At 42.3% G+C, this 144179-nt stretch overlaps 1 protein-coding gene across 1 annotated transcript; it reads left to right on the plus strand.

Moving 5' to 3' along the window:
* Positions 1 to 50681: 50681 nt before the first annotated feature.
* LOC125880997 (glucagon-like peptide 2 receptor) lies at positions 50682 to 114391 on the plus strand. Its single transcript, XM_049563894.1, has 13 exons — positions 50682 to 51231; positions 53247 to 53355; positions 55327 to 55431; positions 56415 to 56536; positions 56679 to 56785; positions 68665 to 68821; positions 68991 to 69150; positions 69290 to 69350; positions 81586 to 81652; positions 82399 to 82487; positions 105241 to 105379; positions 105468 to 105509; positions 106208 to 114391. The coding sequence occupies exons 1-13, from the start codon at positions 51136 to 51138 to the stop codon at positions 106574 to 106576; spliced, it is 1623 nt and encodes a 540-aa protein (XP_049419851.1). The 5' UTR covers positions 50682 to 51135; the 3' UTR covers positions 106577 to 114391.
* Positions 114392 to 144179: the final 29788 nt, after the last annotated feature.

A 144179-nucleotide genomic window follows, 5' to 3' on the forward strand; every position in this document is an offset into this window, starting at 1 on the left:
AACTAAAAACAGGACACCAGTTCCCGGGACCGGGAGCTGGGATCCAAACTACAGAAGAAATAGAAAGCCCTATGCAATACAAACCATATTATGACCAACTAACAGCATTGGTGTCAGCTTTCTCCAAACAGGTGACCACAGCTCGGGAGGGAGCAGAAGGAAAGACCCCAACATCAGAGTGGGTCCTACTCAAGGTGATCAAACGAAAGTGGTCAGAGCCTAGGTGGACTGGTCCCTACAAAGTCGTGGAACGGACGTCCCACGCCGTCAAACTACAGGGAAAAGGTGACACATGGTATCACTGGAGTCAGTGTGCAGTGGCAGAGACACCTGCCCGAACACTGGAGGACATAAGAGACACTAAAGCTTAAAAAAAAAAAAAACACACGCACAGCTTACTCACACCGACATTTATTCATTTAGCTTAGCATAAGTGCGGAAGAGATATCCTGTGATCAATGTGAAGGTTTGAAGCTCCTCTGGAGCAACACTTTGCCCAGAGTACGTTTGAGTAATATAAAGCCAGGATACAAGAAAGACTCGCTTGCAGAACATTTACACTCCATATTTACTCTTATATTTTACACGTTTATATTTACCTTTTTGCAAAAAAAAAAAAAAAAAGAAATTATTAGTAGAATTATTAGGATTAGAACCACGCCACCATAAGTGGTTTGTGTTGGGAGTTGTTGTGTTAACCTGTGTTATTGTTTTACCTCTGTTGTATTATGAGTCTTCCCTCAGAGACAAAGCCGTAGAAACCACGAAACCGAACCAGGAGAGACACCCCAGGGAGTGGAACGTCAGACTCCTGCATAGCTAAGTATGGTGGAGTAGAATTGACATACATCATAGGGCAAAGTACAGGGTTCCAGTTTGACTTGTGCTCCGTAATAAACTGTAAAGGAAAGGATCCAAATTGGAGGGGTATGACGTGTACTTATGCGGATTCTCATGGGGAGGGCCCACACACAATCCGTGGTGTGGAAGATGGAGAGATGTGATGACGTATTCTGGGCTTTGGGACCCACCACCATATAGGGTAGGAGGACAGGACATTGGGAAAAAGATAAAGATACAGAGGCAGCAGCTTCAGCCTCTTCCAGGCTCCCATAAGCAGAATCCGATATTGCTAAGTGTGTATAATCTCACAACAAACCCATGGTCAAACTCAATTAGGCACCGCACCAAATGTGGAGATCGCACCAACACCACAATGTATTTGGTGTTGGGAGTAGACCACAGTGGCACCGATACCATGGGACTAATTAAACTAACCTTATTGAATCCTCCCCCTACTAATACCACCGTATCCCCAAGTAATGGAACCAAGGCGCCTGAACCTCAACAGAACACAGGCGTGATAAACATTGACTACTCTAAATTGACCCGCAGTGACGTAGTCAGATTGGCCACAGGCTACGGAGACAAAAACCTATGGTTAGACTGGGTGACGGCGACAGCAGAATCCATGAACATGTCCAATTGTGTCGTATGTTCATCCGCCAGACCTCGCTGTTCACCACACCAGCCCCTTTGTATCCTGACACAGACCCTATTGGTTTCAACTGCATGATAAATATGACCATGTATCCTGATCCTGCTAATTGTACCACTCTGAGTTCTCTGTTTCCACACATAAAGAATCACACCATCCCACCAACGTTTAGTCCCAGAATCGCCAATTACACTTGTTTCCATAGGAACCTCTCCACCGGGTAGTAACTGATATGGGACAGATGCAAGCTGACTGGTGCCAGAGAACATTGAATGTGAGTGCGTGGCAGAACGCCAGCAGCATGGTTCAGGCTAGAGGGGACCTGTTCTGGTACTGTGGAGATAAAACCCTCCACTTGTCCCTGCCATCCTCCTGGGTTGGTACGTGTGCACTGGTCCGACTGGCTGTACCCTGATCTTGTTGGGGATGAGGGATACCCAGACCAACTCAGGTAGACAGAAAAGAAATGCATTTGATATGAGCCAGGAACAACCACGTATATGGATGCCATAGGTGTTCCTCGCGGTCCCAGACCAGTACAAATTGGCTGACCAAGTGGCTGCTGGTTTTGAAAACATACCCATATTAGCTGCACTGTTTCCCATCACCCCTAACAAAAATGTGGACAGAATTAATTATGTGCATTACAATGTTCTTAGACTGGCCAACAGCACTAGGGACGCGGTTGGAGGACTCTCTGAACAACTGGCAGCTACCTCCCTGATGACAGTACAGAACCGAATTGCGTTAGACATGCTTTTGGCGGAGAAAGGGGTGTCTGCTCTATGTTCCAGGGCCTCTGCTGCACCTTCATCCCAAACAACACAGCTCCAGACGGGTCAGTAACTAAGGCGCTAGAAGGGCTGCACGCTCTCTGAGGAAATGCATGAACACTCAGGCATTGATAAACCCCTGGGTGGTATCTTCGAGAAGTGGTTCGGTAAGTGGAAAGATTTAGTGGTATCATTCTTGTCTCTGGTGGGAATGCTCAGGTGTTAGCATTATGTGGTTGTTGTTGTATCCCATGTATCCGGTCCCTCTGTGAAAGAATCATAGTGACAGCTGTGGAGAGAAAACATCCACAGCCCCACCATATCAGATGACTCAAATGGAGACGGCCACCCTGTTAGGAGAGCCGCCTACTGATTCAGATTCGGACTCAGCCTCAGGAGAAGACAAGGTGTGGTCTCATGTGTATGAGACCAAAAGGGGGAGTTATAACTTTTTGTTTCAAAAGAAACAAAAAGTGCAGTAATCACAAGACCTAAAAAGGGGGACCTGGATACGTTGGGACTGAAAAAAAGAAAAGTGGCCTCAGTCCTATGAGGCCAAAAGGGGGACTGTTGGGAATAGAATGATTTTATGCATTTTACTATCAGTTGTGTTTCACTATATAAGTTTTAGATGTGTGAACAATGAGAATACTAAGATGATTTCAGCTGATCTGAATGTGTTTGCTTTGCAGAAGCGGAGAAGTACAGGAGAGGAAGAGACATGAAATCTGAGGAGCACATACCGCAATGCTTAGATAATTAGTTTCATATATGGTAAAAATAATAGAAAGTGATGTACAGATAGTAAGGTACAGCACGTGTAGGGAGTTGTGTTGTTCTCTTGTCTTTCAAAACAGGAACCACGCCCCCACTGTCAGCGGGAAGGAGTCAGATTAACACGAGGCAGGGGCGTGGTGTGGTGAAGGAGGAAGTGGAACTGCCAATGAGAAGAGGACAACGCCTTGCGTGCACAATGACACTCTGTTACGCTCAAATATACTGGGTCAGGGAAAGGACAGGAGGTCAGACTTCGTGAACTGACACACCTTTGTTGTTCGTCAGGGACTTGAAGTTGAGACCCAGAGCTCTGTAACTTTATTCCTTTACTGCTTAATAAACTACATTAACTGAGACCGAATATCTTCTCCTATTGCTTCATTAAAGAACATGCAGGACTGAGCTCACACATAGCACATTGGAGAGTAGGATGAGCCCCCAGTCCATCAGCAGCACCAAACAGCATGACAGATTTGTTCAAATGATTTATCAGAGCCACGGTGTGGGAGATGTAAACATTATTTGAAGGTGAGTTTTGGTTTATAAAGACTTGTAGAAGTGGGAAAGCAGATATGTCTCTGCTCACACCAGGCAGTTATGGACCCTAATCTACTAGAGCTGGAGGGAGATGGGAGATTTTATGCCAGATAAGCTCATTTGTTGTTAAACTTAATGCTGGTTTTTTGCCTTAGTTAGGTTGGCTGTATTGAGATGTTTTAATTTAGTGGTTTAATTTCACTGGCAACACTGTTGCTACCTGGCCATTCACCCTCTCAGCCAAGGGGTGATGTGTGTGTGTGTGTGTGTGTGTGTGTGTGTGTGTGTGTGCACGTGCGCGCGCATGCGTGTGTGCATGTGTGTGTGTGTGTGTGTGTGTGTGTGTGTGTGTGTGTGTGTGTGTGTGTGTGAAAGTACTGGGGCTAAGCCTCGCCCACCGCAAAACACCATACACCATAAGCAAAAATACAGTATGCAACTGTTTATTTATGTTATTAACTGAAGTTACAAGCACTTGTTTCATTTCAGCTCAGTGTTACACTCTCTTGCATTTTCTATGGCGCATGGTGTTAGACCACATTGGCAGTAAACAGACAGGCTGCAGTGTGTCACGCTCACAATGCCAGTGAAAAACCAACAAAAGCCCTGTGAGCAAACAGTCAATAAAAGTTATTTATTAATGTAGCCTAATCCATGCAAAAGATGTAAAGATGACTAAAAACTGGATGAAATACAGTTTATTGAGGTAAGCTAACTCAGTTATGGCGGCATTAAACTATCAAACACTGGAGAATAGTCTCTGAAAGGGACAGAGAAATCCCCTCCAGAGGGTTTGTTATTTTTTACTTTATTTTGTACAAAATTAAAATAAATTAAATGAAACATTAAGGAACAGTTTGGATGCAGGGAACTTTTTTTTTAATATATTGCAGAACAATTAATCTGTCAGGCATAAGCACTTTTATTTTAAGTTCCAGGGAGGAAGCTCATAGGCCAAAAATCAGGGGTTTAGCTCTGTAAGCAGATGAGTAGGTGGCACCCTGTATGGTAGCTTTGGCCAGCAGTGTGTGAATGTGTGTGTGAATGGGTGAATGTGACATGTAGTGTTTAAGCGTTTTGGTCGGAAAGACTAGAAAGGTGCCATAAAAGTGCAGGTCAAGTTACTATGTAAGCCCAGCAAAACACAGTCATACAGGGGGAAAAGAGAGGGAGACTGCACACTGGGTTTTACAGCAAAAGTATGTGGACACCTGAACACTACTCCCATATATGATTGCTGAACATCTCGTGCTAAATCTATGGGTATCAATCTTCTTCTAAGCAGCACTCTTGTGGGAAGGCCTGACAGAGCCGGGGTTGAGGTCAAAACGAGCACAGTGAATAAATGAGACTTACAAAACTGCTCTTAACAAAACACAGACACTGACACAGTAGTGATGCTGGCTGATGCAGTGCAGCACCAAGGGACTGTTTGGGAGGGTTGAATGCTAACATTTGACATTGCTTCAGGTCTGCACATCGTCTCTGTGAACACATAATTTGCCGTGGGATCTTATCTTCTTTAGGAAAAAAAAACTCCACTTATGTAATGTGAAAGGCCCGTCACTGGATCCTCAGTCTGTATCCTTCTAGGAGAAAGATGGCGTCAGCTAGAGCTTGTCCCCACCCTCCAGTCTAAATGGAGGGATTCCTGCGAGCATACACATCCTTAATCATGTCTGTACTCAGGGTCATACTCTGGGACAAACTAAGGTTAGAGAGAAAGAAAAAGAGGCAGTCTTCCTGTTTACAAATGGGAGGCACTTGTGGCCAAATCTGGTCAGGATGGGAGAAGTGACACAAACAGAGCTCAACCACAGGGTTTGGACCTCAGCCCGAAAACAGAGACAAAATTGATAGTGTTTATGCTGGGGAATTCACTGCAGGGAAATTCAGAAGGAATACAGGATGTGTGTTGATTTGCATCGACATTTTTCTTAAAGTGTTTTTTACAGGGTGTTGAATCCATCTCCCCTGACAGCATTGGAAAGCTTATCTAAGGCGAACATGTAACATCTGACACAGAGGCCAAAAGTCCACCATGATCACTACATCTAACACTGGGAGATGTGGTAGGCGAAAGAGATGAGTGGTTGCTCTGTGTATTCAAACATACATCAAAAAAGTGTGTTGGATAATTATCACCAAGGAAGGAAATGTTACATAGTCTTTAATGTTACATCTAAATCATTAAAACATGTTTCGACCACTGTAGGTCTTCTTTGGGCTTTTAAAAACAGATAACCATGGCCTCGCCTATGTAGTAGCAAAAGCCACCGGATAGGCGCTGCACCAGTAGCGACCAGCAGAAGTAGTCGTATGTTTTAATTGTTGTTTTTTTTTTGTGGTGTCGTTTTTGACTGTTGATGAATGGTGATCTCTTAATCTGACTCTCAACTGTCAACCATGGATGTGACATACTGTTTTTTGTTGCTCCATGCTGGCTCCAAGACAAAACATGTTCGTTCAAGGAAGCGGGGAAGGAGAGGAGGGGTGTGCCCAAAGATTACCGAGACAGCTTCTGTGTCGGATTCCTCTCCCCGCTGTCATACTCGCCAACGCTCGGTCCTTACAGAACAAAATTGATGAACTTTAGGTGAGTATGATGTTCCTTTCAGAGTATAGACACAGTTGCATCATTTCCCTCACGGAAACCTCGCTTAAAGACCATGATTCTGACGCTGATCTCGAAATCAATGGCTTTGGGCTCCCCTGACGTGTGGATCAAGATGCACAGGTGACAGGCAAGTCACGGGGGCAAGGGAGGGGGGCATGTGCCTGTGCGTCAACAACTGGTGGTGTAACACACTGGTTGTGAAGGAATCTGTATGTACTCCTGATATTGAACACCTGTGTCATTTTGGCTGTTTTATTTGCCACGTGAATTTCCACAGTTTTTTTTGTTACTGTTGGCGACCTTGGTCAAAACTGTGCAGCGTCTACAGTCAATTTGCCCGCGCACCCAATTTTATCATGGGGGATTTCAATTATTGTTCTCTGTCCCAAGTCTCTGATCCACTTCTCCCAGTATGTCACCTGTCCAACCAGACAAGATAGAGTGCTGGACCAGTGACATGGCTGCACTAAAGGTGCTTATAAATCCTACACTATTGCTCCTCTGGGTTTGTCAGATCACAGTGCTGTTCATTTGGTCCCCACTTATCAATCAGCTCTGAAAAGAGGAAAAGTTGAACACAGAGTTCAATCAATTCAATCAATCAATCAATTTTATTTATAAAGCACAATATCACAAATCACAATTTGCCTCAAAGGGCTTTACAGCATACAACATCCCTCTGTCCTTAGGACCCTCACAGCGGATAAGGAAAAACTCCCCAAAAAATCCTTTAATGGGAAAAAAAAAACGGTAGAACCCTCAGGACGAGCAACTGAGAAGGGATCCCTCTTCCAGGACGGACAGATGTGCAATAGATGTCGTACAGCATAATAAATTAACAGTAATCTGTATGACACAATGAGATAGAAAGAGAGACAGAGACAGACAGGACAGACAGTAATGACAGTAGCTTATAGCAACATTAATGAAAGTAATAATATTATAGTTATAGTTCTGGCTACTGTGGTACAATATGTTGAAAGTATATATTAATATCTGGCAGTATACATGTGTGACAATAATCATATGTGTATAATAACAGCAGAAGTATGACTAATGACTAATGATGGCAGCAGCAGCAGGAGGCATCTGGCAGAACCACGGCAGCAGCACAACCAGACACGTCACGCTATCCAGGCGCCGCTGCGATATGAGTTAATCTGAGAGACAGTGGAGCACACAGGCTCTGGAGAAGAAGCCGAGTTAGTGACATCCAGAATGGCCGAGTTAGCAAGATGCAGTAATAGGGTACGAGAGAGAGAAAGAGAGAGAGAGAGGAGAGAAGGTACAGGGCAAGCCTGAGCCAGCCCTAACTGTAAGCTTTATCAAAGAGGAAAGTCTTAAGTCTAGTCTTAAATGTGGAGACGGTGTCTGCCTCCCACACTGTAACAGGAAGATGATTCCATAGGAGAGGAGCCTGATAGCTGAAGGCTCTGGCTCCTGATCTACTTTTGGAGACTTTAGTGGCCACGAGTAATCCTGCGTTCTCAGAGAGCAGTGTTCTGGTGGCATAATAAGGCACTATGAGCTCTCTAAGATATGACGGAGCTTGACCATTTAGAGCTTTATAAGTTAACAGTAGGATTTTAAATTCAATTCTGGATTTTACAGAGAGCCAGTGCAGAGAAGCTAAAACAGGAGAAATATGATCCCGTTTCTTAGTTCCTGTTAGTACACGTGCTGCTGCATTCTGAATTAGCTGGAGAGTTTTTAAGGACTTACTAGAGCTACCTGATAACAGAGAGTTACAGTAATCCAGCCTAAAGGTAACAAAAGCGTGGACCAATTTTTCTGCATCTTTTCGGGTCAGGATAGGCCTAATTTTCGCAATATTACGCAGATGAAAAAATGCAGTCTGCGAGGTTTGTTTTAAATGAGAATTAAAAGACAAATCTTGATCAAATATTACTCCGAGGTTTCTTACGGTAGTGCTAGAGGCCAGAGCAATGCCATCTAGAGAAACTATGTCATCAGATAAAGAGTCTCTGAGTTGTTTGGGGCCAAGAACAATAACTCCAGTTTTGTCTGAATTTAACATCAGGAAATTGGTGCTCATCCAGGTTTTTATGTCTTTAAGGCAGTTATGGAGTTTAGTTAATTGATAACTTTCTTCTGGCTTCATCGATAAATACAACTGTGTATCATCCGCATAACAATGGAAATTTATAGAGTGATTTCTGATGATGTTACCTAAAGGAAGCATATATAGAGTAAATAGGATTGGTCCGAGCACAGAACTTTGCGGAACTCCAAAACAAACTTTAGCACGTAAGGATGATTCATTATGAACGTCAACAAACTGAAAACGATCAGATAAATAAGATTTAAACCAGCTTAGTGCAGAACCTTTTTCGCCAATTAAGTGATCCAGTCTCTGCAGTAGAATTTGATGGTCAATAGTGTCAAACACCACACTAAGATCTAATAAAACAAGTACAGAGACGAGTCCTTTGTCTGAAGCAATGAGAAGGTCATTTGTAATTTTAACTAGTGCTGTCTCAGTGCTATGATGCACTCTAAATCCTGACTGAAATTCCTCAAATAAATTATTATCATGGGCGGCACGGTGGTGTGGTGGTTAGCACTCTCGCCTCACAGCAAGAGGGTTGCCGGTTCGATCCCGGGCGTGGGAGCCCTTCTGTGTGGAGTTTGCATGTTCTCCCCATGTCAGCGTGGGTTCTCTCCGGGCACTCCGGCTTCCTCCCACAGTCCAAAGACATGCAGATTGGGGACTAGGTTAATTGGTAACTCTAAATTGTCCATAGGTGTGAGTGTGAGCGTGAATGGTTGTCTGTCTCTATGTGTCAGCCCTGCGATAGTCTGGCGACCTGTCCAGGGTGTACCCTGCCTCTCGCCCGATGTCAGCTGGGATAGGCTCCAGCCCCCCCGCGACCCTCAAGAGGATGAAGCGGTTAGAAGATGAATGAATGAATGAAATTATTATCATGGAGAAAATCACACAGCTGGTCTGCGACTACTTTCTGAAGGATCTTTGACATAAAGGGAATATTAGATATTGGTCTATAGTTGGCTAACACCTCTGGATCCAGGGTGGGCTTTTTTAGTAGAGGTTTAATTACAGCTACCTTAAAAGACTGTGGTACATGGCCTGTTAATAAGGATATATTGATCATATCTAATATATGAGTGTTAACTAAAGGTAAGACCTCCTTAAGTAGCTTAGTTGGGATGAGTTCTAAGAGACACGTTGATGATTTAGATGAAGAAATCACTGTGGTCAATTCTTGAAGAGAAATTGGGGAGAAGCAATCTAAATATATATTAGGTCTTACAGCTGTGTTTGAGGTTAGATAGGTGCTATCTGAGGACAGGAGATCATGAATTTTGCCTCTAATAGTTAGAATTTTGTCATTAAAAAGCTCATAAAATCATTACTGCTAAGGGCTAAAGGAATACAAGGCTCAATAGAGCTTTGACTCTCAGTCACCCTGGCTACAATGCTGAAAAGAAACCTGGGGTTATTCTTGTTTTCTTCTATTCCAACTGAGTAATAGTTTGCTCTGGCATTGCGGAGGCCCCTCTTAGACGTTTTGAGACTGTCTGCCCAGATTAAACGAGATTCTTCCAGTTTGGTTAATCGCCAATTCCTTTCAAATTTTCGCGATATTTATTTTAACTTACGGGTTTGACAGTTATACCAAGGAGCGAACTTTCTTTGTTTTGTTAACTTCTTTTTAAGAGGAGCTACAGAGTCGAGTGTTGTTCGCAGCGAGCCTACGGCGCTATCGACAAGATGATCAATTCGGGAGAGGTTAAAGTCGCCACGGGAAACCTCTGTTACTGAAGGACATAGTATTGAATTTAACGACGGAGTAATCATTTCCTTAAATTTTGCGACAGCACTATCTGATAAACATCTAGTATAGTAACTGTTGCTGAGTGGCGTATAATCGAGTAAAAAGAAATCAAAAGTAATCAAATAATGATCCGATAGCGAGGGATTCTGTGTAAAGACTGTTAGGTTATCAATTTCTATTCCATACGTCAGAATTAGATCGAGGGTGTGGTTAAAACAGTGAGTGGGTTCATGTACACCCTGACTGAAGCCAATGGAGTCTAATGAGATAAACGCGGTAGCCAGGGAGTCATTATCAATGTCGACATGAATGTTAAAATCACCTACAATAATAACTTTATCTGATTTAAGAACTAAACTGGATAAAAACTCTGAGAATTCAGATACAAATTCAGAATACAGGCCAGGAGCACGGTACACTATAACAAATAAAATTGGCTGTGAGGTTTTCCAGGTCGGATGTAAAAGACTAAGAATGAGGCTTTCAAATGAATTATAATCTAGTTTAGGTTTAGGGCTGATTAACAGACTAGAGTTAAAAATGGCTGCAACTCCCCCTCCTTGGCCGCTGCCTCGAGGAATGTGGGTATTATTATGACTGGTAGGAGTGGATTCATTTAGACTGACATATTCATCTTGACACAGCCAGGTTTCAGTGAGACTGAGTAAATCAATATGATTATCTGATATTAATTCGTTTACTAACACTGCTTTAGACGATAGAGACCTGATATTTAACAGTCCGCATTTAATTCTCCTGTTTTGTCTTTCTGTCACAGAAGAGGTTTTAATTTTTATGAGGTTGTTATGCACAACTCCTCTTTGTTTAATTTTGGATTTAAGTAATTTAGGTAGTCGGGGGACAGACACCGTTTGTATAAAACTATGAAAACTATGGGTGGGTAACTGAACTAGAAGCTCAGAGAAGTGTATAGGACTGCGACTCTGAGTCCTGATCTCAACTCTGGGTTGTCAGGGATTTGAATTACTAATGAAATTTGCCAGGTTCCTAGAAATGAGAGCAGCTCCATTCAAAGTAGGATGAATGCTGTCTCTCCTAATAAGACCAGGTTTTCCCCAGAAAGTTTGCCAATTATTAACAAAACCCACATTGTTTGCTGGACACCACCTGTTACTCTCACAGTAACAGTTTAATCAAGTCAATTTTATTTGCCATTGTAATCATAAGGTACAATTCAAGTGAAATATCATCTTACCAGTTTCTGTAGTTTGTACATCAAAAAGAGTCATTCCATTAGTTTTTAATGTCTCTCTTGTCATATTGAAATTTAAGGCATGCTGATGGATCCACGTCGTCAACTCATGCATTGAGTAACATTAAAAGTACCATGAAAGTTGCCAGCAGTTGGCCCAGTGAATTAAGTTCTTTTTTTTCTCAGTCTGCAGCTGCTGCTGGAGGCAGAAAAACCTTGTATGTTGCCACAGAATGAACAGCAATTACATAAGCTTCGAAACCAGCCACATCTCAGCCCTGAGCAAGACTGACTGTCCTCTGTTGACCAATAACTGGACTGCAGTGTTCACAGCTACACCTTGTGATCTGTGTGCTAGGTTCCCCAACAGAGGGGGGAGATGGAGACGGCAAGGAATGGTTACCTTAGTACCATCCACAACTTTTCACAGTGGAAACGGAAAAAATGCGTACCGAACTGAACTGAACTGAACAGGAATGCTGTGGATGGAAACAGGGCATATGGGTCTAACCTCTCATGCTAATGGACCCAAAGTCAGATTAAAGGAAAAAGCAGGCCACTGCCTTGGGGCCCCAGACCCTTTGGGGGCCTTCAGGCTCCAGGTTTACCATGTGGCACTTAGTTAGTGGTATTTGAAATACTAACTGTTGTCGTAAACCACCATGCACCACCAAAGCACACGATAACATGAAATGATAGGCAACACCTGCATTGTTACTGTCTTGTAGAAGACCTGGAAATATGCTTATTTACTCTCTTGCCAAGAGTAACCTGAGAAGAGTCTCCTCTCTTTCATTTACTCACTACTAATATCTCATTTTCTAATCTCATTTTTTAAGTGCTTTAATTGAGAATCATATGACAACTCCAAAAATCACACAGGAAGCATCAACGAGTTCTAAAATTATTATCATATTATCAATCATTATCAATCTTTATTAATCAGTAATACTTAGGCAAGTAAATGTAAAGTTTAATCAGGCAGCTGTTCTGCCTAAATCTACAACCTTGAGCTTCAACTTCCAAGTATGTAAATTCATATTAAACTAATACATTAGTCACAAAATCAACATTATATGTTTTTTAGTGTTATCCCAAATGACACAGGATTTTACTTTGCAGTGAGCAAAAAATGATAAATTAGATGCACTTTACACAGACTTATTAACATTTCACCATTGTTTGGGGGTCTTTCAGGGTTTTTCTCAGTAAAATTTAAAAACAATGTTGGTTACACAGAACAACAGATTTTAGGTTTTATTTGATTTATAAGCCTTTTCGTAGCTTTTTTTGCATTTCACCATGAGGTATGCACAGTTATCTATGATGACATTTTGTTACTGTAATGTCTAATAATTCTTAAATGGTTAATAGACTGCACTTGTATTGCTATTCTAGTCCTCCAACCAGTCAAAGTGCTTTTACACTGTGAGCCACATTCACCCATTCACACAAACATTCATATGGCCGAGGCTACCATACATGGCACCACCTGCTACTCAGTAACCATTCATACACACACTCACACATATGAGGGCTGGAGGAGCAAAAGATCGAACTTCCGATTAGTGGACAATCTTTAACCACAGCCACCCCAATCTGGAAATCCATCGGTAAAAAAAATAAAAAAAAAAATTTTCTTCCTTTTACCTCTGGAGGCACAGCCCGGAGTTTTTCAACTAACGGAAGTGCAGGAGCCTCACGCCCTTCACTTCCGGCAGTGCCCCCAGGGAATCGCCGTGTTGTTTACAAATACTTAGGGTAGAAAACCAGCAGAGTTTAGCTATATATCACATTTTTCACGTCACTATATCACTGTGTAGACTAATCTGGTACGTTTGTTAAGTCTATAAACACAATGAATGAACAAATGTTACTATTTCCGTATACACGTTTTGTAATTAACATGGTTATCGTAGATAAGCTGGGCTAACCGTTAGCTGTTAATGTTAGCCATTAGCGGTGTCTGTAATAACCATAGACTGTATAAAAATACGGTACTAACTCAATAAACGGTCCATGAATAAAATATTTTTTCCAGCGGATATCTTAGTTACAACATGATTGAGCTAGCAAAACAGTTTTGTGTTGCTATGTGTGGTATTTATTCAGTTATGAGAAATCACGATGTCTAGAAAGCATCAGTGGCAGTGATAGTTAGCAAAGCCAACATCAGGACGTCATCTGTCATCTGTTTAAAGCCTCCCGTTGTCGGATTACGACATGAAACTACTCCAGTTAGCTAAATCATGTTGTAACTCAGACATCCTCTGGAAAAAAAAAATTTTTTCCACGTTGACGAGACGGCGTTTTGGGTGGAGCAGTCGCTATGGACGCGGAGCTTGCTGTTTCTGTAGGTACACATTTCCTGGGGACACCTGCACATCTCGGCCGCGCCCCCTCCATTGTGATTGGCTAAAGCGCAGCATCGTTCATACTCAAAGCCCCGCCCTCCCCCCTCTCTAGTCGTCTTTCACACAGGGCTGCCGACAATGTAGTTTGCAGAATCTGTCTTGAGAGATTACAGCCACCCCAACCTAAACCTTGTAATATCCTCAATGAGTTTTTATATCACTTGATAAACAGATAAATGATTCAATATATGTCTTTTTTTAATAAACTCTTTCCTTATTTTTACTTCATCAAAGGGCTTTGGACATCAAAAATCGACACCTATTAAGTCTAAGTTAGCCTATCAAGATTACTAATAAGTGTAAATGAGCATCAATTAATTCATTCATTCATTACTTTTTGTCACAAGGTATAAAAGTGTTACAGTCACGGCTGGCTTTTTTTAATTATTTGGTATTTTAACTTTGCAGTGTTGGCAGTGAAAGCAAACAAATCTCTCCACACACTATATTTCGCCACTGGAGAGGGGGTTAATGAGCCTCATGTGGCTCCAGAGCCACAGATTCCCTACTCCTACTTTAAGGCCTTCATTATTTCATGTTACATATATATATATATATATATATGTGTATATATATATATATATATATATATATATATATATATATGTATATATATATATACATCACTTATGTGGTGCATTAATAAATAAGGTTTTCCATATTAAATACCCAGTGCAGGGAGTTGGAGATGTTGGGTGGTCAGTGGGAGCCAACAGTATATCTTTCCCTTTTAAATCCATCCCTGATCAAATTAATATTTTCACAGAACTTGAAATTTAAGACCTGACCATCATAGATCACATCAGACCACAGCAACCTTTCACTGGCACAATCAGTTATGACTTAATGCCTTGTTTGCTTGTTGTCTGTTTGACTCTCCCTCCGCAGCAGTGTTGTGTTGCGTCCTCATGAGCTGCTATCAGTGTTTTTATCTCTTGCTTCAGAACAAACAAAATGGAGCAACTTTCTATGATGAAACAGCGGCCGAAAAATGCCCTGTGTATACACAGCTGCCACAAGAAGCAGATAAATGTTTGAAATGTTAATTATTTGATCATGATCTGCCAGCCTGAGCCAAACAATCTCAGGCTGAAAGCAAAAAAGCACGCTAATGGAGGGAGGAAGAGACATACTCCAAGGGAAACTGAAAATACACAAAGCACCATGATAGAGAATCACAAATATTGTTTGAAAAATGTTTGTGATAAGTTGATGATTGCTTGACAGCCTTGAGGATGCTAAGTATCAAATTACTTAATATCAAAAACCTCACTGGAACGTGCCCTTTTTCCTAACCACCTCTTAGCTGCTTCAACATGTCCTAGTTATCTTTTGTCCACGTAAACATATCAGCAACTTTTCTTGACCCCTCTCCCAAATATCAACTACCCAGATGAATAAACACATTCGATTACAATGATTGTCAGTGTTAATAACCTATCACTTATGGTTTTAACCATCAAAGTCCTTTTGAACTTGTTTGTAAGAAAAGTCTCTTCTGTACATATAAATTCAGTAATGCATGACCAAACGCTGATCAAAAGTTATAGTGGAAAATTTCTGTTGTAAATGTGACCATGTGAGGTTATTTAGGAGCCTCTGCCCTGTGTTTAGACTGTGGTGCTGAGTGTGTGTTTGGGAGAATGTAAATTGATGATAAATCTTTTGGATGCTGGGCTGACAACCACCCACCACCCCCCTTCCTTTCAGTTTTTCCATATCAGAGCTAATCTCTCTCTCCATCTCCTGCAGGTCTCCTCCTCAAAACATGCATGCATACATACATAACATGCATAATATGAATCTTCATTACATATAAGTGTGATATTTAAAAGAAAATGAAAAAAGAGAGAGATGAGGCACTTTAAAAGACAGAGAGAGTGGGGGAGATGATGTTCAGGATAAGAAGCATCTCTTATTTTGCTTCATCGAAGCCTGGGGACATATAGAGCAGTTGAAAGGGAATTAGTGGGTTGAGTCCTGTGTCACAGCCCCGTTAACCTCCTTAATGTCCAATGTCATGTCCTGCTGCAGGAGCCTGGCTCACATTAAGAAAGCACCTTTAGATAGCTGGTTTAAGAAAAGCTAGCCATAAGTTATGAGGAAAAGCAGCAGTGATAGAAAAAATGTTTAGACGACCCAAACTACTAGTGAATGATACTGTAACCTTAGCAGCAGTTTGCATCAGTGGAGGGAAAGTACCAACCAGTCTGTGATGTATATTTAGATCTTGTTTGTTTCTCCTTCAGGATTCTCAGTGTGCTTTATATTCACTTACCCTGTGTCGCTGATGAGTCAGACCAGGAAATGTTGTGTCCTGACTACCCAAGTCAAGGATTTTTCTGTTTGCTTAGCCTTTCATCTCAAGGCAAGTGCAGTGCACAGTCATAAAAAGTGAGTTCTTTTCTTGCTCTGGCACCTTATGCAATAGCCATGTTGTTTCTCATGACTATGTAACTTTATAAAGAAAAACTGGAGATACAGTGAAAGTTCAGTCAGTTGCATTTTCAGGCCTGTGATTTATTTCTCATACCATCTACCATTCAACTCTTCACACACACTCACTGCATATGCATCAGTGGAGATCTAGATAGAACATGCGCTTCAACTAGTAGCAGCAAAGTCTGGTAGCTCTGCAATTTTACTTAGTTTTACTGAATTTTAATTATATTTTTCCCAACTACTAATGGATACTTCTGTGAAGACAATAGTTTATTCAAGAGCTTTTTTCGTTGAAACGGAGCAAATCTGGAGGACACCATCCTATTCCAGCCGAGATAATAAGGTGTTTTCGTGGTTGCCGTGCTGGTGCAAAGGTGAAGGCTTGGAAATGGAGATATAAGCCCTTTCTTCCATCAGTCATCATGGGAAATGTCAACTCTCTGCCCACTGCCCAGTGATGAACTGGAGATATTGGTGAAGACTCAGAAAGTATACCGTGAGTGCAGTCTCCTGTGTTTATGGAAATGTGGTTGAAGCTAGTGGCAAGAAAAAAGGTGGGGGCCTGACTTTATTTGTGAACCAGAGATGGTGCAGACTTTTGGCAGGTGGTATGAGGCCATATTATGTACCAAGAGAATTCAGTCATATCATAACAATACTTGTGTACATCCCACCCAAGGCAACTGCTGAAGTTCCATGTGACGTTCTCCATGAACTCGTTTCTAAGATACAGACTAACATCCTGAGGCACTATTGATAATATCAGGAGACTTCAACCATGTTTCCCTCTCCTCTTACCTGACTGGATTTACACAGTTTGTTAACTGTCCAACCAGAGAAAATAAAACCCTTGATCTGCTGTATGCCATTGTCAAAGAAGTTTATAGAGCCACTGCCTTGCCACCACTGGGCAGGTCAGATCACAACTTGGCTCTTCTGCAGACATGTTATAAACCCTGTGTGTGGAGGCAGCCTGCAACTAAACTCACAGTCAGGAAATGGACACCAGAGGCTACTGAGACTCTTAAAGACTGCTTTGAATGCACAGACTGGGATGTGCTGCTGGAAACAGAGGAGAATATCATGGACAGGTTGACTGTTTTACTGATTATATCAACTTCTGGAGAGACACAGTCATACCTACAAAGACTGTACACTGTTTCCACAATAACAAACCTTGGATTACTAGTGACATAAAGGCAATCCTCAATGAGAAGAAGGCAGCTTTTAGAGATGGTGACAAAGCAAATTCGCCTATTGCCATAATCCCTATTGTCATATCAGTAGGTACATTACCTATAATTGTCAGTGCCTGCTGTTCTGAGGTCGGTGGGGCAGAGCTGCCCGCTGCTCAGCGCACAAAATGGAGGTGAACGGTACGGCCGCCTCTCTCCCTCAAAACTAATCAACTACACCATCAAATGACTCCAAAACGCTCTAGTGGACAACACATGGCTTGCACATTCCCCACACTATGAAATAATAATGTAATATTACGAGACAGAGTTGTTTTGAAGCCAAATGCACAGCCGGAACTGTTTGAAATTACTCCGCCCAGCAAGTACTGTATGTCTGGAATGTAGTTCCGGCTGTGCATTTGGCTTCAAAACAACTCTGTCTCGTAATATTACCTTATTATTTCATAGCTTGGGGAATGTGTAAACTACAAGTTGTCCACAAGAGCGTTTTGGAGTCATTTGATCTGACAGATCACATCTGCCCCACCGGTATCAGAACAACAGGCATTGATAATTAAAGGTAATGTACCTACCCATATGACTATAGGGATTACAGCAATAGGCGAATTTGCCAAAATGTCAACACTACCCCTTTAAGATGGCAAAGGTGGAATACAAAAAGAAACTGGAGAGGAATCTACAACACAGCAACATCCGTGAAATGTGGAGAGGAGTCAACACCATCTTTGATTCCCAAGCACGGCACCACTGCTGCTCACCGCTCCCTCAGGGGATGGGTCAAATGCGGAGAACAAATTTCACACACTCAGGTGTGTGACAGTCAGTGGAACTTTAATCTTTAATCTTTTAATCCTGGTTACAACAACAAGAAAAGACAGCCAGTGGTGGGTGATGCAGAAAGAGCTGATGAACTCAATCAGTTCTGCAATAGATTCAATACAGCAGCCACTCCCACTTCCAATGCTGCTCCTCCTCCTCCTCCTCTTCCTCCACCTCCTCCTCCTCCATCACCTCCACCTCCACAACTTGTGTACAACTCCAATGTGGCAGCCACCCCCCCTCTTACACCTGTGCCTCCACCCTTGTCTGTCACAGAGATGGGGGGTGAGGTTGGAGCTGGGAAGACTTTCAATCAGTCAATCAATCAATTTTATTTATAAAGCCCAATATCACAAATCACAATTTGCCTCACAGGGCTTTACAGCATACAACATCCCTCTGTCCTTTGGACCCTCACAGCGGATAAGGAAAAACTCCCCAAGAAAAACCCTTTAACGGGGGAAAAAAAATGGTAGAAACCTCAGGAAGAGCAATTGAGGAGGGATCCCTCTTCCAGGACAGACAGACGTGCAATAGATGTCGTACAGAACAGATCAGCATAATAAATTAACAGTAATCCGTATGACACAATGAGACAGAAAGAGAGACAGATAGAGAGAGAGAGAGACAGAGAGACAGAGAGATGCAGGACAGACGGTAATGACAGTAGCTTACAACAACATTAATGAAAGTAATAATATTATAGTTATAGTTCTGGCTACTGTGGTACAATATGTTGAAAGTATATATTAATATCTGGGAGTATACATGTGTGACAATAATCATATGTGTATAATAACAGTAGAAGTATGACTAATGATAACAGCAGCAGCAGGAGGCATCTGGCAGGACCACAGCAGCAGCTCAACCACACACGTCACACTATCCAGGCACCATTGCAATACAAGTTAACCCGAGAGACAGTGGAGCACAAAGGCTCCGGAGAAACGAAACTCTTCTTAACTCCGCCACAAGATGGCAGTATGGCTCCATGTTAGACAGGGGGTTAACATGATGCACATGTACAAGTTAAGACATGGCAAAACGACCAACAAAGAAGAACAAAATGAATAATCTCACTCCAACATACATTTCAGTTTTATCACACAGAAACATTTGGTAAGAGAGGGGATGGTGTGCCTCCCCTGGGGTCACAGGAAGGGACAGGATGTTGTGAAGAAGGGAGGCATTGTCTTATCCTAGCAGGGCTGTTAATCAAGGCGCTGTCTCAGTGCGGAGGAGGGGACCCTTTTATAAGTCAATGACTTAAAAATAATTTGAAGCACCTCAAATGAACTCTTTATTCCCCTTTTGGTGCCAGGATGTCTGAAGGACGCATCCCTCCTGACCGGAGTAAGCTCAGGGGCAGGTTAATAAACATTTCACCCTGCTGTTGGATTTCTCATTGTCTTATTTACTGGTAGTCCAGAATCTGGAGAGTTGAGGAAGGGTATGCTCCTACATCACATATAACACATTTACTGATATTGACACATCTTAACGAATCTCACAAGTGTTCCCTTTACTATAACACCAAAAGTATTCAAATAGACCTTGTGGTTGCAGAGATATATTCATTTCATTATAGATATCCAATTTTCAAGCAGAGGCACATAAAATAGGCTTAGGGTATAAATTAAGTCAAGTGCATTACCGCTATCTAGTAAGTGAAGTCTCCAAAATAAAAAACAAAATCAAGGAGGTGATAATTGGTTAGTTTGAGGGATGCGAGTGATTATTGCCACCCAGAGGCAGGGCGGGATTCGGAGCAAATTACCACAATGTTGTCCCCCTGCAAAAAAAAGCAAGCTAAGGTTCCAGAGCAGAATGTCCATCAGTATTATTTTTGACAGCAAGAGAAATAGCAGCAAAGCGTGAGTGCGTGTGACATCGGTCATTTGCATGACTGACAGCTCTGATTATTACTGAAATTTTATTTGTAATTAGTTACACTACTCATTATTGGAAAAAGTAATACTATTACTGTAATACATTACTGGCCAATACTGTCAGCCACACACCTTTATTGTGAGCCTATCATCTTGCTGCTGTCTTTTTAAATATTTTGCTTTTTGTACGTTCATGCTGCAGTTGTGAGCAAGTTCATGCTGTCATCTGTCATTTCACTGCAACTGTCAAAAGTTCTCATAATTGTATTCCAGTTCCTCATCCCGAGGAGAAATGCATGTATCAGTATTGTGTATGTCTGTTAGAAACTCTGTCAAAATTGCTGTTTTTCTAGTTCTTAGCCATACTTCAGGCTACACTTTTAGATCCATGTTTCTGTCCCAATGGTCATCTTTCATCTGGGACAGCCCAAAATCTCACTGTATATACTGGGCTTTAGACATTCTAGTTCAGTGGCATTCATCAGTTCATCACTACAGGCCTCATGTTGCAATGTGTTCAACAGCACTTCACATTCAAGCCACTGATCACTCTCTCATCCAGAAATATATCACTTGTCTCGGGTCACAGTCTTCATACCAAAGATTTTTTTAAAAAAAGATCCTTATTACTACCCCCAGTGCAAAAAAAACCCATCAGCTGCATATTGTGCTGATCAATTTGTCTTACTTGGGTTCAGCGTATGTAGACACCTTCCTCATGCAAATCAGGTCAGGCTGCATATTTAGTATGAAGTCCAGGGGGCGTGTGTATTAAAACATTGTTTTCATTTCCGACATTGTTTTCATGCATGTGCATGCTTATTCTTCTTCTTCTTCTTTGGGCTGTTCCCTTTAGGAGTCGCCACAGCGAATCATCTGTCTCCATATAACCCTCTCCTCTGCATCTTCTTCATATCCTCTTTCACAACATCCATATATCTCCTCTTTGGTCTTCCTCTAGGCCTCTTGCCTGGCAGTTCCAACCTCAGCATCCTTTTACCAGTATATTCACTATCCCTCCTCTGAACATGTCCATACAATCTCAGTCTGGCCTCTCTGACTTTATCTCCCAAAACATCTTACATGAGCTGTCCCTCTGATGTACTCATTCCTGATCTTATCCATCCTTGTCACTCCCAAGGAGAACCTCAGCATCTTCATCTCTGCTACCTCCAGCTCTGCCCCCTGTCTTTTTCTTAGTGTCACTGTCTCTAAACCAAACAATATCGCTGGTCTCGCCACCATCTTGTACACCTTTCCTTTTAATCTTGCTGGTACTCTTCTATCACACATCACAACTGACACTTTTCTCCACCCATTCCAACCTGCTTGCACACGTTTCTTCACCTCTTTTCCACAGTGTCTGTTGCTCTGAACTGTTGACCCTAACTACTTAACATCCTCCACCTTCTTCATTTCTACTCCCTGTAACCTCACCTTTTCACTTGGGCCCTTCTCATTCACACACATGTATTCTGTCTTGCCACGACTAACCTTCATTCCTCTCATTTCCAGGGCATACCTTAACCTCTCTAGATTTTCCTCCACCTGCTCCCTGCTCTCACTACAGATCACAACATCATCTGCAAACATCATAGTCCATGGAGATTTCTGTCTAACCTCATCTGTCAACCAGTCCATCACCATAGCAAACAAGAAGGTGCTCAGAGCTGATCCTTGATGCATTCCCACTTCCACCTTAATCTCCTCTGTCACGCCTACAGCACACTTCACCACTGTCGCACAGCTCGCATACATGCCCTGCACCACTCTAACATACTTCTCTGCAACTCCAGACTTCCTTATACAATACCACATCTCCTCTCTCGACACCCTGTCATATGCTTTTCTCTAGATCTACAAACACACAATGCAGTTCCCTCTGACCTTCTCTGTACTAAGCAAATGCTGCATCTGTAGTACTTTTTCTCAGGACCAACTGCCTTTCCACTCTTCATCCTCTTCACTGCCCTCCTCACTTCATCCTTACTTATCTTTGCTTCTTCCTGCTCCACAATGGTCACCTCTTCTACTCTTTGTTCTCTCTCATTTTCCTCATTTATCAACTCTTCAAAGTACTCTTTGCATCTTCCCATCACACTTGTGGCACCTGTCAATACATTCCCATCTCTATCCTTAATCACTCTACCCTGCTACTACCCTTCCCATCTCTATCTCTCTGCCTTGTCAACCTGCATAAATCAGTCTCACCCTCCGTACTGTCCAACCTATCATACAAGTCATCATATGCCCTTTGTTTGGCCTTTGCCACCTCTACCTTCACCTTACGTTGAATCTCCCTGTACTCCTGTCTACTCTCTTCAGTCCTCTCAGTGTCCCACTTCTTCTTTGCTAACCTCTTCTTCTGTATACACTCCTGCACTTCCTCAATCCACCACCAGGTCTAATCTCCTTTCCTTCCAGATGGCCCACCAAGTACTCTCCTACCTGTCTCTCTGATAACATTAGCTGTAGTTGTCCAGTCATTTGGGAGCACCTCCTGGCCACCCAGAGCCCTTCTCAACTCTTCCCTGAAAACCACATAACCTTCTTCCTTTTTCAGTTTCGTCCTCTGCTCTGCCTTTGTCCCCTTCATCTTCCTCACCACCAGAGTCATCTTACACAACACCATCCTATGCTGTCTGGCTGCACTCTCACCTAGACTTTGCAGTCACTGATCTCCTTCAGATTACATCGTCTACACAAGATGTAGTCCACCTGTGTGCTCCTGCCTCCGCTCTTATAAGTCACCCTATGTTCCTGCCTCTTCTGGAAGAAAGTATTCACTACAGCCACTCTATCCTTTTTGCAAAGTCTACCACCATCTGTTTTTTTTGCATTCCTATCCTGGATGCCAAACCTGCCCATCACTTCCTCATCACCTCTGTTCATGTTCACTGAAGTCTTCACCAATCACCACTCTCTCACGCATATTCTGCATCACTTCGTCTAACTCACTCCAGAATTTCTCCTTCTCTTCTAATTCACATCCTACTTGTGGGGCATAACCACTAACAACATCGAACATCACACCTTCAATTTCTAACTTTAGGTCCCGTTTATATGACGATTTCAACTGAAAATGGTAAACTTTAGTTGTGTTTTGGCTGATCATTTACAGGACAGTGGCGTTTTGGGTGCTTGAAAACGCAACATTTTGAACACAGGTTCCAGAGTGCTATTTTTTGGAAATGGCATCGTCTCCATTGTCATGTAAACTTGCAATATGCAGTTCCTCTGAAAACAGAGACTTTTCGCACATGCGCATTATGGTTCCAGTCACTAGGCATGCGCAAGAAAGTCGACCATCACAACAACAATGCCGAGCTCTGTGCTGCTCACCCTGTTTGAATTTATCAACGCTTCTCCAGCAAAGTGTAGCTCTACTGTAGCAACTCCACCTCGTCATCCGTCCAGACAAAGTTATCTGTGCGTGCTTTCACCATTGTGTCTACTTTGTTTTGATTTGTAATCACCGCGTTGTAGAGGAAGACGCTTCAGCGCAGGCGTGTGGCGTCGTGCCGTGGCGTTGCTTTACAAATTTACACTGCCACCCATTGGCCTGGCGTGCATTCTACAGCATTTCCAGTAGATTTTGCGGCTCTGTGTGAATGTGGGTCGTTTCAATAACGTTATCATATAAACGCGGAAGTTTTTTAAAACGCAAAGGACAGACTTTTCTGTTTTTAGACAAACCGTTGTCGTCTAAACAGGGCCTTAGACTCATCACCCTATCTGACACTCCTACTCCATTTTCTTCCCATCCACACCATGATGAAACAGCTTGAACCCTGCTCCGAAGCTTCTAACCTTGCTACCTTTCCACCTGTGCTCCTGAACACACAGTATATCCACGTTCCTCCTCTGTATCATGCCTGCCAACTCTCTAGCTTTCCCTGTCTTAGTCTCCACATTTAAAGTACCTACTCTTAGTTCTAGACTCTTGCCTTTCCTCTTCTCTCTCTGCCTACAGACACGCCTTCCTCCTCTCCTTTTTTGACTAACAATAGTCCAATTTCCACCGGCACCCTGTAGGTCAACAGCACCAGTGTCAGTTGTTGTTAACCTGGGCCTCGACTGACCCGAAAGTCGTATTCATGATTTGCATGTTTGATTTGGCATAGGTTTTACATCAGATGCCCTTCCTGACATAGCCCTCTGTATTTATCTGGGCTTGGGACCGGCCCAATGAGAACACTGGCTTGTGCATTAGGCCTGATTACAGTGGTACATACAGTAATCCCTCTACATTTTGCATGTAAGCCTTACATGCCTGTCAATGAACTTGGTACAACTCTGTAAAATAAATGATCATCTTATTTTTCATCTGCTTACTGGGAAAATTGAATGTTATTGTATAATTAGTTGGAATTTCAAAGAAATTTCAAAGAAGTTACTTCCTGATTATACCAGGAAACGACGGAGATTGGACTAATGCGTTTGCAATCATGCATCATGCCAGTCAATTGACTGTATTTAAGAAATTACCAGCTATTTATTACAGGTTTATTGGGAAATGGTGGGATATAACTATGAAATCATGTTTCTTCATTTTTATCATTTTGGGGGTAATTGAGGTAATTAAGAGGTAATTTCAAATAAATTTTTTAAAACATGACTTGTAAATTATTACCCTATTACCATAAAATTTACAGACCTGTAAAACTAAGTGTTACCCTTGTTTTTTTTGTTTGGTTGTTGTCCCAAGTTTAATTTGTAGAAACCAGTTACAATGGTCTGTCTATCCACCAGGAGGAGCAGTGAGTGTGGAAGCTGAAGCGGATAACTGCGCCTCTTATTACTGAGAGAGCTTCCTACACAGAGCATATTTAATGATTATCAGGCTACTATATCATAGGTCATATATATATTATGCTTCAGCTTTTGTTATTCAAAAGAATTGCATGAAAATTAAAGTGATATGGCTGGGAACCGAGTGATAATACAGTAAGAACAAAACTGCATTTGAATCATTACTCTTAGCGGCTGAGTTTATCTGCAGTGGTAATGAAAATGTCATAGAGTAATAAATATAGTAATACAGTATATATATATATATATATATATATATATATATATATATATATATATATATATATATATGCCTTATCAGGGTTAATTAGTGGAATTTCTTGCTTTATCAATGGGGTTGGGACCATCAGTTGTGTTGTGCAGAAGTCAGGTTAATACACAGCCAACAGCCCTATTGGACAACTGTTAAAATTCATATTATGGCAAGAACCAATCAGCTAACTAAAGAAAAACGAGTGGCCATCATTACTTTAAGAAATGAAGGTCAGTCAGTCTAGAAAATTGCAAAAACTTTAAATGTGTCCCCAGGTGGAGTCGCAAAAACCATCAAGCGCTACAATGAAACTGGCACACATGAGGACCGACCCAGGAAAGAAAGACCAAGAGTCACCTCTGCTTCTGAGGATAAGTTCATCCGAGTCACCAGCCTCAGAAATCGCAAGTTAACAGCAGCTCAGATCAGAGACCAGATGAAAACAACAAAAATTAAAAGCATGTCTGCTTCAAGAAATGACATCTTTGCCATTTTGGGGGGGGCGGGTAAAAATGACCTGGTGGTTCTAGGGGGGTATTGGAATGTTGGCGGTTCTAGTTTTAAATGTGTTTGTAGCAAATTCTGAATTAGTTAATCAAGAATTTGTCACAGGTTAACTTAATAACTCAAAAGGAGCGCACGTGAAATAAAGCTCTTTGGAGGTGAGGTAGCCCCCACAAATCATTAACATTACCCTGAACCTTTTTGCTCTCACTGAACAGAAAGGTCTGAACAGCTTCCCAGCCCCCACACTGTCACGCACCATCACACTGAGTGAACTGTAGAACTTTTAACGCAAACACTCAACAGCACATTGTCACTGTCGATGTCTGAACTACCACATAAAAGTGACATTTTACAGTTCTTCACATTCATTCATCTTCTAACCGCTTCATCCTCTTGAGGGTCGCGGGGGGGCTGGAGCCTATCCCAGCTGACATCGGGCGAGAGGCAGGGTACACCCTGGACAGGTCGCCAGACTATCGCAGGGCTGACACATAGAGACAAACAACCATTCACGCTCACATTCACACCTATGGACAATTTAGAGTTACCAATTAACCTAGTCCCCAATCTGCATGTCTTTGGACTGTGGGAGGAAGCCGGAGTGCCCGGAGAGAACCCACGCTGACACGGGGAGAACATGCAAACTCCACACAGAAGGGCTCCCACGCCCAGGATCGAACTGGCAACCCTCTTGCTGTGAGGCGAAAGTGCTAACCACCACATCACCGTGCCGCCCATTCTTCACATTATAAACTAAAAAAAAATATATATATTTTGTCTCTTAATTTATGTTAATGTTATTTTAAAATCTAAGTCTTTTAATAAGCAGCTTTTTCAGAATGATTTAAGCAATTACTTTCAGAACGTTTCTCATTATTTTGAGAGACTAACTCAATATTTTCAGATACTGGAGACCTGGGCCAATTGTAACAAAATTGTAGGTTTTCCTTAATAGCTAATGTGTTTATAACACTGATGCTGTAGTAGATAAAGGTGGTCATTTTAATAACTTAAATACTGCTGGGTGGCCTATTGTAACCTGTAATAATATAACCTAACAACAAATTTATATTATTGTACAAAAGTACTGTAACTAATAGGCCAAACTAAATCTTTAAGATAAAAGTAGTACAATAAAAGTGTAATATTCGCATCTAAGACAGTGGAGTAGATTAATAATCTAAATCTTTGTTAGTTTTTGTGTGTCTGTGAGGGAAGCGCCATCTCGTGGTGACACCTTCTAATTGAATAAATGGGCGTGGCACGTGTGTGTGTGTGGGGGGGGTGGTATTTGGCTGGAAGTTGGCTGCACATTGGCAGGCATCCAGAAGGCTTTCAGAAAGGCCTGGGACATTTGAAGTGGCTGCATCTGTAAGTTTACTCCAGGGTGCTGGAAAGGAGGCTCTGACCGATTGTTGAACCTTGGATTCAGGAGAAGCAATGTGGATTCCATCCTGGCCTTGGAACAGTGGACCAGCTCTTCACCCTTGTGAGGTTACTGGAGGGGTCGTGGGATTTTGCCCATCCAGTCTACATGTGCTTTGTGGACATGGAGAAGGCTTAAGACTGCGTCCCTCATGTGGGGCTTGTGGGGGGTGCGGCGGGAGTACGGGGTACAGAGCTCGCTGCGTCTGCATACTTGGTGTAAAGTCAAACACATTCTCGGTGGGTGTTGACCTCCGCCAAGGTTGTCCCTTGTCACCAATCCTGTTTGTGATTTTCATGGACAGGATCTCGAGGCGCAGCTGGGGGGAGGAAGAGGTCCTGTTTGGGAACTTCAGAATTGCATCTCTGCTTTTTGTGTTTCTCTTGGCTTCATCACACCGTGACCTCCAGCATGCAGTGGGGCGGTTTCTAGTGTGAGTGTTAAACGGTTGGGATGAGAGTCAGCACCTCCAAATCTGAGGCCATGGTCCTCTACCGGAAACCGGTGGATTGCCCTCTCTGGGTTGGGGGAGAGTAACTGCCTCAAGTGAGGGAGTTGAAGTATCTTGGGGTCTTGATCACAAGTGAGGGTAGAATGGAGCATGCGATGGATCAATAGTTTGGTGCGGCTTCTGCAGTGATGGGTGCACTGCACTGGTCTGTCATGGTGAAGAGGGAGCTGAGGCGAAGCTTTTGATTTACTGGTCCATCTCTGTCCCACCCCTCATCTATGGTCATGAGCTCTGGGTCACTCAAGATTTCATACCCCTCTCAGACAATGTCACAGCCCCCATGGCAGATCAAGGCCAAAAATCTGCAACTGAAAAAATCTGATCTGAAAGTGAAAACAAGATCTCAAAGTGAAAAAAAGACAAGAATTAAAAAAAACAAAGATTTGGAACTGTAAAAAAAAAAAGGGTCTGAATCTGAAAACATAAAATCTGCAACTGAACTGAGCAAGACCTTTTACACAATCTCAAATATTATCATGAAATATTTGTGGAAAAATCTTTTTTGTGTTTCAAAAGGTGTGGCTGCATTAGACAGATACAAACAAATACAAATTATATTTTTTTGTTTATTCTTTACAAGAAAAACTAACAGAACTAAATTCTTGACAGTTTCAATATGTCAGTTCTCAACATTGTCGGTATCAAAGTCAACAAATAACAGAGAATGTGTTCAAAACTGAACAAAAAATAAATAAACCATCACATCATCAAATTAATATTTAGTAGTCCTGCCATTGGCACGTAGTAGAGCTCTAATCCTGGCTGGCATGTTCCCCACGAGCCTTTCACACTGCTGAGGGGTAACCTTGTCCCATTCTTTTTGAATTACTGCTTTTAATTCTTCTAAATTCTTTAGTTTGTGCTTTGAAACAGATAATCCACCACAGATTTTCAATGGGGCTCATGTCCGGGGATTGAGCTGGCCACTCTAAGACCTGGATACTGTGCTCCTGCAGCCAAGTTCTACTGGCCTTGGATGTGTGGCAAGGGGCATTATCTTGTTGAAACATCCAGTTTTTACCTCGACGGAACAGTGCACGCGCAGAAGGGAGTATATGGGTTTCGAGAATGGTACAATACTTGGTAGAGTTCAATGTGCCATCACAGACAGTGAGATGACCGACACAGGCAGCACTCATGCATCCACAAACCATAATACTGCCTCCATCATGCTTGACAGTAGGTACTGTACATGCTGGAGATAATGCTTTGCGTGGCCTTCTGCGTACCCTCACATTAGTAGGAGGAAGATAAAGCTGGAAACTGGACTCATCTGACCACAAAATCTTTTTCCAGTTCCTGGCTGTCCAGTTCTTGTGTGCCTGGGCCCAACGACGCCGGGCTAACCTCTGTCTCTCATTGATCAGGGGCTTCTTGATAGCCTTGTAGGACCTTAAGCCATGATCTAAAAGTCGGCCACGTACAGAACACTGGACACCAGTTTGGTTTGACCACGGCTGCTGAAGCTCCTGTGATGTCATTCAGTGGTTTTGCCTGTACATGCGGATCAGGATGCAGTCATTTCTTGCTGAAGAAACCCTTGGACGCCCAGATCTTGGTTTGTCTTCCAAGCTGTTGGTTCGTCTGTATTTCTGCAGAGTGTATCCAACTGCTGAAGGACTGCATCTGCACTTCCTGGCTATCTGGCGGCAGCTGTACCCTTCCTGGCTGAGAATCTTTATCTTCAGGTGTGTTTCCTGCGTTAGGTTCCTTGTTTTAGCCATTTTTGTGTCTGAAGAACTTTCAAATGTGCTGGCTTTCTGTAGACACGAAGCTTGGCAACAAAAATTGTGTCTTTTAATAAAAAGAACGACTGTCATCACTGGTACCAAAATGACCCAATACTCAAAATTTCTTATGTATTTTTATGGAACCAATCAATTTTAAGTTTTTAATGGCTTTTTTAGGATTTATTTAGTATTTTGGCTGTGACTGTACTAAAAGAAATTGCACTTGAAGACCTAAGAGTGATTCTTAATGCAATATTTCACAAATGCATGGGGTGTCCGAAAACTTTTTTCCACCACTGTATATATGAAAGTGGAAAATGAAAATAAATAATTAATTGAAGAATTCCAGAACTGAATCAAAAATTATATTTAACCTGAAAAAAACGTTTCTTGTACTTTATTGTCGTTTAAATAACATTGTTGTATTTTTCAAGTTCGTGATCAAAACTTTCAGTTTCAGATTTTAGTTTTTTCAATTTCAATTTCTTTATCAAACTGATCAGAACTCTTGGCCCTGATTTAGCTCCTATAAAACTAGAGTACTAAAACTCAAACTTGTGATTTCTTCAAGTATAAAGTTTCTGTTTCAGCACTGACAACACTACAGTAGCATAAAGGTTGGGTATAAAAAAGTAAAACAAACAAAAGCAGGCTCCCATTCTTTATTGAGCAACTGCAAACTTTATACTTGATAACATCACACGTTTGAGTCTTACTTCTCTGGTTCCTGGCTTTGATAGAGAGTAGCTCATGTTCACAGATACTGAAGTTTCCTCGGCCATGGAAATGACATATTGGAATTGTGAAGTAAGGTTGTGTATCTCCTTCAAAGTTTAACTCAATGCTTAATCACCGAGTGAACTGACCTACTTGATTCAGGCCATTCCACTGAATTTATTTCGACAGGGAATCTGTAGAAAACCCCATTTGTTGTATTATAGGAAAAGTAGGATCCAGTGTTTTTGGCACTTGACCCATACTAGGGACTAAAAGTCAAGATATCTTGGTTTGCTCCTTCAGTTTTGATCTTTATTTCTTTATTTTTTAATATGTCAATCACATGTTCCATCACTTTATGAATGTGCAATACTAAATTGCTGGAGTGCCCCTTTAAGAATGTAAATATCCTCACCCTGTCGTGAAATGGTTTGTCTGTTTATCCATTTTAAAACGATGTACTTTAATTGTTATTTTTTCTTTTTACCAGTTAAGCCAATTAATTATGCGAGACAACTTTGTGAAAACCTGGAAAACTGGCAAACAAGTTTTATAGGAATACATGCAGCTGCTAAGCCTTAGTAAGGCGGAAGAATGGATCATGCCCCTTTGATGCCTTTCTCCTCTATGTTTCACTTTTCTTAGAATTAGAATGACAAAAGCTATTTCCCTCTTGCACAGCCTTAGCCCATGGGGTCATTCAACACCTTGATTTGGTTCCGAAGCTGTTATTTAGCAACAGAGCGATGCAGTGCCTGGAGCTGTATGTGGTGTTGACCCTGGCAGACTGGTGGACAGGATGTTCCTGAGCATCCCTGGGCTCTGGGCTCTCTCCACGGCCCTTACCCTGTTTGTTTTTCTGCCTGAGAGCTGCCAAACCCATCTCCCTCCCCTTCCATCACTCTGCCTCAGCAAGAATGTAAACACGTGGAGGATAAATGCACATGTTCTGGATGTACTGTATATGCATCTGTACATGTACAAACACATGTACACTATACAGTATGCACAACACACCAGTGCAGATGTAAAAAAGTAAACATTTAAACAATGTTTTGTAATTTCTTGGTATCTTGCTGCACCTGAATGAAAGTTTGGTCTACTAATCCCACTATACTGCCATAGCCATAGCCAGCTAATGCCTTTACAGCTTCACACCAGATCTTAAAAAAGGTCAAAGCTTTAATTTGTGAACAGAGACCCAAACAGTTTACACACCGGCACCACAACCTGTTTAACCTTCCAAATAGCACGTGTCTGTCTGCTAAACACCCATTTGCAGAAGACTGTAAACATTTGCAGTACTGTGTTTACTTAATACATGTAATATAGATCTGATAGACCCCCCCTCAGCATTAACTGAGGATTGACCTGCACTGAGGTGCAGTGAGGAGGTATGTGCAAACATGTCAATATGGCAGACCCCTTTCAACTTTCACTTCAAATTCTCTCCTGAATTTATGGCTATTTGTGAGAGCTGAGGTAAAACTTATGTAATGCATTCACAATAGATGATTAACTTGACTGATGGAAAAAAATAAGATATTACTTACTACTTTAGGTATTGACGCTATAGACATGTCCATATCAAAGCCACGGAAACACGAATTGTCCCTACCAAAAATAATGCTGAGTGAAAACTGTAGCCTACGTCGTTATCCAATCAACAGCCTACTTTTCCTCCCTCCCTCCCTCCCTCCCTCGCTTGGCGTCAAAACTCGACCAGCATGCCTGTTAGTGTCTCGAGACGAAAGCTCCACAGCTCAGAGTCAAAGTAGGATTTTGATTAGGCAGCAAGTGTCAGATTAAAGATGGTGGCGCGCACAGTCGCAGCGGCCCAGCGCTCCTCAACTTTTGGCAGCTCTTTCCTTTTCATGCTTTCTTTGCTCTCTCTTTTTACTTCTCCGCTTGCTTCAAGTGTGCAGTATAGCAGAGCAGAACTGCTGTCCATTGCAGTAAACGACTTCTGCATACACAAGGACTTAAATCTCTGGAATACCATTCCCCCAGGGATCAGGCAATCTCTGACCGAAGCTGGCCTCACCATCCCCCCGCTGAAGTGGCGCAGGCGGTGGAAGCATAGGAAGCAAAAACGGGGCAAAAGAGGGGGGCTAGCGGCTAAACTAAAGGCTAATCCCTACAAACTGGTTATCCCCAGCCTCTTCCTTACCAATGCCCAGTTGCTAAACAACAAGATGGATGAACTACGACTGAGGATCACTTCTCACAGTCTGGAATACTGCATCCCATAGACGTTTCAAGCCCATTTTTGGGGGTGCTGAAGCACCCCTAAATTGAATCCCAGCACCCCTAAAATTTGAGAGATTTTTTTTTTTTTTTTTTTTTTTTTACTGCATGTCCCTTTTTAACACGCTAGAAAAGTGTCAAAACCATACAATACTTGTTTGCAACATAATATTTTAACAAACCCGCCTCAAAAATGGTTTGATCCACCCCATCCCTCCCACCTTTCCCGACTTAGGCTCTGAGTGCTCTATCTGCACAGAGCAATGCGCTGCCTTCCAGAGTGGGTGATATGCAGTAGTGGTGTAAGTACCTGGCTGAAACCAGGATATATAGGACATTTCTTAACTTCTACCACTCAATACCAACACATTATCATTACCAGTCCTCATTTTTGCTGCATTTAATCGTAGGTCACTGTTCATGTTGTTAGGTAGGAGTTAGCTGACGTTTTTACAGGTGGTCAGTACCACTGTCCTCTGTCTGAATTGGAATGAGACTGCCTGACTTTTCTTTTTTTGAAGTGTATTTTTATTTATGTATTTGTATTATATAATACAGACAATACATTCATCCCACTTTGGATGGAGCTGCTCTCATTTCTAGAAACCTGGCAAACTTTATTAGTAATTTAAATCCCTGACAACCCAGAGTTGAGACCAGGACTCGGAGACGCAGTCCTACACGCTTCTCTGAGCTTCTAGTTCAGTTACCCACCCATAGTTTTCATAGTTTTATACAAACGGTGTCTGTCCCCCGACCACCTAAATTATTTAAATCTAAAATTAAACAAAGAGGAGTTGTGCATAACAACCTCATAAAAATTAAAACCTCTTCTGTGACAGAAAGACAAAACAGGAGAATTAAATGCGGACTGTTAAATATCAGGTCTCTATCGTCTAAAGCAGTGTTAGTAAACGAATTAATATCAGATAATCATATTGATTTACTCAGTCTCACTGAAACCTGGCTGTGTCAAGATGAATATGTCAGTCTAAATGAATCCACTCCTCCCAGTCATAGTAATACCCACATTCCTCGAGGCAGCGGCCGAGGAGGGGGAGTTGCAGCCATTTTTAACTCTAGTCTGTTAATCAGCCCTAAACCTAAACTAGATTATAATTCATTTGAAAGCCTTGTTCTTAGTCTTTTACATCCGACCTGGAAAACCTCGCAGCCACTTTTATTTGTTATAGTGTACCTATCATGAACGTGGCTCGGAAAGGACACAAAGGCTCGATTCTTTTCCGGTTAGACAAGAACGAGGTTTATTCAAAAAAGACAGGCAGGGTTCGGTACACAGAATATCAATCAGGACTGGCAAAGGTTTCCAAATCGTGAGGCAAAGACTAGATCAAAAGACAAAACTGTTATTACCGGCAAGACGAGACAAGATAGAGTGCTGGAACGAGGACTGTGAAGTACGACGAACTGGCAACAAGACAGGGGAAGACATGAGGGTTAAATACATGAGGTAATAGGGGTGATGAGACACAGCTGGGGAGGAACAATCAGGGAGCAGGTGCGACAACGCCAGACAGGAAGTAAAACCTACGGAGACAAGGAGAGGCAGGTGAACACTTCAAAATAAAACAGGAAGTACAAGACAAGACACAAAACATGAACATAAAATGGGTAACAAACTTAACGGAAAAACAGGATCATGACAGTACCGTGCTCCTGGCCCGTATTCTGAATTTGTATCTGAATTCTCAGAGTTTTTATCCAGTTTAGTTCTTAAATCAGATAAAGTTATTATTGTAGGCGATTTTAACATTCATGTCGACGTTGATAATGACTCCCTGGCTACCGCGTTTATCTCATTATTAGACTCCATTGGCTTCAGTCAGGGTGTACATGAACCCACTCATTGTTTTAACCATACCCTCGATCTAGTTCTGACGTATGGAATTGAAATTGATAACCTAACAGTCTTTCCACAGAATCCCTCGCTATCGGATCATTATCTGATTACTTTTGATTTCTTTTTACTCGATCACACGCCACTCAGCAACAGTTACTATACTAGATGTTTATCAGATAGTGCTGTCACAAAATTTAAGGAAAAGATTACTCCGTCATTAAATTCAATACCAAGTCCCTCAGTAACAGAGGTTTCCCGTACCGACTTTGATCATTTTGTCGATAGCGCCGTAGGCTCGCTGCGAACAACACTTGACTCTGTAGCTCCTCTTAAAAAGAAGTTAAAAAAGCAAAGAAAATTCGCTCCTTGCTATAACTCTCAAACCCGTAAGTTAAAACAAATATCGCAAAAGTTTGAAAGGAATTGGCGATTAACCAAACTGGAAGAATCTCGTTTAATCTGGACAGACAGTCTCAAAACTTATAAGAGGGGCCTCCGCAATGCCAGAGCAAACTATTACTCAGCATTAATAGAAGACAATAAGAACAACCCCAGGTTTCTTTTCAGCACTGTAGCCAGGCTGACTGAGAGTCAAAGCTCTATTGAGCCTTGTATTCCTTTAGCCCTTAGCAGTAATGATTTTATGAGCTTTTTTAATGACAAAATTCTAACTATTAGAGGCAAAATTCATGACCTCCTGTCCTCAGATAGCACCTATCTAACCTCAAACACAGCTGTAAAACATAATATATATTTAGATTGCTTCTCCCCAATTTCTCTTCAAGAATTGACCACAGTGATTTCTTCATCCAAATCATCAACGTGTCTCTTAGACCCCATCCCAACTAGGCTACTTAAGGAGGTCTTTCCTTTGGTTAACACTCATATATTAGATATGATCAATATATCCTTATTAACAGGCTATGTACCACAGTCTTTTAAGGTAGCTGTAATTAAACCTCTACTAAAAAAGCCCACCCTGGATCCAGAGGTGTTAGCCAACTATAGACCAATATCTAATCTTCCCTTTATGTCAAAGATCCTTGAGAAAATAGTCGCAGACCAACTGTGTGATTTTCTCCATGATAATAATTTATTTGAGGAATTTCAGTCAGGATTTAGAGTGCATCATAACACTGAGACAGCACTAGTTAAAATTACAAATGACCTTCTGATTGCTTCGGACAAAGGACTTGTCTCTGTACTTGTTTTATTAGATCTTAGTGCGGCGTTTGACACAATTGACCATCAAATTCCACTGCAGAGACTGGATCACGTAATTGGCCTAAAAGGTTCTGCACTAAGCTGGTTTAAATCTTATTTATCTGATCGTTTTCAGTTTGTTCACGTTCATAATGAATCGTCCTTACGTACCAAAGTTTGTTTTGGAGTTCCGCGAGGTTCTGTGCTCGGACCAATCCTGTTTACTCTATATATGCTTCCTTTAGGTAACATCACTAGAAATCACTCTATAAATTTCCATTGTTATGCGGATGATACACAGTTGTATTTATCGATGAAGCCAGAGGAAAGTAATCAATTGACTAAACTCCATAATTGCCTTAAGGACATAAAAACTTGGATGAGCACCAATTTCCTGATGTTAAATTCAGACAAAACTGAAGTTATTGTTCTTGGCCCCAAACAACTCAGAGACTCTTTATCTGATGACATAGTTTCTCTTGATGGCATTGCTCTGGCCTCTAGCACTACCGTAAGAAACCTCGGAGTAATATTTGATCAAGATTTGTCTTTTAATTCTCATTTAAAACAAACCTCACGGACTGCATTTTTTCATCTGCGTAATATTGCGAAAATTAGGCCTATCCTGACCCGAAAAGATGCAGAAAAATTGGTCCACGCTTTTGTTACCTTTAGGCTGGATTACTGTAACTCTCTGTTATCAGGTAGCTCTAGTAAGTCCTTAAAAACTCTCCAGCTAATTCAGAATGCAGCAGCACGTGTACTAACAGGAACTAAGCGAGATCATATTTCTCCTGTTTTAGCTTCTCTGCACTGGCTCCCTGTAAAATCCAGAATTGAATTTAAAATCCTACTGTTAACTTATAAAGCTCTAAATGGTCAAGCTCCGTCATATCTTAGAGAGCTCATAGTGCCTTATTATCCCACCAGAACACTGCGCTCTGAGAATGCAGGGTTACTCGTGGTCCCTAAAGTCTCCAAAAGTAGATCAGGAGCCAGAGCCTTTAGCTATCAGGCTCCTCTCCTGTGGAATCATCTTCCTGTTACGGTCCGGGAGGCAGACACCATCTCCACATTTAAGACTAGACTTAAGACTTTCCTCTTTGATAAAGCTTATAGTTAGGGCTGGCTCAGGCTTGCCCTGTACCAGCCCCTAATTAGGCTGACTTAGGCCTAGTCTGCCGGAGGACCCCTCTATAATACACCGGGCACCTTCTCTTCTTCTTCTCTCTCTCTCTCTCTCTCTCTCTCTCTCTCTCTCTCTGGTATTCTATTACTGCATCTTGCTAACTCAGCCATTCTGGATGTCCCTAACTTGGCTTCTTCTCCAGAGCCTTTGTGCTCCACTGTCTCTCAGATTAACTCATATCGCAGCGGTGCCTGGACAGCGTGACGTGTGTGGTTGTGCTGCTGCCGTGGTCCTGCCAGATGCCTCCTGCTGCTGCTGCTGCCATCATTAGTCATTAGTCATACTTCTACTGTTATTATACACGACTATTGTCACACATGTATACTGCCAGATATTAATACATACTTTCAACATATTGTACCACAGTAGCCAGAACTATAACTATAATATTATTACTTTCAATAATGTTGTTGTAAGCTACTGTCATTACCTGCATCTCTCTCTCTCTCTCTCTCTCTCTCTCTGTCTCATTGTGTCATATGGATTACTGTTAATTTATTATGCTGATCTGTTCTGTACGATATCTATTGCACATCTGTCCGTCCTGGAAGAGGGATCCCTCTTCAGTTGCTCTTCCTGAGGTTTCTACCGTTTTTTTCCCCATTAAAGGGGTTTTTTTGGGGAGTTTTTCCTTATCTGCTGCGAGGGTCATAAGGACAGAGGGATGTCATATGCTGTAAAGCCCTGTGAGGCAAATTGTGATTTGTGATATTAGGCTGTATAAATAAAATTGAAAATTGAATTGAACTGAAGAAGGAAAAAGGCAAAGACAAACACTGAAAAAGTCAGGGGGCTGGTTTACTCCAGAAACATACATACTGTTTATGTGTATGTTGAGGAGCTGCTGTATCAAAATGAGTTACCCTCCCCCAGAGATAGGGTTACAGTATGTTTCTTTTATGATTCCAATCCATTCTTCTTTTGCTGTGGCTCAGCATTTAAATAATCTTTATCAGATTTGATGGTTTAATTACAGACTTTCCCAAAAGTGTTGTGTTTTTCTTTCACAAATGTGGGAATGAAATTGAGTTAAAATGTACAAAACAGTGAAATTTATCTCTCCTGGCCGGGCAGCTCTCTGGGTGCTCGGCACCCCAAAACCTCTGATACTAGAATCGCCCCTGCTGCATCCTGATTGTCACGGAGTCCTGGCTGGATCAAAACATCCCAGACGTGACGATCGAGCTAGCAGGCTGCGCTGTCCTCAGAGTCAATCGAACAACAGACTCTGGTAAGAGCAAAGGAAGGGGACTCTGTGTTTACATCGACAACAGATGGTGCACTAACATCACTGTCAAAGACACTCACTACTCTCCGGACATTGAATACATGATGTTGCAGTGCAGACCCTTCTGTGTAGAGAGTTCACATCGGTGGTGATAATTGCTGTTTATGTGTCCCCTCAAGCTAATGCTAAATTAACCATGGAAGCACTACTTCACTCCATCAACCAGCATCTAGCTGTGCAGGCAGACAGTGTAATCATAGTGGCAGGAGATTTCAATCACTCCAACCTTAAGTCTGTCCTGCCCAAATTCCACAAATATGTGAACTTTCCCACCAGCGAGAAGAACACTTTAGATCAGGTTTACTGCAACATCTCCAACGCCTATAAAGCCAGCCCTCTGCCACACCTGGGTCTCTCCGACCACCAGACCAGCTAGTGGAGGTATTTACAACCATCTTCAACTTCTCGCTTCAATAGTCTATGGGTCCCACCTGCCTCAAATCAGCCACCATCGTTCCTGTACCCAAGAAGAACACAGCCTGAACAACTACCGCCCAGTGGCTCTCACGCCCATCATTGCAAAGTGTTTTGAGAGACTCATCCTCCACTCCATCAAGTCTGCCATCCCTGTTGACCTTGACCAACATCAGTTTGCATACCAAACTAATAGGTTGACAGAGGATGCTGTCATGATGGCGCTCCACACAGCCCTCACTCACCTGGACCAGAGCAACACCTATATAAGGATGCTGTTTGTGGATTTCAGCTCCGTATTCAACACAGTCATCCCCCAGAAACTGGTCCTGAAACTGAGCAACCTGGGCTTAGGCAGTTCACTGTGCGCATGGATACTGGACTTCCTCAGGAACAGACCTCAGCACATCAGGATGGGAGACCGCACTTCCTTCACACTCATCCTGAACACCGGAACACCAAAGGGGTGTGTCCTCAGCCCCCTCCTCTTCTCCCTCTGTTCCCCCATCCACCCCACAAACACCATCGTCAGGTTCGCTGACGACACCACCATAGTAGGACTAATTAGGAACAACGATGTGTCAGCCTACAGGGAGGAGGTTGAACGCCTGACAGAGTGGTGCCTCCATAACAACCTGGACCTCAACACAGCCAAAACCAAGGAAATTATTGTGGATTTCAGAAAATCCAAAAAGACTGAGCCCCCCACCCTCTCCATCAAAGGAAAGGAAGTTGAGAGGGTGGAAAGCTTTAAATTCCTTGGTCTCCACATTTCAGCCAACCTCACCTGGTCCATCCACACCTCCTATCAGGTGAGGAAGGCCCACCAGCGACTTCACTTCCTCAGGAAGTTAAAGCAGGCCCACCTCCCCCGCCCACTGCTGGTTAACTTTTACAGGGCCTCCATCGAGTCCATCCTGACCTTCTGCTGCACAGTGTGGTTCACCAGCTGCACCGCAGAGGACAGGAAGGACCTACAACGGGTGGTGAGGACCGCAGAGAAGATCATCAGGACCACACTGCCCCCCCTCAAAGACACTTACCGACTTCTCAGGAACGCCTGAAACATCAGCACAGACCCCACTCACCCCGGACATTCCCTATTCTCCCCCCTCCCCTCTAGAAAGAGATACCGCACTCAGAACAGCCAGACTCAGTAACAGCTTCTTCCCCCACGCCGTCAAAGCCATCACCCACCCATCCCACCCAAAGACTGACACTGGAACCACAATAAAATACTGAGAGCAATGCCCCCACCCCCCCACCCCAAATTCCACAAAACCCTTTGACTTTCCACAACCTCCTGCACCTAAATAATATCTGTACATAATACTGTTTCATTATAGGTTATTTATATTGTTCATATTGTTTCTTTTGAATATATCTGTCTTATATTGTTACAATGTTATTTTATTTTCCCATACTGTTATAATGTTATTTTTATTTTTACTATTCTTTTTTTATACTACTGCCAAATAGGAGCTGCTAAACAGATTTTCACAGTGATATTGTCTGACAATGTTAACGGTGACAATAAAGTGTTCTATTATTTTTCTGTACAGAGTTATATCAATGATAATAGTTTAGTTTGTATCCTAAATGCCTATGTAAACTGTAATGTTGCTAGCCGGTGGTGCAGCTAGTTAGAGAGCTAGCACTAGCTACTGTAGCTAGCTATTAGCTAATAGGTCTCGTATCCAGTGATGGGAATAATGGCGTTATAAATAAAAGGCGTTACTAACGGCGCTACTTTTTTTAGTAACAAGTAATCAAAAAAGTTACTGTCTCCCCCGTTATAACCCGGTTCCCATGATTCACAATAAAATTAATTGGCTTTACTTGAGTTCACTGCAGCAGCTTTCACCCAAACAAGGTCCTTCTCAGCGGAGCACTAAAGTTTGTTTTCTTTGCTGAGGGCAGGTGACGGGGAAGAATAAGTGATGATGATTGGCTTAGGGAGAGTAAAATGTCATCATAAACCAATCAGAGGCAGAGTAGGGTGGGTATTCACAAGCAGGGTTGTCAGGGCTGCTTATTAGCGACAACTTTGGCCTTGTTTTATGTGAAGTCGCTTACACATATTGGTAGTAGTGGGTTGCAGTTTTTTGGTCTTGTATCTAAAGTGGAGTTGCTTATTTGGGCTTGCTCTCTAAACGTCGCCTTTCTCTCTATTTATCTGTCAAATAAATTGATAAATTTAAATTATTTAAATGCTGTTGGACTGCAAGATGTTTCCACAGCTCCGCTCCCTCTGCCCCTCTCCTTCTCCACATACACACAGTTGACAATCAGTCAATGAAACTTTTCACATTTAAATTGCACGATTAATGGAGATTCTTACACACACACACACACACACACACAACAAAGCAGTGTAGTGTAGATAAGTGCACAATATTTAAGCAATATTACACGAGAGGGAGTGATGTCATACTCATATATCGTCATGGCTGTGATTCGGTCATAGGCACGAGGCCGCAGTTCAACAGTTAAATAAGTAAGGCTGATTAAGTAATGTTGAAAAATGAGAACAAAATAGATAATTTAAGCATTTTGTTTGTCTTCCGCCAACAAAAATAGTTCCCTCAGGACTCCTCTGTCACCGTTGCTATGTAACGCAAACATGGTGCGCCAGGCACTTACTCTTTACACACATTTATCTGCACATTTCCATTAATTGTGCAGCTGGTGAAATAAGTCTCTGGTGACTGCATGGTGGACTGTCGCTTCACAGGCACAGCCGCCTTCTGATCTGACAGTATGTTGCTTTTCTCCAAGTCATTGAGCTCCGCTGATGAAACACTGACAAACCTGGATGTGTGCTCAGATGGATTCAGCTTCTTCTCTCCGTCATCTTCCTGTGATGACCATTCATAGCTCAATTCAAAACTTATTTTAGGAAATAAATCCATATTTTTGGCTGTTTGACACTGGATGAATTAATTAGCCTACAACGCAACTGCTGACCTAACTGACACTCACCATCAGTTTTGATTTGATTGGTGACTGCAATCAGCTGTGAGGCGGAGTGATACATACACAGTGAAATAACCGTGATGTTGTACTCCAATACGGTCACAGTTTTACTGTCTCTCGACCAATCAGATTGCAGGGCCGGAACTAACTGTTGTATAATTTATAATAAAGTATAAAAAGTAACGCTATAGTTACTTTTTCCAGGTAATTAATTACTTTTACAGTGCAGTAACTCAGTTACTAACTCAGTTACATTTTTCTGGATTACTTTTTAAAAGTAACGTTCCCAACACTGCTCATAATGTTTGCTGAGGCAGAAATAAGGTGCTGTCATGTTGTCATAACAGTTGCCTTTGGCTAGTAATAAATCAGTCTTGGTATGTAACGTTACAAATAATTGTTGTAAACTCCTAGGTAAGGTTTAAGCAATGACTAGGTTCACTCAGCCACTAAATTGCATCTGGTAGACGTCTGGTTTGTTTATGCAATTCAAATGATGTCTGTGACTGCGGAATAACTAGTCCAATGTAATTATGTTCATATTACATAGGCTACACAGAATCGGCTGTAGGCTACACGGAAAAGAGTGTTTCTGTCTGCAAGTAGTTTGATATTGTCAATCATTTCCCTTTTATGATAGGCGGTGAGTGGAGGGCAAAATGCCACCAAAAAAGAAAAAAAAATGGATATTCGCCACAGCAGAAAGGAAAGATCAGGAGAGGCAGGAGTCTGGAGATGCATCAGGGTTACAGCTGAGATTAGAGTCTGACTCAACAGATTTGTTTTGACAAGTTTTGTGGATAAACCTTGTCATTCGTTGTCACATTACCCAATCAGTGGCAACGTAAATTAATCTGATTTGGCCAAGTGTTTATCTCAGCACCAATCAGATTCAATCCCAACTATGTGAAACAACAACCCAGCGCGGCGCTGCAGTAACCTAGCAAGTGCTCCGCTGAAGACGTTTGAATTTGAATTTGATTGGTTTAAAGAAACGCAGCATTTTTCCATCTCTATCCACAAATGGTAATGAGGCCAGCCAGACCTATCTCCAGAGGGAGCACAGTGTACATGAAGTGTGGAGATAGATCTAGCTACGCGCGACTAGTGAGATTATAACAGGGCAAGTGTTAAATGGGAATTTCACTTTTTTTCCACATGACACCAAACTATGGGTGTGCCTTTACAATTTATTACCTTAATACAGGTGAATAAAGCAGTACAAGGTGGTGCCAGCTGCAGAGAGGCAGGAGGAAAAGAGGTAGGAGGACAGGCAAGAGGACAGGCAGGAGGAGGAGAGCCAGGAGGAGAGGCAAGAGGAGAGGCAGGAGGAGGAGAGCCAGAGGGAGGTGCCAGCGGCAGAGAGTCAGGGGATGAAGCAGGCAGTGCAGTTCAGTCTGAAGATCTGGACATTCTTGGTGATAAGCCAAACCAACCTGATGCTAAGCACATTCCAGTACAAAGGCTTGTGAATAAGGTCCTGCATTTTCAGGATAGTTGGTTCAAAGAATATCGATGGTTTCATTATAACTCTTCCTTAAAAAAGTCCTGTATTTTGAGAGTGTGGAAGCCTACTCCATCAAAAAAACAACATGTTGAGCCAGCATTTTGTTCAGTGGGCTTTAACAACTGGAAAAATGCTAGAGTTAGCTTTCACGACACAGTAACACCCATGCCCATCGTCACGCTGTGAGTGTCAATGCCCAAGAGAAAAGGCCTGTAGATGCACAGCTGTCAAGTGCCTGGGCCAAGAAACAGGAGGAGGCTAGGTACTGTCTTGAAAAGATAGTTGGTGCAATAATGTATCTTGGTAGGCAGGGTATAGCCTTTCGAGGCCATGAGATTGAAGCAGGGAATTTACCTCATGATTATGATAGTCCACAGATTCAAAATGAGATTTTGAGCTTGATAGGCAACACAACTGTAAGAGGAGTTGCTGAGGATATATGCAGTCTACCAGTTGTGCAGTTTTCCATCATTATTGATGATTCAGATTCAGTTCATTTGTTGGTCTCCTTAGAGACATTTGACTTGGAGACTTGTGTCTGGCAAGGAGCAGGAGTCCATCTGCTTCAGGTACATGGACCACGACCTAGTCCCACATGAAGAGTTTGTGAGACTATATCATGTGACTGGAACAACAGGAGCAGAGATTAACCTCCCAGTGTCTGCCTTGAGGGGTCAGACTTAGGATGGCACAGCCAATATGGCAGGGAAGTACAGTGGAGCTCAGGCTGTGCTTAAAACACAGCAGCCTCTGGTGCTTTATGTGCATTGTGGTGCACATTGCGTGAACCTCATTACTCAGTCTGCCTGTACGGCGACTCCGTTAGTATGCGACTCATTACAATGGGTCCATGAGCTCGGGACTTAATTAGTAAGCTCTCTGAACTTAGTAAGCTCTCTGAAAGAATGAATGAATGAATGAGTTAAAGAATGAATGAATGAATGAATGAATGTTTACTTCGAACAAAGATTAAAAAAAAAAATTAAAATTAAAGCTGCAAGCAGCGATGAACAGGCCCTCGCACCTTCACGAAACTCGGGGGGCTGGCAGGATGCCGGCACTAATGATATGGCTTGTTCGTATACATGTCATGTTAACCACAGCATGTGAATGTCAGGTAAATGAAAAAATATGTGTCTGAAGAGACGTACGTCCTGTCGCTGCTAGGTGGTGCTGTACTCTATACTGAATATTGACTTACAGATCTTTTCAGGGTGTGACTGTCATCAGTCCTGTGAAGTTTGGGGAAGATTGGACCATGAATGCTGGAGTCACAAACCATTTCCTGTTTTTGGCGACACATGGACATTAAACGCCTTGCCACAGTTACACGGATCGATGAAAACTTGAGAAAATTTAAGGTGGGTTTGATTAACCTGCTAGAAGAGGGACATCAAAGAATGAACAAAGTAACTTTCTGTTGCCAGTAGGTGGCGCTATGACAGTGATTCAAAATTCTTCTGTAGATGTGTTTAGGGCTGGACTGTCATCATATGTGTGAAGTTTTTGCAAGATATGCCCACGTGGACTCAAGTTACAGCAATGTTTATCATCACGGCGAAACATCAAAGTTTGCCGCCAGGCCATGGCCACGCCCTTTGACAAAAACTCACAGTTTCCACAATAAATCATCATCAATGTCTTATGGCTTTTTTGACCAGGTTTGAGGTGGATGTGGTCAATTCTGTAGGAGATATTCATCAAAGTCTAAAACATGACATTTCCTGTTGCCAGTAGGGGGCGCTATATTTATCACTAATTATTGACATGTAGATGTGTTCAGGGCAGGACTGCTATCCAGGGCCGCCCCTCCATAAATGCAGAACACGTGCTGTGTGTAGGGCCTCATTTTCCATGGGGGGGCCACATTGGATGCGCATATGCGCTACCGTGAGGTGCGCGTAGAATCAGCTAGACGAAGGAGAGAAGAGACCTGTAACCTGACCGGAGAGTGCAGAGCTGCAGCAGGTGAAGAGTTGTCGACATGTTGTCCAAAAGACATCACGAGTCAGAAGCGAGCAAGAGGAGAAAAAAAAAAGCAAAACAAGGGGAAGCTCGTGCTTCACTTGAAGGTGGGTATGTTGTTGAAATAAAACTTTGTGGCACAAACACCTAAGCTGCTACTCATTAGATAGGAATCTCTGTCTCCAATCTCTGTCTAGACTGGAGAAATTTCTTTTTTCCAGCAGCCCTGATTAACATTTATTGAATGCCTTGTTAATGCCCTATGCATTCACCTCTGATGAAAAGGAGTGGTAAAATGACCAGTTGGTGGTCGTATATATTGATAGGCTATGAAGTTTAGCCAATATATTATATATTGGCTAAAGTTTATAGCCTATCAATATATGTTGTTAATATAAGTTTTTGACTATTTTTATATAATTTTTATACTTTATACTTTGAGGAGACAGAAATACTGATTGAAATGAGTGTGTAACTGATGCATTTGTTGACAGAGGGAACTAAACTTGAATGTCAGGTTTGAAATATCAGTCTGTTTGATCCTGAATTAGTATGTTTTCTTAGGACTGTAGTCTGTACATAACAATCCAAATAAAATTTTGCTTAGGGCCCCAGTTTGGTCAGGGGCAGCCCTGCTGCTATCAATCCTGTGAAGTTTGGGCAAGATTGGACCATGTATGCTAGAGTTATCCGCTGCAAGGGTCCTAAGGACAGAGGGATGTTGTATGCTGTAAAGCCCTGTGAGGCAAATTGTGATTTGTAATATTGGACTTTATAAATAAAATTGATTGATTGATTGATTGATTGAGTTATAAACTACTTCCTGTTTAGTGGCGAGTCCCTTATAATATAAAAAAGTGATAATAATAATAATAATAATAAAATTATAATGATAATAGTAATATAGAATAGAATAGAATAGAATAGGTCTTTATTGTCATTGTCACAGGTACAATGAAATTTAAAGTGCTCTCCAGTCGAGTGCATCATTCATTATCATCAAAAAAAGATATAATTAAATTGCTAGTGTTAGAAAGAATAAATAGAAACATAAAGCAGCATTAGCAGCATACATAAACACACACACACACACACACACAGTCATACATACCCAGTCCTTGCATAAAACAGTATGAACATACATCTACAGACATGCATGCTTTCTGTCACATTCAGATTCCATATGGCACATTATTTTTTTTGCAGCATTGAGGGTGGTTATTGCAGTTGGATAAAAACTGTGTTTGAGTCTATTTAATATAATTATAATGACAGTGATAATAATAAAATGATAATAGCATGATAATGATGATGATGAATAATACAATGATAATGATAATAGCAATAACAATAATCAAATGCAATATACCCTACAAGCAGTTCTCTAAATAAACACCTGAACACACCTAAACATTTTATGGGTTCCTTTTGTTCTATTTATGTCTGTATCTGTCTGTCTGTCTGTCTGTCTGTCCTCTATGTCTGATGTTTGTAACAAACAACCCGCGTGAATATACAGTACAGGCCAAAAGTTTGGACACACCTTCTCATTCAATGCGTTTTCTTTATTTTCATGACTATTTACATTGTAGATTCTCACTGAAGGCATCAAAACTATGAATGAACACATGTGGAGTTATGTACTTAACAAAAAAAGGTGAAACAACTGAAAACATGTTTTATATTCTAGTTTCTTCAAAATGGCCACCCTTTGCTCTGATTACTGCTTTGCACACTCTTGGCATTTTTTTTGCTTTTTGTCATTACAGAAGAACCACTCTGAACATGAGCATGGCTCTGGTTCATCACAGAGAGGAGTGGTTCATCATGTGGTATGTGATCTTTCATTTAACCATGATATTTACGTAACAGTGATGGTTTGTGTGCTTTATCTAAGAAAAGGACAAGTGTTAGAAATAATATACATGTCTGTCAGGTGGATGGAGCTCCAGTGGCCTTGCAAGAGTGTTTCATTCCACTGAATGCGTGCTGCTGACCCCCCCGCGGTGGCGCAGGAGAGCGAAGGCCCGATCACAGCTGCTTGCAGCTTTAATTTATTTTGTGACTGAAACAATGTGGGCCCTATTTAGATGGTCTAAAACGCAAAGCGCCAGGCGTGCAGCGCATGGGCGTGTCCCAGTCACTTGCTAGTTAGACAGCGCGTTTTCAGACTGTGCACCATGGCTAAAAGGGTTGGACTTACTCTGTGAATTAGTCATGGGTGTGTTTTGGGTGTATCATTCAATAAGCCAATCAGAGTGTCACCTTTCATTCCCTTTAAAAGAGGCTCGATTGGAGCGCATGGTGGAGAGCTAGTTAGATGGCGGACCTACCAACTGGAAAGAGTGAGCGTTTTACAGCTGAGGAGAAGATAAATGTATCTCTATATCGACTGTCCCGTCACATCTGATGTCAGATCAAAGGGGATTGGCACCGTTTGGCACGGGTAATGGAAACCCAACCTGATTTGATTAACACAGCTGCAAAGTAATAAGTTCACATCCCTCTCAGCCAGCCACAAACAGCCACAGCATCAGATAGGGAGTATATATTCAGCATCTGTCATCTTAGAAAAGCCAAAAGAAAAGAAACAGAGTGAGACTGCGAGAGAGAAAGAGAGAGCGCGCGCGCACAAGATAACAAATTGTAAGTTATTCAATTTTATTTTAACCCAGGAGGTTAGAGAACCCAACTCCCTTTCCAGCTTTCTCCCCGCCTGAAGGTGCAGGAAGGGCTGGTCCCGTGGCTGCACCCGGGCCGTCTGGTCTGGCTGCACGTGGGCTGCGGAGCATCCCCTGGGTGCCCCCGGCTGTGCGGCGGGCTGTGCAGCCGCGGTGCATCCTCCTCCTCCTCCTCCTGACAAGATGATCTTCAGTTTTACGTTCTAATAGCTTTTTTTTAAAATATACATTTGTACTTGTAGGGCTATAAGTTTACGTTTTTAGTTCACAGAAGCTGGTTATTGTTGTGTTTATGTCAAAATAAAGTTTATCAAACGTTTTCACATCTTTGATTTTGTGATTTACTTGCCAAAATGATCACAATTCAACTGGGAAAGACAAGTTCCTTTTACAGGCTATGCATCATCAGCCCGTGGAGGTCTGCTCGCAGTTCCGTATATTCGGACACTGAGAGCTTGGACCTCCCAGATTATGATGATCATTATTACTGCAATTAGATCATTCTGATTAATGACTGACTATTAAGACGTGTTTCTGATAAATATTTTAATGTGCACAATATTAACCTTTAGCATTGTAATCAAATTTTTATTTGTTATCTTTTGCATATGTGTGGCTGCTCCGTGTGTGTCTGAGCAGAGTGCACACGCGTTGTGCACCCACCTAGAGACGCATATTACTAACTTGTTTAACAGCGAAATACTGCGCCGTTGACTTTAGACCAGGTTTTTGTTGGTCATTGGCGCATTTTCTTTTTACGTCATCTAACTAGCAACGCGCCATGACTGCGCCTGACCACTCCTCATTTTGAGACCAACACACCCAGAGAAGTGCAAGCTCATTTGCTAGTTAGATGACAGGGGCGCAAGGCGGGAAAATGACAACTGCGCTTGCATCTAAATAGCAATGACACTTGCGACATGGATTATGCGCTCTCCGCTGTCCGCTTTAGACCATCTAAATAGGGCCCTGTGTCTTTAATATGATTTTGAATGGCTTAACATAATTAGCCATTAATAAGACATAAATTTCGTTTGATAATAATGTTTGGAATCTAGAAAGTGATTTCAATCATCTTTTTCTCAATAAATGTTGATTTGCTTAACTTTGCAATGCTCTGCAGTCTACTGGATCACACAAGCACTCATATTCTAATCTACAGCGATCAAGGTGTAATTCTGCATTACATATTATTGAATGAAAATAGAAAAATAAATGCATATAGAAGTGACTTCGAATGAGACTGCTGCGTGTCTGCATCCCTGCAGCACTGGGTTATTGCTCCATACGGGGGAGCAGGTCGGCGTTCTCCTCCGGCATGGCATTATGCTCCAGCCTATGTTGCTTGGCGATGTTATGTAGCATGCAGCAGGTCACTACAATCTGGGCCACTTTTTCTGGCCTGTACAGCAGTGCTCCTCCACTGCAATCCAAACAACGGAACCTGCTCTTCAGGATTCCAAAGGTGCGCTCCACAATATTCCGTGTGCGGATATGGGCCTCATTGTACTAGGGCTGACCCAAAAAATTTGAAGCTTCGAAGTTTCGTTCGATGGCATGGGATTTGATTGTGAAAAAAACGAAGCTTCGGTGCTTTTTTTTCGTTTTTTGGGAGGAGACCTTAAACGCAACACTAACCCCCTACAGTCCGATTCTGACAACGAGTGCACTCAGAGCTGGCAGACATGTCCAAGAGGTCATCAGATGTGTGGTTGCACTTTAAAATATGCCCCAACAACCCCCAGAAAGCAGAGTGCCAGATTTGCCAAAAGCAACTGGCATATCACAACTCAACAACAAATTTGGGAAATCACTTGAAAAACGTAAATAGTAATTAAAAAAGAAAAAAATCTCTGACAAGGAAATAGAAAGCCCAACGCACAATGGAGACCTGCTATTATCCTGCTTGAACACAGACGACTAAATTCTTTCAACAATGTGACTCAAAATAATGATAAAATAGATTTTATTGATGTAAAATATGCATTTTCCAGTTCCACTGGTCCGCTCTTAGTCTGGTGTCAGAGACACTTCTGATGCTCTGAGTGGCACATCTGTTTGATTGTGCAGCAGTATGCGCCAAGGATTTTCTTTTTTTTTTTTTTTTTTCAATGAATGCGTGTATTTGCGATTTCTGTACACATGCTCAGTGTCTGCGGGGGGTACAAGCTGCACATGGGTGCAAATAATTTTGGGAAATCCTCCTTCTCGTGGCTGGCTCCAAATCTACTCTGAGTTCCTCCAACAGCTCCAAAATGGCAATGCTGGATAGGCAATATGTATTAATGAATGTTTATTAGCAAAATTGCTTTCAGGTTTGATAAATCACTTTGCGTGTGCTAAATTAATATATTTACATTTTCTCCTCCCAGCACACGCACAATTGCGGGCAAATGCCCCATATTGCATATTCATTGCAGCAAACGTACTAACTGGATGCAGACACGCTATTTTGCACCTTTGAAAGATGCAACCCTTAGTGCGCACTGTTAGTAAATCAGTTTGTACATTTTTTTGCATGTGCAATGAGTTTGCACACGTTTTTATACACACAAACCTTTAGTAGATCCGGCCCTTAAAGTACTAAAAGTACAGTAAATATTGGACTTACATTCGATGTACTCGTGCATGTTCATGTTGCTAATGTGTGCTGGACATGTTCACACGTTGCCAGCACATTAGCTATATTAACTTCTACAACCACATGGTGATCAGAAGTCAGATGCAGATTTTTTTAGCACCGCAGATGGACCAAAACATTATTCTACTTTAAAAACAAATTTAAAAAAAAGCAGCCAACTAATAGCTGTGAATATTGTCACACTACCATTCACTGTGAACAATCTGTTCAATGACATTGTCTGGCCAGAAATATATAGAGACAGGCAATATGCAGGGTGCAAGGCTTTTGCAGGCAGCTTTGGCTTCCTGCTCTCCCATTTACTTTCTTGTGTTTGGCCTCTGTGCTGATTGTTTACATTAGGTCCCCATTAGTGTCAGAAATGTTGGGTGATGCTCAGTTACTGTGTGAGATAGCTAAACAGAAGGGAGGGGTCAGTGTCTTCCATTTCTGTCTACTGTCCAGGTGGTAGTTGCTAGTTTGTGTGTGTGTGTGTGTGTGTGTGTGTGTGTGTGTGTGTGTGTGAGTGCATGTGAATGGAGCCTATGAGGCATTTTGATGTAGTATTTAAGTGTATATGATCATAATGACTATTGGTATGTTAGACATAGCCAGTGTGGCTATTTGTGTTATCAGTTTCCCGATACAACAAAGTTAGTCCAGTTATGTAGCTGGCTCTCCTCAGGCCTTATCTTGATTGGCTGGGGGAGGACAGGGTGGGAGAGGCAATCTCTCTGTGAGGATCCACAGGCGCTCTCAGTTGTGCTGTGTCCATAAGTACAGACCACTCCACCTCCTTTACAGCCTGAGAGGTCTTCATGGACAGAAAGACTGGAACTGCAGCCATCTATCAACAGGAGGTAACTGTTCGGCAAAACACAGACAGTTTATTGGAAGGACCATAAAGTAACTTGGAAAATTGTCGAAAAGATGAAGATTTTGAGGAATTAAAGGAAACTTAGGGAAATTGTGGGAAACCATCTACGGCAAGCGTCCCGGGCTGGAGAACAATTTCTCTTCTTGCAAACCATCCTCGAAATTCATCCAACAAATTCTGAATACTATGGAGCTACCTGGTGTGGCCAGGCAAGGAGAGCCATGCTGAGTGGACTTAAAAACGAGGATAAAACGAGGATGAGTGAAAGGCCTTGTGAGTGCATGGCTAAGGCATGAGGAGGCAAATCACCAAAAAAAACAGAAACCTGCTGCTTTTAATGTAAACACGCAGCACCATGCCAACCTTGCTGCCAACCTGGTACAAGAGGACCCAAACCACAGCAGGACACACACCCCTGCTCTTACTCTTCTTTGTTATCTTAAACCACCAGGTAAATTAATACTTAACATTCACATGCATGCACACACACATTAGGCCTTTCAATGAATGCTCATTCAAGTCTTATGTAGCTTGGATTTTACAGTGAGTCACAGTTAAACTTGGTGCTGTCTAATAGAGAATGCCACATGGTCTAAAGTCCCTAAATCTTAAACATTTAATTTGAATTCAGTATTTTTTCTCATCAGAACTCACCAGAGCATTCTCCATCTGACTGACTGTATGAGGTAATATAGGGCAATGTATTTCTAATGAAAGGAAGCAAAGACCCAGATGACAGATGACTATTGAGAAATAAACAAACAAATTTTTCTTTAATTAGTCTTTTTTCCATATGGAATTTGGGCTGCAAGAGGTCCCATTGCTTATAAGCATGTTCTGCAATGCCTGCTTCTTAAATCATTGCCTTAAAGAGGCAGTTCAGTGATTTGCTTGAGTGACAACTCAAAATTGTGTTTTTTTTACATGGAATAAAGGAAAGTAGCAGAGAAAGGAACACATAAAAGACAATTAAATCACAGTACTTAGAAACTGTATGCACATTCGCTTTCTCTTTATTATATACAGTGAATTATCGATTGAATTAAGAGTCTGTGGCTGGATTTGAAGCAGGTCTAGTCTCATGAGAGACAGCAGCTATTGTCTTCTTTCCGTCACTGAAAGTACCACTCTGGACATGAACAGAGCTTTAGTGACTTAAAGCATCCTCTGTCAGCCCACTCATACAAGAAATCTACGTGACGGGTGGCGGATGAGCCCCCAGGCAGCCAAACATATACACACAGAGGTTGCAGAGTTCAGCTGCTTCCTCACTGGGATGTGAACCTCAGGAGCGTTGAGCAGACAAAGGAAAGCCACTGTTTCTGGTCCTCACACTGAATTAAAAATGACAGAGATGGTAGCTGTGGTCTGAAGTTTTCTTTCTAAATAAAGAAAATGCTAACTTGTTTCAATAATGACAGCAAATTAAGGAAGACCCATTAGTCATGGCTGAGCCGTTAATAATATAAAAAGATGTTAACAACAGTAGGGACACACCCATAGGCTGACATATACAGTAGAATGAAGACAGAAGTGTGTTTGCATCGGGCAGGCATGACACTAAAAAAAAAAACAACAACAGGATGATAACTTGCTTGTAATTTCAGATTACACACAGTTGAAAATGTCCCCTTTGAGCGTGAAGGTGGTGCTTATCAAATACTCCCACCAAGGGGGTGAATACAAGTACTGCAACATCCACTGCTCACCACATCCACCCAGAGGCTGCACATACAGTGTAATGGGCTGCATCATAAAATGTTTTTTATTAATTTGAGTAAACCAGATCAAATATATCATTAAACTAATTTTATAAAGTTTAAACTGTCATCCTCATTTCATACATTATGTTATCAGAATCATTATTAAGTTATGGCCGTGGCTATAATCTCATTACTTCAAATATGAGTTGACTGATCTTAAAATTATGATTATTATTACCTGTTAGCATACTTCCCAGCATGCATTGTACTGGGGCTGAAAGTCCCCTTTCTTTCAATGAAGGCTTTTTCAGCATCTTTGTATACACAAGTCTCAAATGACTCACATATATCTGAATGAAACCAATATAAACCTGTATGAAGTATTGCACAATATTCCTTTCCAAGGAACTAAACAGGTAAAAGGAGGGTGAATATTGGACAGATATTTGTGTAGTGGTTGCTGTGCGTCTGCTGGATATGAAAATAGACTGTTTGTTAACTTGTTGATTGTAACAGCTCTGTAAGTTGAAAATATGCCGGTGTGTTTTTGATAAAAGTGTAAAAATTGTGAGCTATAATACAGCTGGTACAGCGTGGAAGGCTGTATTCCAGTAGCTACATATTCATCTTTAGGCCAGATTGGAAAATGAAATTATTAATACAATGATCGCTGTTTTGTAGGATTAATTTAATCTTTCGTGATCAATTTAATGCCAGCATTCTTTTCATGTTAATGAAATAATAACCTTTCTGTCATTTTTAGATTCACATGCAGGTAACAGGCTCAGTGCTTGAGAGTCTGATAGCTAAACGGACTGAATACTGGGAGAGCTGCAACACAACACTGGCAACGAGCACACTCTCAGAAACTGGTGAGCCTCTAGTGTTATAAAGGAACTGTAAAACTTCAATTAAAAGCCTTGTCCCAATTAAACACCCAGGGCCCTATTTGGATGGTCTAAAGCGGACGGCGGAGGGCGCATAATCTATGTCACAAGTGTCATTGCTATTTAGATGCAGGCGCAGTTGTCATTTTCACGCCCTGTGCCCTCATCGTCTAACTAGCCAATGAACTTGCGCTTCCCTGGGTGTGTTGGTCTCAAAATGAGGAGTGGTCAGGCGCAGTCATGGCGCGTTGCTAGTTAGATGGCGTAAAAAGCAAATGCGCCAGTGACCAACAAAAACCTGGTCTAAAGTCAATGGCGCAGTATTTCGCTGTTAAACAAGTTAGTAATATGCGTCTCTAGGTGGGTGCACAACGCGCGTGCACTCTGCTCAGACACACATGGAGCAGCCACGCATATGCAAAAGATAACAAATAAAAATTTGATTACAATGTGAAAGGTTATTATTGTGCACATTAAAATATTTATCAAAAACACGTCTCAATGGTAAGTCATTAATCAGAATGATCTCATTGCAGTAATAATGATCATCATAATCCGGGAGGTTCAAACTCGCAGTGTCCGAATATACGGAACTGGAGCAGACCTCCACGGGCTGATGATACATAGCCTGTAAAATGACCTTGTCTTTCCCAGTTGAATTTTGATAATTTTGGCATGTAAATCACAAAATCAAAGATGTGAAAACGTTTGATAAACTTTATTTTGACATAAGCACAGCAATAACCAGCTTCTGTGAACTAAAAACGTAAACTTATAGCCCTACAAGTACAAATGTACATGTAAAAAAAAAAGCTTTTAGAACATAAAACTGAAGATCATCTTGTCAGGAGGAGGAGGAGGAGGAGGAGGAGGAGGAGGATGACCCCAGCTCCGCAGCCAGCGCGCAGCCAGACCAGACGGGCCCGGGTGCAGCCACGGGACCAGCTGTACCTGCACCTTCAGGTGGGGGGGTTCAGGATGCTGAAGAGGGAGCTGGGCTCTCTGACCTCCCGGGTTGTTTCTCTCGTGCACGCGCGCTTTCTCTTTCTCTCTTGCAGTCTCACTGTTTCTTTTCTTTTGGCTTTTCTAAGATGACAGATGCTGAATATATACTCCCTATCTGATGCTGTGGCTATTTGTGGTTGGTTGAGAGGGATGTGAACTTTGTTAGTTTGCTGTTGTGTTAATCAAATCAGGTTGGGTTTCCATTACGCGTGCCAAACGTGCCAAACGTGCCAAATGGTGCCAATCCCCTTTGATCTGACATCAGATGTGACGGGACAGTCGATATAGAGATACATTTATCGTCTCCTCAGCTGTAAAACGCTCACTCTTTCCAGTTGGTAGGTCCGCCATCTAACTAGCTCTCCACCATGCGCTCCAATCGAGCCTCTTTTAAAGGGAATGAAAGGTGACACTCTGATTGGCTTATTGAATGATACACCCAAAACACACCCATGACTAATTCACAGAGTAAGTCCAACCCTTTTAGACTCTCCGCCATGGTGCACAGTCTGAAAACGTGCTGTCTAACTAGCAAGTGACTGGGACACGCCCATGCGCTGCACGCCTGGCGCTTTGCGTTCTAGACCATCTAAATAGGGCCCCCAGTCTCATTTACTAGCCCGGTATGGCTACACATTTTGACAAATAAAGGCCTGTCTCAATTAGAAGCCTGGTCTGGTTGCCAAGTAGTTCATTTTTATGTAAGTTTTTTGGATGTATAAATCTGGATTGTTGGCATGCTACCACCTAACATTAGTTAGGTGTTTAGATCGCACATACAAATATAAACATTAAACTTTTGTCAATATGGACATGCTACATATAATTTTCTTGGTTCAGTTCATTTTACTGAAACCATGAGTACCAGAGAAGACTGTAATTCATTTAGAATTTCCAATTTTCTTGATTATTATTACCTTTGTGAAAACTTTGATTGTTCTTGCTTTACAGGAATCTACTGTAAAGGAATGTTTGACATGTTTGTCTGTTGGCCCCATTCATCTCCCGGGAATGTGTCAGTCCCCTGTCCTTCTTACTTACCATGGATCAGCAAGGGTAATGTTATGTTTTACCACTTCACCTCAGAAACAACTAATGTATGAGGTCTCAAATTTGAAAAAAAAACAAAAACAAAAAAAAAAAAAAAAATTGAAGAAGCTTTGACTTTTTACATGAATGGCTCCTTGTAGGAGTCAATCACAAGACATACTGATGTATGAACCTGCTAAATGATCCAGTGTTTAACAGAGCTGTTTAAACATTTAATTGCACTAACATTTAATTGTTATTCTTCAAATATGAAACAGTAGTCTGCCATTTGCCATGGTAACAGCAACTATTGAGCAGAGCTGAATTCAGTCTGCGTCCTCTTACTGATTTTGAACCCTAATGGGGGGCAATGTCGGTCAGTAAGACAACCAGTAGGTTGACATTTGTTGAAAGGCACAGGCAATTATGTTCCCCAGGGTGAATTAGAATCACTGTGGTAATCATTATTTAAATCTAGTGCCATCGTCTAGTGAGGATTTTAATTTGCCTAATACCATGGTTAATGACCAAGTACCTGCAAATACATGTAACTGTAAGTAAATTGACATAATGACATTAGCATTTAGCTCAGAACAGCAGACACTCCAAATGGAACAGACTGATTACTTGAAATTCTTGAATAACTTCAGTAAATCAAAACTACCAAGAGTTAGCAGCCAATGACGGTAGAAACAATCACTAAATGAGGTTTTTCAACAATTGTGAATATTCGCAAGCACAAGAGGTCCTTGGGCATACAAACACAATTGTGCACAAAACATATGAGGCTGGTTCAGTAGTTTAGGAGGTTACCTGCATTGAATCTCCACTAAGGCCTGGCGGAGAGAATGAAGTTTTAATCACCCTACAAGAAATGGCTATACTCATCCAATTTGTGATTTAGCTGCAATATAATGTAACAAACAACAAGAATGATATCTTTCCTCTCATGTGACTGCAGTGACAGAAGAAACCATGCAAATAACAATGTGTCTTTCACTTACCTGCAGAGGTCTCCAGGAGGGCACACCGTGAATGCTTGGAAAATGGAAGGTGGCGACAGAGGGAGAATTCTACTGAGCCCTGGAGGGATGACTCAGAATGTAAAGAGGACCATTACTTCAAAGACAAGGTACGGAGAAGAGTGCAAAATACAATCTCTGCTCCCCCTAAGTGTTGGAGCTGAAAACACCTCCTTTTATTAGAAACATCTGAAGAGGTGTTGTTATTTCCTCCATCATACTTTATGTGTGTGCCTATGTATGTGTGCGCAGGAGAAGGAATTGCTTCGCCAGACAGCCCTCAGAGTCATCTCTGTCATTGGCTATTCCCTGTCCCTGTTCTCTCTCACACTGGCTACTCTTCTGATGGGCATGTTAAGGTCAGTGGAAGGTGGTGATGATTGTTATACAATCAAATAATATATTTTGTGTGGAGAAACAGCAGATAAAGGATAGTTCTGCTGTATTAAAAGTTCAATATTATTTGCAAATTTTTGGTCCTCATTTCTCTCAATTATGATAGCATTGCTCAGCAAAGTAATTACTGAGATCTGAAAAATGGTGGCAACAACATCTGACAGGTCAACAGATTAGAGCTGTTAGGTGACTGGAGGTGGCTGATGTAGTGTGAGCCTGAAGTTTTACTTCCAGTTCACACGTTATCATCATCTTGCTATCATGTTTGATTTGTATAGTAATACCACCCAAACACACCAACTAAGTCCATGGGTTCATGTTGACAATGATCCCTCACTGCATAAGAAACAGTTTGTGCGCATATACTAGGGCAAGAACATTGGGTCAAACAGGAAGTCGGTCTGTAAACTGTGGGAATAATGTTATGGTTTGTCTTAATAATCTCAATAGAGATTTATTTAAATTCTGTCTTATGTCTTATGACTGTTTCCTTACCCCTACTGGGTTTTAGTAATGTCACCATGCTCCCAGATTTTCGGAATTAAATTGATGAATAAAATGTAGCAATAAAACTTATGGTCAAAACTACTGAGACCTACGTTGTGATAACTGGAATGAGCCCTTGGGATTTGTACCTGTTTTTAAGGTGTTACATTAGATGCTTATTGACCAAATCAAATATGGTATTGGTAGCTAAAAATTGTTCAATTTGCCACAGTAATGAAAAAGAACAAAAATACTCATTTCATATTGGCAACTTAAAGGTGCCTATATGCACCTTTCTTTTAAAATAAAATTGCCAGTATTTGTAAATGTATTTAATTATTTTGAAAAATTCTGTATATAACTTCATACATGTATTATTCTTTGTTTTATTACTAATGGGTGAACAGGTTGCCAACAGACAGCAAACACCAACCACAACACAGAGTCTACATGTGCTGTGGTTACATATATGTTATAGTGGCAGGGGGTCTGCACCTGGACTGCCTTCTCCATAACCCCAAGCAAAGAGGTTATAATGCCAAGAGGCAACACTAACATTCTTTTTGCACAACAGCCACAAGAGGGTGCACTTACAGCATTGCTGCCATTTTGGATGAAATGGTGCTCCTGTTAAAGCTACTCTTACCTTTCTTGCATTTCACACAGGGGCGAAAATCCCATTTCATAGTTGGGGGGGACAATAAACAGTAAAATTTTAGAGAATAATTCCAGGGGGGGGACAAGGAAAAAAAGCTGTAGCCTGTCTTTTATACAGCAATTTGACGTTTTAATCTTCTCTCTATCTCTCCAACAGGCAGAGTGAATGTCTATACTAACTAAACTAAAACTACAACTAAACATTTCCTGCAATTAAACTGGTAAAGTGGTTTATAAACAGTGTGCTGTGAGATCTGCCGCTGCGCACCTCATAACCGTGCCTTATAGTCGCGCGTAATGACCGCTCCTCGTCTGCACATCTTTGATGTTTGTCTCACTGACAGGAGGAGAGCCTACAGACAGGTACCCATCACTAAACTCTGAGCTTAATCATTAGCTTTTAGCTTAGCAGCACTCGTAATTGAGGAGGCTATTGAACAATGCAGGAGAAATGTTGCAGACAGTTTATATTATCAGCCTGGGCCTGGGGCTTGTTGTAACAGTAAATGGGATGTGTTGTAACTTGTGTAAGTTAAACTGTGTCTGTGTGAGTGAACATCTTACCCTGCGATGCACGATGTGGACAGCGGTTCCAGCCACACACTGCTACTGCTGCCAAGCAGCCCCGCCCGTTGGAAAGAGTGTGGGGTATAACACTACTAGGAATAGGAGGGGGGGACTAAATCTTTTAAGATTTAAATAGCACCGCTTACATTGTGCTTTTAATAAATACTACTGCATTGTTCAAAAATTATTAATTGTGTCTCAAATGATTCTAGGGGGGTACAGCTTTACTGAAGGGGGAGTCATGTCGCCCCTGTCCCCCCCGGGTTTTCCGCCCCTGATTTCACACAGCACTTTGAAAAAATTATACAACTCCCACCTCCCTCCAAACTCCCATCCCCCTCCTCCTGCAACTCCACCTCCCTCCAAAGGCCTACTCCCCCCTCCTCCATTACGTCCTCATTATGTCTATGATAGATGTAGGTGTTGGCAAGGTAATGTTAGATACACGGAAGAAGAGAGTGAGGGTAAGACGCCAACAGAACAGTAGAAGAGAAGAGGAGTAAAACAAGCTGCTGATTGCTAATGTTAGCCATTAGCAACTGGATGCTGTGTTGTCATATAGCGTTATATGTTATATTAGAAGCAAACTAAACATAACGTTACCTTTCCTGGACAGTCAAACGCAACCCTGGAGTTTTGGAACTTATCCGGGATCAGTGATGACTGATGAGTTTTATGATATAACGTAAATGCTAACGTTAGATAGTGCTGGTGACTGGCAACAAACAAGAAAGATAATACAGAGGCTCAGGCTACGTTAGGCTACAGGAGACTAATCGTCAGCAACTGGATGCTGTGTTGTCATATATAACGTTATAGCCTATGTTACATTAGAGGCAAACTAAAAATACCTGTCCAGCAGAAACTCTGCGACCGTCTCGTCCCTTTTTAGCTCAGGATGAAGCTGCATCAGTCTTCGCCATTGTTTGAACGCAGAGCCAATGTTGACCAGAGTTTTGGCCCTTCCAGCATGGAGTTTTCTCTCTTAGTGTGAGCTTTTTCTGCTATATTCTTTCTTTTGCCAACTGATTTCCCTGTTGAAGTGGCAGGAGGTGGAAGCGGTGGTCTGCATTTGTCTGCCATTGTTAGGGAAGGTTTATATCCACAAGCATCCCTGTTACTAGCCTACTTGTTGTCTCACATTTGGTCCGAATGAGTTTTCTTAGAACCATATGAGAATAGTATAATTATGAGTTTTTATGTCTGGTGGAATTCACTTACATTTTAGTGTGCCATCAGCTTATTAATAGCATTTTAACCTAAACAAAGAAAAGTGTAAAATTTCCAGAAAGGTAAGTGTCGTTTTAATATCAGAGTAAAAGCATAAAGCAACAGGTATATCCGTAATGAAATAAACACAGGCGGTTTCCCTCAATTAACCACTGAAATGATCAGAGTAGGCATTCAGTGCTGGCCTTTCACTGGTTTCAATTATTAACAAAAAGATGGAATATATTTTATATATCCTTTACCAAATCCTTTAACAAACTACAGGCTTTAGCATAGACCTCAATATAGGTAAAAGTCAGACTTAGACTGCATTTGCCTCAAAGAGACCAAAGGGTCAAAAAATTGCAAGAAATATTTTTTTCAGTTCAAAATACAGCTGACAAATGTCTGTGACCCTTCCTCTCCTCCTTCAATCAATAACAGTATCAGTTTACGCTCACAGCACATTAACTGGGTGAAAGATACACAGACACATCATCATTTTGTCATAAAATAATCCTCTCCATTTCTCATCTATTCAACCCAGAAAACGAACTAAATAATAAATTAAACAGCCTGTGGAGACGAAGGCTGACTGTTGTGTCGCCTTATGTCGCTTGTGTTTCAGTTTCAAGTTGCACTTGAGCACACCACAGAGACTACAGCCAATGGCCAATGAGCACATATGCTCAGTGCCTATGTGAGAGGGAATAACTCCATAGCAGCAGACAGCGGCCGTCTAAATTTGTCATTCAGAAAGGAAAACCAGAAAACCAACAGGATGGATTCAAGATGCTAGTTAGCCAGTTAACAACACAACTGTATCTTGAAAGAACAAATGGTATTTACCGTATGCTAAAATAACACGATACCATTCTGAGAGCTCGATGGGTAAAAAATTTTAATTTTAATTTTAAGTAATATAAAATATTTTTTTTGTTCTCACACCCTATTGATATTAGCCCTACATTTACTTTCCTCACTCCTGTTTATCTTCTCGTGCACTGAGCTGACCTGCCAGTCAGAGTGATTTCATTTACCTATGTGCTCCACCACCAATTCAATATGTTGATTCAGCCAAAAAAAAAAAAAGCCAACAAGGGTCGACTAGTGCAGACAGTGCCTGAGTGGGGCGACAGACACTTAACAACAGCCCGACATTGACTATCGGCCAACTGTTGGCGTGCTGTGTCAGGGCCATAAGAAATGAGCTGTTTGTTTTGGTGTTAACTCTCACTCCTGTGTTGTTTGCTTGTTGCATTGGATCATGGTGTGAATATATATAGAAAAAATGTTATTTATGGTGGAGGAAGAGTTATACATTTTCCCCCAGTCAATCAGCAGGCTCATGAAAAAGTATTTGTAACTTCCCTGACAAATGGCTTATGAGGAATAATGCAATGCAGTGTATGTTAGATAACTAAACTTAGCACAATAACCAAACTTTCTTTGTTGTAACAATGCTTCTTGGCAATAAATCTTTAAAACAAAAAATAAATCTGTGACACAGCCTTGATCTTATAGCGCTCTTCCTCCATCCTCATCCTTTACGGTTGGCCTTAGACCAGAACCGTGGCACCTCTCCCCATCCTAGCCCTGCTCTCCCTGCCTGGACTCTGCCAACGATCTCATGGTGTTGCAGCCTACTGACAGCACGGTCGACCTCAGTTTGAGCGTTCCACCTCCGGCTGGTAAGAACCTTGGCATTTGCATTCCTCACTGACTGGTCAGTGGACTCTCTTAGCTCAAGAACCAGCCTGGTCTTCTCTTGCATGTAGCCCAACCTGATGGACTGCAGTGGCAGCTGCAGAATGTTCTTCCCGAAGAGGCCCATTTCGGAGAGACACTGTGGCAGCCCCAGCCACTTTCAGATGAATGAGTTGGCTTTTCCATCCATCTTATGGATGAGGGGATCTCACTCATTTTCAGCGGGCACATCACCCTCCTGTAGAGTGTGAACTGGTAGCACCAGACCTTGTACTTCCCAGGGAGTTGGCTTTGATCTATTCTTGCTAGGCCGTCCGAGAGCTGCTTCATGACGGTTCTCCCCATCTGTTTGTCGGACAGTTCTGCAGTATCCTGTCTCCCCAGGCTTTAAATGGGTTGCTCAGACAGGAACGGGATTTTCTCTCCCTCAACGACAAAGATAGTGTTGTCGTTTTTAACTCCTCTTCTGAGAGACAGGCTACGGGATTTAGAGGGCTTGATCTTCATTCTTGCCCACGACATCAACTCATCCATCCTTTTCAGCAGTCTTGATGTACATGCTGCTGTCTGGAGGAGGCTGGTGACATAGTCCATATAGCCCCTCAGTGGGGGTAGCCTCTGACCAGAAGGTAGTTTGATCGCTCCAACCATCTGTCTTGCTCCTATGAGGATTATCTCAAAGGCTGCCACCAATAGGACTGGGGAGATGGCACACCCCATAGCGAATCCCACTTCTAGCTGGTGAAATCCTGGAGGGCAAAGCACATCTGCAGATCACTTAAAGGAATACTCCGACGATTTGGGAGTTATGCCCTTTCCTATCATTTTCATAGTGAGACAACATGATCGATATCTTTTTTGTGTCTGTATGTCCAGTGGCTGGGTCTCAGCGGTTAGCGTTGCGGCTTAGCTTAACAAATACAATTGAAGTCTATAGGGGGTCAGTAGCCTGCTCAGTAAAAGTGAACAAATAAACATTACAGAAACCCTGAAGCTGGCATTTCTGCTCATGCATTTAAAAAACATTAATTTGAAAAACAAGAGTCCTTTTTAGTCATTTTAGAAGAAGTTTGATACACAGAACTATAGTGTGTTTACATCCTGCGCTGTGATCCGTGGAGGGATACACCGGTGAGTAGGCACAGGTACAGACGTAGACTGTAAACAAAACTCAGTTGTTTATTTAGCTTAACGATATCTCTGGACTATAGTTGCTGCAATGGACGACTTTGAGCGCAATTTTGAAGAGTTTCTTGTAGCGGACACAGATCCAAAGCCATACCTGTTTGAGCCAGAGTATACAGATGAGGAACTCCAGGTGATGGATGGTGAGCGGGTGAGAAGAGAGGCTGAATCCTCTGAAGCGACGGAACAGCAAGGGGCCGAGGGGAGATGGAGGTCAGGGGAGGATTGGTGGTGTAGCTGCGGGGCTTGCCAACCTATGCCTACGGAGGTGGAATCATTTTGCACAGAATGGGATTTGGGATTTGGGAGTGAGTAATATCACTTTATAATGCATATTTACAGTGCCTTTTCATCTAGCCTTTAGGTTTGCCTTGAATGTTTTTGCAAGGTGCAATAATACATTTTCAAGGCATGATCGTCCGTGTCGTCTCTTTGTTTGCTTTTACTGAGTGACCTAGAACCTAGGGATACACCGGTGAACAACAGTTGCAGCTGGCTCTGGGACCCAGAGCTGCAGCTGTTGCTCGGTGTATCCCTCTGCACAGGGCGTAAACCCACTCTTGTTCTGTGTATCAAACTTCTTCAAAAATGACTAAAAAGGACTCTCGTTTTTTGAATTAATGTTTAAAACATGTTTATTTTAAATGCACGTGCAGAAATGCCAGTTTCAGGGTTTCTGTAACGTTTATTTGTTCACTTTTACCGAGCAGGGTACTGACCACCTATAGACTTCAATTATATTCGCTAAGCTAAGCCGCAACGCTAACCGCTGAGACCCAGCCACTGGACGTACAGACACAAAAAAGATATCGATCATGTTGTTTCAATATGAAAATGACAGAGAAATGGCATAACTCCCAAATCATCGGAGTATTCCTTTGAGTAACCTGCTACCAGGTTCTTGATACAGAAGGGCATGTAGAAGAACTCCATGGCGTAGCTGGTGTGGGACTGCTCCATACGCGTTGGCAAGGTCGTGTCAGATGAGATGCAGGTCTTCTCCTGTCTGGCCTTCTGGATCTGGTCCCAAATCAACGTAGAGTACTCTACACACCCTGGAAAGCCTGGGACTCCCACCGTGTGGCAGTTGGTGTTGATGTAGCCATTCTCTAGCAGGTAGGTGGTTATCCTTCTGGCCAGTACTGAGAAGAAGACCTTTCCTTCTACATTCAGTAGGGCGATGTTTCTGAACTGGCCCACGTCTTTTGGAGTTTGTTTCCTTTGGGATGAAGACCGCCAGGCAGTTCTCATTAGGTACCGCAGCAGCTCTAGTACCTTGGGACAGTTCTTATAGAGCTTGTAGAGGACTCCATTGGGGCCTGGTGCTGATAAGGACCTTGCCTTCTTCACGACTTGCCTGACTTCACTGAGCTTGGGGGGCTTGATGTTGAACTCAGCTGTCGGTGGTGCAGGCTGAAGCATGTACTCCTGTTGTTCCTAAAGGGACGTTCCTTAACGGATCACTGTACTGCCTCTTGGCGTGCTGTTCCAGTTGCTCCCTGATGGTTTCGAGTTGTCTTGCGTGCTTGAATGGATCCTTGAAGAAACTGGCTTGCGCTTTTTGCTTCCTTTTGTTGTGCTTTCGGATGCGTTCAGCTCTGCAAAACCTGGATAGCCTTTGCCTGACCTCCTCCCACAGGGCTTTCAGACCCTCCTTCTCTGCCTGCGTTGCCTTCCTCCAGTTCTTTGCACTAGTTGGAGGATTTCCTTCTCCCTCCTTCCCTTCTTTCTTAGGGTGGTCCTCTGTTTGGGGGTAACTTCCCCAAACCTGTCCTTGCAGGTCTGGTATGTGATGTCTCCAATCAGGTTAAGCGATTCATGCAATGATCCCTCAAGTGTCCGTGTCAGGTCCGTATCCAATGTGCGCCATGCCTCTGCGAGGAGGATAGAGTTCGGTCCCAGACTGTGGAGATATGGGATTGCCACTGGTTGCAGAATTTCATCTCGATATCTCTCTGCATTGAGATTGCCTCCAATAATGTCAAGCCTTGTTTTTCCAGTGAGGGAGATGCCACCCCACACCATTACACTGCTTCAACCAAAAGATGTTACTCTATCGGTGCAGCAATCAGCAAAGCGTTCTCTGTATCTTCTCCACATTTTGATCCAACACCAGCCAACACCAGCGCAAACAGCCCTGACAGTCAGTACGTTTACATGGACAGTTTAATTCCACTTTTAATCGGAATGAACGGCCATTCCGATTAAAAGTGGTCATGTAAACAGTCATTCCGATTGAAAAATGGTCATTCCGATTGAAAATTAAATCCGATTAAAGGGGGTGGTTTATTCCGTTTGTCATTCCGAATGAAAGAGTTTTGTGTGCATGTATACACTCATTCCTCTTTGAGTTCATTCCAGTCTTTCTGCGCATGCTCGTTTCCTTGCCTTTCTGGTGCGATGACATATATAGCGCACATAGCAACGGGCTGCATAGCAACGGGCTGAACTAGAGCAGTTGGACTCGTTGCACTCACCGGTTTCCATTCGCCACAGCACGGTCTTCTGCCTCCCTTCTCCTGCTCAACAGATGAAGCATTAGCAGAACAAGGTTGTTGTCGTACTGCTGCTTCAAGAATATAAGCAAAACACACCCGAAAAAGGCAGTAATAACGGCGTCGTCAAGCATCTTATTATCCGGAGCGAGGACCACAGTGTTTTCTTCTGGTAAACATAAACACGTAACATCCGCCCCGCCCCCTATCCAATCAGAAACCTTCCCTGCCCCAAACCTTGCGCAGACCTGAATAAAGGCGATTGAATGGATCTCCCATGTAAACCCTCATTCGGAATTAATATTTCCCATGTAAACTACCTGGAAACACTTTAATTCCGAATGATTTCATTCAGATTCATTTCATTCCGAATGAGAAGCCATCATGTAACCGTAGCCAGTGAAGGGCAGTCATGGCAGGCCTCCTGGCAGCCCTGTGAGACCAGAGATTGCATGCAGTCTGAGCAGAGAGCCATCGGCCATATCGTCCTGTAAACCTTGACTGCAAATCTGTAGAAGACAGCCTACAGTTCCCAAGTGCTGACAGGATTAGGAAACAGCCTTCTTGGGGTGCCGTCTTTTTGGGATGCCCACTTCGCGGCCTGTCTCTGACATCCCTCGTTATATGGAACTCGGCCTTCAGTTTGCAGATGGTACTAGGGCTCACTCCAAATAATGCCGCAACTTGGTTTTGCGGAACACCAGCTTGAAGTTGCCCTATTGTACGGGCCCTATCCAGATCAGTCAAACGTGGCATGCCGATTCTTGGAGCAGACACCAACTGACCACTGTAGCAGGGCCCATGCTCACAGGTGCTGGGGGTACCAGAAACTCAAAACAAGAGTCAACAGGAACAGCAAAAAAAAAAAAAGCTATTTGGCATTGGCAGAGAAGATTTGGCAAATTTTTCATGGGTTGCAACCCACATTCTCTGCTCTGCTGCTCATCCCACAAATGCATGTTCCTTACAAATGTGGCACCAATTAAAGGGGAAATAAACAGGCTTTCCAACAGTGTAATATTTATTGCCAAGAAGCATTGTTACAACAAAAAAATAACCTACCAAACACAAATTTCCTTACTTTTTGTGCTTAGTTTATATTGCTTATCTAAATAAATTAAAATTGACTTACAAATATAGCATAGCACAAGGTTAGATGAGCCTACCCATTTACAGAATCATATTAGCATGGTGCCATCATGATATGAGCTATCAATCATAATCAAAGTACTCATATTGCACATCAAACTTAGTAATGATAATCAACAGAAATGTAAGAGTAGTATCAAAGTGGACATTTTATGTACCAAAAATGCTAGAGGGAGCTAGCCTAAGAGAAGACAAAAAACCATAAGGCTGTCCTGCTCAAAATAAACGTCCAGCCTGAGTCAAATATCTGCATACACTGATGCTGTACAAACTACTTCCAGCAGGGGGAGAAAAAAACAAACTAAAGGAAAATAAGTCCTGAGCAGGCAAAATATAGTGCACCAGGCTTTGGGGCTAACATTCATAGTGGCCAAACAGTGGAATTAAAACTTCCCGTTCACTCTTGATGCCCAAAGAAACTAGTCGAGATTGGAGTGAATCAATAAAGCAGTGAATCACACAATGTTTAATCTGTCACACAGTGTTCTTAGGGCTAATAAGGTTGGTAATAATAACGATAGAGTCAATGAATGACTTGGCTGAGGTGAGGATACATGTGAAGAAGGAAATTAGACAACTCAACAAATACCACAGGAATATTCAACATACAAACATGCAGTATACCTTCATCCTGTGATTGATTTTTGGATAGCCTGATCTTCCAGACCTTTCATAACTCCATAACAATACAGCTAGTTAAAACAATGAACATATTGCTTGACAAATAAATCAAACATAATTTACTAAAGGATAAGCCATTTTGTTTTTGAATTAAAATACACATACACAGCTTTAAAAAATGCTAATACTGGTGTAAAATGATATGATGCATACTGTCATATAATGAATAACTTGGGGGCTGTCAGAAATCACTCCAGGCTAATATGCAATTATTTAAAAGGTATTTAAAGGTAAGCTTTATGTTTATTAATGTGAGCAATGACTTGTAGCATCCCTGTACATTTTGTTCCTGGTGCTGATTTAAATGTCCACTTCCTCTTCTTTAAGTTACCCTTCAAAGATATTAGTCTAGATGATTTTAGTTCAGTGATCTCTATCTTTATATCTAAGGTTTAAAAACATTTTGGCAAATACTCACAGTGGTTCTAAGCTTATGATTAGGCTAATGTCAGATGACACGCACATCAAGATAATTCAAATCCATGTAAACAAAGATGGCACACTCCCATTTTTCACTGTGTCCAAACTGGTAAGCAATCTCCCTAAGCAGTCCTTGGGAAAGAGTTTTGAGCACACTCTCATGTCGGATCTGAGATAATCTGACAAAGTTTGGATGTTATTATTGGGGTAAGCTAACATTATGTTGCAAACTTAGAAGCTAGCTTAGCTATCTTGTTACATTGCCTGAAAATAAGGTCCTGTACTTACCTTAGCAATCAGGTGTGCGGGTTACTCAGAAATTCATGGAAAGAAACACCTTGATCACACTCCCACCATTTGCTTTATAAAATAATGGACGTGTCATGATGTCACCCACTGGTTTGTAGACTCTCATTCTGAAGTTCTGATTTTTTTTCACCATCTTGGTTTTTTGGAGTCCATAGTGTTCATATTTAGGCAAGAGGATGGAGCTGTGGAGGAGCGAGGGGTGGCTCTGACTCAGACTGTAGAAACACCTCGTTTGAAATTAGCCATAGAGACTAAAACTGTTTTTTTGTACCAGATTTTATATATATTTATCTCTGCAGTAAAGCTGGGCATGGTAACATGGGGTTCTGTGGGGACTGAATAAGTTGGAGGAAGTAAATTGGGGAAAATGCAAAGTGAAAATGATAAATACATAAATACATCTGAAAATTAATAAATATATTTAAAGAAAAGAATCAAAATGAACTAAGGTAAATAAAAAAAAAAAAAAAAAAAAAATATATATATATATATATATATATATATATATAAGAATAATAGAAATTAATAAAAAATAAATAGGAAAATCAGTACAAAGATAAATAAATAAAGACACAAATTAAAACAGAGATATTAATTAATGTCACATTTGATCAATGAAGTAATAGCCTACTTTTATTTTTTATATTATTTTTGATATGTTTCATGGCATATTAATACATTTATCAAATCATTTATTTATTTTTGATTTTGGCAGCTTCCATCCTCCACATGGGACAGATTCACTAGCTTAACCGCTACCAATGATGTGCATTGTCTCACAGTAATGTGAGATAACCCACTACAAGACTATTATAATCAGCATTACTTACAAATGCCATTATAAAAATCCAGGAAACATGTATGGACCTTAATCATTTTGCATTATATCTTATGTCATGCCATAATGACTATTTAACAGTTACAAAGGAAGTATGAATCAATGCCTTCTTCAAACTGCTCCTGTATCTGCTCACCAGGAAGCTCCACTGTACCAGGAACTACATTCACATGAATCTATTTGTGTCATTCATCCTGAGAGCCATGGCTGTCATCTCGAAGGAAATCATATTATACATCATGTACTCTAAGCTACCCAAAGATGACCCAGGATGGAACTCCTACTCAAGCTCTCCGGTACAAAAAAGTACTGTCTTAGTATTCACACATCAGCAAATCTTTGAGAATAGGGCCTTTCTGACTCTATTCTAGGTGAAACCTGGGTAGATAATAAAGTACTGCTTAACCAAAGCAGTTTATATCAGCTAAACTACTTGTAACATTAATTTAACATATCTCTCAACAGATAGCGTTGTTGTGTAAACTCTCCAAAGTGTGCATGGAATACTTTGTGGCTTGTAACTACTTCTGGCTCTTGGTGGAGGCCATTTTCCTCCACATGCTGCTCTTCACAGCTGTGCTAACCAAGAGATGTTTGCTGAAGAAATACATGCTTCTAGGATGGGGTAAACCATGAATTAATGTTCTATGTGTGTGTGTGTGTGTGTGTGTGTGTGTGTAATTATACGCAATTTATAAATTAATCATTGATTAATTTGAGTTTGATGATAAATTGTTCCATCTTATGTTCTGGTTATTTTTCAGGAACACCTATTTTGTTTGTAACACCATGGACAGTGGTCAAGATTTTATATGAAAACACAGAGTGAGTGTTTAATTGCATACCTCTGAAGGAAGGAGGATGCACAACTCCAATGTTTCCAGTCATGATGGGAGCAAGTTGCAGAGATATTCCAAAGAAACTAGTAGGCAACAGTACTCACAAAAGACTAGAGTCAAAATCTATGTTTTAATAGGGCAACACACGGCCAAACAAAATGACAGATGTGTTTCGGCCTAAGCCTTCTTCAGTGTATCAAACAGAGGCAAAGACACTGAATACTATATATACATAGGTAAAGTTCTGGCACCAATGACAGTGCAAGGTGTAATGATAGGCAATGGAAACATATGTGTAGCAGCTGCAGCCAATGACAGGCTGACACAAGACAATTGCCAAGACGGATGCACAAGAATCAATACATGCAAACAGAAATATTCAAATACATTGAAACATATAAGAACATCAAAATTATTAAGCTTCAGACTAGTTGAATGAGAAAAATGTTAGACAAGAAGAAGGGAAGAATTAAAGTAACAGAAAAGAGCCTGAAAAGAGGTTTTTAAGTCACTGAATCTAACTCTACTAGAGACTAAAAGAACCCCAGAAAAAACAGTCTGTACCTATTACAAAGAACCTACACATCAATACTAAAAATATGGAGTAAGTAATATGGAGAAAGTTTTAAAATGATTACAGGGTTCTACTAATCAATTGTATAATACTGAATAGTCTTAATAGTGGAGGGAACAGTAAACACATTAATTAAAGTGAAAAAAGTCTCTGAAAAAGAGAGACATTTACATTCAAAAGGGGAATACAGGGGCTTCAAGGATTAGTAACTGTAAAATGTATAAAGACACTGAATATAAATGTATCAAAAAAGAAGTCCTAATAAAAAGGGACAATATATCATAGAGTGTGTCCCAAGTCTCTTATTTTATACTGCTAACTCCTAACTCCTTACTTGATCCGGAAGTCGTTCAAGGTCCACCATCTTGAAGGCCGTCTCATGTCTCTTATTCCTGCCAGTAAGGAGTTAGCATTAGGCGTTAGGAGGGATCTGTTAGGTGCGATGAGTAAGGTAACACGAGAGGTTCCTAACAGGAAGTCTTTTTCAGCTTGAGGTTGAGATGGTGGAGAAACAGCGCAAGTGTACCCGTTACATGCATTCTTTGCAATGAAACGCTGTAATTCACATGCCTACGTGACTACATAGAGTAACGTTAATGATATTTCGTGCAAGACTGTCATGTTGTAATTAAGTTTATTTCATTCACAACCCATTGCGGTTTTCAGCGGACTGTCTGTGATGCGTGGTTGTTAAATGTGCAGCTGCTCGAGTGATATAACACCACGCACACACATCCTCAAACACATACACAAACACATTTGCCCATCATTAATTGTCCTGCATGTCATGTGAGTGGAATAATGTTTAATAGGCTGTAGGTAATTATTAATATTCATTCATTCATTCATTCATCTTCTAACCGCTTCATCCTCTTGAGGGTCACAGGGGGGCTGGAGCCTATCCCAGCTGACATCGGGCGAGAGGCAGGGTACACCCTGGACAGGTCGCCAGACTATCGCAGGGCTGACACATAGAGACAGACAACCATTCACGCTCACATTCACACCTATGGACAATTTAGAGTTACCAATTAACCTAGTCCCCAATCTGCATGTCTTTGGACTGTGGGAGGAAGCCGGAGTGCCCGGAGAGAACCCACGCTGACACGGGGAGAACATGCAAACTCCGCACAGAAGGGCTCCCACGCCCGGGATCGAACTAGCAACCCTCTTGCTGTGAGGCGAGAGTGCTAACCACCACACCACCGTGCCACCCAATTATTGATATTAATATTAATTATTATTATTACTTTCATCAATGTTGTTGTAAGCTACTGTCATTACCGTCTGTCCTGCGTCTCTCTCTGTCTCTCTCGCTCTGTCTGTCTCTCTGTCTCTGTCTCTGTCTCTCTTTCTGTCTCATTGTGTCATACGGATTACTGTTAATTTATTACGTTGATCTGTTCTGTACGACATCTATTGCACGTCTGTCTGTCCTGGACGAGGGATCCCTCCTCATGCTCTTCCTGAGGTTTCTACCGTTTTTTCCCCCGTTAAAGGGGGTTTTTTTTGGAGTTTTTCCTGATCAGCTGTGAGGGTCCTAAGGACAGAGGGATGTCGTATGCGGTAAAGCCCTGTGAGGCAAATTGTGATTTGTGATATAGGGCTTCATAAATAAAATTGAATTGACTGAGGTAGACTGACAGGTCTGATGTCTTATTCGCTCAACAGCTGACATGTTGAATGATGGCAAGTGGATTTAATAATAGTGAAAATAATGATGATAATAACAATGATAATGATGCTCATCACAGTGACAGTGGCAGGGCTACAGACCGTTCGTTAATTGCCACAAACTTCGGGGGGGGGGGGGGGGGGGGGTTACGGCTTTGATCAGCGAATATAATGGGACTTGGGATGTAAGCCAAATGCTGGCTCCGTTATGCAGCAGATCCAGCTGTGCCGCCGTCATCAGGACAGGACATCGCTTCACGTGATGCTTCAGAGTAAGGCCGTCTCATGTCTCTTATCAGCAATCCTCACTCCTCACTCCTAACTCCTGACTCCTTAAATGTTTTCCTAAGTGGGAGGGACTAAACAGTTAGGTTAGGTGGTTAGCAGTAATTTTAGACTTGGGACGCATCCATAAAGTAGTCTAATGGTTGAAAAAGACAACAGGAAATCTCATCCTTACGTGAAAGACAATTTTACAGGGACCAGTCAAAGGAAACAACTCAAAAGAAGTTTTTTATTTAAACCCCTAGGGCTCTGTTTATAAGATATATATCCATTTAGTTTCTCTTTGCAGTAACAGTTTGTTTCTTTTCCCACCTCTTTTAAGGGGCTGAATCATATCAGTCCCCTGAAATGTGCAGACATCATGGCCAACAGAATTAAAATGTCTGGCATCAAGAGACGGATATTCTGTGCACTATGGATATTGTCAGTCTCTACACCAATGTACCACACACTGAAGGTTTAAAAGCTCTCACTCATTTTTTGTAGTCTAGAGAGTACCAGACACCCCCAACTGATTTCTTGGTAGATCTCACAAAGCTTGTTCTTACCAAAAATTAAATTTGAGGACTCTTTCTACCTGCAGTGTCAGGGCATCAGTATGGGGAGTTTATGTTCTCCCAACTATGCCAATTTATTCATGGGCAAATTTGAGGATGACTATGTCTACAGGTGCAACCCTTATTTTTCTGCTTGTTCAGATTCATAGATGATATTTTTTGTATATTTTCAGGGACGGTGGAGGAGTTAACAGCCTTTCACACATAGCGCAATTCCTTTATGCCAACCATAAAATTCACACTTGAATATTGTCAAGATTCTGTTTCTTTTCTCTATGTTCTTGTGAAAAAAAAACCAGATCCTCTCAGCACCAGTGTTTTCAGAAAACCACCTCCTATCCTGTCCAGAGAGAAATACTCTTATTATTATTATACTAGTTATCATCCTCCAGGTTTGAAGAAAAGTCTTCCTTACAGTCAACTGCTGAGAGCAAAGAGAATCTGCAGCTCTGACAATACTTTTAATGAACAAGCGCATGAGATATGTGATCGTTTCAACAGTAGGGGTAATCACGATTCGGTGGTCCAAACCTGCTTTGATAAAGCTAAAGATGTTGATAGGAGTGGTTTATTGGCCTCTAAACCTCTCTATCTTATGATATTAAGCAGGTTGTTTTGAAACCTCTCATAGGTCATTATTTCCAAGCCCCGCCTATCTTTGCACATTAACGCGCCAAAAATATAAGTGACATTTTAGTCAAATCTGACCTCGACATTTTCTTTCTCCTTCTAACCTTCCTGGGGGTAATTTTCCTTGCTTTAATTGTGCCCAATGTAGTGCCATGATTAAAGGGGACATTGTTCAATCAGTCACTCAATCAGTCAATCAGTCAATCAATCAATCAATCAATTTTATTTATAAAGCCCAGTATCACAAATCACAATTTGCCTCACAGGGCATACGACATCCCTCTGTCCTTAGGACCCTCTCAGTGGATAAAGAAAAACTCTCCAAAAAAACCCTTTTTAAAAAAAAATGATAGAAACCTCAGAAAGAGCAACTGAGGAGAGATCCCTCTTCCAGGACGGACAGATGTGCAATAGGTGTCATACAGAACAGATCAACATGATAAATAAACAGTAATCCGTATGACAAAATGAGACAGACAGAGAGACAAAGACAGAGAGAGATGCAGGACAGATGGTAATGACAGTAGCTTATAACAACATTAATTAAAGTAATAATATTATAATTCTAATTATGGCTATTGTATTAAACAGTGTTCTGGTGGGATAATATGGCACTATGAGCTCTCTAAGATATGAAGGAGCCTGACCATTTAAAGCTTTGTACGTTAGGAGAAGGATTTTAAACTTAAATTCTGGATTTTAGAGGGAGCCAGTGCAGAGAACCTAAAACAGGAGAAATATGATCTCGTTTCTTAGTTCCTGTTAGTACACGTGCCGCTACGTTCTGAATTAGCTGGAGCGTTTTAAAGACTTATTAGAGCTACCTGATAATAGGGAGTTACAGTAATCCAGCCTAGAGGTAAGAAAAGCATGGACTATTTTTTCTGCATCTTTTTGGGTCAGGATAGGCCTATTAAGATAAGATAATATAAGATATACTTTATTGATCCCCCAGGGGGGAAATTCAAGTATCACAGCAGCACAAGACAAAATCAAAGGACATTAAATAGAATAAGATTAAAGAGAAAAAATAAAAATTAAAGATAATAATAGATAAATAAAAGATAAAATTGCTACATCAATAAAATTGCTAGATCAGATGAATAAAGTGACTAAAAAATGGCAGACAAAGTGAGAAATGAAATAAAGTGACAGGTGGCAGATAAAGTGTCATTATTGGACAAATGCAAGACAGGTCCGTTCAGAGTTAGATATAGCTTAAGCCAGACCGCTGTTGTACAGTCTGATGGCGGTGGGCACAAAGGAGCATCTGAATCGTTCAGCTCTGCACCTGGGTGGGATAATCCACTGGCTGAATAAGCTGCCCATCAGCCACAGCTTGTCGTGCAGGGGGTGAGAAGGATTGTCCAGGATTGCACAGATTTTGTCCTTCACCCGCCTCTCAGCCACTGTTTCTAGACTGTCCAGGTCCAGTCCCACAACAGAGCGGGCTTTCCTCACAAACTTGTTGAGCCTGTTGACCTCACCAGTCTTAACTCCACAGCACACTACAGCAAAGAAGAGTACACTGGCAACCATAGATTGAAGGTCTTGAGGAGCCCATTACAGATGCCAAACAATCTGAGTCTCCTCAGGAAGAACATCCTGCTCTGTCCTTTCCTATAGAGGGCATCTGTGTTATGAGTCCAGTCCAGTTTATTGTTGATGTGGACCCCAAGGTACTTGTACGAGTCCACCATCTCCACCTCCTCGCCCTGGATGGTTACTGGGGCAGGTTGCCTCCGGTTCCCACCTTTAGTCCACCACCACCTCCTTAGTCTTGCTGATGTCAAGTTGAAGGTGGTTTCGGTTGCTCCACGCGACAAAGTCCTCAATCAGTTCTCTGTACTCCTCCTCGTCATCATTGCTGATGCATCTGACTATAGAGGAGTCATCGGAAAACTTTTGGAGGTGGAAAGAACCAGAATTGAACCGGAAATCAGAGGTGTAGAGGGTGAAGAAGAATGGTGCCAGAACAGTTCCTTAGGGCACCCCGGTACTTGACACCACCTCAGATACGCAGCCATCCACCCTGACATACTGTCATGAGGTAATCCAAAATCCAGGGAGTAATGTCCAGGTGAAGTTGCATATCCAGCAGCTTGTCTCTCAGGAGGCTGGGTTGAATGCTGTTGAAGGCACTGGAAAAGTCAAAGAATATGACTCTCACAGTGCTTCCAGCACTCTCCAAGTGAGACAGAGCCTTGTGAGTGAGGAAGATGATGGCATCCTCCACACCAATGTGCTGATGGTAAGCAAACTGCAGGGGGTCTAGGAAGGCAGAGAGCAGTGCCCTCAGGTGCTGGAGAACAAGCCTCTCAAATGTCTTCATGACATGTGACATTAGCAGCACCAGCCTGTAGTCATTGAGAGTGCTGGGACATCCTTTCTTAGGTACTGGTACGATGCAAGAGGTCTTCCATAGGTCAGACACCTTCTTCAACCTCAAGAGGAGGTTAAAGAGGTGCTGAAAGATTCCAGCAAGTTGCCCAGCACACACCCTGAGGACCCTGGGGCTGATGTTGTCCGGCTCGCTGGCTTTATTCCACCTCAGGCTGGAGAACTCCCTCTGTACCTCAGATGATGAGCGCAGCATCTCTGACAATTTTCGCAATATTATGCTGATGAAAAAATGCAGTCCGTGAGATTTGTTTTAAAGGAGAATTAAAAGACAAATCTTGGTCAAATATTACCCCGACGTTTCTTACAGTAGTGCTAGAGGCCAGAGCAATGCCATCCAGAGAAACTATATCATCAGATAAAGAGTCTCTGAGTTGTTTGGGTCCAAGAGCAATAACTTCACTTTTGTCTGACTTTAACATAAGGAAATTGGTGCTCATCCAGGTTTTTGTGTCTTTAATGCATTTTTGAAGTTTAGTTAATTGATCAGTTTCTTCTGGCTTTATCGATAAATACAATTGTGTATCATCCGCATAACAATGGAAATTTATAGAATGATTTCTAATGATGTTACCTAAGGGAAGCATATATAGAGTGAATAGGATTGGGCCGATCACAGAACCTTGTGGAACTCCAAAACAAACTTTAGTACATAGAGATGATTCATCATTAACATGAATGAACTGAAAATGCGAAGATGAATAACATTTAAATCAACTTAGTGCAGAACCTTTTAGGCCAATTAAATGTTCCAGTCTTTGTAGCAGAATTTGATGGTCAGTTGTGTCAAATGCTGCACTAAGATCTAATAAAACCAGTACAGAGATTAATCCTTTGTCTGAAGCAATCAGAAGATCATTAGTAATTTTAACTAGTGCTGTCTCAGTGCTATGATGCACTCTAAATCCTGACTGAAATTCCTCAATTAAATTATTATCAAGGAGAAAATCACACATCTGGTCCGCGACTACTTTCCCAAGGATCTTTGAAAGAAAGGGAAGATTAGATATTGGTCTATAGTTGGCTAACACCTCTGGACCCAAGGTGGGCTTTTTTAGGAAAGGTTTAATTACAGCTACCTTAAAAGACTGTGGTACATAGCCTGTTAATAAAGATATATTGATCATGTCTAATAAGTGAGTGTTAACTAAAGTTAAGACTTCCCTAAATAACCTAGTTGGGATGGGGTCTAAGAGACACGTTGATGATTTAGATGAAGAAATAATTGTGGTCAATTGTTGAGGAGAAATCGGGGAGAAGCAATCTAAATATATATTAGGTCTTACAGCTGTGTTTGAGGGCAGACTGGTTCCATTTGAGGGCAGGAGGTCATGAATTTTGCCTCTAATAGTTAGAATTTTGTCATTAAAAAGCTCATAAAATCATTACTGCTAAGGGCTAAAGGAATACAAGGCTCAATAGAGCTGTGACTCTCAGTCAGCCTGGCTACAGTGCTGAAAAGAAACCTGGGGTTCTTACTTTCTTCTATTAAAGCTGAGTAATAGTTTGCTCTGGCATTGCGGAGGCCCCTCATACATTTTGAGACTTTGTTCCCAGACTTAATCGGCAATTCCTTTCAAATTTTCGCGATATTTGTTTTAATTTTCAGGTTTGAGAGTTGTACCAAGGAGCGAACTTTCTTTGCTTTGTTAACTCCTTTTTAAGAGGTGCTACAGAGTCGAGTGTTGTTTGCAGTGAGCCTACAGGGCTATCGACAAGATGGTCAATTCGGAAAAGTTTAATGTCGGTACAGGAAACCTCTGTTACAGAAGGATATGGTTTTAAATTCAATGTCGATGGAATCTTTGCCTTAAATTTTGCGACAGCACTATCTGATAAACATCTAGTATAGTAGCTGTTGCTGAGTGGCATGTAATTGAGTAGAAAGAAATCAAAAGTAATCAAATAATGATCTGATAGAGAGGGAATCTGTGGAATGACTGTTAGGTTATCAATTTCAATTCCATACGTCAGAACTAGATCGAGGGTATGGTTAAAACAATGAGTGGGTTTATGTGCACCCTGACTGAAGCCAATGGAGTCTAATAATGAGATAAACGCAGTAGCCAGGGAGTCATTATCATCATCAACATGAATGTTAAAATCACCTACAGTAATAACTTTATCTGATTTAAGAACTAAACTGGTTAAAAACTCTGAGAATTCGGATACAAATTCAGAATACGGGCCAGGAGCACAGTACACTATAACAAATAAAAGTGGCTGAGAGGTTTTCCAGGTCGGATGTAAAAGACTAAGAACAAGGCTTTCAAAGGAATTATAATCTAGTTTAGGTTAAGGGCTGATTAACAGACTAGAGTTAAAAATGGCTGCAACTCCCCCACCTCGGCCGCTGCCTTGAGGTATGTGGGTATTATTATGACTGGGAGGAGTGGATTCATTTAGACTGACATATTCATCTTGACACAGCCAGGTTTCAGTGAGGCTGAGTAAATCAATGATTATCTGATATTAATTTGTTTACTAACACTGCTTTAGATGTTAGACACCTGATATTTAACAGTCCACATTTAATCCTCCTGATTTGTCTTTCTGACACAGAAGAGGTTTTAAATTTTATTAGGCTGTTATGAACAACTCCTCTTTGTTTAATTTTAGATTTAGATAATTTAGGTTGTTGGGGGACAGACACCATTTGTATAAAACTATGGGTGAGTAACTGCACTAGAAGCTCAGAGATACCTGTAAGACTGCGACTCTGAGTCCTGGTCTCAAATCTGGGTTGTCAGGGTTTTGAATTACTAATAAACATGGCCAGGTTTCTAGATATGAGAGGAGCTCTATCCAAAGTGGGATGAATGCCGTCTCTCCTAATCAGACCAGGTTTACCCCAGAAAGTCTGCCAATGATTAACAAAACCCACATCATTTGCTGGACACCACCTGGACAGCCAGTGATTAAATGATGACATGTGGCTAAACATGTCATCAGTGGTCTGATTTGGGAGGGGTCCAGAGAAAACTACTTAGTCCGACATAGTTTTAGCATATTCACACACCGTGGCAACATTAATTTTAGTGACCTCCGATTGGCATAACCAGATGTCATTGCTGCCGACGTGAATAACAGTCTTATTAAAAATCTATTAATTAAATCTACATTTAGTCTTAGCCAGCAGTTTTAAATTTGACAGGGATACATTTGACTATGGCTGCTGGTGTTGCTAACTAAACATTTCTCAAAATAGAGCTGCCAGTGACCAGAGTTTTCTCCTCAGCGGGTGTGTCGCTGAGTGGGGAAAATGGTTGGAAACATGAACAGGCTGGTGGTTAACAGTGGGCTTCGGCTTGGTACTTTGCTTCTCCTGGACAGCTACCCAGCCTCCTGGCTGCACAGGGGTTACCAGGGGACCACTAGCAGAGGCTATGCAAAGTGGCTCTGCACTGGCTGCAGGGGGCTGGCTAACTACCGCAGCTACAAAATGATTTTCCATGGTGCGGACCCATGCTTCCAATTCACTAAGCCTCGCCTCCAATGCAGCAAACAAACTACAGTTTTTACATTTACCACAGTCGCTAAAGGAGGCAGAGGCATAACTGAACTTCTAGTACACCGAGCAAGAAAGAGCAGGAGAAGGAGAAGCCATTGCTAAGTGTTAAGCTAATGTAGCTAACAAGGCTAATAACGTGCAAACAACAGCTAAGATTAGCAAGAAAGTCGTTAAAAAGAGGAAAGCTATAAGTGCTTATACAGAACTAGTGTGGGTTAAGACGTGAAGTAGGTGTTAACAGAAAACAAGCTGGTAGGAGTTTGCTAGAGCAGCACAGAGACGCCATCACAGAAACACCGGAAATGACACAACATGCTTACCGCAGTACGCCAGCATCCTCATACGGACAAAAAGTTCCGCATAACAAACAGAATTACCTGCAAAAGCAATTATGTAGTGTATCTTCTTAAATGTCCATGTGGATTGGGTTATGTTGGTAAAACTAAGCAAGAATTGAAAACAAGGATTTCTGAGCACAAATGCAGTATCAGAAACAGAGATGAGAAATCCCCAGTGGCCAGGCATATTAATTCTGTTGGCCATGATGTCTGCACACTCAAATTTAAGAGGACTGATATGATCCAGCCCCTTAGAAGAGGTGGGAAAAGAAACAAGCTGTTACCTCAAAGAGAAGCTAAATGGATACATAACTTACAAACAGAGAGCCCTAGAGGTTTAAATGAAGAACTTCTTTTGAGTTGTTTTCTTTGACTGGTCCCTGTAAAATTGTCTTTCATACAAGGATGAGATCTCCTGTTGTCTTTTTTGACCATTAGACTACTTTATGATATATTGTCCCTTTTTATTAGGACTTCTTTTTTGATACATTTATATATCCTTGAAGCACCTGTATTCCCCTTTTGAATGTAAATGTCTCTCTTTTTCAGAGACTTTTTTTTTTCACCTCAATTAATGCATTTAGTGTCCCCGCCACTATTAAGGTTATTCAGTACTATACAATTGATTAGTAGAGCCCTGTAATCATTTTTAAACTTTTTCTCACTCTATATTTTTAGTATTGATATTGGTGTAGATTCTTTGTAATAGGTTCAGACTATTTTTCTGTGGTTCTTTTAGTCTCTAGTAGAGTTATATCCAGTGACTTAAAAGCCTCTTTTCAGTCTCTTTTCTGTCACCTTAATTCTCCCCTTCTTACTGTCTGACATTTTTCTCATCCAACTAGTTTTAAGCTTAAAGGGCCAGCGTGTAATATTTGGCATGGTTTATTGTCAATCTGAATCTGAATCTGAATATTCTACCCTTTAATATGTTTATACAAGTGTATGATCGCTATAAAATAAAATTCATTTGGTTTTCGTAGCCTTATAATTATGCTAGCAAGGGCCTTGCTTTAGAGAGGTCGCCATCTTGCGCCGCCATGTATGTACAGCAGACCGAGTGGACAATCCAGCCAGCCAGAGAACGCGTTTCGCATGTATAAATGAACTAACGAAGACAGCGGAAGGAAGGAAGAAGGAGGAGGAAACAGCAGAGAGTGTTAGTAGTTCGTCAATAGAGAGTAGTGAAAAGTTTTTTTAGTTATAAAGTTTGCGAATGGACCACACTTACCACGCAACAGGAGAGAATGAACCCGAACCGTCATCTGCGAGGAAAAGAAGACGTAACTTCACTCCTTGTGATGCACTCTCTGCGGCGCTTTTCCTCCTGATGATATATCTCCCCAACGATGGCAGCAATAGCACCGAATCCCATTCTGTGCATTCAGCCTTCTCGCCCGCTCAGAATCAAACACATGGAGTTCCTCATCTGTATGCTCCGGCTCAAACAGGCACGGCTCTGGGTCTGTGTCCGCTACAAGAAACTCTTCAAAATCGCATTCAAAGTCCATTGCAGCTACTATAGTCCGGAGATATTGCTAGGCTAAATAAACAGCTGAGCACTGTTTACAGGCTACGCTGTCAGTCATTGTGCAGGCTGGAGATTGGTGGAGCAGAGAGGGGAGGGGGGGTCCCCACTTGGTATGGTAAACGAGTATGTGTGTAAAGTTATGAAGTGTGTCTGTTACGCTAGAAGAGTCAGAGTTTGGGACGGAGTGGAGTGTTACTGGAGTTTCTGGAGTGCTCAAATAAACGGGCCTTTTTCCTGAACGCTCCTCTGGTCTCCTGCTCGTGAGGGATTCATTACAATATCATAACATGGTTTAGATTTCTAAATAAACATTCACCTCGTCGCTAGATAGACCTACTCCTGAAAAACTCATGCGCAAGGCTTTTCATCCCTACGAGGCCACCGTCATTTACCCGACGGGAGGGGTGAGCGAGTGAGCCCTGCAATCTAGAATTTGACCACTGATGTCACTGTTTTCAACCCATTTTACACACTGGTCCTTTAATAATTTTGATGTTCTTATATGTTTCAATGTATTTGAATATTTCTGTTTGCATGTATTGATTCTTGTGCATCAGTCTTGGCAATTGTCTTGTGTCAGCCTGTCATTGGCTGCAGCTGCTACACATATGGTTTCTATTGCCTCTCATTACACCTTGCACTGTAAGGTTCACAATAAGTGAAGTAAATGAATGAAAACATTCTCCACTGTCTGACTTTTTAAACCCCTTTTATTCCTTAGATGCTGGTCAATTGTGAACAGATGGTTTTGGTGGATAATAAGAGGCCCGATCACTTTTTCAGTGCTGGTAAGTGAAGTGTCTGAACTACAGTACAGATTTTTTCTACGTGATGTTCATGTTACAGATACATTATGTTGCTCCCATCAGTCTTGTTCCTCTGGTGCAGCCTTTAAGTAAAAGTCACTCTGATTTCATATTGCATTTCACGTGTCCTGTCTTGGAGGGCATGTGATATAAAACTGTTGTACAGTGTGGTAGTCACAAGAATGACTGATTACTAATTTCTTGGTGAACAAATAACAGGTCATTAGGTAGTCATGCTTCTGCTCCTCATAGTTGCTCTCATCTAATTAGTGGCACCAGCTGATTATCACACCTGGTAGAAATTTATCTGTGTGTCTATTTGTTGTTCAAAGCACTCATGTCAGAAGCACTGATGATAGTCAAGGACTGAAATGTTTGCTGCTATTTTTATCTATTTTTATTCACTCTTTTTTTTGGCACTTTGAACACCTTTTTGTGCACAGATGCAAAAGTATTTTTGCATTGATTTCAGCCAGTGGACCTTTTTGTGACTTTCTAAGTCCAGTTACATTGGTGTGTGAGTGTCTCCTCTACTGTCCTTTCTCGTTTGTCTATTGCACCGACACACCTGAGACAAACTTTTTTGTTGCCTGAAGTAGGCACAGTTCCACAGCAGCCCTAAGACTTTGTCAGTGTACAAATGCACATTGACAAGAGTGTTCCCAAATGTACATTTTCATATACATTTATTGAGTCACTAAGTCTCTAAGTCTGGATGTGTGTTGCAGGTCATTTTCTTCTTATTCGTCAAGATTCTCATGCTGCTGCTGTCAAAGCTGAAAGCAGATCAGGTGAAATTTACAGACTACAGATACAGGTATTTTCCCCTGCCTTCTATCTTTGCTCTTTCCCAAGCTCTTTCCCAAGTGGTCTCTTTAAACAGTACAGTGGGTTCTCGGTTAAACATTAAAAAGTCAGCCACTCCCGCGTACAACAGATATTCAGATGTTAAACCTTTAAGCTCTGGCCTCTTTGTTCTACCATAAATGTCACCACAGGATGGAAGCTCATGCATACATTTACATTTACTCTTTGTTCTCTATTTTGTCCTTTATTATTTTATAGTTGTTATAGTTTATTTTTTTTGCACAATTAAAACACAGAAAAGGCAATGAAAAAAGAATAATGTAATACAGTGCAGGGAGAGGCAAAAAACGCAGAGGGCTTATTTGAAGCCTCCACCTAATAAAATTTTGACAAAGTTATTAAAAACTCAAAAGTACATAAAGATAAAGAACAATACATAAAATAATACATGTGATAACAAACTACTAATAAAATATGTTAGATTACAAAAACAACACCAACACCAACAAAAAACAGCAATAATAGTAATCAATGTTTGTGTAATTAGGCGTGCATGTATGTGTGTATGCATGAGGGGGATAACAGTTTATACCGTATCATTCTTTCAACCCATTGGCCGTATTCGGCGTCTGACTTCCGGCAAACTGCGATACAGCCTCTGGGGGCAGACCCCTGATTTTTTGGCATTCCGGTTTGATTTGGGCGGAGGAAGTGAATTTTCGTTTCCGACTTCCGTTTATATAGTAAATATGCTGAACCATTCTGCCTCGTTAGTTCACCGAACGGACCGTTTAACCTGGCAACAACTGCAGCCAGCTCAAACGTGATTGGTCAATATCACGTGGACTACAAACAGCCTACAACCAGAAACCAGGGCTCTTCCGCTCTTCTTCCGGAGGCAAGATCTACGGGGTTTGCCTACAGACTCTAAATTCACTGAATGTAGAGTCTGTATATAGAGACTAATACCGTATTGACCCTTGAGCAATCATAGAAATGTATCATAGTGAATAAAACAAGCTAAAACATGAACAATAATACAAAAAGGAGGAAAACCCTTTACAAGACAGCAGTAAAATGTTTTTAAGGCATCTTTTGCAACACTTTATAGACCTACAAGTTTTTACCAGGTGGAAAAAAGGATTCCATTATTTAGTTCCCCTAAATCTTATTTAAAATTGACCTCTACAAGTCTGGAATTTAGGAGGGTGAAGTTCTGCTGGGCCCAGTATTTCAAAGTGATCTGATAGGATTATCCTGGCCGGATTGAATTAAATCCTGATCTGATCTGAAAACTGGGTATTTCAACACGGATCAAGCAGATCTGGTAATCCAGTCCTCCCTTTAATCCAGGTAAAGGCTGCATTTGGGTATTTCAAAAGTTAAGGCAGAGATCTGGATCAATTTGATATGAAATTTCAGGATTATTTGGATCCCACCTCAGAGGTGGATTTGACAAAGCCTCAGCTCACATTTCTTCTAGATATTGTTACTCAAGATGTTCATTGCACTTAATCCAAATTAGTGTTTTAGTTGTAAGTAATTTCAAGCATAGAAAAATATTGTTTGGCCACATGTCTAGTTTCACCTAACATTGTAACTTGTTTGTATCGAAACATCCATTGTTTGTGGTCAGACGAAGGCAAGGAAATGCAAAGCAAATTTATTTGTATTCAAATAAACACAAGAAGTTTGTGCTAAAAAATAAATAAATAAATAAATAAAAAGGGATCAGCACTCAGTGAATAACCTCCTAAGCCCTACGACAAGCTATTATGGCAAGGCTTAACTATACAGACCAGTGAGCAGTGATAACTAACATGTCTTTGGGGTCATCGGGTGGGAACCTCCTTTCACCGGTGTTTCGTCTAGTTGGTCCCACGACACCTCCAGGAGGCTAGACAGTGATCTCTGGCGTCCCAGAGACACTCCCCTAATGCCAGGTCTCACTGCTCCCCACACTAACCGAACAACCTCCTTTACCTTACCTATACTACCACAGAGGACGTAGACCCAGGGAAGGAAGCCTTGTTAGGCTATCACACTCCCCCGCCGGGTTAGGCTGTACAGTCTACCTCCCCAAGACGAGCCCTCACAACAATGACACCTCCAGGAGGCTAGACAGTGATCTCAGCCCAAACAGCACTGCCACCTTCAACCAAACCCAGGCTCCGTTTATGCGAGCTCCAGGCAGAAGCAATGCTGATACTACCTTTACTAGCACATTCACCATACTCTATTTCACATGCTACATAGCATAACTACAATGTAAGCTAAAGTTAAAGGAGATAAATGAACTCACAGGATCAGCAAACACACTCACTTTGCAGCATGGTCTCAAACAAAATGGATTCAGATAGGCCACTCCCACACTTAAATAACCTTCCTCTTCCTAGATTTCTCCTGACAGGAAGTGGATCTCTCCACCTGATCTCAAGGAGTTATGTGCCCTGCTTAGTAGTTCCCCCTGCTGCCCCCCCCGCTGACATTATTTCTTCTGTAATAGATAAACTGGCTGCATTTAATTGCTTCATCTGACATTTCCCTCACTGTCTTCCTCAAACTCTGTCCCCGCACTCCAAGTTCCCCCAGGAGTGAGACAGTTGTTCTTGCTATGAATCCCCTACACCCCACTTCCACTGGACAAATCATAGTCTTCCATCCTCGCTGCTCAGCTTCTGCTCCTAAGTCTGCATATCTAAGCTTTTTTCTTTCATATGCTTCTTCCACTGAGTCTTCCCAAGGAACTGTCAGCTCAATGAAATAAACTATCTGTTGACTCACTGACCACAACACTAAGTCAGGCCTCTGCCTGGTACAGACTATTTCCTGAGGAACAACAAGCTTTCCCCCTAAATCTACTTGCATTTCCCAATCACAAGCACCTTCTAGGCGGCCACACCCTTGCCTCCTCACTAACTTATCCCTTCTGTATTTCTCTCCCTCACGGACAAACTGAATTACTAAGCTCCTATCCTTAACACCTTCTGAATTCACCTGTCTTTGTTTCACTTCGATGCCTGCAGCTAAACATTTCAACACCTGATTATGTCGCCATGTATATCGGCCTTGTGACAAGCTAACTTTGCAGCCTGACAAAATATGCTTTAAAGTTGCAGTACGTGAACACAATGGGCATGCTGGGTCCTCATTTACCCACAGTTTTAGGTTCTGGGGGGTTGGTAAGACATCGTATGTAGCCCCTATCAGGAATCTAATACGATTCTCCTCCATACTCCACAGGTCCCTCCAACTAAGCTTCCTCTTCTCTACACTTTTCCAATTCAACCACTGTCCCTGTTTAGCCTGGGCCACTACCTTTGCACCCCTTACTATCTCTTCCTGTCTGCGTATATGTTCTACAACCAGCTTTCTTTTATCTTTGAGGCCTGCTGTATTCCATACCGGTTTACCTGAGCCAAGCCCCAGGCCTCCCCGGCCAAACTGAACATTACCTACAATCTCTGCATGTCTAAGAGCTGCCTCTGCCTCCTGAACTGCCGATCTTGGGTTCCACTTCCTCCCTTGGTTGGATTTGGAACCACACTCCTAACTACCACATCCTTACTCCCAGATAACAAGAGCTCTGTCCTGACCTTGGTACATTTAAATTCCTCTGTTAAACTAGATACTGGCAGCTGAAGTATCCCTTTTCCATAAAATGCAACACTACTTAGGCACCTAGGAGCGCCCAACCACTTCCTAATGTAGGAGCTAACCAACCTTTCAATTCTCTCTACAACAGATATTGGAATTTCATAAATTGACAGTGGCCACATTAACCTAGGATATAGCCCAAATTGCAAACACCACAACTTCAACTTTCCTGGAAGTTCTGATTTATCTATTCTATCCAATCCTTCAGCCACATCTTTTCTAAATTTCACCACCTGTTCCTTATCATTCAACTGTACATTGTACAACCTACCTAAGCTCTTTACTGACTTTTCCCTAATTGTTGGGATGTTCTCATCATCTATGACAAACTTCCTATCACTTAATTTCCCTCTACATATCGAGATGCTTCTAGATTTACTAGGCTTGATTTTCATGCTGGCCCACTTGAGGTTCTTATTTACCTTCTCTAGTAGCCTCTTTGTACATGGCATTGTTGTGGTCACCAGTGTCATGTCATCCATGTAAGCCCTAACTGGTGGAAGATGCAACCCATTCTGCCGTCTCTCCCCACCTACCACCCACTTAGAAGCCCTGATGATTACTTCCATTGCCATAGTGAATACTAACGGAGAAATTGTACACCCTGCCATGATGCCTATTTCTAGCCAACCTGTTGTGAAACCTGCTGTACTTAGACACAGCCTAATATCCTGAAAATATGCTTTCACTAAGTTAACAACTACCTGTGGCACTCTGAAGTAATCAAACGCACTCCAAATGAGGCTGTGCGGAACTGAACCAAACGCATTTGCAAGATCTAAAAATACTACATGTAGGTCCCTTTTGTTAATCTTCGCTGCCTGAATCTGGTTCCAGATCATGCTAATATGCTCTAAACACCCTGAAAAACCTGGTATTCCTGCCTTCTGCACCATGGTATCTATTAAGCTATTCCTTTCTAAGTAACTAGCTAGTCTCTGCGCTACTACACTAAAGAAAATCTTCTCCTCCACATTCAAGAGAGAAATCATCCGGAACTGGCTAAGGTCCACAGACTCCTTCTCCTTAGGAATGAGGACACCCCCTGCCCTACGCCATGCTCTTGGTATAATTTGTTTTTCCCAAACTATTCTTAGCTGTTTCCACAAAAATTTAAGGGTATCAGGCGCACTTTTATAAACCCGGTAGGGGACTCCATTAGGCCCTGGGGCCGAAGAAGCCTTTGCACGCCTGACCACCTCCTGAACTTCCTTCCACCTAGGTGGCCTGACATCCATCTCATGCTCTATCCCTCCTAATGGAGGGATATCAGGTGGGAAACCTACTATCCTATTCTTCTCCAAATCTGAATATGTGTTTCTCAAATATTCTTCAACCTCTAACCTTTCTGCTTTAAGCTGCCCTCCCTTTTCCTGGCTGAACAATCCTTTAACAAACTTAAAAGGGTCCCTGAAAAAACCTGTCCTAGCATATTCCTTCTTCCTCCTCTTTTTCCTGAGATGCTCTGCCCTTCTAAGAACTGCTAGCCTGCTTCTCAACTCCTCTTGCAACACCTTAATTCCCTGCCTTTCTTTTTCTGTAGCCTTTTTCCACTGCTTTCTTAACTGTCTCCTTTCCTTGACTAACTTCTCTATTTCTCTCTGCCGCCTAGACTTACCTGACTGTACCCTCTCACTCCTCTTTCTCTCATGCACCCCAAACCTCTCTACACCATATGAATACATTATATCTCCCATCTTTTCTAACCTTTCTATTGCATTTCCTCTAAGCCTACTCAAGATTACTGACAAATCTCTATTAACTATCTCCCATTCTTTACTGTCATTTGCTCTAGGCCATCTAACTCTAACCTTTTGCTCCATGGTTCTCTCTCTGGCTAGCATACTGGCCTCAGTGTCACCTGCATAGCACATTCTTTTCTTTACATAGAGTGCAAGAAACCACACAGGGATTAACATAATAAGCACATGGCAATTCAAACAAAGTATTCAAAAAGCAATTAGAAACAAAATGCAAATCAAAATAGTGTCACAGAACCTAAAGACTGCTCACAGGTCTGAGATGAGCTTCTTTTCCAGAAGTTTTATCTTCAATTCTGTCTCTCTGCTGAAGCAGCATCAGCTTGAGCTGCTCGTCAGCCAATTCAATTTGTCTCACTGCCCTCTCAGTCTCCATTCTCTGTCAGGAATCCACAATAGTCAGAAATTGTAGAAAGTACAGAAAAGCATATCACCAGCATTACTGTAGCATACCCAAACTCAATCCTCTGACACTTCTGAATGAACCGCATAATTCATACTAGTATTGTGTATTTTTCCGATACAGTCTGCTCTGCACACATGTAAAAATATATATACTATATAGATATTTTTTTTAAAGGCCTGCTGTGTTGGCAATAACATAACGTTAAACTCTAAACAGGTTGGTGTTTAAAGAGTTAATGTATGACGTACTTCAGATAAATTCCCTTTTAAACTACAAAAGCACTCAGACCTCCGCCAAGGAGGTGATTTTCCCTCCTCCTCTGCATCAGATTTTGCACCCTGCATCACAATCAGGTTATTTGCATCACTATCATTATTAGTTAGGTTATATATGCCTTCACCATGTAGACACTGTGGTGTATTTATTTTGTTTTTATTTTGTACCAACACAGGCCCAAGTAGGCCTACTCGCCACTGCCAACCAGTGGCACACGTCTGGTCATAGCCTGCAAGCTACTTAACATGCAAGTCAATGGAGCCGCGTTAGCTACCGTCAGCATGACTTCGGCTCAATTAGAGATTGGTACGCCCACGTTTTAAGTACGTGACAATTCAAATAGCTGGCTCACATAAGATGGTGGGTGGCCTTCGTATGGTCTTAAAAACGCTACACATTAGATAACGGTAAACTTACATTTTGATGTGAAAGCTGTGCTACCAGCTGCTCCTGTTGTGAAGTAGTCCGCCATGTTTCAGATCCGGGGGCGGAGTCGTGAGATGTGGAAATCCGCATCCGGTCAGATTGGGATCAAAGTGATCCACTCTGCCAATGTTTTGAAATACCCAGATAAAGTCAGCAGGATCACCTTGATCCCTGACTGAGAAAAGGAGGATTTCATTATCCAGATTATTCTGATCCAGCTTACAAGTTTTGAAATACTGGGCCCCAGGGGTGGGCTAGGGTTGAAATTCAGCCCGGGAGCTTGATTTGGAGAGGCCTTTTTTCCGACTGCACGACGGACGCAAGTAGAACCGTAATTTTAACATTAATACTTCATTTGCAGTATAAAAGTCTAATGATATTAAACAAAACGTCAGTCAGTAGAGTGTATTGAATATAATATAATTCTATGCAAAGACCTATTGCCAACCTAGTCCTGCACACTGCACCTGTACCTGGCACTGTTTTTTTTTTGGTGGTTCCTGCTCCACTTTCCTCCTTCTCCTCCTCCTCTTCCATCTCCTCCTCCTCCTTCTCCTGTCCCTCCTCATCTGTGTCTTCCTCCTCCTCACTCCTATGACTGGCATTATCCTGTCCCTCTGCATCAACTCCACGACTGACACTGGCCTTGTCAGCTAACAATAACCCTAACAGCAACAATGATAAACGTTATAGCACTTTTGCAAAGAATTCACAGTGTTAGAACAAAAATACAATATAAAAATCAACATAACAAAAGTGCCACACACACACACACACACACACTGTAAATGAATTACTCACTTTAATGTATTTTTCTTGAGCTGGTAAAAATGGCTATATATTAATGTAGAAACAGAACAGGAAAACAGGATGTATAGGCTAGCCTATATATTCCAATATTATCTTTTTAACTTTGAACACAGACTCTCTCCTGAAATAGGCTACGTTTTCTTTTGCAATAAAGAAATTTGTACGTTTTTCTGGACAGCCAGTATGGATTTTATTTTTAATTGATAAAGCAGATTAATGATTAATGCACGTATGGTGTAACATTGCTGATAGGCTACCTTTAATGTTCTGTGTGCCCTGAACACATCCAAAAACACAAACTAGAATTCTCAATGGACCTGAAAATTACAACCCAGACCCGATGCAGCCGACACACTAGCATTAGCCTAATTGTCTGCCCGAAAAAAAGGAAGCCCGAGGCCCAACCCGGCCCGAGTCATTTGCATATTTTTTCGGCCCGAACCCGACCGAACCTGCGGGTCCGGTCGCAGTGCTTGCTAACCGCTCGTATCCCCCCTTAATATGCAAAATATTAGATTGACCCAGTCTGACGTTCCACTCTGTGCCACTGCCACCTGCTGCTGCGAGGGCAGGCGTGTGGCCAGCCCGCACCTTAAACGTATTTTGTAACGTTACATAAAAACACATATTGTAAAAAATATTTATGTCATAAATAGTGAGAATCTGAAGTCTCTGAAATAAAGGTGCAGATGACATGTGTGACTCTGATCGGGTTGCGATCCTAACAAAATGTTTCTGGAGGACCAAAATTTTATGTAGAGTAGTCAGAAAAGTACTTGCCCAAACTATATTACAATATGAAAGATAGGGATAAATCAGACTATAATAAAGGGTTAGGAGACAGTTTATGGTAACAAGATGACTGACCCTCATTATTATACCAAGAGATTTATGGATTTTTTTTTTTTACTAACCCACTCAGTTTGTTCTCTCCAGTTCAAACTCATCAACAAAAATGCCCCAAAATTTTGTACTGGACACTTGAGGCATCTCAATAGACTCAATTATAATTTTAGATCATTTTTTAGAGTAAGCCTTTTTGCCACTGAAAATAATAAAGTTAGATTTTCTTATATTCAAAGAAAATTGATTTAATCTGAACCACATAGCATAGGCAGTTAAATCAGCATTCACATCTTTCACCAGTGGATCAAAATTTGAATTGGAAAGAACGAGGGTTGTGTCATCAGCAAAAATTATTGGGGAAAGGATATTTGAGACAGATATAGATGAGGAATAATACTGGTCCAAGAATGGACTCCTGTGGAACCCTACAGGGTAATCTAAACTTGTTGGAATAGCAACCCTTAACACAAACAAACTGACTTCCATATTCATACAATTTTTCTAATAAAATACAATGGCTTACTGTATCAAAAGCCTTTAAAATATTAATGAAAATACTACAAGTATAGTCATTGTTCTCACGTGCTGAATTAATTTTGTCAGTCAGGTGAAGCAGAGCCATGTAAGTGGAGTGATGTTTTCGAAAGCCATACTGGTGTTTGTAAAGAATTGAATTTGAATCTAAATGAAAAAGAATTTGTTTATATATAGCTTTTTCTAAAAAAAAAAAAAATTGAAAAACATAGCAAAATAGATATGGTTCTGCAGTTATTAAAGTGAAATGGATCATCTGCTTTAAACAGAGGTATAACTTTGGCAACTTTAAAATCCTTGAGCACAATACCTGTTTTCAAAGACAATGAAAAGATGTGAGCCAATGGCTGCAGTATGGACTGTTTTAGCTCTTTGACAAGATATACAGAAATATTGTCATGACCAGCTGATGATAATTTTAATTCATCAATTATGTCACTTATTTCCTGGATATCGGGGTTTAAAAGAAGAAATGATGGGAAAATTAATTGGCATAAATACCAGTGGATTACCATGATAAGGATGAACTTTATTTGTTAATTCATAACAAATGTTAAAAACAAAAAAATCACTCAATTTTTGAGCTATATCAAATGGATTGTTAAAGGAATACTCCGATGATTTGGGAGTTATGCCCTTCCTATCTATCTCTATCATTTTCATATTGAGACAACCTGATCGATATCTTTTTTGTGTCTGTACGTCCAGTGGCAGGGTCTCAGCGGTTAGCATTGCGGCTTAGCTTAGCGAATACAATTGAAGTCTATAGGGGGTAACTCACTCGGTAAAAGTGAACAAATAAATGTTACAGAAACCCTGAAGCTGGCAATTCTGTGCGTGCATTTGAAATAAACGTGTTTAAACATTAATTCAAAAAATGAGAGTCCTTTTTAGTCGTTTTAGAAGAAGTTTGATACATGGAAGTATAGTGTGTTTACGTCCTGCGCGATCCGGGAAGGGATACACCGGTGAGTAGGCACAGGCACAGACGTAGCCTGTAAACAAAACTCAATTGTTTATTTAGCCTAAAATAAATACATAAATAAATAAATGAGTCAATAAATAAATTCATATTCCATTCAATTGCACCAAAAATGCATAGAAAATAAATGTAGACATTAATTAACTGATAAAATGCATCTTTTCTTTGTACATTTACATTCCTTCAGACATTTAATACAATTTATACATTTACATTCCTTCCTGAATTCTTTTCACATTTACATTTCTTCATGCATGCAGAAATGCATGAAGAAATGTAAGTGCTTCCATGAAACGGAGTTGTCACTCCAACCAGTACAAGAAACCAGAGGAGAACTAATTGCATTTACTCAGGTTACTGTAATTGAGTAGTTTTTTGTGTAATTTGTCATTTTTTCAGTAGTTTTTGAAATTTGTAATTTTACTTTTACTTAAGTAAATTTTGACTGAAGTATTGTACTTTGCTACATTTGAAATCACATCCGTTACTAAGTAAAAAAAAAAAAAAAAAGTTTTCTGCTAAATAGAAACCAAGCACTCGGAAATCTTGCGTGGAATTGACCCAGAATAAGCGGCCGTTGCCAGCGAGTTACTGGAGAGAGAGATGGAGGAGGGTGGGAGTGCTTCGGCACGTGTGTGTGTGTGTGTGTGTGTGTGTACGCGCATCGGGGCCGAACTTGTGATGTGCGCGATACAGAGAGCAGAAGAGGATTGTAAAGGTGCAACCATGTAGAGACAGAAATGACATGCCATCATGTAAACAATATAACGCTCGAATTCCACTGGATGCATGTCCGTTGCAGAATGGCTGCGCTGGTTCTCCGCTGCGTGCTCCGCCGTCTGTCAACACCCATCTGCTGCATTTGCTGTGCGGAGCGGTGCAGCTCCGCAGGACAGCGGGAGTCACGAGGACCCACGAGATCCTGCAAATTCACGCATAATCGCACTATATAACAAGATATAGTTTCTATAAACAGAACCACAAAACCAGAGGAGTAGTACTAGGAAGACATCTTGGTGCACCTCCATGTTTAACGTCTCCTCGTCCATGGTGTCAATGGGGTGAAATGACGTCTGGAAACCTCTGACCTGTTGACTTAAGTGTATTTTATTTTTTAAATTAACCGGATGTTTTATTTTGTTTCTGTGCACGACTTCCTGCCCCGCATGATCTGCTCTGTGCTGAATTGCTGCATAGTGCTTCGGCGTCCGGCAAAAATAGAAGTCCTTTGTATCTGTTGCGGAGGGTTCCGGACCGGAGCGCCGCAGCTGTGACGGAGCCGGAACGCAGCACAGCCGCAGCCGATGGAAGCACACACACTGGGCTCTAGTTTCGCAGACCAGGCAAGGCAGGGGCACAGCGGACCTGCGCTTCGCCAACTGGGTGTGGCCAGGTGGATTTTGGAGTTTGGCACACCGTGCGCACTGGCACGTACTCGTCTGTCCCACCTCCCTCCCTCCTACCTGCGCAAGTCGGAAAGAGGGAGGAGAGAAGGCGTGGAGTGGGTTTTACACACATCACACCAATCAAATGAGCCCCTCGCCTCGCCCTTAAAGGGCCACTGTGTAAAATGGGTTGAAAACAGTGACATCAGCGGTCAAAGTCTAGATTGCAGGGCTCACTCGCTCACCCCTCCTGTCGGGTAAATGACAGTGGACTCGTAGGGACAAAAAGCCCTGCGCATGAGTTTTTCAGGAGTAGGTCTATCTAGTGATGAGGTGAATATTTATTTAGAAATCTAAACCATGTTACGATATTGTAATGAATCCCTCACGAGCAGGAGACCAGAGGAGCATTCGGGAAAAAGGCCAGTTTATTTGAGCACTCCAAAAACTCCAGTAACACTCCAGGGGGTAAAAGACTCCGTCCCAAACTCTGACTCTTCTAGCGTAACAGACACACTTCAGACACACATACTCGTTTACCATACCAAGTAGGGACCCCCTCCCCTCTCTGCTCCGCCAGTCTCCAGCCCGCACACTGACTGACAGCATAGCCGGTAAACAGAACTCAGCTGTTTATTCAGCCTAGCAATATCTCTGGACTATAGTAGCTGCAATGGACGACTTTGAACGTGATTTTGAAGAGTTTCTTGTAGCAGACACAGACCCAGAGCCGTGCCTGTTTGAGCCGGAGCATACAGATGAGGAACTCCATATGTTTGATTCTGAGCGGGCGAGAAGAGAGGCTGAATGCACAGAATGGGATTCGGTGCTACTGCTGCAGTCTCACTCTGTTTCTTTTCTTTTGACTTTTCTAAGATGACAGATGCTGAACATATACTCCCTATCTGATGCTGTGGCTGTTTGTGGTTGGCTGAGAGGGATGTGACCTCATTAGTTTGCAGCTCTGTTAATCAAATCAAGTTGGGTTTCCATTACGCATGCCAAATGTGCCAAACGGTGCCCATCCCCTTTGATCTGACATCAGATGTGACGAGACAGTCGATATAGAGGTACATTTATGTGCTGATTGCAGATAGTTGCATTGAATAGTGTTTTTTTGGGTATTTATTGCATTGTTAATGTGCCTGATATTCTGGAAACCTGCCTGTGAGGTTTTGGTGACATGTGCGCACTGTCCGCCGGTCAACCAAACTTCGGCTACACCGGCTGCGCTCCGCCTGCGCTGACAGTAGACCTGGTTTCAGCTGGCAAGCTTTTAGCGCACCTTCGGTGAAGACTTTTGGCACGAAACTGTCACTGTGCCAAGCCGGATCTGTCGACACCTCGCCCTGCTGCGCCACCACATCCATCTCAGCGCACCTCGGTCTGCCAAACTACCAAACTGAGCATGCCTCGGGTTGCGCTGCTCGAAACTAGCTCTGTGCGGGGTTCACCACCCTGCGCCGCGCCAGGAAACTAGAGCCCAGAGACTAGAATTGAAACGTATCGGCTCTGCTGCCATTCCAGAGCACAGACGCAACCCACACACATCTGGTGGAATTCCTTATAAGGTGAACTGTTTCACCGTATAACACGATAAATAGTATATTGATATGTTATTATATGATGCGTCCGTCGCACAAAATAATATAACTTTAGTTTATGAAGAGATAAGACAGAGCCCTCTCCTCTCATCTTATATGCTTTACACACAAGTGTGTGAATTGACCTGGATATGAAGCATCCGTAGCACCAAATAATAAAACAGTGGTTTCTAAAGAGCAAAAAAAAAAAAACTTAAAATAAATCAGCAGCAGCAGTCATATTTCAGCAGCAGAGCACCACCGCTGCTAGTTGCATATAGGGGAAACACTTGCTCAGTGGATTTGTTCTGTTTTGGAATACACAGTATTCTTCCAAACTAGTGTTACTGTATTTTAATATTCAGAATTTCGCTTCAACAGGCTCTCTCTTTTTTTGACCTTACATCTGTTTGCATCCCTGAGAATAATGCCCAACAATATTGCTCAAAAAGTTGCTCTGTGTATCATCAGTCATCAGTCTATCAACAGTTGTGTTGGTTAGTCAAAATGAATGAGGGCTGCACAATATTAGACAAAACTGACAATGCGACGATTTTGTATACTGCGATATGTATTGCAATATACAGTGTATTGCAATAACTTGAATAGCTCAAACTGTCATGGAAATTGAGAACTTCACAACCTGAAGTATTAACCAGCAAAATAAGTATGGCATATTGCCTTTTTAATTTTTTTTTTTTTTTTTTTTAAATTTTATATACTTTATTAATCCCCCTGAGGGGAAATTCAATTTTATAACACACAGGTCCAAAAGACACACACATGCACAAACAGGACCTATACATGCACAAAGTGGAGAGATGTCAGAGTGAGGGGGCTGCCTTGGTCAGGCACCCCGAGCAGTTGGGGGGTTCAGTGCCTTGTTCAAGGGCACCTCGGCAGTGCCCAGGAGATGAAATGGCACCTCTCCAGCCACCAGTCCATGCTCCATATTTGGTCCGGACGGGGACTTGAACAGGTGATCCTCCAGTTCCCAACCCAAGTCCCTATGGACTGAGCTACTGCCACCCTTGGCTAATATTATATTGATATGATAAACTTACACTGCGAGTCTCACAATATGACTATTGCACAAGAACACATTGCGATGGTGATACTCGAATGATATTGTGCAACCCTAAATTAAATTGAATTCTATGGTTCATCATAGAAAAATAACCAGTTTTCGGATTGGATTTATGACCCTTGGACCATTTTTGCACTGCATAGGAGTGACCCCCATCAAGTTGTTGGAAGTAACTTCTACTTTAAAGAAGTAACAGACAGCATTTCCTCCTAAATATATCATTATGAAAACAATGTGGGCAATGTGGGTTGCACAGGGTTGTATACACAGTAAAATCAGACTATCAGCATTTACATAGCTTACTGAATGGCTTTGCAATCTTTGTAATAAGCTTCTGCCACCGGTGCCGACATTTCGCGGAAAAAATCTGCTTTACGGCAGGAAACCCGTCATGTATTGCGAAACTGGTAGGTCAGCCAATCAGGGACAGGAGCTGGTCCTTATGCGGAACTGAACGGGGCATGAGATAGTTGAGTCAAGAGCACAATGGCAGACGGACAAAGTTTGGAGACAAGTGAAAACGGCCGAGCAAAAGAAAAGGAGCTCCTCTGTCTGAGGAGGCGAGGATGCACAAAAAGGAGAGTGATAAAACAGAAGAAAAACAAGAGTAAACCTCAGGCGTTCAAGAGATGGAGGGAGCTCCGTGACCAAAGAGGCTTCAACACCGGTGTCCAGCTAGCTTTCTTTCTAATGGATCAGTAAGTAACACAGCTAAATGTCAGCTAGACGAGAGAGGACTGTACTGTACTGGCTGCTAGTTAATTCCTAGCTGGCCAGCATCGCAAATCGCCGCAACAAGGGACCGGGTAGCAACTGTTGGTCGGCTGACATCCTCGTTGCCATTCTACGGCAGCCCTCGGACAGTTTTCAACAGTCAACGGCTCACTATACATTGTCCCTCACGTGTCTACTGTTTGTACTGATACTGTGCATATTGGTTTAATTTACTGTGAGTTGTTTGTACTGGTACTGTGCATTCTGGTATAATTTTTTGCATTACTATTTGTTGTTTTTTCTTCAGATAAATCTGATAATTGTTGCTCGGTCTCTTTACTCATTTATTTAGTAGAGTGTCCACACACCTTCTCATTCTACATATACATAGAGGTATACTGGTGGATTTACAGCCTGCATTTTATTGATTATCTCTGATTCCCACAGTCAATTTGGTCTTTGTGACAGTGCGAGCAACACTGCTGACGCTAGGTGGCGCCAAGCTAAAAAAACAACAATCTATCTGTTGCCTCTTTAAGTACATTTTAAACTAACTACTTTTTACTTTTACTTGAGTAGATTTTTAGATGGGTAGCTTTACTTGTACTTAAGTGGAATTTCATCAAAGTAAACGTACTTTTACTTAAATAGAATTTTTCAGTACTTTTTCCACCTCTGCAAGAAACCAGTGCTTGCAAAAGGTTCCTAGGTACATATTGAAAATGCACAAACTGGCATTGGGGGAATACATACGCTATCTTTGCTGCAGTCTGAATGGAAGCGATATGATGTGAATTCGCGACAATCGGCGTCATTACAAAAGTCGTAAAGAAAGCAAGGGAAGAACATTTAATAAAGCCCTGGAGGGTGGGAGTGGATGAACCCGGTTATAGAGTACCTGCCCGGATGGGACGCTCTAAAACTAAAGCGAGCACGCCCGCAAGGAGGCAGGGATCATTTCATTGGTCAACTGTAAACCTTCTATTGGTTGGGGGATTTTGACAGGGTTGGTATCTGAGTGCAAGCACACAGTTTGAGCAGAAACTTAGTAGATCTAAGCGCAAGCAGAGGCTATTTGAGTGCAAGGGCAGGGTTTTGAGGGACAATTTTACAAAATCTGAACGTGAAATCAATAAATAATGCTCTCAAACTGATATTCCACTTTCTTGAATAAAGATGGGGATAAAGCTCCAAGCTCTATACGGTCCCAGCTATCACAGTCCTCTGAGGTTTCCTCTAACCTGGCTGTGACTGTGGGAAGCAAGGCATGTATAGTCGATCCATGCACTCAGGTGTCGATCAACCAATAGGTGAAAAGTTCACCCCATGACACACTTTGGACAGCCCCCTCATTTGCCTTTACATTTCTTCATGTGGCAGGGTAAGAAAAGTAAATGAAAATGAGGTGGCTGTCCAAAGTCTGTCATCCTCATGACACACTTTGGACAGCCACCATTTGCATTTACTTTTCTTCATGCCTTTCTGCATTCTGAAGAAATGTAAATGTGAAAAGAATTCAGGAAGTAATGTAATTGTATAAATTGTATTAAATGTCTGAAGGAATGTAAATGTACAAAAATATTTGAAGGAGTGTAAACGTATGAAGAAGTGTAAATGTATAAAGAATGAGTGAAGGAATGTAAATGTTAAAATGTATATAGGAATGTAAATGTACAAAGAATGTGTGAGGGAATATAAATGTAAAAAGAAAAGGTGCATTTCATCAGTTAATCAATGCCTACATTTATTTTTTATATATTTTTGGTGCAGTTTAATGGCATATGAATTTATTTATTGACTCATTTATTTATTTATGTATTTATTTTTAATTTTGGCAGTTCCGGTCCTCCATAATTTATGAGTTTCTACGTGATTTTAATTTCCTTTGAAGACCTCTTAAATTCTTCACTGAAATATTTCTTTTTTGCAGTTCTGCCTGAATGAGTATATTTATTTCTGTAAGATTTGTAAATATGAGACATACTTTCTATAGACAGCTTAAATAAATCAACTATGAACCAAGACTTATTAAAGCCATGACTGTATTTCTTGGTAGAGCTGAGAATTGGAAAACATTCATTGAAACTAAAGCTTGTAACTTTCATAGACTTTATAATTTATAATTATAATTATAACTACAGCTATTGTGGTACAATAAGTTGAAAGTATATATTAATATCTGATAGTATACATATTTGCCAATAATCATGTAACAGTAGAAGTATGACTAATGATAACAGCAGCAGCAGGAGACATCAGGCAGGACCACAGCAGCAGCACAACCACACGTCACACTATCCAGGCATCGCTTTGATATAAGTTAACCTGCGAGACAGTGGAGCGCAAAGGCTCCGGAGAAGATGCCGAGTTAGTGACATGCATTATGGCCGAGTTAGCAAGATGCAATAACAGGACATGAGTGTTAGCAAAGGGGAGAGAGAGAGAGAGAGAGAGAGAGAGAGAGAGAGAGAGAGAGGAGAGAAGGTGCTCGGTGTATTATAGGAGGTCCCCCAGCAGACTAGGCCTAAGTCAGCCTAACTAGGGGCTGGTATAGGGCAAGCCTGAGCCGGCCCTAACTATAAGCTTTATCAAAGAGGAAAGTCTTAAGTCTAGTCTTGAATGTGGAGACGGTGTCTGCCTCCTGGACCGTAACAGAATGATGATTCCACAGGAGAGGAGCCTGATAGCTGAAGGCTCTGGCTCCTGATCTACTTTGGAGACTTTAGGGACCACGAGTAACCCTGCGTTCTCAGAGCGCAGTGTTCTGGTGGGATAATAGGGCACTATGAGCTCTCTAAGATATGACGGAGCCTGACCATTTAGAGCTTTATAAATTAACTAGGATTTTAAATTCAATTCTGGATTTTACAGGGAGCCAGTGCAGAAAACCTAAAACAGGAGAAATATGATCTTGTGTCCTAGTTCCTGTTAGTATACGTGCCGCTGCATTCTGAATTAGCCGGAGAGTTTTTAAAGACTTATTAGAGCTACCTGATAATAGAGAGTTACAGTAATCCAGCCTAGAGGTAACAAAAGTGTGGACCAATTTTTCTGCATTTTTTCGGGTCAGGATAGGCCCAATTTTCGCAATATTATGCAGATGAAAAAATGCAGTCCGTGAGATTTGCTTTAAAGGAGAACTAAAAGACAAATCTTGGTCAAATATTAGGTTTCTTACGGTAGTGTTAGAGCCCAGAGCAATGCCATCTAGAGAAACTGTGTCATCAGATAAAGAGTCTCCTAGTTGTTCGGGGCCAAAAACAATAACTTCAGTTTTGTCTGAATTTAATCAATCAATCAATCAATCAATTTTATTTATAAAGCCCAATATCACAAATCACAATTTGCCTCACAGGGCTTTACAGCATACGACATCCCTCTGTCCTTAAGACCCTCACAGCGGATAAGGAAAAACTCCCCAAAAAACCCCTTTAACGGGGGAAAAAAAACGGTAGAAACCTCAGGAAGAGCAACTGAGGAGGGATCCCTCTTCCAGGACGGACAGACGTGCAATAGATGTCGTACAGAACAGATCAATATGATAAATTAACAGTAATCCATATGACACAGGGAGAGAGAGAGAGAGAGAGAGAGAGAGAGAGAGAGAGAGAGAGAGAGAGCGAGAGAGATATGCAGGTAATGACAGTATCTTACAACAACATTAATGGAAGTAATAATATTATAGTTATAGTTCTGGTTACTGCGGTACAATATGTTGAAAGTATGTATTAATACCTGGCAGTATACATGTGTGACAATAATCATATGTGTATAATAACAGAAGAAGTATGACTAATGACTAATGATGGCAGCAGCAGCAGGAGGCATCTGGCGGGACCACGGCAGCAGCACAACCACACACGTCACACTGTCCAGGCACCGCTGTGATATGAGTTAATCTGAGAGACAGTGGAGCACAAAGGCTCCGGAGAAGAAGCCGAGTTAGTGACATCCAGAATGGCCGGGTTAGCTAGATGCAGTAATAGGATACGAGAGAGAGAGAGAGAGAAGGAGAGAAGGGGCCCGGTGTATTATAGAGGGGTCTCCGGCAGACTAGGCCTAAGTCAGCCTAACTAAGGGCTGGTACAGGACAAGCCTGAGCCAGCCCTAACTATAAGCTTTATCAAAGAGGAAAGTCTTAAGTCTAGTCTTAAATGTGGAGACGGTGTCTGCCTCCCGGACCGTAACAGGAAGATGATTCCACAGGAGAGGAGCCTGATAGCTAAAGGCTCTGGCTCCTGATCTACTTTTGGAGACTTTAGGGACCACGAGTAACCCTGCGTTCTCAGAGCGCAGTGTTCTGGTGGGATAATATGGCACTATGAGCTCTCTAAGATATGATGGAGCTTGACCATTTAGAGCTTTATAAGTTAACAGTAGGATTTTAAATTCAATTCTGGATTTTACAGGGAGCCAGTGCAGAGAAGCTAAAACAGGAGAGATATGATCGCGTTTCTTAGTTCCTGTTAGTACACGTGCTGCTGCATTCTGAATTAGCTGGAGAGTTTTTAAGGACTTACTAGAGCTACCTGATAACAGAGAGTTACAGTAATCCAGCCTTGAGGTAACAAAAGCGTGGACCAATTTTTCTGCATCTTTTCGGGTCAGGATAGGCCTAATTTTCGCAATATTACGCAGATGAAAAAATGCAGTCCGTGAGGTTTGCTTTAAATGAGAATTAAAAGACAAATCTTGATCAAATGTTACTCCGAGGTTTCTTATGGTAGTGGCAGGGGCCAGAGCAATGCCATCTAGAGAAACTATGTCATCAGATAAAGAGTCTCTGAGTTGTTTGGGGCCAAGAATAATAACTTCAGTTTTGTCTGAATTTAACATCAGGAAATTGGTGCTCATCCAAGTTTTTATGTCTTTAAGGCAATTATGGAGTTTAGTTAATTGATTGCTTTCTTCTGGCTTCATCGATAAATACAATTGTGTATCAATTAACAATGGAAATTTACAGAGTGATTTCTAATGATGTCACCTAAGGGAAGCATGTATAGAGTGAATAGGATTGGTCCGAGCACAGAACCTTGTGGAACTCCAAAACAAACTTGAGTACATAAGGATGATTCATCGTGAACATGAACAAACTGTAAATGATCAGATAAATAAGGTTTAAACCAGCTTAGTGCAGAACCTTTTAAGCCAAATAAATGTTCTAGTCTCTGTAGCAGAATTTGATGGTTACTTGTGTCAAATGCCACACTAAGATTTAATAAAACAAGTACAGAGATTAATCCTTTGTCTGAAGCAATCAGAAGGTCATTTGTAATTTTAACTAGTGCTGTCTCAGTGCTATGATGCACTCTAAATCCTTACTGAAATTCCTCAAATAAATTATTATCATGGACAAAATCACACAGCTGGTCTGCAACTACTTTCCCAAGGATCTTTGAGGATATTTGTCTGTAGTTGGCTAACACCTCTGGATCTGGGTGGGCTTTTTTTTAGAGGTTTAATTACAGCTGCCTTAAAAGACTGTGGTACATAGCCTGTTAATAAAGATATATTGATCATGTCTAATAAGTGAGTGTTAACTGAAGTTAAGACTTCCCTAAGTAGCCTAGTTGGGATGGGGTCTAAGAGACACGTTGATGATAATAGAATTAATTAATATATTAATATAATAATTAGAATTTTGCCATTAAAAAAGCTCATAAAATCATTACTGTTTAGGGCTAAAGGAATACAAGGCTCAATAGAACTGAGACTCAGTCAGCCTGGCAACAGTGCTGAAAAGAAACCTGGGTTTTTTCTTATTTTCTTCTATTAAAGCTGAGTAATAGTTTGCTCTGGCATTGCGGAGGCCCCTCTTATACATTTTGAGACTGTCTGCACAGATTCTTCCAGTTTGGTCAATCGCCAATTCCTTTCAAATTTTCGTGATATTTGTTTTAAGTTACGGGTTTGAGAGTTATACCAAGGAGCGAACTTTCTTTGCTTTGCTGACTTCTTTTTAAGAGGTGCTACAGAGTCGAGTGTTGTTTGCAGCAAGCCTACGGCGCTATCGACAAGATGATCATTACGGGAGAGTTTAAAGTCAGTACGGGAAACCTCTGTTACTGAAGGACATGGTATTAAATTTAACGACGAATGAATGATTTCCTTAAATTTTGCAACAGCACTATCTGATAAACATCTAGTATAGTAACTGTTGCTGAGTGGCATGTAATCGAGTAAAAATAAATCAAAAGTAATCAAATAATGATACGATAGCAAGGGATTCTGTGGAAAGACTGTTAGGTTATCAATTTCAATTCCATACGTCAAAACTAGATTGAGGGCATGGATAAAACAGTGAGTGGGTTTATGTACACCCTGACTGAAGCCAATGGAGTCTAATAATGAGATAAACACAGTAGCCAGGGAGTCATTATCAACATCAACATGAATGTTAAAATCACCTACAATAATAACTTTATCTGATTTAAGAACTAAACTGGATAAAAACTCTGAGAATTCAGATACAAATTCAGAATACAGGCCAGGAGCACGGTACACTACAACAAATAAAAGTGGCTGAGAGGTTTTCCAGGTCAGATGTAAAAGACTAAGAACAAGGCTTTCAAAGGAATTATAATCTAGTTTAGGTTTAGGGCTGATTAATAGACAGACCAGCGTTAAAAATGGCAGCAACCCCCCCACCTCGGCCGCTGCCTTGAGGAATGTGGGTATTATTATGACTGGGAGGAGTGGATTCATTTAGATTGACGTATTCATCTTGACACAGTTTCAGGTTTCAGTGAGGCTGAGTAAATCAATATATATATGATATTAATTTGTTCACTAACACTGCTTTAGATGTTAGAGACCTGATATTTAACAGTCCGCATTTAATTCTTCTGTTTTGTCTTTCTATCACAGAGGAGGTTTTAATTTTTATGAGGTTGTCATGCACAACTCCTCTTTGTTTAATTTTAGATTTAGATAATTTAGGTGGTCGGGGGATAGACACCGTTTGTATAAAACTATGGATGGGTAACTGCACTAGAAGCTCAGAGAAGTGTGTAAGACTTCGACTCTGAGTCCTGGTCTCAACTCTGGGTTGTCAGGGTTTTGAATTACTAATAAACTTGGCCAGGTTCCTAGAGATGAGAGCAGCTCCATCCAAAGTGGGATGAATGCCGTCTCTCCTAATCAGATCAGGTTTTCCCCAGAAAGTTTGCCAATGATTCACGAAACCCACATTGTTTGCTGGACACCACCTGGACAGCCAGTGCTTAAATGATGACATGTGGCTAAACATGTCATCAGTGGTCAGATTTGGGAGGGGTCCAAAGAAAACTACTTAGTGCGACATAGTTTTAGCGTATTCACACACTGAGGCAACATTAATTTTAGTGACCTCCAATTGGCATAACCAGATGTCATTGCTGCCGATGTGAATAACTATCTTACTAAATCTACATTTAGCCTTAGCCAGCAGTTTTAAATTTGACTCAAGCTCGCCCGCTCTGGCCCCAGGGATACATTTGACTATGGCCGCTGGTGTTGCTAACTTCATGTTTCTCAAAAAAGAACTGCCGATAACCAGAGTTTTCTCCTCAGCGAGTGTGTCGCTGAGTGGGGAAAAGCGGTTGGAAACATGAACAGGCTGGTGGTGAACCATTGGCTTCAGCTTGAACTACATTATTTATCTTTGAGTGAAGATAAATAATGAATGAATTTGTCATAGTTTCTTGACTTAGACTTCTTATACACAGATGAAATGTAGATAATGTTCGATAATAACTACAAAGGTTAGCCCCTATGAGCCCAGTCCAGCTGTATTTTCAGATGATCCAGTTGCAGTTTCTCACTGAATAGTTCTCTCACTTTTTCTTCAGATTCAGAAACCTTTTGCTGGTCAAACAATTCACGTACTTGAGCCATGGTGACATATTCCTCAGTGGTGTTGTTTGAGGCTTAGGAGGCATGGTTGGTCATCAAGGCCTCCTGGGCCCAGAGTTCAGCAGAATAGATTCAAATAGAGCCAAAAACCTCCAAAGATACCAGCAAAGTCCACAATTTTTCAGTATTGAGATTGTTTTAATCTTATTAGTTGAAACAGCAGCAGAAATTTTGAGTTTAATGCAGGATTCCTCATATTTTTTGAGATAGAAAATCAGCCACAGATTCAGAGAAAAACAGCAGCAGCCATCTTGAACACATTCCAAGTGAAGTGCATCTTGAAAAGTAGTGTATAGTGTAAAAGTAAAAAGTAGTAGTGTAGTGTATTCTTTTAATTCTGTTTCTGCCTTGTCCTAAAAGTCTCAGTTTATTCACCACATCATGTTTTTGTTAATAACCTTCAGCTTGGCCAGAGCAACACTGGTACTGATTCCTTTGCTGGGAATCCATGAAGTGGTTTTCACTGTGCTGATAGATGAATGTGTGGAGGGCAGCAGTCGCTATGCCAGGAACTTCATCAACCTCACCCTCAGCTCATTTCAGGTAACACCTGTGAAAAAGAAAAACATTGCAAGTCTTTTTTGTTACAAACCCACATTAACCATAATTTGTAATGTGTAACCTTTTTCAGGGATTCTTGGTTGCTGTGCTGTACTGTTTTGCTAATGGAGAGGTACATTTCTTTTAATTCGACTTTAAGGCTGAACCAATTGATATTCATAATATTAAAAATGGTAAATGACTGTGTAATGTGAAGCTGTCATTCATAGTGACAAATTTACAGATATTTATTATCCAACTTTGTAGATAACGGCCAAGCTTTTTTAGCCTGTTTTAGCTCATTGTTTTGTTTTGGACCACAAACTCGAACAAATGAACCTAATTTCCAGCAGTTATCTTAGGCAGAATCAGTTATATAAACCAACTGTATGATATCTGCCCAGCACCAGTTGGTAAACAGACAGAACAAGTAAATTCTTACATGTAATTAAATTACAATGAGAAAGAAAAAAATAGAAAAGAAAAATGTGATTAAATTTAGTTACTATTTAAAATATAGATTACAGAGGTGTTACATCTGAATATGTTGTTTTTTGGTAAGAAGTTAAGATGTAGAATAAAACATTCTGTTACGTTGCATTTTTTTGGCCATGCAGGAATGTCTTGTTTTGGCACAGCCTCTTTGCTAAAAGTTTTAAAGTTAAAGTGTGTGTTAGAAAAATAATTAAAAAGTAATCAAATGTAAGAAGTGATATTACTCTTAATAACGTAATTAAAATAGTTATATCACTTATTACATTTTTAAAAAGGTAACCAGTAATCTGTAACACGCTACATTTCAATGACACTTCTCTTTATACTGAAAATTAGGTCCAAGCTGAACTGAAGAAGCGCTGGCAGCTCTTCCTGTTCACCAACCACTTTCAGATCAGGAGCTGTTTTCGGAGTGTCTCCCTAAAGCACCTGTGGAAGTTCACTGGAGGGCGCCACCCACAGTGCTCCCAGCAGAGTGACTGCTACGACGAGGATGGCACCTCTGCATCACACCCGCACCTGTTTCAGGTGGCTGTACATGGAATAGATGGGGGGCTTGGAATAGGAGAGGTTAAAGGTCAGAGGATGAAGGTCTGTGGCACAACAGGGCTTGACTTTCTCACCAGGAAAAGCTTGTCCATTAGTGATGGAGAGATGACACTTGGGGAGACAATGGAAGAGATTCTGGAGGAGAGTGAGTTCTAAACAAGCTCATTAGCTTGGTCACCAGTGGGATAATGTCACATTGGCAATACTGTTACTTATTCAACCCTCCGAGACCCACCATAGAACCATTTTTAAGGGGAGAAAGCAGGTCATAGCAAGTCAAAGTTTTTCTAGTCATAAATTTGTAATAAACATTGTGTTTTGGTTAAGCATCCATTCAAACATACAAAATTTTATAGTGTAGAAGGCCTTAGAACATTATGATCAAGTATATGATGGCCGTTCTCACGTTCAATTGTGTCTTATAAATTGTTGCAGCAATTTTTGGGTTGATACCATTTGTCATACAGATATTATGCCAAATTCAGCCATAACCAAAAAGTCCCACCAAAAAACAAATGATGACACCAAGGCCTTGAACACCATGTGGGAGCAAATGCTTTGACATTTGGATATTTTGGCATTTGGATGTTGAACACCTCTGGATATTGCTAAGAAACTCTCTTATTGTCAATATACCTAGGATAGCCATACCTCTTTTGAATGTGTGTAGGTCTCTTACCTGTGACTGTAAAATTGTACAAGGCTGTGATTATCCAAGGGGTCACAATAGGTCAGTTAATACAGTAAGGTCAAGTAGGTCAAGGTCAAGCAAGTTCCAAAAAATTGTCTCACTCCAGTTAATTGCTATGTACAGATATCTGCATATATATGCAAAATCTGTCGGTGACAGGATGTGTATGATAGTTTTTAAAAGATTAGCGCAAATAAACTCCTACGCAAGAAAATTCAGTGATTACAGTAATTTAAGTAGAATATATTTATTTTGCTGTGAAAATTGAATACTGGTGTCACCAGGAGTATACTGGTTGTTCCTTTGCAAATATGGAAGTTGCCATGTGTGGACTTCTGTGTGCACTGTACTTAAAGGAATAGTTTGAATTGTTTGAAATGAGGATGCATGAGGTTCTTATCCACAGTCAATTTATTGCCTACAGTAGAAGGGCATGCCCCCAGTTTGGAAAAGCAGATAGCAAGAAGCTAACAATGTACTGCTGTGTATCGGGGACAGCAGCAAAATGTATTTTAGTCACCTAAAAAACAGTGTACCTGGGCTAAAATTGGAATATTTTCACATTTTCTGGAGCTGTTAAATCCATCTTTGCTCCCCTCAAAGCCATAAGTATGTTTTGAAGAAAACAGTTATTATATCTAAAGTCCAGTTCAGACCATTGATTTGCAATGAGACAAAACCGTTTTAGAATGTTTCACAGAAAATTTGTAGCAGTGTAAACTTTTGTGGTCTGACCTTGACTCAAGCCAGGTGATGGTGTCACCTGCAACTTAGCTGGTGAAATCACCAGTGGCTGGTTTTAGAAAGTAAAGCACATCACCTGTTTTTTTCAGCCAGTCAACTTGTAGTGAAGTCTGCTGGTTAAATCAAAATGAATGCAGAGGGCACGTTCACTTGCTGAGGCAGGTGCTCTGTCCCCTCTGAGCCCACCGTTTCTGTCCTCATGGTGTGCCGGTATGGGACAGTGGGTTGCTGCTGCTGCTCACTGTATGTGCTTATGCCCCCCCAAACACACACATTCTCACTGACTGATTAATTGGTGCTGATTATTTATATTATTGTGGCATATTTATTATAAATACAGTCCAACTGATGCTCGTTTCGTTTCTGTTTTTCCCCATTTTAACACTAAAAATACAACTGTAGCCAGTATCTCACTGTCATCATTTAGAAGCTGCAAATTATAATCAGCCACAAAATAAGCCTGAAAAGCTGGAAATCAGAATGGAAGAGAGTTGTTGCATAAAGATGATAGACCGTCCCATCTAGTTGCATTGCTGTAAACCGGCAGGTTTGAACAACATTTCAGAATGGCACATTGCAAGTAGGTGCCTGTTTCAACTAATCTTGTCGCAAATCCTTGGTCTCAACTGGGCTAAACAGCCCTCTACTGCTGCCTTGATTGAGCCAGTTGTGACTAAAGTGATGCGTGTAAGTGTGAGTGTGTGACTGGATTCAAGAGGTGTTAAACAGTCTTTTTGCCAGGGGGATGAAGGATCTCCTGAAACACTCTGTCTCTAAGCCGACTGCTGCAGCTGCTCCTCTTGCTCCAGGAGGCTGTGGAGAGGGTGTCTGCTATTGTCCATTATAGCTTTCAGTTTGTTCAATGTGCCCCTCTCCACCACAGTTCTTAGTGGGTCCAGTCTCCTGCTAAGCACTGAGCCAGCTTTTTTAACCAACTTGTCCAAACGTTTGGTGCTTTTGTCTGTCAAGCTTCTTCCCCAGTACACTGCAGCATACAAAAATGCACTGGCCACCACTGTATAATAGAACATGGTCAACATCTCCACACACACATCAAAGGACCTCAGTGTTCGCAGTAAGAACAGGTGGCTCTGCCCCCTCCTATTTGTAGGTGTGCACCACCTCAATGTCCTCCCCCTGTATGGAGACTGGTTGATGGTGTGACTTCTTTCTTCTGAAATCCACCATCCTTGTTTTGCTGTGTTCAGGTGGAGACACCACTCTTGATTGCTCTTGATACAAGCCACAATAGCTGTATCGTCAGAGTATTTTTGTATGAGGTAGGACTCTGAGTTGTACTTAAAATCCGCTGTGTAGAGTGGGAAAAGGAAGGGTGCTAAAACAGTTCCCTGTGGAGCACCAGTCCTGCTCCTGACCATACCCGCGACACAGCTTCCAAATCTGACATACTGAGGCCGCCCTGTCAGGTAGTCTGTTATCCAGGAGGTCAGGAAGCGATCTACTCCCATCCCCTCCAACCGGTCTCTCAGTATGGGGGGCTGAATAGTATTAAAAGCACTTGAAAAGTCAAGAAAAATGATCCTCACACAACATCCTGGCTCCTCCAAGTAGGTATAGGCCTGATGCAGCATGTAAAGAACCGCATCTTCCACTCCCATGTGCTCCTGACAGGCGCTTCTGGGACTTCATAATGTATGATGTTAAGGCCACCAGTCGAGAGTCATTTAACTTGGCCGGGCACTCGACTTTGGGCACCGGTACTGCACCGGGACTTTGCCTGTTTGAAGACTCCTGTTAAAGAGCCACTGAAGGGGTTCCACTAGCTGGGCTGCACAGTCTTTCAGGAGCCTTGGACACACTCCATCCAGGCCCGCAGCTTTTAACTGTACACAGTTTCCTGAGCTCCGCCCTCATCTTGTCTGCTCTAAAGGACTGTGTTAGTTGGCTGTGGGTGGTAGCTGTAGCTGCAGTAGTGGAGGAGGGGCTACTAGCAGGTGACACTGTGGAAGAGAGGATGGATGCAAGGGTAGGGTGAACACTGCCCCCTCCATCAAACCTATTAAGAAACAGGTTGAAGTTGTTGGCTTTGTCCACATCACCATCCATAACCTGGCTATTCTTCTTTGAATAGCTTGTGATGTTCCTCATTCCCTTCCACACCTCTCTGACGTTGTTCTGCTGCAGCTTACTCTCCACCTTTCTTTTGTAGTCCAGCTTTGCCTGTCTCAGTCTACCCTTCAGCTCAAGCTGAACCTCCCGGAGCCTCTCCTTGTTCCCTTTCTTGAACGCCAGATTTTTCTGGTTGAGGAGCTGCTTGCTATTATTGTAAACTGAGGGTTTATTATTGGGGAAGCAGTGTACAGTCTTTACTGGAATCACAGTGTCGCTACAGAAGTTTATATATACTGTTATATATCCACCCTCTTGTCCATGTTCATGTTGTCCTGTGGCTCCAGTAGTACAGTCCAGTCTGTACATTCAACACAGTCCCTGAGAGACTCACTGCTCTCCGGGAACCACTTCCTGACTGAGCGGGTGGTAACAGGCAACTTTAATACAAAGGGTTTTTATGTAGGCTGGAGAGAGACCAGATTATGATCTGATCTGCCAAGTGGTAGGGCAGAGGCACCGCAGGTGTCCTTGGCATTTCCATAAAACAAATCTAGTGTCTTATTCTCCCTGGTGGGCAGTCCACATACTGAACAGACCCAGTCAGATGGGAGGAGAGAGCAGTGTTGTTAAAATCCCCCATTATTGTAATGAATGCACTAGGATGCTGAGTCTGAATCCTAGCGACAGTTTCATGGATGTCGTCACACGCCACTGCTGTCACTGCCTGTGGTGGAATGTAGACAATAATGGCGACAATGTGTGAAAACTCCCGTGGTACATAAAACGGTCTAAGACCGACTTCCAACAGTTCAATATCCTGTGAGCAGATCTTGTCCTTCACCATGATATGTCCAGGATGACACCATTTATTGTTCACAAGCAGGATCATTCCCCCACCTCTTTTTTTGCCGTTCGTCTTCGCGACCCTGTCTGCTCGCACAGTAGAGAAGCCAGGTTGGTTTACACAGGAGTCAGGCACGTTGTCATTCAGCCACGTCTCCATGAAGCACATGAGACTACACTCCCTGTAGAGTCGTCGGCTCCTCACCAGTGCCAGCAGCTCTTCACATGGATAGTGAGTTTACATCCCCCATAAGGACTGATGGCGGGAAAGGCTTGTATCTCCAACTCCTAGCCTTTAGCTTAGCTCCTGCTTTGCAGCCTCTGATGGCTTCCTCAGCTCAGCCGATATCAGGTGTCTAACTCCGCAAGTGATTCCTCTCAGAGCCAGAAGGTCATCCCTCATCACATTGGAAAAATTAACAAACAAAAAAACACACTCAAACATGGCTTAAAAACAGGAGCTACTCAGACTTGCTGCCACTTTAACTGGCGTACACCATAAAAATATTATTATTATTATTATTATTCATGTGACTTTGTTGAAACGAAACTAAGCCTTTAAAACACCAGTGTCACACAATAACATATCAGTAACACACACAACTAACTGACTGAGGTAGCATTAAACGCAACCACTCCCACACTCTGCCAGGTGAAATGACTGTTTTTATTAGAGAGGTCTAGTTAGCCTGAGTGTCAGACTGAAGCTCCCAGAACCTTCAGTCTGGCATCGCCTCCATTGAAGGCGATTTACAAGGGGGAGGGAATTTGATTTTTCCCTAACCAATCAGTAGAGATCAACTACTCACCCAGAATCTGACGTCATTAGTATCCATGCCTCGGGGTTGCCGAAAACAAGCGAGCATTGCCCATTTAAAATGTCTCCATCGTTGTGCATGCCCAGCTGCATTGCCGTTAAATCCAGTTTAGCAGCTTCCTTAATTTGGTCCTCCATTAACGCGAGTAGTGGCGAAATACCTCGATAGCATCGTTAATGTGGTCTGTAGGATCTGTAGCAGTCGCCATTGTTGCTATCCTCACCAGTTACCCACCAGCGCACAGCTTGACATCAGCGTGGTGCTGATTGGCTAATCGCTAGACCCGCCCCCACCCCCGGCGTTCATTGGTCCTTCCATTGTTTGGAGGAGATAAATCGCAAATTCATTGCAGTAGGCCAGACCAGAGATGCAAGCCTACTCAGTTGAGTGGGCGGGGTCTATGGTCTGGAACCAGGCTAAGGTCTGGTGGCTTTGAAACAGAATAGATCATACCGTCAGTTCCCCTTCGGAAACAGCTATTTGATGGCAAGGTGAAACAGAGATGATATTCTGAATCTAGTGTAAACTTAAACTGATATTTTTTTAAGTGAACCATTTTTAGGTGGCTAATATGTTTTGCTGCTGCCCCTGTCCACAGCAGAACATTGCTTAGCTTCTGCAGCTGTACTCCTGCCTGCTTCCCCAAACTTGGGGCGTGTCAACCACCATCTTCTGTAGCTAATGCAATGACTATGGATAAGTGCCTCATACAACCCCACTTTGAGAAATTCATTAAAAAGAATATAAATTTAAAAAAACATCTTTTTATTATGTTTGCCAGGGGCGGCACGGTGGTGTGGTGGTTAGCACTCTCACCTCACAGCAAGAGGGTTGCCGGTTCAATCCCGGGCGTGGGAGCCCTTCTGTGCGGAGTTTGCATGTTCTCCCTGTGTCAGTGCGGGTTCTCTCCGGGCACTCCGGCTTCCTCCCACAGTCCAAAGACATGCAGACTGGGGACTAGGTTAATTGATAACTCTAAATTGTCCATAGGTGTGAATGTGAGCGTGAATGGTTGCTTTTACACAAATTAACCTCTCCTGAACCAAAATAACCAATCAGATCCACAAGGTTTCTAAAGCCCTTTTTTCCACTGCACAAAATTTCAATTCAATTTTACTTTACAGCATACGACATCCCTCTGTCCTTAGGACCCTCACAGTGGATAAGGAAAAACTCCCCCAAAAAAACCTGGGGAAAAAACGGTAGAAACCTCAGGAAGAGCAACTGAGGAGGGATCCCTCCTCCAGGACAGACAGATGTGCAATTGATGTCTTTCAAAATACAACAGCTTCTATAAGGCAATGAATATTGTGGAGGGCGTGGTCATATGCCTATAAAGTTGCGTGCTGATCTGTGAAACCCTTGAGATGTTATACACCTTTATGTGATCAGCCACACCCTCCGCAATATTCATTGCCTTATAGAAGCTCAAAGTTTTCCAACTTTTGCCAAGGGGGAACTTTAAATATTGGTCCCTAGATTATGTTCACTGAGTTTCATGCAGATTGGTCAAACTTGATGATGTAATATTCCTTCATTCGCATTCTCCCATGACCCTCTACCACTGAGCCAAATTTCACATGAATTGACCAAATCAGTCAGGAGAAAAACGTGAAACAGAGACACAGACAGACACACCCACAGAGTTTTCGTCATTATATAGTAAGATATTTACCTCTTTCAGAATATAACAACAGTTTCAGTAAAGAACTGATTTTGGGCATAAACTTAAGCTTTTAGTCACAGAGATTTATATTAAATAAAACGGGCAGAGAGTTGCAAAATGAGATTGTTGACAAGCTAGTGAATATTTTATTAATTGACACACACCAACTAGCAGCATGGGGTTGCCACTGTGAATGCACTGCTCCAAACTGGTAATGTTGAGAATTTAAATAATTCTCTGGCAAGGGAGTTTCAGGAAAATTTGGCCACTGGGTCACTCGAATTAAATTAAAACAATTATATTTTACAACTTGTAGTACATATGAATTGCATTCAACCAGTTGTATAAATCAGACTGAGTACTGAAATGAAGAATGGACCAAAATGTTTACTGTACATTGAACAATGAATGAGGCTTATAGATGTAATGTTTTTTTCATCATCGCCTTCATCATCTAAAGGCCATATTCAGATGTTATAAACACTTCTCTTTTGTTAGTGTTCTACACTTATAGCATAAACATATAATTAATTAGATACAGTTGTAGGCATTATAATGTCACTTTTCTTATTTATACCCACAGTAAACCTTACAGTGAACCTTGTACTATACAAACACAACAGCTCTGTTAAGTATTTTTTACAGATCTGTGTTTAATTAACCATGTAAAACATAACATGTTACTATGTCAGGCCACTTGGAAATATCTATATGACACAGCATCTGAACTAAAATGTGTGTATGTAAAAACCATGTATTTGTTCTCTGAATGTAGTGCAAAGACTCTTTGTGCAGCAAGCTTTACAGTTTTCTATTCATAAGAGGCTTAAAATGTATCAAATGCATTGTTGTACCGATAAAACTATCACCATTTGTACATGTAGAATCACAACAATGAATGTGCACAAATTAAACGACAGTTCACTGTTAGTACTGTCTTCGTTTTTTCATCGTATATGGACATGAGAGAATTTAATTTAACTTATTTATTTATACAGGAAAGAATTAAAAGTAACATTAGATGTGATACAGGTAAACTGGCCCGACTTAGTTAAAACTGGTTTTCAGCAGGTTCCTGTTCTGCAGCACATAAAAAACAAAATCACATTACAATACAAAACAAAAACAATCACAGAGACAACAAAACAAAAACAGCTACACAGACATTACAGAGTAGAGCACTTTTGTGGAGTGAGCAGGGTGGTGTATGACATAAAATAAGTGGCTGGAGGAGAGTCTTGTTGGGGTCTGGCTCACCAGTATTCCCCCCATCTACTGGTGAGCTCTGCCTTTTGCTCGGCGGTACAGGCAGGGCTCACCAGGCATTAGTACTCTCGCTCATGCGGAGTCAGACTGGTCTGTCCTAACTGCATTGGTTCAGGCCTCCTGGGCTGTGGCCCTGCTGCCGCAGCTAGACTGGAAGCTGCTGCTGGACCTTGAGGTTGGGGTGACAGCTGACTTCTCTGGGTCCCCTGGCATCATTCACGTTTCTGTGCCTGGATGCAGAGATCAGCTCTAAAGGCCAGCTCAACCAACCCATCCAAGGTGGATGGGGGATCATGGGACACCAGTTCATCTTTAATGTAATCTGCCAACCCATGGAGAAAGGTGTCACACAGGGCTGTAGAGGTCCACTCACTCTGGTGGGCCTGACTACGTCATTAGAGTTGTCAACCACAGTCTGATGCCCTTGGCACAGAGTCATCAGTCCTCAGCCTGCGTCTGCTCCAAAAGCCCCCATACTGAAGGCCTTGTGAAGCTCAGCAGAAAAAGGCCTGCAAAGACAAGCAGGCCAAAGTCCTCTACTCACCTTCTGCAGTTCCCCATAGGCGAGCTCTCCTCATCAGGTGGTTGATGGTGAAAGCCACCTTAGCCTCCTCAGTGGCGAAGGTGTAGGGCTGCATTGCAAACAGGACGGAGCGGTTTATCAGGAACATATTGCACCCCTCAGGCTCTCCTCACCAGGGGTTCAGGTGTGGCTCCAGGAAGTGGCACAGGTGGTGTAGGCAGGGTGGAGCAGTTGGCGGTGCCATGACTGGAGCATGGGTTAATTCCATGGCTAACTGCTGTACCTAGGTGGCTAATGCTGCTAGCATCTGCTCGTTAGCAGTCGGAGACTGGCCTCTGCTGCAGCGGTCACCATTAGAGTCTCATGGTGCTGGAGGATACTCTTAATCCTCTCAAAGTGGTTCTGCAGTGAGGAAGCATGCACTGAGTCCATTACTGGTCAGATTGTACTGGGACAAAAGCAGCACCACTGACAGAAAGGACAATTTATAATGAGCTCTGCTGCACGCCTTTGATAAAGACAAAATAAGCGGGCTGGTGAAACACCTGGGAGAGTCAATAGCTTGGCACGGAGCTGTCTGAGGAACAGATTCAGCTCTTGCCGTGACTTGCCAAAGCTAAAAGCAGGTGAGTCACTGGTGTCTGCTGGATGCACACAACGAGCAGTCAATAGTGTGCAGCGGTACCTTGAGAGAGCAGAGAGGAGGCAATGTCAGACCAGCAGAGGAATAGGAAAACATACAAAGGAAGCCAGCACACTTGTGAGGAGCTGGCTGTTGGAATGATGGCCCCGGTGAGGAATCAAATGTTGCACTCTCGTCCAAGTGTGTTGTGGGTGCACCATATAAAACAGCTGACACCTTAAATACAGTTAAAACAAATGTTTTAATGTTTATGTCTGCACACAATCTTACACACTCTTCTCTCGCTGAATACAAGTATTAACAGTCCTTATACATCTCAAACAAAATGACAATAATAATACTAACATTACTTTCACATATTACCCCGCATATGTATCTATGTATTTATCTGGTTACAGTAGCGTCAACAGGTTAGCCTGCGATGCTAATGCTAACGGCCGCATCATCTAATATACAGTTCTGTAATAAACACGCACCTGAAAGCATATCCCCAGCCCCTGCTAACACAGTAGCAAACTAATATGACCTTCAGTACTGCCAAACTCACGTTAAAGCTGCAGTAGGTAGAGAGCCTGAAAACGGTTGATTTTTGAGTCTCATTTGAGTTAGGTTTCATTCGTCTCTGCCCTGAGCCCCTCCTACCAGACGAGCACACGAGTATTTTATCCTACTTGGTTCTATTTCTCCCTCTCTGGGAGCCTCGGCTCTCCCTCACCGCGCAGCAGCCCTCCCCATCCCTCCCTCACGGCCCCGCACATACTCCTGAGCCTCGGCTCTCCCTCTCTGCGCAGCAGCCCTCCCCATCCCTCCCTCGTGGCCCTGCACATATACCCCCGAGGCTTGGCTCTCCCTCTCCACACCACAGCCCTCCCCATCCCTCCCTCGTGGCCCTGCACATATACCCCCAAGGCTCAGCTCTCCCTCTCTGCGCAGGAGCCCTCCCCATCCCTCCTTCGCGGCCCCGCACATATACCCCCAAGGCTCAGCTCTCCCTCTACGTGGAGAGCCCTCGGCTCCGCTCCCACGGCTCCGCTCCCACGGCCAACCCTCGCGCCCTCCGGCCGGGCCCAGCCCCACCTCACCCTTCCCCTCCCTCCGGGGTTCCGGGGAACCGAGTTCTGTCTTCCTTTTTTTGGGTTGTTTAGCCGTGTTGCTAAATGCTGGAATAGCTATTTTACCTGGTGCACTGTTCGCCATTGCCGCTTGCTGTCCCCTTCTGCCAGCGGCATGGGAACGCGCATATGCAGTAGAAAAAGCCAATAGGAACGCAGTGGTCTGAGCTGACCTTTGACTGGTTGATGCACATCGGCACGATACTGATTCTTTAGAGGCTAAACACAGAGCCATGGTGAGGTGCAGAAACCTATTGTTTGTCTCAGACCACTTGATTTACATTATGCTTAGAGGATATTATAAAATTTTTACTCAATTATACCAAAACAATGTTGCCTACTGGAGCTTTAAGTACAGTTAAAACAAATGTTTTAATGTTTATGTCTGCACACAATCTTACATACTCTTCTCTCGCTGAATACAAGTAATAACAATCAAGAAGAAGACGTTGACGGGCAGACAATGCTCCTGGTGAGGTGGCGACACCTACTGTCTGTTTCTAGTATTACACCCTAATTCAAGTATGAAATCATTTAACCAAGAAAAATAAATAAAAACAAGGAAAAACCAAAAACAAAATGGGTATCTGTCTGTTTTACAACTGTTTTTGAGTTTCAATTGCTATTTAACTCAGATTAACTCTTATTCAACTGTTTTTAATCTTAAATGTTAATGAACTCAGATGAACTTCTTATTTTGACTATAAATTCAGATTAGCTGTTTTTCCATATATTTCACACTCTCCCCCACTTGAAAAATGTCGTCTCGACATTTAACTACACTGGTAAATTGTTTTTACCTCTAAATCCAGAAAGACATTGCAATAAATGGGGAACATGTACTTATTAAACATAAAGGATATGACTTTTGTTTTTCTCTTTTAGCCCCATAATCACTGTGCACTGTGATTATGATTGTCTGTGACAGTGTCACTTCACATACCCATTACCCCCTTTTTCACATCACTACCAAACTATCAGTTCTTGTACTAGGTTGGGTTTCCTTCTCTAGTAGTCCTTATACCCAATACTTTATAATCCATGACACACTTCAGCCAACAGATTGTGTGTCCAGCTCTCTTCCCAAGCCAAAAACTACAGTGTATATTCTTGTAAAGGGTAAGAGTCTCTTTTCTCAGTCTTTTACTTAAACAGTCCCTGAGCTATATCAGTCTCTTACATTACCAAGGCCGCCAGTGTGTGAAGCTGGGCTGGCCAAGTGGATCATATGTGAAAGTCTGTGGTTTTCTCCTTTCTCTTTTTGGATATCCTGCTCTCTGTTCTGTTTCCTCCTGTATCTCATTGTCAGAATCCACACATTCCTCTGGATTCCCAGTGTCATCCTTGTTGTCTGCGTCCCCCAGTTCTCTCTTGTCAGCAGTCAGATTTTCATCCTGTTCCTCCTCATTTCCATGAGGCACGTGAGGCATGTCTGAAACATCAGATGTGCTCTGCGGACAGAGTTCCTGTGCTGTGGGATTCAGTGCAGATGGGTCTCGCTGTTCTGAGGATGAACAAGACAGTACTCCTGTGGGAATCTCCTCATCTGATTCCTCATCAGTGTCTGTTTGCTGGATGTGTTGTGTTGTGAGTCTCTGTTTGGTTTTACGATTGTCTCTTGTCCTTACTTGCTCTGTGCTCTGAAGTGGTTTTGTGTTTTCTGCTACAGGAAGAAAATCACATGGCAGTAACAGATTTCTGTGGAGGACTTTTGTCCTACCTTTTCCATTTTCAGGTTGGACCTCAAACACTGGGCTGTCATCTCCTTTACATCCTCTGATGATGTAGATCTCATCCTCCCAGTATGAGCGGAGTTTGCCTGACCCTCCTCTCTCCGTCAGATTCCTCACCAGGACACGGCTGCCCACATGCAACTCTGGACCAGGGCTGCCCCTGACCAAATTGGGGCCCTAAGCGAAATTTTATTTGGAGGCCCCCATCCCAAATGTATCATAGGTACAAAATGATCATACAACAACTTGCCATTTAACTTGACAACCTTTACTGGCAATAACAAATGAACTGTAGATACAGTAGTTTGGCTGTATGAGTCAAATAAAATAAAAAATTCAACCTGAAATAAATAAATAAATAAATAAATATTAAATAAAAATAACTTCAAACTGAAATGGATAAATAAATAAATCGGAGTCACAAATAGCCATCAATTACTGATCAAAAGAAAGTAACTTCCACCACCTCAATCCCCCACCCTTGATTAAACACTGAAAATAAAATAAAAGAGGGAGACAGGTTTTTCCTATTTAATCTTATTTTGTTATATTTCTCCCTCTCCCCTCTCTGGAGGCGTCCGATCTCCCTCAGCCCTCCGCCTCTCCCACCTTAATTAAACACTGAAAACAGAAATAAAATACAGAGACATTCTTTTCTATTTTCATCTTATTTAGCTATATTTCTCCCTCTCCCCTCTCTGGGAGCATCCGACCTCCCGGCCCCTCACATACCCCCGAGGCTCGGGTCTCCCCCTCCGTGGAGCCCGCCCGCCCGCCCTCCTGTCCCCGCACATACTCCTGAGGCTCTTTTGGACGACATGTCGACAACTCTTCACCTGCTGCAGCTCTGCAAGTGCCTGCCAGCGCACCCCTCTTATTGTTCAGATGTCGAGTGCTGTCAATCATTGCAGCGACGCATGGGCGGTCAGGTCTCTTCTCTCCTTCCTCGAGCTGATTCTACGCACGCCTCACGGTAGCGCATGTGCGCATCCATTGCGCATATGCGCAAATGCGTCCCCTCGCGCAAAATGTGGCCCCCCCATGGAAGATGAGGCCCTACGCACAGCGCCTGTTATGCGTTTAGGGAGGGGTGGCCCTGCTCTGGACCATAGATTTTATTGTCATATTGTCTCTTTCCCCTGTTGGCTGATTTGCCTGCATGTGTAGATGCTATCTCATAGGCTTCTGCCATCCTCTTTTTCCACTTCTCCACATAAACCTGATATGAGCCTGGTTGGTTTTCCCTCTCAATGCCAAACAGGATGTCCACGGGAAGCCGAGGTGATCTGCCAAACAACAAGAAGAATGGAGAATAGCCTGTTGCATCACTAGAGGTGCAATTGTATGCGTGGAGAACTTTGGGGAGGAAGCGTTTCCAGTCATTTTTCTGTTCTTCTGTCAGTGTTCTTAGCATGGAAAGAATTGTTTTGTTAAATCTTTCAGTCTGCCCATTCCCTTGAGGGTGATAGGGAGTGGTGTGTGATCCCTTTATACCACAGAGTTCTTTTAGACGGTGCAGCAACTGATTTTCAACTCCCTGCCCATGTCATGATGTATTTTTTTGGGAAAACCAAACCTCATAGCAAAATCATTAAATAGTTACAGCTGCTGTTTTTGCTGACTTGTTTGTGGTCGCATAAGCTTAGGCAAAGCGGGTATAATGATCAATAACCACAAGAATATATTCATAGCCCCCTTTGGACTTTTCAAGATGCCGGAAGTCCACTGAGAGTAACTCGAATGGTTGAGTGGTCTTGATACTCATCATGGGAGCTGTGGAAAAGGCTCAAGGAGTTAACCTGTTGCACCCTGCTTGCCTTTTGCACACAGTCCGCTCTCTCTTTCCTACACCCACTTACCTTTTACACACGGCCCACTCTCTCTCTCCCACACACGGCTCGGCTCTCTACACATGTAACTTGTATGGCCTTTTGTGAAGAGCAGCAGATGGACTGAAGCAGTTCCAGTCAATTGAGACAGTTTAAGTGGGTTTTTTCTTGTTGTGTGCGTCCATGACCACCAGTAAGTGTTGATTTGATTGTTATATAACATGTTACGTCGCTGTTAGCAATTTCTACAGTGTTGTTGGAACTCTAGTAGTGGTTATTTCCTACAAACTTGCATTGAGTGCATATTTTCAGTTATTTGTCCTGGTTATTTAGTCTGTTAATCTGTATTTCTGTTGTGAGACTACAGTGTAGTTCTTATTTGCACTGTTTAATTTGTGTAACTGTAGAGATAGTTTATTTGTATAATCTGATGTTGATTTCTTTGATTGTTTCTCACTTAGAACCACACACTTCCATGAGTAGCCTACAGTACCTGTGCATCTGTTCTATGCCTTGAGTTCATAATAAATCTTTAAAGGGACATTCCTGCTTTCCGTGTCCTGACTAGACACCCCATATCGTTGACTACTTTCCTGAACCACCAAAAGCTTCAATACAATTTATGGTCCTTCGAGCCGGATTTGAGTCAATGATATGGCAACCGGGAACCCTGCTTCATCATCCGTGCGGCCCAAACGCACAATGCAGCGCCCAAATTTCCTCGAAGACTATATAGTTGACTATACAGGCCGGCATAGTACAGAGCAGATGCATAGGCATGAAGAGGAAAGAGGACAGCTCAATCCAGCTAGAAGCACTTCCTCCATGCCACCTATCCAGACTGTGCACGAAGCCATTATCCACCAAGCTTTGGAGTCTGCACGACAGACAGCAGAGACAGTGTGACAACAGAGTGAAACGGCTAAGAAGCAAACAGAGCTCTTGGAGACCATTCTGCAGCAACATACCCCTCGGTCTTCAGCTCAGTCATCAAGGGGGTCATCACGGCATCAGACACCTGTCAACTCCACCCAGACAGAGTAGGTGTTTCAGTTTCCTACTGCACGTGACCTCCACCATACCCAAATTGAAGATCAGTCAAGTGTAGCTGCAGAACTAACTCACCAGCTAGGAGATTTGAAGGTCCATGAGCAACAGTGGACATTACCCCCACCTCTTAGCAGAGTCACTCACCCCCCACAGCAAGTGCTTGATCCACACCATGACCTCCAAGCTATCAAGCAGGAGAATGTACAGGATCCAGTTTTGTATCCTCAGCCCAGCCATCCCAGTGGGCCACCCCCGGGCCTCCAGAAGCTAGTACGCTTGTCAAGAACTGGATCAGCAGGCTGTTTACTGTCATCCTACCCTATCCCACATAGCCCTGACGATGCAGCTTCATTTAGCAAGTATGAACAAAGTAAGGAGTCTCAACTGAGGTACCCACCTCCATTGCAAACCGCGCCTCTGCCTTTCCTCCCACCAGTTGCTCCACCTGTGCTACAACCTGCATACCCACCACCAGACTGGGTGACACGCACACCTGCACTTCAGCCTGCACCACATCCTTCTCCTCACCATATGCCACAGCCTGTGCACCAGTCAACACATCAGCCCCCTTATTTGGCCCCCCACCTTTACCAAGGGCATCCTTTATCCTTATCTCCCTACAGCGTATCAGCATGCACCTCCTAATGTAGAAGGCCCAATATTTCCGGATTTCAACAAAGAAGACAGAGCTCAATACATAGAGCTACGACTTTCACTCAGCATCCTTCTGCATCCTTCGCAGTCTGAGCATTATAAGTATGCCATCCTGTTGAAGCATATCAAGGTGCCACACACCCATCGCCTAGTGCTAGCTCACGTAGAGTCGCGCATGCCCTACTCTTAAGCCCTAAAGGCGCTGGATGAGCGCTATGGACATCCATATCAGTGTGCACTGAAGGAGATAGAGGATATGGAACTTCTACCACCCATCAGAGATGATAAGGCTCTTGATGAGTTTGCCATCAGAGTGCAGTCGCTGGTCGGGATGCAGCAGGCTCCCCAAGCATCAGCAAGAGAGGTTTCGTCGTCAACAATACAGGAAGGATCCTGACAAGATGAAGCTGTCCCTCATTGACTTCTCTGAGTAGCTGAAGGCAGAAGTCAGATGCCTGGATATTGAGTCCTCCCTTCAAGCTCACAATGAGAAGGACAGGAAAGACTCCAAGCAGTCCAAGTCTAAGGTAAAGGTCACTACAGTAATGCATGGGACAGACAGCCCCAAAGACCCTCCTTCTGACATGCCCGTCAAAGTATCTCCTCCTGTCCCGCCCCAAGGTAAGGGTAAAATATACTGCCCCTACTGTGAGTAAGAACATTACCTCAGCCAATGTGAGCGCTTCACTAAGCTGACCAAAGGGGAGATAGTGGACTGGATCAAAGCCAAGAGAAGGTGTCGGAGATGTGGTCGTTCTCACCTAGCTTCTGCCTGCGACCTGAAGAAGCCCTGTCGACTTTTTAAGTCCAAACACCTCTCCGTCCTGCACGAGGTCAACCAGAGGAGTGAGAATGAACCAACTCTCAAATCGACAGCCGAGACTGACTACCTGGATCAGCCAAACAGATATAGCCAAGTGCTTCTTAAGATCGTTCGAGTTGACCTGCATTACCAGGATAGAGTGTTCAACACATATGCAGTGCCGGAAGATGGTTCGGAGAGAACCTCAGCAGCATGACGCCTGGGAATAAAGGGTCAAGCCGAAGACCTTGCTCTCCGTACTATCCGCCAGGATTTCAAGACACTGCCAGGCTCAAGAGTCTCCTTCACCATTTCCCCAGCATCCCAGCCACGTAAGAGGTTCCCCATACGAGGTGCCTTCACAGGTGAACACCTTGGCCTGTCTCAGTACAGCTACCCAATTTCTCAGCTCCAGAAGAAGTACCGTCACCTACAAGGCTTGGCAATCCTGCCCATAGATGGAGCTCAGCCAACCCTCCTAATTGGTTCAGACCATGCCAATCTGATCGTTCCAACCGAGCCAGTGCACCTGGGCCCCCCTGGTGGCCCGGCAGCAGTTAAGACTAACCTGGGCTGGACACTCCAAAGTCCAATGAAGTACTTGCAGCAACAGCTTCTGACCTTCTCATCGGCCGGGAACAGCGGAGGCTGGTAGCCGTTGGTGCACTGGAAGGATGAGAGGGCTGTGGCAGCCAAGGGAAGAGTATTGTGGGTGTATTCCACCCAGGTGAGGTGGTCACTCCAGGTGGCCTTGTTCTGGGAGACGAGGCATCGGAGGCAAGTCTCGAGCTCCTGGTTGAGGCGTTAAGTCTGACCATTGGACTGCGGGTGGTAGCCAGAGGACATGCTGACGGTGGCGCCGAGGAGCTGGCAAATCTCCTTCCAAAAACGCGAGACAAACTGTGGTCCTCTGTCTGAAACAATATCACTGGGGAAACCATGGATCCTGAAGACATGATTCATCATGACCTCTGCTGTCTCCTTAGCAGTGGGTAACTTGGGGAATGAAATGCACCATTTTAGAGAAGCGGTCAACCACTGTCAGGATGGTCGTGTTACCTCTTGAAAGTGGCAGTCCGGTCACAAAGTCCACGGAGATGTGGGACCATGGCCATTGAGGAACAGGCAGCGGGTGAAGCAGGCCCATTTGGGCCCGAGGCGAGGTCTTATGTTGGGCACATACTGGACAGGCCGACAAATACTCGGAGACCGCCTTCTCCATGGCCAGCCACCAGAACTGCTGCTTGATCACGTACATGGTTCGCTTGACACCTGGATGGTATGTGAGCATGGACGTGTGAGCCCAGTGGATTACCTTGGAGCGTAATGACACAGGGACAAACAAACGGTTATGTGGACACCCACTAGGTGCCGGAGTCACAAAATTTGCCTGCTTCACATCAGATTCTGTCTGCCATGAAACCGCTCCAACCACACAGTTCAGTGGAAGGATTGTTTCAGGTTCTTTGGCAATAGGTTCAGGGTCATAAATGCAGGACAGAGCATCTGGTTTAGTATTTTGTGAGCCTGGTCGAAAAGATAGTGTGAAGTTGAACCTGTTAAAGAACAGGGTCCATCTGGCCTGACGTGAATTGAGTCTCTTAGCTTTCCTGATATATTCCAGGTTCCTATGGTCTGTCCACACTAAAAAAGGTTGCTCTGCCCCCTCCAACCAGTGCCTCCACTCTTCAAGCGCTGCCTTGACAGCCAACAGTTCTTTGTTTCCCACATCATAATTTCTTTCTGCAGGAGTCAACTTACGCAACAGATAGGTGCAGGGGTGCATCCTGTTGTCCTTGGCGGACCTCTGGGACAAGACCGCCCCAATGCCCTCGTTGGACGCGTCAACCTCAACCACAAACTGCCGCTGGGGGTCAGGAACAGTGAGTACCGGTGCTGTGGTGAACCTTTCCTTGAGGCACTGGAAAGCTGTCTCGGCCTGGGGGGTCCACTGAAAAGGTGCCTTGGAAGAGGTGAGTGCATGCAGGGGTGCGGCAACAGAACTTAAGTTACGAATAAAAGTAAAAGTAAAAGTTGGCAAACCCCAGGAACTGCTGTACTTTTTCCTGCTGTCCAGAGTTGGCCAATTGGCCACAGCACTGACCTTTTTGTACCTGGTTGGCAGTGACGATGTAGCCCAGGAAAGAGACAGTAGCTGCATAAAAGTCACATTTTTCAGCTTTGACATAAAGTTGGTTCTCCAACAGCTTCAGAAGGACTGGGCGAACATGAACTGTATGAGTCTCAGTATCTGGTGAGAAAATCAGAATATCGTCGAGGTACACAAACATAAAAACATTCAAAAACTCTCTCAAAACATCATTCACAAATGTCTGAAAAACAGCTGGAGCATTGCAAAGTCCAAAAGGCATGACAAGGTACTCATAATGTCCACTGAGAGTGTTAAAACCTGTCTTCCATTCATCTCCTTCTTCCTGACGAGGTGATAAGCATTTCTCAGATCTAGCTTGGTGAAGACTGTGGCTGTTTGGAGCACTTCAAAAGCAGAGGAGATTAACGGGATTGGGTAACGGTTCTTTACCATAATGTCATTTAAGGGGCTATAGTCAATGCATGGCCTGAGAGAGCCATCCTTCTTACCCACAAAAAAGAAGCCTGCACCAGCTGGAGAGGAGGACAGACGGATTATTCCAGCCTTCAGTGATGAGGTGATGTACTCGTCCATGGCTGCTCTCTCCGGCCCAGAGATGGAGTAGAGGCACCCCTTGGGGGTGGGCGTGCCAGGTAGCAGGTCAATGGCACAGTCGAAAGGTCGATGAGGAGGGAGTGACATGGCTTTCGTCTTGTTAAAGACTTCTTTTAAGTCATGATAACATAAGGGTACATTTGATAAGTCTGGGTAGTCAAAGTCGTTGCCTGAGCTTAGTTCCGTCACTGGAGCCTCAGGGATGTCTGTCCGTGTCACATGATTAGTTTTAAATGAGTGTTCACACTCTTCTCCCCACCCCTTAATTTTGCCTTAGCGCCAATCAGTGTGAGGGTTGTGTCTTTTCAGCCATGGAAACTCCAAAATCAGCGGATGCTGCACTGAGTCAAACAAATGAAACTGCATGATCTCTGTGTGGTTGTCATTTAATGTTACCTGAATAGGTTCAGTACAGTGAGTCACTTTAAACAATAAACGACCATCCAAGGCACTCGCATTAACAGGATGGGTTAGTGGAACAGTCTTAACCTGGTTTTGTCGGGCTAGATTCCAGTCCATGAGACTTTCGTCTGCCCCAGAGTCAATTCACACCCCCTGAGTTACAGACTGGTTATTTATGGAAAGTTTTACCTGGGTCAGTGATCAAGGAGGAAAGGCCGAGGCAAACCTGCTCGCCAGCACCCTCCTCATGGCTGGTGAGCTCGATCTTTTCCCGGACAGGTGGCAAGTTGGTGGCCCAGCTGTCCGCAGTAGAAGCAGCACCCCTCCTGCAGATGACGCTGTCTCTCCTCTGGAGAGATCTTGGTCCTCCCCAGCTGCATTGGCTCCTCCGATGCACGTGGTGGTGCTGTCTTCCCGGAACCTGCCGACATGGGGAACGGAGAAGTCCTTGAAGGTTGGATCCCCGGAGTGTACCCCTGATGACTGGGAGGAGGAACTGCAGTCCAACGCCGCTCTCTCTCCCTCTCTCGGAGCCTGTTGTCCACATGAATTGACGTGGCTATGATGGCTTCTAGATCCTGGAAGAGCTTTAAGGGCACTAAATGATCTTTAATGGGTTCCAAGAGTCCATTCATAAAAATGTCTATTAAAGCTGGTGTGTTCCACCCGCTACCTGTGGCTACAGTGCAGAACTCAATGGCATAATCGACTACTTGACGTTGGCGCTGCTTGATCTGCATGAGGGCCCAAGAGGCTTCTCTGGCAGGTGAGGTGTGATCAAATATTTTGCTCATGGTATCTTGGAAAACTGTGAGTGACTGGCAGATGTTAGAGTCTCTGGACCATTCGGCAGTGGCCCAAGCGGCAGCTCTGCCAGTTAAATGGGACACAATAAAGCCTGGTCTGACACAAAAGCTGCCAGGTTGTGCCTGAAGTGCAGGTCACACTGGACTAAGAAAGTTCTACAGTCACCTGAGTCCCCCGAAAACTTTTCCGGTGAGGCCAAACACAGAGACAGCGGAGCAACATGATTCATGGTCGGTGCAGCAGCAGGAATCTCAGCAGGTGGTGTCACTGAAGGTGCAGTCCCTAGGTGAGTGAGGACTTGGTGTAGCTGCACTACCAGGTGGTTTACTTGAGAGGTGACTGAGGCTTGAAACTCCTCCTGACGCTCTGTGAGGTCCTTCACGCCACGGCTGATAGTGCTCAGCTGTGTCTCGTGCTGATGGATCTTGGAGCCCTGTGCAGAGAGGGCGGTTTGGAGTTTCTTCGGGTCGGTTGAGTCCATACTTGGCCAGTTCGTTCTGTAACGACCTTAGACACGAAACTGGGGGACTCAAATGCACGACTCGCAGTAGGTTTAACAAAAGTATTTTACTTGGTAAAATCAATTTAAACAAAAGGCGCTCTCAAGGAGGATATTCAAAGTTCAAAACAAAACACTCACAATGAGGATCAAAAAATATCACAACTTAGAATCAAACCTGATAACATGAAAACCTAGCATCACACAGACTGAACAAGACAAACTGGCAACAAGACAAAGGGAGACAAGGACTATTTATACATGAGGTAGGGGAACACAGGTGAAACCAATCAGGGGCGGGGTAGACAATCACAATGGCGGGAAAATCACACAAAGGGAGGAAGTCAGGGTCTGAAACGAGAGGGAAAAGGTGAGTACAAAATAAAACAGGAAGTGCACGACGAGACTGGCCACGAGTGACTTTAACTTAACATAAAGTGCTCATGACAACAAAGGACTAAACATGAAACTAAACTAAGGCATGACATAAAATATGAAACACTAAACATGAACATGAATAAAATTAACATACTTGTCGAGACACAACACCAGCTTGGCAGACAGAGTCTGAACAGCTATCTCCTACCTGGCCCAGCATTGGGACCTTCACTTCTTGGAGTCCTGCTACGCTTCAGAGAGTATCGAGTCGCAATAAGTGGAGACATCAAAGGGATGTTTCATCAGGTTCGCCTTTTGGACAGAGCCAAGCCCTTGCTGGGGTTCCTTTGGAGGGACCTGAAGACTGATGAACCACCATCAGTGTACCAGTGGGAGGTCCTTCTATTCGGCACAACTTGCAGCCCTTGTTGCGTGATCTTTGCTCTTCAGAAGCACGTCATCGAGTCCAGTCAACCAGGAGAAGACGTCCGCCACAGTGTAGAACAGTGTTTCTATGTGGATAACTGTTTACAGAGTCTGCCCACGTGACCAAACTGAGAGCCCTCCTAGCCACAGGCAGCTTCTAAATCCGTCAGTGGGTCAGTAAACGTCCAGAGGTGGTCAGCAACTTGCCCAAGGAGGCCAAGTCTGACAGTAGTGAAAGATGGGTCTCCCAGACCCATGGGGAAGCTCAAGAGCTGACACTTGTTCTCAGCTGGCACTTCATGGAAGACACGCTCCACTACAGGCATTGCCCGGTTGCCCCAAGCCAGACGACCATGCGAAGTATCTATAAGATACTAGCAAGCCAGTATGATCCCCTAGGTCATATCTTGCCCTTCACCACAAGGGCCAAAGTTCTGGTCCAGAGACTGTGGGCTTCTTCGCAGCTACTTCCCACTAGATGCTGATGTAAGGGACCTTACCCTTGAGCTTCACATCTTCTGTGACGCTTCGGAGTCAGCCTATGGGTCAGGTCGCTTACCTACGTGGTGAAGATCCTCAAGGTCAAGTCTATGTGGCTTTTGTGCTTGCTTGCTCTCGGGTAGCACTGAAGAAACAGCAGTCAATGCCATGCCTTGAGCTCTGTGCCGCACTGACCGGAGCTCAGCTCGCCCAGCTGATCCAGAGAGAGTTCACTCTCCAGTTGAAAGAGACCGTACCGTGGTCTGACTCCACCACGGTTCTTACCTGGGTCTAGTCTGAGTCCTGCAGATACAAGGTGTTCATCGGAACCCATGTATCTGAGATCCAGGAGCTGACAGACATCATGGAGATATGTGGACACACAGAATAACCCTGCAGACGCCATCACTAGAGGAATGATGCTGGTCGATCTAGCCCAGCCAAACTAGTTCAGTCATGGGCCTGCCTTCCACAGCAACCACATAACAGTTAGCCATCCTCACCTGCTGTTATGGAGGCTCTGGATGAGACAGAGATGAAGAAGACAGCATTCTGTGGCCTCACAGCAACCATCTCTGCTCCAGATATTCCAGCTGTTGAAAACCACTCCACCTTCGAAGATCTCCTTGAGGCCACAAGTAGGTCACTGCACGGGACGGCCTCACTGTCAAGCGTTTCCAGTGTGGATGACTATGCAGAAGCAGAACTCCGGATCCTACAGAGAGCACAACATGACAGCTCTCCAGACGAAATCCAGTGCCTCCAGTCCGAGAAAGCTTTTCCATCCACTGGTCGGCTCCTGGCACTTGCACCAGTACAGTGCTGCTAAAGGCCTCATCCGTGTAGGTGGTAGGTTGCGCCGTTCTGCCAGTCTGGAGGAAGACATTGTACACCCTATTGTGCTAGAACCCAAGCACCCTATCACCAAGCTCATCATACGACAGTAAGACAACAAGATACACCATTCTGGGGCTGAAAGGGTGTTTGCAAAACTGAGACGCAAGTTCTGGATCCTCCAAGGTTGCGAGGCTGTGCGTCACCATCAGAGGTCCTGCCTGGAGTGCCAGAAGTGGAGAGCGAAGCCGACTATTCCCAAGATGGCGGATCTACCTCCTTGCTGTCTCCGCCTCATGAAGCCTCCATTCTACTCAACAGTGGTGGATTGCTTCGGCCCCTTCCAGGTCAAGCGAGGTCGGGTTACGGAGAAGAGATGGGGAATAGTCTACAAGTGCATGACAACTAGGTGTGTCCATGCAAAACATGGACACAGACTCCTTCCTTCTGTCTCTCAGGTGGTTCGTGGCCCGACGAGGAACCCCCTTTGAGCTTCTCTCAGACCAGGGGACCTGACCGGAGTCTGAGCTCCGAGCAAGCTTCCAAGCCATGAGTGAAGAATTGCAGAGCCAGTTGGCTAAACAGCAAATCCGCTTCCAGTTCAACCCACCAAATGCACCTCACTTTGGTGAGACCTGGGAGCGGGAAGTTCGATCCATCAAGGCTGCACTCTATGTTACCCTGGGAGCACAGACAATGACTGAAGAAGTCTTGCAGACAGTCTTGATCGAAGTCGAGGGAATCCTCAATTCTAAGCCGCTGGACTATATTTCAACAGATGTAGCTGATGTGGATCTGGTAACCCCCAACTACCTCCTCATGGGGCGGCCTGATTCTTCACTCCCTCCCGTGGTTTACCCCGAATCCGAAATCCTCAGTCGGAAGAGGTGGCGGCACAATCAGGTGTTAGCTGACCAGTTCTTGAACCTGTGTATGGACAGATTTACTAAATACTGGAGAAAATGGATAGCTCACCTCGAATAGTTGACCCTGCACTGTAAAAGGAGATAATCAATAAACATGTATATAACCGGTGTTTATTGTATACCTATGTGAAAACCTTTTTGCTCTGTTTTGATGTGGAGAAAAGAACATGGACAAATGGAACAAAAATGATTGAAAAACCCTGGATCTACCTCTTGTCCCTTCAAAATGTACAAATGCTATGACTGTGACTCATGTATCCCTTGCTCTCCTTCACTTGCTCATCTGTGCAGTTCTTTGGTATTTAAGTGTTCTGTTTTACTGTAAAAGAAATAACTCAATAAAAATAAAGTTTTAAAAAAAAGATTTATTATGAACTCAAGGCATAGAACAGATTCACAGGCACTGTAGGCTACTCATGGAAGTGTGTGGTTCTAAGTGAGAAACAATCAGAAATCGACATCAGATTATTCAAATAAACTATCTCTACAGTTACACAAATTAAACAGTGCAAATAAGAACTAAACTGTAGTCTCACAACAGACCAGTTCTGGAAACCAGAGAACCTCAGTGTTGGTACGGTGGTGATGGTGATTGACCAGAGGCTACCTCAATCGCTGTGGCCCATAGGACGGGGTCACCAAGACCTTCAGGAGTGTTGATGGGAAGGTTCAGACTGCCGAGGTGCAGGTGGATGAGAGGTACTATACCAGACCAGTGGCTGTGGAAAAGGCTCAAGGAGTTAACCTGTTGCACCCTGCTTGCCTTTTGCACACGGTCCGCTCTCTCTCTCCCACACGGCTTGGCTCTCTACACACGTAACTTGTGTGGCCTTTCGTGAAGAGCAGCAGATGGACTGAAGCAGTTCCAGTCAATTGAGACAGCTTAAGTGGGTTTTTTCTTGTTGTGTGTGTCCATGACCACCAGTAAGTATTGATTTGATTGTTATATAAGTCGCTGTTAGCAATTTCTACAGTGTTGTTGGAACTCTAGTAGTGGTTATTTCCTACAAATTTGCATTGAGTGCATATTTTCAGTTATTTGTCCTGGTTATTTAGTCTGTTAATCTGTATTTCTGTTGTGAGACTACAGTTTAGTTCTTATTTGCACTGTTTAATTTGTGTAACTGTAGAGATAGTTTATTTGAATAATCTGATGTCGATTTCTGATTGTTTCTCACTTAGAACCACACACTTCCATGAGTAGCCTACAGTGCCTGTGAATCTGTTCTATGCCTTGAGTTCATAATAAATCTTTTTTTTTAAACTTTATTTTTATTGAGTTATTTCTTTTACAGTAAAACAGAACACTTAAATACCAAAGAACTGCACAGATGAGCAAGTGAAGGAGAGCAAGGGATACATGAGTCACAGTCATAGCATTTGTACATTTTGAAGGGACAAGAGGTAGATCCAGGGTTTTTCAATCATTTTTGTTCCATTTGTCCATGTTCTTTTCTCCACATCAAAACAGAGCAAAAAGGTTTTCACATAGGTATACAATAAACACCGGTTATATACATGTTTATTGATTATCTCCTTTTACAGTGCAGGGTCAACTATTCGAGGTGAGCTATCCATTTTCTCCAGTATTTAGTAAATCTGTCCATACACAGGTTCAAGGAAAAAGTCAGCTTCTCCATATTATATATTTCTTTTACAATACCAATCCACTCCTCTCTTGATGGGGATTCTTTAGTTAGCCACCATCTTGTTATAGCTTTTTTACTGGCTGCTAACATAATTTTAACCAAATATTTGTCCGGAGCATTCATCGCAGAGGAGATATTGCCAAGGTAAACTGTACAAAAATCGTGTTCAAACTCAAAAACCATTATTAATTTAATTTTGTCTACTACATCCCGCCAGTAAGGTTGTATAATTGGGCAGTCCCAGAAAACATGGAAGTGGTCTGCTTGGGGGTTTCCACACTCCCGCCAGCAACGTCCATAGCTTGGTTAGCTTTTCTGAGATTGTTTAATTTTTGGGGTGATAAAAAATCTAATCATGTTTTTCCATGTAAATTCCCTCCAATAACCAGAACTTGAAGTGCTCATTTGAGTTTTGCAGATGTTCAGCCAATCCTCTTCTGAGATGGTTATTTTTGCTTCTTTTTCCCAAATGGATTTAACATAAAGTGTGGAAAATCCATCGCTTGACTGTAAACATGAGTAGATTTGGGTAATCAATTTCCGATTTAACCTAGATTTATATGCGTCGGTCAAAATGTTAATTAAGTCAAAGTTGCACTCCTCTGTTGTTTTTATATTACTGTTAAAATGGGTTCTAACTTGGAGGTATCTGAAGAAGTCTTGATTTTCTAAGTAGTAGCTATCCTTGAGTGTTTGAAAACTGTCTAATCTCCCTTTGTCAGAAATGAGACAGGATGTTGTAATACCTTTAATAGGCCACTGTTGAAAACGCCCGTCCATCTGGGCGGGTCTGAAATCTTTGTCACATGATATCCATCGTAATAATTTAATATCATTATCCGGTTTACTTTTACAACATATATCAAACCAAATGTTTAAGGGTGCTTTTGTCCAATCACTTCAGTTTTGTTTATGTAATAAGTATAAGTTTCTGTGTCCAAGTAAGCTCTGAAGGGGAATGTCCAGTTGGCTTAATTCTAAATTTTTCCATTTAGCATTATAATGTGGGTTGCACCAGTAAATCAAATATCTAAGATGTGCTGATTTGTAATAATTTGTTATATTTGGCAAGGACAACCCCCCTTTGTCTTTGGGCAGTTGCAATGTGTGATATCTAATCCTAGGCTTGAAGCCTTTCCATATGAACCCAGATAGCATTCTCTTCCAGTCTATCAGTTGTTTTTCAGGTATTTCTATAGGTATTGATAAAAAGAGAAAAAGTAATCGTGGTAATATGTTCATTTTAACTATGTCTATTCGATTATGTATGTCCAGTGGTAATAAACTCCATCTATTTAAATCTGTCTTTATTTCTTTAGTAATTGGCAGATAATTAATTGCATAAATGGTAGATAAGTCCTTTGGAATTTTTATTCCTAATTATTTAATCTTGTCGTTGTCCCATTTAAAATTGCAAAGGTTGCACATTTGGACGTGCTCAGACGTGCTGACGTATTGCAGTAAGCGAGTTGTGTCATTTCCGGTGTTTCTGTGACAGCGTCTCTGTACTGCTCTGGTGAATTCTAGTAGCCTGTTTTCTCACTTCAGTTGCTTTAACGTTGCTTTAACGTCTACTTCAAGTCTTAACCCACACTAGTTCTGTTTAAGCACTTATAGCTCTCCTCCTTTCTACGACTTTCTCGCTAATCTCTTAGCTGTTGTTTGCACGTTACTAGCCTTGGTAGCTACATTAGCTTTAAAGTTAGCGATGGCTTCTCCCTCTGCTCTCTCTTGCTCGGTGTGCCAAATGTTCAGTTATGCCTCTGCCTCCTTTAGCGACAGTGGTAATTGTAATAAGTGTAGCTTATTTGCTGCGTTGGAGGCGAGGCTTAGGGAATTAGAAGCGCGGCTCCGCACCATGGAAAACCATTCAGTAGCTGTGGTAGTTAGCCAGCCCCCTGTAGCTGGTGCGGAGCCACATAGCATAGCCTTAGCCTCTGCTAACTGTCCTCCGGTAACTCCTGTTCAGCCGGGAGGTTGGGTTACGGTTCGCCAGAAGCACAGCTCCAAGCTGAAGCCCACGGCTCACCACCAGCCTGTTCACGTTTCCAACCGCTTTTCCCCACTCAGCGACACACCCGCTGAGGATAAAACTCTGGTTATTGGCAGCTCTATTCTGAGAAACGTGAAGTTAGCAACACCAGCGACCATAGTCAAATGTATCCCTGGGGCCAGAGCGGGCGACATTGAATCTAATTTAAAACTGCTGGCTAAAGCTAAACGTAGATTCAGTAAGATTGTCATTCACGCCGGCGTCAATGACACCCGGTTACGCCAATCGGAGGTCACTAAAATTAATATTGCCTCGGTGTGTGAATATGCAAAAACGATGTCGGACTCCGTAGTTTTCTCTGGACCCCTCCCAAATCTAACCAGTGATGACATGTTTAGCCGCATGTCATCATTTAATCGCTGGCTGTCCAGGTGGTGTCCAGCAAACGATGTGGGTTTCGTTAATAATTGGCAAACTTTCTGGGGAAAACCTGGTCTTATCAGGAGAGACGGCATTCATCCCACTTTGGATGGAGCTGCTCTCATTTCTAGGAACCTGGCAAACTTTATTAGTAATTTAAATCCCTGACAACCCAGAGTTGAGACCAGGACTCAGAGTCGCAGTCCTATACGCCTCTCTGAGCTTCTAGTTCAGTTACCCAGCCATAGTTTTCATAGGTTTATACAAACAGTGTCTGTCCCCCGACCACCTAAATTATTTAAATCTAAAATTAAACAAAGAGGAGTTGTGCATAACAACCTCATAAAAATTAAAACCTCTTCTGTGACAGAAAGACAAAACAGGAGAATTAAATGCGGACTGTTAAATATCAGGTCTCTATCATCTAAAGCAGTGTTAGTTAACGAATTAATATCAGATAATCATATTGATTTACTCAGTCTCACTGAAACCTGGCTGTGTCCAGATGAATATGTTAGTCTAAATGAGTCCACTCCTCCCAGTCATAATAATACCCACATTCCTCGAGGCAGCGGCCGAGGAGGGGGAGTTGCAGCCATTTTTAACTCTAGTCTGTTAATCAGCCCTAAATCTAAACTAGATTATAATTCATTTGAAAGCCTCGTTCTTAGTCTTTTACATCCGACCTGGAAAACCTCGCAGCCACTTTTATTTGTTATAGTGTAACGTGCTCCTGGCCCGTATTCTGAATTTGTATCTGAGTTTTTATCCAGTTCAGTTCTTAAATCAGATAAAGTTATTATTGTAGGCGATTTTAACATTCATGTCGACGTTGATAATGACTCCCTGGCTACCGCGTTTATCTCATTATTAGACTCCATTGGCTTCAGTCAGGGTGTACATGAACCCACTCACTGTTTTAACCATACCCTCAATCTAGTTCTGACGTATGGAATTGAAATTGATAATCTAAAAGTCTTTCCACAGAATCCCTGGCTATCGGATCATTATCTGATTACTTTTGATTTCTTTTTACTTGATTACACGCCACTCAGCAACAGTTACTATACTAGATGTTTATCAGATAGTGCTGTCGCAAAATTTAAGGAAAAGATTACTCCGTCATTAAATTCAATACCAAGTCCCTCAGTAACAGAGGTTTCCTGTACCGACTTTGCTCATTTTGTCGATAGCGCTGTAGGCTCACTGCGAACAACACTTGACTCTGTGGCTCCTCTTAAAAAGAAGTTAAAAAAGCAAAGAAAGTTCGCTCCTTGGTATAACTCTCAAACCCGTAAGTTAAAACAAATATCGCGAAAATTTGAAAGGAATTGGCGATTAACCAAACTGGAAGAATCTCGTTTAATCTGGACAGACAGTCTCAAAACTTATAAGAGGGGCCAGAGCAAACTATTACTCAGCATTAATAGAAGACAATAAGAACAACCCCAGGTTTCTTTTCAGCACTGTAGCCAGGCTGACTGAGAGTCAGAGCTCTATTGAGCCTTGTATTCCTTTAGCCCTTAGCAGTAATGATTTTATGAGCTTTTTTAATGACAAAATTCTAACTATTAGAGGCAAAATTCATGACCTCCTGTCCTCAGATAGTACCTATCTAACCTCAAACACAGCTGTAAAACATAATATATATTTAGATTGCTTCTCCCCAATTTCTCTTCAAGAATTGACCGCATTGATTTCTTCATCTAAATCATCAACATGTCTCTTAGACCCCATCCCAACTAGGCTACTTAAGGAGGTCTTTCCTTTAGTTAACACTCATATATTAGATATGATCAATATATCCTTATTAACAGGCTATGTACCACAGTCTTTTAAGGTAGCTGTAATTAAACCTCTACTAAAAAGCCCACCCTGGATCCAGAGGTGTTAGCCAACTATAGACCAATATCTAATCTTCCCTTTATGTCAAAGATCCTTGAGAAAGTAGTCGCAGACCAGCTGTGTGATTTTCTCCATGATAATAATCTATTTGAGGAATTTCAGTCAGGATTTAGAGTGCATCATAGCACTGAGACAGCACTAGTTAAAATTACAAATGACCTTCTGATTGCTTCAGACAAAGGACTTGTCTCTGTACTTGTTTTATTAGATCTTAGTGCGGCGTTTGACACAATTGACCATCAAATTCTACTGCAGAGACTGGATCACTTAATTGGCCTAAAAGGTTCTGCACTGAGCTGGTTTAAATCTTATTTATCTGATCGTTTTCAGTTTGTTCACGTTCATAATGAATCGTACCAAAGTTTGTTTTGGAGTTCCGCCAGGTTCTGTGCTCGGACCAATCCTATTTACTCTATATATGCTTCCTCTAGGTAACATCATTAGAAATCACTCTATAAATTTCCATTGTTATGTGGATGATACACAGTTGTATTTATCGATGAAGCCAGAAGAAAGTAATCAATTAACTAAACTCCATAACTGCCTTAAAGACATAAAAACCTGGATGAGCACCAATTTCCTGATGTTAAATTCAGACAAAACTGAAGTTATTATTCTTGGCCCCAAACAACTCAGAGACTCTTTATCTGATGATATAGTTTCTCTAGATGGCATTGCTCTGGCCTCTAGCACTACCGTAAGAAACCTCGGAGTAATATTTGATCAAGATTTGTCTTTTAATTCTCATTTAAAACAAACCTCACGGACTGCATTTTTTCATCTGCGTAATATTGCGAAAGCCTATCCTGACCCGAAAGATGCAGAAAAATTGGTCCACGCTTTTGTTACCTCAAGGCTGGATTACTGTAACTCTCTATTATCAGGTAGCTCTAGTAAGTCCTTAAAAACTCTCCAGCTAATTCAGAATGCAGCAGCACGTGTACTAACAGGAACTAAGAAATGAGATCATATTTCTCCTGTTTTAGCTTCTCTGCACTGGCTCCCTGTAAAATCCAGAATTGAATTTAAAATCCTACTGTTAACTTATAAAGCTCTAAATGGTCAAGCTCCGTCATATCTTAGAGAGCTCATAGTGCCATATTATCCCACCAGAACTCTGCGCTCTGAGAACGCAGGGTTACTCGTGGTCCCTAAAGTCTCCAAAAGTAGATCAGGAGCCAGAGCCTTCAGCTATCAGGCTCCTCTCCTGTGGAATCATCTTCCTGTTACAGTCCGGGAGGCAGACACCATCTTCACATTTAAGACTAGACTTAAGACTTTCCTCTTTGATAAAGCTTATAGTTAGGGCTGGCGCAGGCTTGCCCTGTACCAGCCCCTAGTTAGGCTGACTTAGGCCTAGTCTGCCGGAGGACCCCCCTATAATACACCGGGCACCTTCTCTCCTTCTCTCTCTCTCTCTCTCTCTCTCTCTCTCGTATTCTATTACTGCATCTTGCTAACTCGGCCATTCTGGATGTCACTAACTCAGCTTCTTCTCCGGAGCCTTTGTGCTCCACTGTCTCTCAGATTAACTCATATCGCAGCGGTGCCTGGACAGCGTGACGTGTGTGGTTGTGCTGCTGCCGTGGTCCTGCCAGATGCCTCCTGCTGCTGCTGCCATCATTAGTCATTAGTCATACTTCTACTGTTATTATACACATATGACTATTGTCACACTTGTATACTGCCAGATATTAATACATACTTTCAACATATTGTACCGCAGTAGCCAGAACTATAACTATAATATTATTACTTTCAATAATGTTGTTGTAAGCTACTGTCATTACCTGCATCTCTCTCTCTCTCTCTCTCTTTCTCTGTCTCATTGTGTCATGTGGATTACTGTTAATTTGTTATGCTGATCTGTTCTGTACGACATCTATTGCATGTCTGTCCGTCCTGGAAGAGGGATCCCTCCTCAGTTGCTCTTCCTGAGGTTTCTACCATTTTTTTCCCCCGTTAAAGGGTTTTTTTTGGGGAGTTTTTCCTTATCCGCTGCGAGGGTCATAAGGACAGAGGGATGTCGTATGCTGTAAAGCCCTGTGAGGCAAATTGTGATTTGTGATATTTAGCTGATATTTGTGATATTAGCTTTATAAATAAAATTTAATTGAATTTGTTCTGAGGATGTATAATTATATAAGATAACTTGTGTTTTGTATATGTATAATTTATAACCTGAGTAATGACCAGATGTGTTCAAGGAGGAGATTAATTTTGGTAAACTCAAATCTGGTTGCAAAAGAGTAACTAATACATTGTCTGCGTAAAGGCAGGTCTTAAACTCAGTGCCTTTAATCATAATTCCTCTTATATCCTGGTCTTCTCTGATGGCTTGAGCAAGAGGCTCAATAAATAAAGCAAACAAAGCCGGACTTAAGGGACACCCCTGCCGGCAGCCTCTTTCAAGTGGCACAGGGTTGGTCAGACTACCGTTTATTTTGATCCTGGCCATGGGAGAATGATATAAGTGTTTTAAACATGAGATAACTTTGGTGTCAAAACCAAATCTATGTAGTGTTAAGTATAGGTAATCCCACCTAACTGAATCAAAAGCCTTTTCGGCGTCAAGGCTGAGAACCATAGACTCATCTGTACTTTTACTCATGCGCTCCATTAAATGTAAAGCTTATTTTATATTATCCTGTGACTGTCTAGTTTTGATGAACCAAGTCTGATCTTCATCTATTATGTTTGGAAGTATGTTTTCTAATCTTTTTGCAATTATTGAGGCATATAGTTTATAATCTAAATTTAAGATCGATATCGGTCTGTATGAGCTACACTCAGATTTATCTTTGCCCTCCTTAGGGATAACAGAAATGATGGCATGTCTCCAAGATGCTGGTGTTTCTCCTCCACCAAATGCAAAATTAAAGCCTTTCAATAATGTTGTGGAGAATAGCTCTCTGAAGGTTTTATACCATTCAGCAGTGTATCCATCCTCAGCTGGCATTTTATTTGTTTTAAGTCGTGAGATGAACGCATTATCTAGCTCTTTTTGTGTTATTTCGTTCATCAGTATTTTGTTCTGTTCTGTCCCAATGGATGGAAGATCCAATGAGTTCAGAAAATGCATAATACTTAAAGAGTCAGCTCCTTAGGGTTGTGTGTACAAATCTTTGTAGTAATTTTCAAAAGCGTTTTGTATTTCTTTTAATTTGTGACATATTTTTCCAGATTGTGTGTCCTTAATTTTATGAGTGGACCTTTCCTCCTCTTGCCTTCTTATCCTCCATGCCAACAGTTTTTTAGCTCTTGGCCCATTATCATAATATCTTTGTTTGAAAAACTTAGCTTTTATCTCCTCTTGACTATCTACTATTCTATGTGTTTTGCTTCTAGGACTCTTAGTTTCTGTAACAAGTCATTTATTTGCTTCTGTTTCTCTTTCTTTTTAATTGAGGACCACAGTATAAGCTTTCCCCTTATTACCACCTTTGCAGCATCCCACAGAGTACCTGGAGACACCTGAGCGACGACGAAGTCGTCCGTGAGGACCCTATTGTAATCGTTCTGTTTATCAGGGCCTGAGCGGCAACGAAGTCATCCGTGAGGACCCTATTGTAATCGCGCTGTTTATTATTATTAGGGCCCGAGCGACGACGAAGTCGTCCGAGGACCCTATTGAAATTGTACTGTTTATTATTGTTATTATTAGGGCCTGAGCGACGACGAAGTTGTCCGAGGACCCTATTGAAATCGCGCTGTTTATTATTATTAGGGCCCGAGCACCTAGCGGTGCGAGGGCCCTATTGAAATGCAAGGATTTTTTATTATTAGGGCCCGAGCACCTAGCAGTGCGAGGACCTGATTGAAATGCAAGGATTTCTACCAGGTTTTTTTCCCCGTTAAAGGGGTTTTTTTGGGGAGTTCTTCCTTATCCACTGCGAGGGTCATAAGGACAGAGGGATGTCGTATGCTGTAAAGCCCTGTGAGGCAAATTGTGATTTGTGATATTGGGCTTTATAAATAAAATTGATTGATTGATTGATTGATTGATTAGGGCCCGAGCACCTAGCGGTGCGAGGACCCTATTGAAATGCAAGGATTTTTTATTATTAGGGCCCGAGCACCTAGCGGTTTGAGGACCCTATTGAAATGCAAGGATTTTTTATTATTATTATTATTATTATTATTATTATTATTATTATGAGGGCCCAAGCACCTAGCGGTGCGAGGACCCTATTGAAATGCAAGGATTTTTTATTGTTATTATTATTAGGGCCCGAGCACCTAGCAGTGCGAGGACCCTATTGAAATGCAAGGATTTATTATTATTATTATTATTATCATTAGGGGGCCAAGCCCGCGGGGCCTGGGAACCGCGACTGCAAGCATACGCGGTTCCCAGGACCAGCGGTGCTGGGAACCCTATTGTTTTTGTTCGGGTTTTTATTATTATTAGGGGTCCAAGCCCGCGGGGCCTGGGAACTGTGTATGCTTGCATTGTTTTTGTTCGGGTTTTTATTATTATTATTATTATAGTTTTTCTCTATTTTTATTTTTCCGTTGGTAAAAGTGATGCTGCAGGCTAAACCGTGCAAGGGAGGGTGGTGCCATTTGGAGGGTTAGTCCAGACCCCTGCACGTACCTCAGACGCAAAAAATGACATAGGTCCGTCAGCAGGGGGAACTATAACCAAGGTCAACGCGTTTTGGGCTATAACTCCCACACTGTATGTCACACATTCAACAGCCTCATATCCCCAGATTCCCTGAATAGTGCTGAATCACCTGGGCTGGGCCACGCCCATTTCCACCTATAATTTTTTTTCACAAAATCATGAAAACTGGAAAACCTGCTTTTTTAAACTCCTCCTTGGGATTTTGTCCGATCGGTGTGAAACTTGGCACAGACAGTCGTCAGCTGGACCTGATCGAAAGTTATCAAAAGAATTTTGTTCGGTACAAATATGCACAAATTATTAACAAATACATTTTGCTGTAGCAGCTCTGGCATAAATGGTCCGTTGTCCACCAAACTTGACATGATTCATATTTGTCCCACCCTGAACACATTTTCATTACCATATTGCCTGATAATCATAGCGCCACCTAGTGTCAAAAGGAAGTACTTCTTATCAGACACTTATCTTTGGATTAACCTGAAATTTCAATGCTGTGGTCTATATTTGATGTTCACAAACATGACATATCATTAGTGTCTACGTGTGCTGCAGAGGGTTTAATTTTGATGTCTCGCCATGAAACAGGAAATTGCTATAAATTTGGAGTAAATGGTCCGTTGTCCACCAAACTTGACATGATTGATATTTGTCCCACCCTGAACACATTTATATGACAATATTCCGTGATAGTCATAGCGCCACCTAGTGGTGAAAGGAAGTACTTCTTACCAGACACTTATCTTTGGATTCACCTGAAATTTCAGTGCTGTGGTCTATATTTGATGTTCACAAACATGACGTACCATTAGTGTGTACACACACTGCAGAGGGTTTAATTTTGATGTCTCACCTTGAAACAGGAAATTGCTATAAATTTGGAGTAAATGGTCCGTTGTCCACCAAACTTGACATGATTCATATTTGTCCCGCCCTGAACACATTTATATGACAATATTCCATGATAGTCATAGCACCACCTAGTGGTGAAAGGAAATACTTCTGACCAGACGCTTATCTTTGGATTCACCTGAAATTTCAGTGCTGTGGTCTATATTTGATGTTCACAAACATGACGTACCATTAGTGTCTACACACGCTGCAGAGGGTTTAATTTTGATGTCTCGCCTTGAAAGAGGAAATTGCTATAAATTTGGAGTAAATGGTCTGTTGTCCACCAAACTTGACATGATTCATATTCGTCCCACCCTGAACACATTTATATGACAATATTCCGTGATAGTCATAGCGCCACCTAGTGGTGAAAGGAAGTGCTTCTTACCAGACACTTATCTTTGGAAAAACTTGACATTTCAGTGCTGTGGTGTGTATTTGATGTACACAAACATGACATGTCATTAGTGTCTATACGTGCTGCAGAGGGTTTAATTTTGAGGTCTCGCCATGAAACAGGAAATTGCTATATTGTTGCCGTACAGGTTCTGATCTCCATCAGACTTCAAATGATTCATATTAGTTCTGCCCTGAAAACATTTATATGACCATATTTCCTGATACTCATAGTGTTAGCTAGTGGTGACAGGAAGTAGGTCTCAAACACTTTGATTTATCTGAAAGTTAAATGCTGTGGTGTATATTTGATGTACAAAAACATGATGTATAATTACTGTGCTCTCCAACTCCCTCTCGTGGAAAGAGGAAGTGACACAAAATGTGAAATATGTCATTCCAGCACTGTATCAAAGATATGCAATGTCACTCCTGCATGCGATGTCTAACTTTGACAGAAATGAACTGACACGTCAGAAGACGTCCTGCCAGCCCCCCCGAGTTGCGTGAAGGTGCGAGGGCCCGTTCATCGCTGCTTGCAGCTTTAATTATTATTATTATTATTATTCCTCCAAATGAATTGCCTTTTTGGGAGGCTTGACATACCCGAAAACTCATGAAACTTTGCACACATCTCAGAACTGGTGAAAAATTTGATATTTTAAGGGTCTTGTGCATGGGTTGCAAAAAATGGCTCAATAGCGCCCCCTACAAAAGTTTGAGGAAACAGCCCCTGAAGCCAGTTTAACCTACGTGTATGAAACTCGGCAGGCTTATGTAACACTCCAGGACCTACAAAAAAGTCTCTTGGAGGCATGCTCTAAACCCAACAGGAAGTCGGCCATTTTGAATTTACTGTGCAATTTTGATGCATTTTTGGCCATTTCCAGGGGTCATAAATGAACGAACTAGTCCTAGAGATTTCATCTGATTGACTTCAAACCATGGTCTGTCCCATCCCAAGACCTTGAAGATGAAAAGTTATCAAAATTTTGAGTTTTCGTCAATGCGTGTGACCATGGGATGGCGTCAAAGTTAGGGGTCTCGCCATTAAACAGGAAGTAGTTTATAACTCCAGCATACATGGTCCAATCTTGCCCAAACTTCACAGAATTGATGACAGTCCCGCCCTGAACACATCTATATGTCAATAATTAGAAATAAACATAGCGCCCCCTACTGGCAACGGGAAATGTCATGTTTTAGACTTTAATGTACATCTCCTACAGACTTGACCAGATCCACTTCAAACTTGGGAAAAAAAGTCAGAAGACGTTGATGACGCTTTATTGTGGAAACTGTGAGTTTTCGTTGAAGGGCGTGGCCACAGCCTGGCGGCGAACTTTGATGTTTCGCCGTGATGATAAACATTGCTGTAACTTGACTCCACATGGGAATATCTTGCCAAAACTTCACACATATGATGACAGTCCAGCCCTGAACACATCTACAGAGGAATTTTGAATCACTGCCATAGCGCCACCTTCTGGCAACAGAAAGCTACTTTATACATTCTTTGATGTCCCGCTTCTAGCAGGTTAATCAGACCCACCTCAAACTTGCTGGTCTAAGTCCTTAGACCTTGATGATGCTTAAAAATGAAGCTTTTGAGTTTTCATCAAACGCTGTCACTGTGGCGCCGCCTTGGTCGCCATCAAACACGATGTTGTTTTAAAGGGACAAGGGATGCTTGAAAACTTACCAAACGTGGCATACACATCACAGGTCACAAGTCCTGTTGTCTGATGTGATTTTTGTGCTTTGATGCACCAAGATGGCTCAACAGCGCCCCCTAGAATATTTCAATTAAGCAGCCCCCAAAGCTGCCTTGACCTGCATGTATGAAACTTGGTAGGCACCTGTAATAGTCTATCACGTACAAAAAAGCCTCTTGGAGCCATGCTCCAAACCCAACAGGAAGTCCGCCATTTTGAATTTACTTGTGCCACTTTTGTGCGTTTTTGCC

The sequence above is a fragment of the Epinephelus fuscoguttatus genome, linkage group LG20 (genome assembly GCF_011397635.1).
Source record: "Epinephelus fuscoguttatus linkage group LG20, E.fuscoguttatus.final_Chr_v1".
In the NCBI taxonomy this organism is placed as follows: domain Eukaryota; kingdom Metazoa; phylum Chordata; class Actinopteri; order Perciformes; family Serranidae; genus Epinephelus; species Epinephelus fuscoguttatus.

Excerpts from the sequence above, each read along its gene's own strand:
- LOC125880997 (XM_049563894.1), top strand. The coding sequence starts at position 51,136 with ATGCCAACCTTGCTGCCAACCTGGTACAAGAGGACCCAAACCACAGCA. Across the intron at positions 53,356-55,326 it reads GAGCACACTCTCAGAAACTG|GAATCTACTGTAAAGGAATG; the intron begins GTGAGCCTCTAG and ends CTTGCTTTACAG. Across the intron at positions 81,653-82,398 it reads CGATCACTTTTTCAGTGCTG|GTCATTTTCTTCTTATTCGT; the intron begins GTAAGTGAAGTG and ends TGTGTGTTGCAG.